The following is a 144,179-nucleotide window of genomic DNA, read 5'->3' as shown; positions in this document are numbered from 1 at the left end:
ATGGGGGTTGTAAGAAGACCTTGAAAAGTATGAATGGTCTTCTTTGAAAAATGCTTAGCATAGCATCCTAAATTTACCTTATTAGCTCGCTGACTTTGGTGATTTTGGTGTAATCTTTAGAATGGAATTATGCTTGAGCAAATCTACTTCTAACAACATAATTGCGGTACATTGAGAGAAGATAAAAAAAAGGCTTAAAGATAGCCTACACATTGCTTATTGGTAATAAACAGAGCTGAAAAATATTGTGTGCACTTTTTTTGCACAGTTATGCATTGGGAAAAATGTTTATGCATTGACCTGCGAATGCACACGGTTTAAAAAATTAAGTTAAGCTTATTTTTAATTTAAAAAAATAAATGCTTAATTGTCTATCATTTATTTATAAAAGGCTGATCATATTAAAATGATGTATTACAGTAATGTAATGTGCATTTTTTCTTCAGCACTTCAACAGAACAAGATATTTAAAAATTGCCTTGTAAGTTTAATTTTGACCATTGAAAATATTTAATTCCATTAATTTCCTTACATTAAATTTATAATTTAATAGAACATATTTAAACAAAATTAGGAATAAGAGTTTATTATACAGTTTAAGGTTAAAGCTGCGTGTCAGTTCGTTTCATTAGCTTGTTTCGTAATTAATTCATAAACAATATGGAGATGATGATGGAATTCGTCAAACCTGGGAATTAATACAAAATGTTTTCCACCCTTTTTTCACGTTTAAACTTGTAGTTGATTCACAGAGTGACCGTTAAACTTAACTTTTATTCTTGTGAATATTAAGTTGAGAAACAACCGAACTGATGAAACCGTAAAAAGTTGTGCGAGATGCACAACTACAATATACAATGTAGCCTATTTGGATTAGGAATTTACTAAAGCCGTGCAAAAAGCGATTATAAAGTGTGTACAAGCAGTGTAAAACTCACCCTAAGCGGAACTCAGGTGAAGAAACCAGGTTTCAGCGTCGCGTCTCCATTCCAGTTGGAACCGGTACCTAATTTGTGAAATAAACGGTCCGTGCGCGTGACGGGACCGCTGACATGCGGTGTGTAGTGAGCCGGATGGGAAACTAACGCTCGGGTCCGAACATTATCTACGCCACAAAAGCTTAAAGTAAACGGCGTTATCGCCGGCTGACCGCTGTGTCAACAACAGATGAGGCTTGGAGTGTGTTGTCTGAGTGATTAGAGAGCGAGTGATTGAGCTTTGGCCCTCCTCCGCGCTGAAACAACAGCAGTGTGTGCGCCTCTGACAGAAGCGCTGAGAAGGAATATGCTAAATAAACCAGCGACCTGCGGTCCCTCCTCCTCCTTCTCCTCCTACTAAACGCGTCCCCTGCATGCGGCTCCAAGACCAAGTCCCTCGCCGTGTGTGTGCGTGTGTGTGCGTGTGTGTATATGTATATATACTTGGGCGGGGATGTTTCGCTTGTGGATGAGTCGACCTTTTGAGCCGACTCGCATAACCTAGCCTACTGACTGAACAATTATATGCATCGATTTTCATGAAACGCATTTACAGTTAATAGAACCTATTTCGTTAATTACATGGCAGGGTAAGATTTCAAGAAACGATTTCAGACCTAATTAGTCAAAGACAAACAATAACTGCCTATTATATAGCCTAACAATATTATCATATAGCCATGCCATATTATATAGCCTATGTGTTGTGTGTGTGTATATATATATATATATATATATATATATATATATAAAGGAGTCTCGAAGTCGAACGTGTCGACTCCTGTGAGAGGTGAGTCAAGTGTTCTGACTCACTTTAAAGAGCCGGAATTCCCATGACTAGTCTGTGTGTGTGTGTGTGTGTGTGTGTGTGCGCGCGCGCGTGAAGAGGTGTTTACAGGCATTTAATCTGTTTACGACGCTACACGGATATGCAAGAACAAAAAAGACACTCATAGTTATGACAAAATTTTATGAAAATTATTTTAAAAAAAACATAAAATAAAATACTCAAATAAAACCATTTTTATGACATATATTTCCTTCTTCCCACACTAGAACATACCCATTTCAAGCCTAGAAATATCAAACCCCAAATAAATTTCAGATTTTCAAAAAGATTAGATTGTTGACTGAGGTTATCGAGGATGAATTGACTGACTCAGAGACAGATAGCTAATAATTCTAAAGTACCCTTCTTACCTTTAACAGAATTATACAGTAATAGTTCAGTAAAACATCAACAGATTCACAACCTGGTCAACGTGAACTTTCTGAAAGACGTCTTCCTTCTGTTCGAAGACCTGTTGAAAGCAACCCTCTCATTCTGTCTACTCAAGTTGTTTTCCCTGAAGCCACTAAAGTCAACATTTATTAAGGATGTATTGATAGATAAACATGACTAGCTCAAATATTTGACGAATATATTTGGTGAATGCATTTGTTATCAAAAATCTTTTTATTCTTGTTATATAGAATATATATACCTTAGTATATCTGTTCAGCTCTACAGATCTTAAACCTGCTAATCAAATCAATTTGTAATATTTAGAGTGTTTTAGTTATTTTTGTGGCCACAATTCATGTTGGTCTTAAATGCTACCCTCTGCATTCTCAAAAGCAGTGTTTACAGGCAGCATTCTAGTTCAAATTCATGCTACCACTATACCAAATAAGTTTAAAACATGATAAAATTGCTGCTATACAATATATGGGCTGCTAATAGGTCTCCAAATTGTCAGTGTAGGGTTTTCATAATGAGTGATAAACAATTCTAAAGGCATCCATATTCTGCACCCAAACGCCAATGGCAGATTAGCAAAGTCAGATAAGCCGAGCGGGAGGATTATGTCATGTAGGTACTGTGAATTCTTCTTAACCCCAAGCTTTCCCCAAAGCACACGGAGGCCTACTGTGAGAAAATCAGCAGAATGCTACCTGCGCATAGAAAAATAGCTGATAAAACACTGACACTAGCTGACATTATTTTTTTACAGTACTTTTCAAAAATTTGTATTATTTTCAGCTGTTGCTCTTGATCCCAATACATTAATATGAGTCTTGTGTAGTTACTATTATCATGTTTGTATTTGGAATTTCCCTAGTTTCAGCATTAGGATAATTGTGTAAGTACAGAAACATAGCTTGAATTCAGCACATGTAGTACTGTCCACATATTATCAAACAGTACCGAAAAAAAGCTAATTAATAAGAAAATATAAGACATATATATATATATATATATATATATATATATATGTTTTTATATGTTCACTTATACTGTATTTGTAAAAGGTTGCTTATGATTCCTAACGCATTGTGTATAGCACCACAATACTTCACTTCCATGTGCATATTTTTAGGTGTAATTTCCCTGTATCACTTTCACAGAGTTATGGTGAATGGACTTCAGTGTTTTCCATAAAATCTGAATGTCAAATCAAGTTCATTGATGGCATAAGGAAGAACACTGCAAGCTTATCTGTGCTTGTAGTTAAGCAACATGACCCAGACATGAATTTCTGCTTATGAGTAATCTTGTAACGAGTGTGCGCAGGTTTCAGTATTATGGGGGAAATAAAAGCAGCTATTGTTGTTGTCTTTCCCTGGGAAACTGCAAATACAGATATCAAAGAGAATTTTTAAATTGACAGTCTTGTCCACAGATCATATTTTATGTAACGCAAATCAGTCTTAAAAAAGCATCTGCATTCCCAATGATAAAATCTCTGAAATGATAGTCAACATCCAAATTACTATCAGAATTCAGAATATGATACTTATAGCACTTGTGCAATCAAACACTCATAAATTTGTAACCATATAATCTCAAACATGTATTTGTTTGTAGCTGTCTTTGGATTAACTAAATTAAGTATTTTTAGTCATCTATTGTCAATAATCTATTTAATTTTTTTATCATATTGATAATAATGATTCTACATTTCTGCAAAGCATAATTAATTCATCCAGACTTAATACAGGTATGTACAAAGACCTGTAAGTGCAAAACATATTAAGAAATGAAGAACACAAAAGTCAAACCAAAAACACAACCGCAAGACCAAGAACACAACAGCAGAATGTGTGAAAAGTGTAGGTCCTTATAAATCATTAAATTAGCTCACTGCGAATTGAACATGGGGTGTGATAACGTGAATTTACTGGACTTTAAATAAGTCTATCAGCTGATTTGACTAGAGAAATATTTCAACACAAATTTACCTAATGCATTATAATAAAAAGTAATCATTTTTTTATGAGTAATTGCTTCAGGTGATTTTTAGTGTTATTTATTTATTTATATTAATGTCATATGAAGTTGACATGATACCTAAGTAAAATTATATGAATGCCCTTAATAAAAAAAAGGATATAAGCATCATATTCTTTACTTATTTAGACTAAAATTTTTTCTTACTTTAAAAATTCTCCAGCTCTTCTTCTTTTTGTGATATTTTAGATAGGCACCTGATTTAACCAATCAACTGCAATGAAGTATGCAATGTTTAAAAAAGACCAAATGTTGATGTGTTGTGTTTGCAAATTTGTTTTGCTTTTTACAATGTATTTTTGATTTGTAGCTGTGTTCAAAATGTAGTTATGTTCTAACTCATAAACATTAACCAATAAAGTCAGAGCAACACTGAACCAGGGCAGTCCTGATTAACACACTGAAACTCTTCACAGCAGGTTATTCTCCCGTGGCAATAAACCTTTTCTTTATCTTTCACATGTTTCTGATGTTTTTTTCTTTTTAGTAGTTCAGTGGGCAGTACTTCCCCTTTATCCCCTCACATGTTCATTCCTTCACCTCTCGCTGGGCACACCAATACTGCTCCCCTTGTCCTAGGAATGTGGAAATGATTTCCGCCTTAATTTTATAACAGAGGGGGCTCCCTTTGGTTCAATTTTCACCCATGCCATAAAAAACATAGTGGTGGTAAGAACACCGCAGACATCTGTTTTTTCCATTGCCAAGCCTTTAATGATCAGGTAATAAAAGTTCAATTTGACAGAAATTACAACAGATGTTGCAGACCATAAACCTCAAATATAAGGGACTTCTCAAGAGTACAGACTGACCCTGGATGGTCATACTTCACCTTACTATCAACATCACCATCAGCTCCTTTAAAAAAGTTTCACTATGGAAAGTGACTTTTCATTTATGTATTTGGTAAGTTTCATGTACTGTAGGTCTTAGTTAAAGAGTATTAAGTTTGATTTCACTGCAGGCCAATTTTTTTCTTTTTTATGATTTCACTGAGGACGAAATAATAACATTGACGAAGAAATAATTGACCTTAATTTTTTTTTGTAAAATTTGCCTTTGCAAAATATTATCCATTATGATTAATACAATACTTTAGAATTATATTATTGCTAACATTTAACCTGTACATCTTTATCATCCCCAGTTGCAGTGCATTAAAAGCATGTTTCATTTATTAACTCGCTTTCCATGCAGTTGATTGACATTTAGCTTCCCATTCCCACACTTAATAAACAATCGTGTGTTTTTTAACATTTTCAGCTATGCGCTGTCGGAAACGGCGGGTTCAGGTTTGACCTGAAGGCAGGTATTTGAGACGATGCTGTCTGATTTTCCCATGAGCTCTTCTTCAATACCGACTTGTTAAGGTGTGAAGTACTTCCTATCTGACTGGTTGTTGCTGTTTTTGTAGTCATAACTTACGTTTCTTCACCCACACACACCCCGACTGTTCCCTTGATAGGAATGATTATTAATGATAGCACTGAAACACCACAGAAGTATGCCAGAAATATAAATCTTCATCAGTCTTTTGCCTCCTAGGTTCTCTAGCAATGGCATGTGATTGACACTTGTTCTAGCCTGTTGAGATTAATAGACCACAGATGATTTCTAATAAAGCAAGGGCACATGCTGTCTGAGCACTTTATGATAGGAAGGGGCTTTTGAGAGCGAGAGAGAGAGACAGAGAGAGAGACAGAGAGAGAGACAGAAAGAGGGATTGTCAGTTTCAACCCCAGAGGTGAAAGATATGTTCACACGCCTTTTCTTTGTTCCCACGGCAATTGCAAATGCACCTGACCCCAAGGTTCACATACAGACTCTTTCTTATTCTGTTCTTAAAATGTCTGTCATGGTGTTTCTGCTGTCTCTGTGGGCCAATGAAGAACTGTGCTGTTTACTTTGATAATAGTCTCGGCGTGTGGGCACTATCGCGCTCTCATGATTTACAGGACTCTTGGTCCCTGCATAAGTCTGCATATGGGTTGTGTGTGTGTGTGTGTGTGTGTGTGTGTGTGTGTGTGTGTGTGTGTGTGTGTGTATCTATGCACATATGTGACATAGCCTCTCATGTACTAGGAAACATTGTTCTTATATGTATGTCTTGCTTTACCTAGAATCATTCATGGGACATTTCTATACAAGATACGGTGTTCTCAACCCTGCTTCAGGCAAAGGCGATGCTAACTGAGTGAAATAACAGAGCTTGTGATGAATAGTGCTGATTTTTGGTTGTGTCCATAAGCTTGTGAGGAGGAGCAATGAGAAAAGTGGTACTTTAAATGACCTGGGGAGGTAGAGCATTGTTCAGGAGACAATGTAGCAGCTCCTGGTATTAGGGCATCTCCATGTGAGAACTTGCAAACAACAGTAAGCAACCCAACAAAAGCACAAGCAGGCTGCTGAAACCTGAGAGAGGGATGATTTGAGAACTGGCTGGAAGACATTCTTCTACACCCCCAACCTTTTACGGAAATGGAAAATCATTTACAAAAGCCACGAAAGCGTATGAGATTATAGGCAACGGGGAAACCAGTAAACATGGTTACTCATGCTTCATGGCTCGTTTTTCATCAGATATGAGAATATGTCGAGAATGAGCATGTAGTTTACTCAGTAAAAAATAGACAAGAAATATTAATAAGTGTTTAGGATATCAGAGCTTTAACTCTGGCCTTTGACAATGTGACTAATGTGTGTCAGGCTGACAAAAGCAAAAAAACAAACAAACAAAAGGTATTGTTACCAAAATTTAGGTTCACTTCCTGTAACATACTTTGCCCACTCTAATTTACGGAAATATGCTTATATTTACCCTAAGAGATTTAGAGCTGCTGAAACTGCACATTTTACCCTATGATAACCTGTTTGTATTATATAAAGTAGGTTTTCCAGGCCAACACAAAGTGTTGTTTGGGGATTTACGTGGAAAGAGTACAGAAACACTGGTAAATAGTTGTTGGATCTGACCTTGGAAAACAAATCCTATTATTAAATCTTATTTCTCTCTAAATTAATATCTCTTCAAATTTTCTTTTATGGGATTTAGCAGGAGCCCTTTTCATTATATTCTTTTTTCATCCATATTTTTGCATAGTTTCTCTTATGCTATGTTTCTTTAGAATTGATGTTCAATGATTATGTCTTGTTTTCCTGAAGGAAACCATGTCCATGGCTTAGAAGCGCTCAGGAGCCCCGCTGTCTGACAATACGAACCAGATTTGACACACGGAGGGTGGGAGTAGACACAAGAGAGAGAGATAGACAGGGGGGAGAGAGACAGAGACAGATTGACAGGAATAAACTCTCTCTTTTCCTTTCTAAGGGGTCACACACTACAAGGGTCATAGGTGAAAAAAATATCTTGGTCACACTAGATCAGTAACAATAAGCACATTCAAATACTCAACCATCATCAGCCCACCTCCACCCTTTTAATCGTTTAGCTAGTTTCTTAGGAAAATATTAAATTCTAAATCTTGCCCATCGCCATGTGCTCAGTGTAAAGAAACCGGCTGTTTTCTTTGCAGTGTCTGCAAAGCCTTCAAAACACACACTGGAAACAAAATGGCTCCTCTTGGTTTTAATAATTCTGGGCTGTGGTTGGGAGGTCACTCAGGCAAGAAGTCCTCTGACTGATCTCTGCTACAAACAATTAAAAAGCTTGTTTTTTCTAGGTTGGGTTTTTGATTAAATTCATACTGTAATATTACAGAGTGCTGTTATGTCTGGGTGGGGAAAAGTGAAAATAAGCATTCTTTATTGAGGAAATGAAGTTCATGCTGTTTTGCAAGACCAGTATTGGAGGACACTGCTTTTTTAAGGTCAAGAGAAAAGAACCATGCAATTAACATGGGTGTTCAGACACATACAGTACACCCATGCAAAATTTGTAGAGACGTTGTTGTTAGGATTTTACATAATTAAACACAATGACAGTGACATATTGTTATTTGATTGGATTGATAATTTGGAGGCCAGATCAATGATCTTAAACTCTTTATGCCTGCTATGCCCCATATTACAGCAAGCTGTGATAAGTTGAGTGTTCTAACACCTTTCTATAGTGGCCAGCATTTTTTTTTTTTTTTTTAGCAGGATCACATTTGGTTACTGTGGGCAGAACTACAGTAAGCCTTGGGTGCCCATAATCCTGTCTCCAGTTTACTGGTAAATACTTGATAATCAAGGTGGTGTTAGTGTTATGTGCCGATTGGTAGAAAAATAATCAACAATAGGGTGATGGGATTTGTCACCATGAAAAGCATTAATACTCAGACCTTACTTTCCAGTATAACAGTAACCTGAACACTGTAGATACTCCTTAATTCCTGTTACTACTTACCTTATAGCAGGTCATCTAGTCATTTACTACTCAGCTTCATTATTTTCTTTGTTGAAGTTTATCATGTTACTGAGAAACAGCAAAGCATAATCTCTTTTGTCTTGGTGCCTTTCCCATGTCAGAAAGGAAGGAATTTAATGAAAGAAAACATGCAATGGAAAGCTTCATTGTGTCAGCAATTACACAATTTTTTTATTCATGTGTCCACATTATTACCAGTTCTTATTCTAGAAATGATAACACACTATGTAAATAAGAGCATTAATATAAACCAGTGATTTAGAAATTAAATCAAGACATTCTGACCAATAATAATCAAGCATTTAAGAGCACTATGGTATAAATTATCTTTATTGATGGCTGTTAAGATATTGGCATGTTCTTAAGTGAGTTCTCATCAATATCCAGACTGAGGTACATATGCTCATATAGATTTAGGCTCTGGGGTATAGGTGGGAGTGTGCACAGAACAAAATGGCATCTTTGCTTAATGTATTGATATTGATTATTTAAGAGGACAGGTAGGCCAACTGTTTACTGAGAAGCGGTAAGTGTCCCTTTGGTGACTTTAGAGCAAGCAAGAAGGAGAGAGCGAGAGAGAGAGAAAAGAGAGGTACACTGCTAATTGAATTTTCTTTTCTTATTGCAAAGAGAGTAGAGGGTAGGGCAAGTCATTTAAGCTTGAGCTTTTTGTAGCCCCAGGTGATGAGAGAAGGAAAATAAGGTGTGAGGTAAAAAAACATAAAGATCCTTTTCTCTCCTATTCTCTCTCTCAGTTCACCATCTGGCTTGGGGCTGTGCATTTCTCCGACCTCTCTCTATCTTTCCCTTTTTCTCCTGCCAGTATTGTCTTGTCACTCAAACCTATGTGAAAACTCCTCCCAGTACATGGAGGCATTTAAAAAGAAAATACCCTGTATAGTCTTCAGTACTTTCCCCCACCCTCTCTCTACACTCACCTGCAGTTTACTGCTCTTCAAAATTATTAACCCTCGTTGTCTTGTTGTGTTTCAGGTGTCTCTGACCAAAGCCATATTTTGAGATTTGAGACCTTTATGGCATTACTGGTCTGCGGCTGCTGGTTATCCTGTATATGCTGTCTCCACTGAACAAATTATTTGCTCTCATGATAACATTTGATAATTGCCGAGTGACTAGTGTATGACAATGTGGGATCAACACACATAAAAAATATGCAATTTTTTAAACAATAAAAGCAACATATTAAAACAATGCCATTGCTAGCAGTGTGTATGAGATTACGTACTATGCATTAAGCGACCATGTAACGGTACAGTTGATTTGTAGACAATGTTAGTAATATACAATTTGAATAGTGATATACAGCAGGTATAAATAACTCCTATTAACCAATGCTCTGTCATTTATCTTTTTATTTCTCTCCCTTTTGAGCTTTTACAGCACATATGTCTCTGCAGCTGAGTAGTTATGGAGTAACTTTATTGGCTGTGTGTCGTTGTGTGTGTGTTGAATGTGTTTATAGCTCTGTCTGTGGGGGAGAAGAGCAGACACTGGAACACTACTAAAACCACACGTAATCAGAACAAGACTGCAAAACCTACTGCTGTACCCTGTGTAACCTCAAAGCAAGTCTGTTTTTATTTTTATGCTACTACATGAGAATAAGGTGCTTTTAAAATGCTTTTGATCCCTATATGCTTCCCTTTCTCTGTGAATACACCGATCAGCCATAACATTAACATCACAACGTTAACATATTAACACTGATTATCAAGTATATGCCAGTAAATTGGTGGCAGGGCACTGAGGGCTCATTTTTGTCTGAGAGGACTAAAGGCTAGCCTGTCTGGTACTGTCCAACAGAAAAACTAGTGCAGTTATAGGAACTGACTTCCTATAATGTCATCACTTTGCATAAAGCCATTCCCACGTTTGGGCCATTAAAAAAGTTCCTGGAAGGGTGGCGTTTCAGACATAAAGTATGGAAGTAAAAATACCAGAAATGCATTACTTAAAAGAAAGACAAATCACACCTCTGCCTCAAATCACACACTGATTTTACGATAAGGACTGCCTGCTTTAAGGTAGCTAATGCTCTCCTCCAACTTTTGACTCGAGAATTTATTTGGAATTTATTTATGAATAATCACTTTTTTTTTCATTATTTAAGTAAAGAAATTTGGGTAAGTATAAAATTTATCAAACCTATGTGTGTTTTAACAGATGACATTATTTAACAAAAACAGAGAGAACACACAAATAAAAGAGCCAAATTGTATAACTATTATTTGTTTTTTATTGTTTTTTGGTTACTATTTGGGTTAGACTTAGGTGTAGGTGTAGTCATAGAAATAAATAGATGCATTAATAATTATGTCAGCAGCAGGTCCTCATATAGCTTTCTTTTCAACTTCCCCTTCCAAAGAAATTCAAAATAAGAAGACCAGGCTCTATACAGTGCATGTTAGTGTGTGTGAGGGGTTGGGGTGGGAACCTCCAAGGAACATTCATTCCATGACACCAGATGGACACTATCCATTATTGATAAATCCCCAAACTCAGCAGGAATTCTATACCTTATTAATAATTCACATGTCTGCGATTAGGGCTGTATTTTTCTAGTGGCTAATTTAATTACAAGACAAGTAAAAATGACCTTAAGGTCCAAATCTTTCACTTACTATTACATGGTTATTTAATAAACATTAGTTATGTGGCAAATTTGTAACAACTTTGTGGTTTTGTTGATCATTTTATGCAGCAATAAATCCATAAACAAACAGTGCAACAGCAGCATCATAGCAGAGTTTACTGATGTAGAAGATACTGTGACAGTGCTGCTTATGTAGGGGTTTGTCTTTAAGAAACTCTTGTGTTCTTTAAACCAGGTCTGCTCGTGGGGCGCTGAAAGTATAAGCTCCTGTTTTAACTGATGTCAAGACAAAAGCGTTTGCTTGGTCAGATGTTAATTTCAACTTCTGAGTCTGAGAGCACCTTTACAAATCACTACCCTAAATACACACTTACTGTTTATTCTCTCCCGGCTGTCTTCTAGATTTGTTGGTTGTGGAGGCAACGTAGTGGAGGACATTGGTGATGCGGGCTGAGGAGTGCAGAGAGGAAATTTGGGAGAGTGACTCAACCTGGAATGATAGGGCTACAGGGAGACATAAAGGTCTGAAGCTCTGGCCCAGTCCTGTCTGCACGCCTCACTGAAAGATTCATACTTTCTTTTTTTAGTGGAGCATAAATGGAATTCTGATTTTAAATGTGATAATATGAGAAAGTCTGAAAAGGAAGGCTTTTTGAAAGGAAGTGAGCTATGTGTGTGTGTGTCTAATGCAAGAGAGAGAGGTAGAGAGAGAGAAAGAGAGTAGATATACAGATAGAGAGGTCAAATGTGTCTGCACCTCCTCTGATCTTGCTCTTTACTCTCACCCTGTGCTCTTTAAAGACTGAACTAATCTGATCTGAGGCTGAGAAACATGAGCTCCATCATTGATTCTCTCACTTTCTCTTTCAGCCTCTCTTTGTCATTCTTTAGAGGTTGAATTGCTAAAACTGAGCTAAATTATAGAAGAGGAATTGCAGATAAAAATAAACCAGAACAAAACTTACATAAATGTCTTAATTTTCGATATGAATGTACTGACTATACCAAATTTTAAAATGTATGGCCTTTCTCAAACAATTTAAAGAAATACCAGTTAAGGAAAAGTATGACATAACTGGCTGGCCATTAGTATTCATTTCATAAACAATGTCATGTGTTACCTAACATTGGTTACTAGACCTTACACAGGTTTTCTTCAGTCTGCACAAAAACAAAAAAAAAATCCTAAAATGTAAAAGCCTGTCTTTTTTGCAGCCACAAAGGGGTGGTGGTGGTTGTGGGGGGTGGGGGTGGATGATCCATGAATCCCATCTGTTCGGATGTAATTTTATCAACTATTTAAACGTTAGATTCATTATTTAAATGTGTACAATGATATTCTGGCTATTTATTAGAGACATTCTGTTGCCGAACTTCCCATGGACACACCACATTAGATCTAAGCTGAAGTTGTTTATAACTGGACTTGTTTCTGAGTATTGAATATATACTGAATATATGAACAGTCAAACAAATTAATAGGTATAATAAATAATAAATAAAACTTTTTGCAGTAGTGGTTTGTTTTTGTGTGACTTCATCAGGATTAAAAAGGATTTAAACTGTAATTTATAAAATTTACATGCCTACTATCTATCCATCACAGACCCCTCAGAGAGAGGGAGAGAGAGAGAGAGAGAGAGACTGCTTTAGAATGCAGCCTTGAAGAAATATATTTTTAGTAACATTTTCTAAAAACTGATTAATTGACTGATAGATGTTTGCCACAGATTACCATTTTCCATCATGCAACCATTATGTGAAAGAGTTTTAAGTGGTGCAGCGTGGGTCAACATTTAAATATGGCAGATTTATGGAGTTACAAAAAGAAGATTATTTCATGACATTGTGACAGAATTCTAAATGACATATTCCTATTTCACTGGATTTACAGCTATTTTGTACTTTCCTTTGATCACTGAAGACATAATTTGAGTTAATATATTGAAAATTTTGCATATTTATGTCTGTAATTAAAAGTCTTTCAGTCAAGCAATTCAAGCAATATATATTTTTTACCTGACAAAACATATAATAATAATAATAATTATTAATATGCTTAATGCTTATTTACTTCACTGTACACATTGATTCCTGTGAAACTGTTTATCATACACTTAATACACTAGACTTACATTTAATGTACTGTGGAAATTACTAGCGCTGTATAGACCTTTTGCATGTGACTTACACAGTCCCTCCCAATTTTGTATGGGACAGAGGATGTTACTTACCAGATACTGTACTTCAAAACCAGTTATTGACACACCTTCAGCAAGAAAAGACATCTGCTAGCGTTATGCTATCTTAAACAACACACGGACTCCTTAGTAATTGCTTCTAAGTCATTTCAAATTGCCTCTGAACCGTCTGTGTTGTTTCATGGATAATGCATGCTACAAAGGTAACTAGCTTCTAACACAAGGCTGCATACCAAATCCCTCTCTAACCCCTGATCAAGGGCACTACTTGGTGGCTGGAACATGCGACTCTACACCCTACATTGTCCGCTAGCATTCCATTTAGTGCTATTTGGGATTGAACCCCAAAACATTCGATAAGCTATTACCAACAACAGCAAAAGTCGGTTTTTATTTCAAGACAGGAGGGTCAACTGTTCTGGAATAGTTCTTGTTAAATGAAATTGCAAAGCCCATCAAGGACCATGATGAAACTGGCTGTGATGAAGACCATTCCAGGAAAACAAGACCAAAACTTACCTCTGCTGCAGAGAAGAACTTCATTTAGTTAAGAGTTAGCAGCCTCAAAAATCACAAATTAACAGCACCTCGGATTTTAGCCGTTATGGAGGCTTTACAGATCATAAGTAGCAGACACATCTCTATCAACTGTTCATAGGAGATAATGGCATAGATTCAGGAGTGTTCTACAATGTAGAAAGAAACAAAAATCAGGAAAACCATGGAATTAAAAGGTGTGTCCAAGGTAGTGTCTTTGCACTACTGACTCTGTCTATTGTATTGTCTTTTGTTATAACAACAGTAAAATACAATTCAATTGAACTGAATTAAATTAATTCCTTACTTTCACTGACATGGGAACATTTTGTCAGTATTAATTAGAATAAAGCTTTACTTTATTATTATGATGAAACTGTACTATGCTATATTAAATATAATCTGGAATGCTTAGTTTGATGAAATACAGGCTCTGAAATCTAAATTTGCAAAATAATTCTTCCAAAGCTCAATAATTGTGCATCTTTCAAATATTCATGGATCATTAATGATTGTACTCGGCCAAATGTTTTGTGCTGTTAAGCTGTGGCATTGGATGAGACTCTGAGTAATCAGACCCAGACCAAGGCCACGTTCATGTGGTTTTAAGACTAAGACCACAAGACTCCAGCTTGGCTCTTTATGCACTAATTTTGCTTTTTTTCCACTTTGTACCCTGCGTTTTGAGTATATAAATCTATTTGTTACTAACCTGATCAACGTCTACAGACAAGCATGCTGGACAAATAGTAAGGACATAGATGTAGCCACAGTTTTTATTTCCACAGTTCAACTATTTGCACAAATCTATATTCCTTATTTAAAATTCTCCTTTAATTAATGCCTCAGCTGGTATCATTTGTTGCCCTTAGACAAATAGCATACGCAGTAAACCTACACATTGGGTGGGAGTGTAAAAGAAACATTACTGAGAGACAACATTATTGAGAGGTAAATAATAAATGACATCCATTAATAATAATAATAAAAAAAAAAAACATATGGAATAACGAGGAAGAGGGAAAAAAGAAAAGAGAGAAGATGAGAGGGAAAGAGGGTGCTGAAGGGAAAATATCAGACTGCATTTTCCAAAGTACCTCTTAAGCAAACATGCAATGTCTGAGCAAAACCAGCTGTGTGAATGAACACTGGCATCAGGGATGAAAATGAAATGCGTGTTAATAGAAATAATAACTGCTGAGGCCCACAGTAAAGACTAAAAGTTTAAGAGGCCCAACAAGCTAAAGCCCAGACAGGACATCTCATCATCCCTCACATGGCTTGATTGTGTAGATAACTGATTTGGGATATGCATGCAAACCCATGGGTCTGGATGTAGTTGTGGGAGAGGTGTTGCACGTCACAATGCGGGCACCAGGTTTGACTGAAAAGCCTGTTTAACTTGATTATATTTTGCTGACTGAATCTCTTAATGTTCAAGGGTTATAATTTTCTCTCTTTCTTCTCCTAAAGCCTCATCGTCTTTTCCTATGTCATTCATGTCATACCCACATACACATAAATATACACGAAAAACTCTGGTTCTCATCTTGTCATGTTATATGGATCTAACTGTGTTCAAAGTTAGACAGCCTCTTGCTCTCATTGGCCTCTGAGGATTTAGCAAGAACTCCTAGTGATATATGGAGGTGGTAAACAGTAACAGATTTTCTGTATAAAAGACAAACAGACTTAAGAAAAAAAGTTTGCCTACATGTAACAATTTTTATTGATGTTGAATGAAGAGATGATAAAATGTTCCAATATGAAAGTGGGAAGTTCTTAGGGTGCGTTGGCTTCCTCTTATCCCCTAAGGTGTCTCTTTGGCATTAGTGGCAGAATGCCAAGTGCTTTACACTCGTCTGATTTATGTGAACAGAGTTAAAAAGAGAGAAGACCTGTTCATAAATCAACTTCATCACAATAACTATGCCATAATAAAACACTCCCTCCTTCCTCTCCCCAAGTGGACACAGAGAGGAAAAAAAAAATAGGATAGCATGAAGATGACACGAAAAGGGAGAAGTGTGAGAACAAACAGGCAAGGGCGGTCTTATAATACTCAAGATATTAGTCATGCCAATAGAGGTGCGGATGTAAAATTTTTCTGAACTACTGACCTACAAAAAAAAATGTGAAGATCCTGTCTAGGACAGTTCAATAATATTAGCTGTACCACAGCGCTGAACTGGAAATCACTGAATGGCCAGAGGGTGATAATTCATTTTTGATGACTGCACAGCGCCGACACTTGTATGAGCTGTGAGTCAAAGCATAGTTCATAATAAAGCTCTTGTTTGCTGGGATTTTAGATACTTACTCACTCACTTACTCACTCACCATCTATTCCTGTTAATCTTCTATACAGGATCGCGGGGCACGAGGCAGCATACATCCTGAACTCGCAGGGCACACACACACATCTGTGTAAGGAATAAGTGTGCAATGGGCTTGATTTGTAAACATTAGATCTCACTTTATCAATTTTTAAATAAATTTGGTTAATTGTATAAATAATTTCACCAAAACTCTATAATTTATACAATTTAAGGCATATTCCAGACACACCTCATTTGCATGTAGTGAAACCTACAAAACAAAAAAGGTCAAGCTTGGAGAGGGCTGGAAATGCAAAATGACAACTTAATGGTGAAAGAAAAGGTAGAAAGGCAGATGTAGAAGTTATTCTGTTATTCTATTATTATTATTGGACCTGCTAACACCAGAGATCTCTGAACTGTGGAAGCTACCAGACTACCCAATGGAAAAGTACCAAGTATGGTTACAACATGCAAACTCACCATACACATGACCAGAGCTGATTTTTAACCTTCAACTCTTGAGGTGTGAGGCGACCATGGACATTTTCACATTTCCCTGGGATGGTTTCTGAGAAAACTTGTCATTTTGATTAGTGAGAACAAAATCGTTCCACACCCTGGACACTCGCCTTAGTCTGCTAGAAAAGGTAGTCTCGAATATGGCACAGCATACTCAGGCACAGATCGAGTCAGATTTGTAGGTCTGTCGTATCTGAACATGGAAGTAGATGCGCTGCCATGATTGTCACCTGTCTCTGCCGAAATTCCTGTGTGTGCGTAGCATGTGCCAATCCCATCCTCCGATCAACAGAGCAATAGCTGATGAAGTAAGAAGGCATGCAAGAGTGTTGCTTTTGACATTTCCTTCCCAAAAATATAAAAAAAAACAGCCAACCAACCAGTTGTATACTGCCACCTGCTGTATTGGAGGGTAAAAATTTAGGTGCCTAATTACAGAGAAAAATAATTTTATGAACCCTTGCCAGTGGGGAAGTGGGAAAGGGGAAGCAATTGTTCCTGGAAAAGGTACAAATCAATTGTGCTAGTGTGAAAGTGCCCCATGCACTGTATATGGTGCAAGCTATAATGATATAGCATATCACAATTTCCCTGAACATTTTGTCACTGTAGACCAGAATAATAGTAATAGAGTTAATTTAAAATAATAATGTGAACTGAGCTGGAGAGTTTTTTAATTTTTTATTTTATACAACATATTTCACACTGTCATGCATTTTCATAGATTGCGCTCAGTATTTTAGCTAATCAATAAATACTCTCTTTCTAAAGCTCAGAGTAGCAGGTCATGATGTAAGCATTTCTGGGGCTGCTAAAATATCACTATTGGAATCACCATCATGTGGAGTTGATTAGAATTGTGTACTTACTCACAAGCGTGCACTTCTTAGCCCTCATCTGGATCCGAGCAGAACTTGGGCCCAGAATTCATCCTTAATACAACTCCCTAAAGCTTGCATGAGCACAAACACACACACACACACACACACAAACATGGACCCTAAAGCCACTTGATTGACAGGTTGGGGTTGTGCAGTTGGATTAAGCTAGACAAGGGGGGGCGTAAGTGGGGAAAAGGGGATTAGGGGCGGTGAGCTTCATTAACCTGAATGTTTACACAAGCTGATCCCTGGCAATGAGAGCTTTTCCTTCCCACAATTGTCCCCCATCAGCCCCCACCAGTCTGGACATTTACAATCTCTACACTTTGACTTGAAGTAGAAAGAAGAAAATTAAACTGAGGAACATGACTACATTTCTGTGGCAGATTTATTAGCAGGGCTGATAAATATGCTGTGGCCTATCTCTGTTATAAACATTTAGTTAATACTATTTATTTTCATATAAAGTAATAACAGCAATAAATGATATCATGGATATCAAGGGTGACACAATGCCTTTATTACCCCTGCTTACCAAAGTTCTTTCTTAGGATGTAACAATGGAAAAAATGTTATGAAGTCCATAGCCATCAACCCCTCTCGGACCTCAAATACTTTTCCTCTAATTCATTTTGATGAAACGATCTGTGGAGTCATCGTCATTCCTGAGACTTAAAGACAATATCAGGAACCTATTTTAAGTTGTTTATCACCACCTTGTTTATCACCAAGACTGACAGTAGGTGTGGGTTCTCTATCACTGGATATCTTTAGACTTCTAGGCCGGTTGAGGATAGAGTAGCTTCCTGAAGAGCTGCTATCATCTCTCGAGTGGCTGCTTTGTTTAGTCACTGCAGGGCAGCAGCTTTCTTACTGCACTCAAGTGGAAAAGTAAATTAGTCTTCTCTCCCTGGTTGAAGGGACGTGTGAATGGAGTGTGTCGACAGGCTGGGTGTTGGACGACTTTGGGTGGGCTGCAGTGGCCGATTTGCTGTCTCTTCAGCCAAAGCGGACACTCTCCCTCCCTCACGATGATGTGCAGACGACCATCAGGGCTTAAAGAACGGCTCACACTGAGACATGAAGAGAGTAAGGCTTGTAAAGAGGCAATCTTTTTTAGGGAATCTAGTCCCTGGTTTGGCTCAGTTCCAGGGGAAACTAGGCATAACATTGTTTAAAATATGATGATGCTCGTTTTTCAGTCCTGATAAAATTCAACCTATGAGGACTTGTCTAAAAATCCCACAAAATAAATCATTAATAATAACGTCCTGCAGGGTGCCCAAACCACCACCATCTTCACATATCCCCATCCACACGGAATGTGGAATTCCAGACAGGAAAGGAAAGCAAGAGAGATGAAAAAAAGGGAGGTGAGAGGAGAGAAGAGGAACGGTTCAGGAGACATCTGGTGCTGATTTGGCTGGGGTGTTGTGGACATGCTCGGCCTACGATTGTTTTGACTTAGATACCAGGGGAAGTTGCTGTTATTTATTTTTGAATAGCATGCAGGGCTATTAATTGACAAATACAAGAATGGATTCTGAACAGCAGGCAGCAGAAACAGAGACAGAGGACATTGGATAACAGCTTTAAGATCTCTTTCTGGACGCTGTGGATGGATATGAAAAGAGAAGAGAACTTACAATAGTAAATGAAAAATTCTGTCTCTTTTGCCTTTTGTGTGGCATATTGTCTATTCATGGGTTATCATTATTTCGTAAAGATTATTACAATCTTGAGGACCTTTAGCTTTTACAAATGGTTACAACATGGCAAGCACACACACACACACACACACACACACACACACACACTCAGTGGAAAAGCAATGTTGACAAACAAGGGGGAAATAAATTTATAAAATGGAGAGAGCTCATCAGTTAGATGCATATTTCCTCAGATTTTCATTTCTTCAGTTGTGTGGAGAGAGACTGAAAGAGCTTCACAGCCTTGATGCCCTGAGCATCTGCTTATGCATAAAACCGCAAACCTGAGAGAACTGCCAAAGAAAACGAAGCACAAATACAGTTTGCACTTTACTTGGAGAAAGAGAGAGACAAAAAGAAAGGGGAATGAAAAGTATGTGAAAACTCACCAGAAGTAATTGATTATCAAAGATGACCAAGAACTATGTATTTTAATTGTTTTTTGTCAGGGTGGGCGAATGATTTTGACAGGATTTCTAAAAAAATCTAATCAAATAAAAAAAGGTATTTACAAAAAAAGGTTTTTACAGTCAAAAGCTGGTAGGTTCTACATCTTGACTGTGGTTATGAAACTCCAGACTCTGGCTTTCCCCTCAGTGCAGAGCAGTGCACACTGACAGTAATTGAAACTGGCATTGACTTGATTTAGAGAGGTGTTGGGGTATGGTGAGTGCTTGCTTAAGTAATGTATTTGCTTAGGATGCATTGCAAGAATTTTACTTTTGCTTTTGGCCAACCGCGCTGAAGTAAATGAATACTGCAAGCATGGTAGAGTACTACTGACGATGAAGATGAAGATGAAGAAAAAGGGGAAAATAACATTTAAAATTAAGCTAATGAAGAGGTCAATGTAGCAAAGGTGCCATATATCTTAGTGTCACCCAGGATCTAAAGCACACAATGATGATGATAAATACAACTGCAATATTTGGCGAAAAGGAAGTTATTCCTGATGAACTCAGCTCGTCAGCCGGATTTCTAAGCGAGTCAGGAAAGAAATCCCACCTCCACTGTTCCATAGCTACTGCTAGGCCAACCACAGCACTTTTCCGAGTTAATGAAACACTATCCGGAGCTGTGAGGCAGCTGGGAGGCACAGGCACATTCATTCAGTGGATTAGGTGTGACGTTATTCCCAGTGCTTAACAAATACAGAGAATGAGGGGACTGAAGCAATGCCTCACTGAGCAAGAATGTCCTCAACCTCTTGCTTAATGCAAGGAAACAGCCCACATCCTTGGCTGTTCAGATCTCCTTGGGGAAGGTGTGTATGTGTGTATGTGTGTGTGTACACACGTGTGTATGTGTGTGTATGTGTGTGCGAGTTCTCCATGAGAGAAGGACATGATGGTCTGCTAGCAATACTGGGATAATTTAATACTTTGTGAAATATTGTGAATTGTCTTAATGAGATATGTTTATAGGGTTTAGATAGATAGATAGATAGATAGATAGATAGATAGATAGATAGATAGATAATCGTTTAAATAGATAGAGAATATAATATCACTAATAAGTTTTTAGGATGCAAAATATTCATACTGATATGGTCCCTGAAAATAATGACGTTTATTATTTAGACAGTCAGGCATGGGCTATCATTGAGACTTCATGACATCATGACTGTTTTCCTTAAAGCCATGAAATTTAATTTACCGGCCTTTCATCCTCTTTGGACAGAAATATGTGTCTGGGTTAATGCCTGGCGCAGTACAAAAAGGCTTTCTTTTCATTCACAATTTGGGTGGAGTGAATTGTCTAAAACTAGACCATGATTAATCTGAAAACCAATATATTTACGAAGATAAAAAAAAAAAACTGTCATTTACCTATTAGCAAATTAAAGTAGACAAAGGTTTTAAGAGTCTTTTAATCTACTTGATATTTTTTTTATACATAAAAAACAATAAAAAAACTAAAAGTTCTGTATATAAGAGTTCTGTGTACAAAAGGTAATCATGTAAAATATATTTCATATAGTAAGATTCATGCAATACTTCCTGTCATAAAAAAATTCCAGCATTTAAAAAAAAGTAGACAGTTTTTCTAATACTGTAGGCAGATACATTCAATTGCCGCTAAAAACAATATGTAAACATATCAGCCAAATAAACAATAGGCTAAGAAATGACAATTCAAGGAAATAGCTATAATAACATTTTAAAAATCATATTCTAATAAAAGAAGACTAGACTAAATCAATTTGACAATATTCATTGTTCTTATTCCAGCAGCGGAATCCAGATGGATGATGAGAAAGACACAACCTTTCCATCATCCTAACGCCCCTTTTTTGTCCTTATTTTAACTAATGAAGCACTTAATTCTCTGGGTGTCAGAGCAAGTGTCTACAGGCCTGACCCTTAACTATCCTTCCTACTTCATCAACACATCACTCATCCCAGGTTGTCCCCAGGAAACAACCGCCCCCTGGCTAGCACAGGTGAACCGCTTAAATTAGATTTAATAGACTGATGACTAACAAGCTGGGATGAATGTGTGGGAAAGTGAGCGCAGGTGACTTTTATGGAGAAGGCACTATGCGTGAGGAAAGCAGCCAGAGGTCAGGGTGTGCGCTGGAACTCGTTGTGGATGTAATTTAAAGGCATGTGGAGTGGATACTATAATATAATTTCTTAGGTGACGTGTGCTGAACTGGATTGGAGCGACATCAGGCATACTGAATATACCTGATAAAGAAGGATAATAAATAAAACTGCATAAACAAGACTCCCTTGGGTCCATTGTGATTTCCTAATAAATAAAAACCCAATAAATAATCAGCCGTGCTGTTGGAATAAATTCTTTCTCTCTCTCTCTCTCTCTCTCTCTCTCTCTCTCTCTCTTTCTACATGTTAAAAGTTTGGACACACCTTTTTTCTTCAGTGTTTTTCTTTATTTTAATTATTTTTGCACATTGTACATTAACACAGATATCCAAACTATGAAACACATATGGTATTATATAGTAATTTTTTTATGTTTTATATTTTCAGGTTGTGAAAAGTAGCTACATTTAGCTTTGATGATTGCTTGGTACACTCATGGCATTCTCTCATCAGATACCAACGGAAGTCACCTGGAATGGCTTTCAATTCATAATTGTGTCTTGCCAAGAATTAATTTGTCTTCTTAATTTCTTGCCTTCTCAATGTGCTTTATACCATCAGTTGTCCTGTGCAGAGGCAGGGTGGATACAGAGTAAATATCCCTATTAGTGATACTACAACTACTGTACAAATGCATATTATGGCAAGTAGAGAGGAAAGACAGTTCATTATTATTTCAAGAAATGAAGGTCAGTCAATCTGAAAAATCTCAAAAACTTTGAATGTATCTCCAAGTGCAGTTGCCAAAACCATCAAACGCTATGATGGAACTGGCTCTCACGAGGCCCATCCAAGAAAATGAAGACCAAGAACTACCTCTGCTCAGAGGATAAGTGCATTCGAATGACCAGCCTCAGAAACCACCGATTTACAGCACCTCAGATTAGAGCCCACATAAATGCTTCTCAGAGTTCAAGCAGCAGACAAATTTCAACATTCACTGTTCAGAGGAAACTGCGTGAGTCAGGACTTCATGGTTGAGCTGTCGCAAAGAAACCATTACTTCGGAAGAACAACAAGCAGAAGAGACTTGCCTGGGCCAAGAAATACAAGGAATAGACATTAGATCAGTGGAAAAATGTCCTTTGTTCAGATGAGTCCAAATTTGAGATCTGTGATTCTAACTACCCTGTCTTTGTTAGATGTAGAGAGGGTGAATAGACAGTTTCTAAATGTGGGGTTCCCACTGAGAAGCATGGATAAGGAGGTATGATGGTGTTGGGATGCTTTGCTGGTGACACTGTTGGTGGCTTAGTCAAAATTGAGGGCACACATTACCAGCATGGATATCACAGCATTTTGCACCAACATGCTATCCCCTCTACACTTAGTAGAACCATCATTTATTTTACAATAGGACAAGGACCCCATACACACCTTTAGGTAATATAAGAGCTTTTAGATATTCATCCATAAAGAAAAGTGATGGAGTGTAGCATCAGACGACTTGGCCTCCACAATCACTTGATCAATGAGTTGATGTAAAAGCAGCCAACAAATACTTAACATCTTTGTGAATTCCTTCAAGATTGTGTGTGTGTATATATATATATATATATATATATATATATACTGAAATGCAACTTTTCTTCAAAAAAAAATCTTCATTTAGTTTGCTTGCTTTTAAATTCCCAGATGAATAGACATCGGTAATATTCTATATCGCACTGATGCACTTCTCTATGCTCAACATAATGTTGCAAATTTATTGACAGCTTTTAAAAATATTTACCGCAGCACTTCCTTTTCTCAACAGGCGCCCAGCCTGTAATCCTTCTGCCCCTTTATTAGATCATTTGTCAAACCTCAGACCTTTTTTTTCTCCTTCTTCCTCCTTCTTTGCCTCCTCCCTTCTCATTCTCTTTTCTGAGTGTTGTGCAATGGGCCTTGGTGATTTAACTCCTTCCCTCCCCCTCTTTTCCTTCTTAAAACAGAATTTACAGCTGATTAGCCTATGCAGTAAAGACTGAGCTGGTCCCAAAAGGAACGCACCAAAAACATTTATGCAAGGCCAGACGCTCAGCCCTTTATGAGAAACATGTGCTGGTAAAGAGAAACGAAAAAACAGAGAAAATAACTCGGTGAAACAGCAATTAAGAAGTGCTCTGGAAATAGTATTAAAATTAGAGAAACAGAGATTTGGTTTCATTTGCACAGAGTAAACAAGAAAGAGAGAGAGAGAGAGCACAAGAGGCTGCTGCTTTCAGCTCATCTTGACTTCCATGTGTTTGATGGTACACCATAGATTCCCCCATGTTTGTCTTTTGTTAGAAATAAGCCTGTCATTGATATAATTTGCTTTCTCGAAACAGGAGAGTGTACTGTGTATCGGTTCAATAAGCTGTTGTCTGCATGTCAGTTGATCGAAAACTAATTCTTGTATATGCACTATAGTTTATTTAAATGTTAAAATGTATATAAAGTTTTTATATCTTTTCTATTTATGCTCAGGACAACCATGTTGATTTGTAAATTTAGAGATAAAGACCATCCGAGTTCACAAGCAGGGGCTTTCCTAGTCGGTGGTTAGAACGAGGTACCTAGTCAAACAGAGCATTGGGATCTAGCATCATCAGTGGCTCTTTAGAACATATATGTCTGTGCTCCCATCCCAAAACCCATCCTTTTTTTTCTGTTGGTCATTTATCATATCCTTCCACAAAAGTAAGCTCTGTTCTATCATATGACATCCACCCACCTAAAAATGTGGTGTTCTAGTCGACAGTTCAACACTTCAACATACTGTACATGATGGCAATCACTGCATCTTTTCACTGAACTGCTGCTCATGAGCTTACTTAAAGAAAAGCACCAACCTCCACAGTCACAAACTCAGAAATGCCAGAATATGTTGATATTATACAGTTTTGATTGACAGGGGAAAGATTAATACCATCCCTACCATTCAGACTGTATGGCTAATTCTGCTTTCCTGGGCTCTTAGTCATGGATGGCTCTGGCATTGTCAGGAATTAAAGTTGTGATCTTCTGATGATACGCCGAAGTCTTTACTGTTGCAGCACTCAGAAGCCACACACTACTAAATGTGGAACAGCACAGAACTAAAACTCATTGATATGCAACGGCATGCACCCCGAGGCAGCAGAGGTATGTTATTTATTAGACCTCTAAAAGACTAGGTCTGGCATGGGCTACTGTGTGGCAGTGCTTGTGTGCATGACCATGCAGCTTACAGAAACATGCACACACACATAGACACTAGCCACAGGTATGTCCCCAACTTGGTGGGTAACTCCTGCCCCTGCCAGAGAGCTGTCAGATATGTTGTTCTCCTCCTTCAGCTTAACGAAAGTCGACCAGGCCTAAGCAGCCAGCAGCTAGAAGGGGTGTGTGTTGGGTTAGTTCCACTCGTGCACATGTGGAGGTTTGGGTTTTCCCCCTGTCTCTCGGGCTTCAGGCTTCCCTCGTTAGGCCCATGAATGCTGCCAATTACTCTCAAGCAGTGGAAAACATCTTCGGGAGTTCTGTTACCAAAAAGTGATGTCAGGTTGGGCCCAGGAATGAGGCATAATCAAGGCAAATAGGACAAATTGCATTATCACTGAGTGGGATCATGTGTGATAGCACACTGTGGGTGGGTGCTTTTGATATCGTATTGAATGAATAGTGTTTTAAGAGAATTTTTATCTTATTAAAGCAACATACAGAAAAAAAATTAATTATTCGTATTCTAAACAAAACAAATACAGGCAAATAGAAAGTGCTGTTGATTTGTTTGTTTACTTATTTAAACTGATGACATTTCACATGGTAACTATTTAACATGATTGTACATTGGGCACCATGGGATGCAATAAATAAACAAACAAACAAATAAATAAAAAATACAAGTGGAAGGGTTTTATTTTAAATCTCGCATAAATGAATGGATAATTATGAAGCACATTAATATGCATTTACAGTCCACTTAAGCGATTACTGAAGTAGACTCTCACTCATGCACTTTATCATTCTCTATACCACTTATCCTGGACAGAGTTGCAGGAGGTCTGGAGCGTATCCCAGGAGCCTTGAGGCACTAGGTGGGGCGCACCCTGGATGGAGTGCCAATCCATAGAAGGGCGCTCAAGCACACACATTCACATGCTTGCTCACACACACTGGGCAATTTGGAAATGCTAATTAAAATGATCTGCATGTCATTGGACTGTGGGAGGAAACCGTATGAGAACCCAACCCAACTCTATGTAAGGTGGAGATGGGAAATGAACCCTCAAACCTAGAGGTGTGAGGCCACAGTGCTAACCACTATGCCACAAAGCTTGGGCAGGCTCACTGAGCTTTAAATAAGACTACAATTTTTTCTTTATGTTGGGAAAATAAACCAACTTAGTCCCTTGAACATGCGGTGAACAGGTAAAAATAAGAATAATATTTGTATAAATGAGATAAAAAAAATGGATTGATGTAGCTGAGATTACCAGAGACAAAATTCAAAAACCGTACTAGCTGGCATTTCTTCATCTGTGCTTTCTTAATGTTTTCCTGGGGAAGGGTTCACATTAAATAAAAAACAAAAACATACAAACAAAAACAACCAAACAGTCTGAAAAAAGACTCTTTTTAGCTCACGCTTATTTTGTGTTAAAAAACAAATAAAGATACAGATATTTTGAGTAACAAAAAGACAGACATAAAGATAGAGATACAGAGATAGTGGCATTGTGTTGGATCCCGAACTGGCACATGGCACGTGGACAGACCAAAATACCAATTAATAAATGAATGAATAAATAAATTAATATGATGACTAGCCTAAAGGTTCTTTACTTCTGCTTTTGTATCTTTGTTAAAATCTTTAAAATTACTTGTTAAATAATAATAATAATATGGGCTTTAGTTCTTGTCACATATAGTCTTCTATCATAATAGGAATGTATATACTTAGATATAACGTTACTGTGACTAATTTATATGATCATGGTTAAGATTATTATAAGGATACTTTATAAAACCCTAATAATAACTGGCCCACAGTGCACTAATGGTGTTGGTTTGCTTTCCAGAGAAAGTCATTTTAGTGAGCTTCAGTCACTGCAGTGTTATGACCCTTATCAAATTTGTAATGACTTGTCTAGAAACATTTCAAGTGGAGAGATTTACCACTACAGCTGATAAACAAGGCGCGAAAAGACTCTGAACTGTCTCACATTCTTTTCCCACTGCGGATATTTTGGTGGACTACCTTTTGAAATTTAATCAAGACATGCCTTCTCTTCCCCAGTTGAATTATTATTATTTTACCCTCAAAAGTACTGTGTGATCTTTATACCATACCAGCCTGCCAAAATGTCCCTAGTATGCTTTGTTTCCTGCTTTGAACAGTAAAAGCAGAAAGAAGAAAAGTTGCATTCCTTAGGTTTCTAGAATTTTGGCTGCCTTTAAATGGGTGGAGACTCTTTTGGTGAGTAGGAGCCCCTGCTGAAGAGGCAGTAAGATCCCTGCTCAAACTAAGATGCGGAATGCATTTGTCTTACTGCAACATCAAGCATGATGACTGCAGCTAATGACTGCCCCAGGGTCAGAGGCCGGATTCTGGCCGCATGAAAAGAACCTTGTGTGTTCATATTCTTCTCAAGATGTGGCTGATGGATAAAATAAACAATCCAAGACCTTTAATTCTGGGGTGAGAAAACATCCAAGTTCTACAGATCAACAATGCATTGCTGCCAAGACACTCAAAGTATTATGAGAATGAATCTAACAGCATGCCACATGATCTAATGAGCAAAACATTTACAGCCATCATACTTCTATATAATCAAATAACTACCATTACATGCATTACTCAAACTACCATAGATATTCAGGAAACTCTATCATTAATACTTAATGGGGTGAATGTTATTCATGCACATCAATCATCTGGCCATCCTCTTCCATAAAGTCCTCTGTGTACGTCAATGTTAAACCAATCACCGTCTCCGTGTGGCTCAGGAAATTGATTTTTATTAGCACTCAAGAAAACTTTTATCTCTCTCATCCAAGGAACTGTAGCAGTGACCTGTCACTGACTATTTCTCTTCATATATATTGTCGATGGTGAGAGAAAAATCGACTTGCAATGATTCTCGGAAGGGATATCCAGTGCTCTGGTTAGGCCCTGCAATATTCTATTATGTGATATAGCTGGTTATAGCGCCCCAATGTTGTATACTCGAATCTGATTGATCAAACGGTGTTGAGTAATTGTCTATAACAGCAGCTCTGACAGTTAACAGTAAGGCAATTCACAGGCTGGTACTAATTCATAGTTGTACCACATTTACTGGTGCTTGTGTTCTGAGGACATGTACTGTATTCTAAGCATAATAATAAACTGATTAAAAGGTGATTTTATGAACAAAGAAATTTGGATCATTGTTGACACACTCTTACTTTGTATAACTTTGTATTACTTACAGTACTTTTTACTTGATACTAAATATAAAAGACTTAAGCAGTGTAACCTGAAGAAAAAACAAAACTGTAAAGAAATACACATTAAACGTTAAGTATAACACACACACACACACACACACACACACACACACGAATGAAATAAAATTTAAGGAATTATCCAGCTGCAAAATTTATAGAAATTGCAGAGGATAAATAATTCTCTGACATAGAATCAGCAAGTAATTATTTGCCTTATAAAAGATTTTATGTAACAATTACCAGTTTACATTTATTCTTTTGGGGTACAGAGTACAGGGTTGAAGGGAGCTTCTAGGGAACTCTGGAGACTAGGTGGGGTACACCATAGATGTGGTGCCAGTCCGTCGCAGCCACATTCACACTTTGTGAAATGTGATAGAAAACCAGAGTACCTAGAGAACACCCACCAAGTATGGAAAAACCACTGCAAATCCATGAACACAGACTCACAGCTGGATCTGAACCTTCAAGCCCGGTGTTGGTGCAAAGCCACAGTGCTAACCACTATGCCGCTGTGCTCCCAGTTCTCCCAGATTAAAAGAATGCTTAAAGAATATGCATACAGAGTCCTCTGAGTGGCGCAGTGGTAAAGTGCTTGCCCTGTTATCCGGAGATTCGGTTCCTGGGTGATGCTGTAACCTCTCACAGCCGGAGGTCTAGAGAGAGCTGATTGGCCGAGCTCTCTTAGAGATGAGGGATAAGAGGTACTTTGTACTCCTCACGACTCTACAGCCAATCAGGGGCGTCTGTGAGCTCGCAAGAGAAAAAGCGGATAGCGTTGTCCTCCGAGTGTGTTATGCCCTCCTGACTGAGTGGCAGTAGTAGCCTTAATGTGGTATAGCCCTTGTGATGGGGGGGGGAGTTAGACACAACTAAATTGGGGTAAAAAAAGAATATGAATACAGCAAATGTGTTACTAGTAATCTAGCAAAGTGGCTAGTATACCACCTTATTTATTAAGGTGTCGATAATCATTCAATGCCTAATGAGACCCTTAAACAAGTATAATTATCTAATTACATTTTTCTTTTTTCTAACCACTGGCTAGCTTTGCTTTCTCTCAGCTCCACAGTCACTAGTTTTATCCTGTTTCACATGTTCTCTCTGCCATTTGGGGAGTTTCCTACAGGCTCCAATTTTGACCCACCTCCTTAAACATGCCAGTTGGCAGATTGGGTACTCTAAACTGTCCTTCTGTTTAAATGAGTTTATATAAATGTGTGTGTGTGGTGCCCAGTGATGAATGGGTGTCCCATCCAGGAAGTGTTCCTGGAATAGGCTTCAGATCCACTGTGATCCTGACCAGAATAAAGCGGTCACTCATTAGCTGTATGGCATATGGCTAGAAGCACTGGTGTTGGGAACACTCAGATAAAGCACATTCTGTTCCTACAAATAAACAATACCCATTATAATGCTTTCTAAGCTAGAGTGGCTAATTAGTACTTATACATGTTACATCTACCATACCTTCTGACTTTGGTATATAATTACCTGAATGGAGCTAGCTCCTCCATTCCGGTCCACAAGTGATAAGTGACCATTAAAGCACCACCACTGGCCAGATTATTTGGGTGATAGATCATTCTAACTACAGAGCTGACACTAACTTGGTAGTGTGTGGTACTGCAATGACTATATAAAACAAAGCATGGGTTTTGGTCTAGAGCCTTTAATACACTGTTAGAGATGCCTACAGAGTTTTCCATGTGCTAGGTGATGTTGCCATGTAGCCTTTCATAAGTGAATGGTTTAATTAAACCAAGTAAAAACACATCATAGTACGGTACAATTATAGTGCTGGTTACACAACAGTTAGTTGTGACCAAGTAATCTGCCTGGATGAGAGGCATTCCAAAAATAAATAAATAAATAAATATATAAATATATAGTAAAAGCATTTAGAAGTTTATCTATATGTGTCACAAGTGTTCTAACCATCGTCACTTACACTAATTGTCAGTTGCCTGCATGGAAAATGTAGGTCTGTATGGTCTGTGGTACAGAGGGGAGAGCAGCTGCTTGCCAAAGCGCACATTCAAAACCAGTCATGGAGGCACTTTTAACAAGAAAACACATCTGATAACGTTATGTCATATTTAACAACACTGTGTCTCTTGGTAATTGCTTTTAAGTCGTTACAAATTGCACCTAAACCATCCATGCTGTTTTGTTTTGCGAGCTACACAGCTAATAGGTTCAAACACAAGGCTGAATCCCCAACCTCTCTTTAACCCCTTGATCACCAGCACTATCTGGTGTGTGGAATAAGGGGTTGTACACCCTACCTCACTGGCTCTCCAGCTAATACTATTAAATGGAATTCAACCCCAAACCCCGGAAGTTATCTGATATTCTAAAGAAGAATATGTGGTAATTCGAAGTTAGTCTCATTTGTACCTCAGGACTGTCCACCACCCAGATGGTTTATTTTTTCTTATTTTTTGGCAACATTGTACTGAATTCTAAACTAATTTAAAACTACTAAAACAAATTTAAAACGACTTTTGCGCATTGTTAATTACACTGACTGTCGGTCACTAACCATCACGATTAGTTAGTTCCACCAGGTGTGGTAGGGTACTGTTGCATAAAAGCAATATCATATTTAAGGATGTGATTTATTGTGTATTAAATTTCAGCACAGCTTTGATAAGAAGATATCACAGCCATGCTGATATTTAGCACAACAGTACATCCTCTCCTGTGAGATTATAAGTTTAGACCCTCCATTTCTGCTGCTATGCATATTATAATAAAGCAGGCCCACCAAATTAATTCATAATCTGTCTTTTAAATTAAAATCGTCTTGTAGATTGTAATTTATTGAAATATTTAGTAAAAAATACATAAAGTAAAAAAATATACTGAATAGAGCAAGAAACACAATGGATGCTGTTGACAAAATGTACTAATAATATTAAATTATCATTAGCCTAAAATGGTCCATAATGCAACTATGTCTCCTATAAAAAAAAGAAACAAAAAAACACATACATCTAGTAAAATCCCCAGTGTTCATTTAACAAATTTAACTAATTTAAATTGGACCTATATAAACACAGTGCAGTGTTAAACCATTTTTTTTTTGTGTAGGAAAGATTTATTTATTTATTTATTTTTTTTTACCTGCAACTGATATTTTAGTTTTGTCTTTGTAATTTTTTTTAACTATATTGAAGTTCTCCTCAGTTCACTATTATGTCATCTTTTGTGTAGATTTGTCACCTTTGTATCATCATCATTTTATCATAATTTATTACATTTTATCAAATTATGCAAAGGTTTAAAAGGGGTAAATATTTATGCAACCGAGTTAAGCACGTATTAATGGCACTATTTACATCAGACTGTGTGTAATTACGTGAAATGAGTTTGACGCCATAGACAATATTTGTCAAAGACCGCAAATACACGTTTAAAAACCGTCTATACGCTTATTTAAGTTAACAATTTAGCGCCATCTAGTGTTTCATATAATAGCAACGTAAACGTGTATTCATTTTTGATGGTCACAGGGGGCGCTACTCAACAGCGCAAACACACAATCATAAGCCAGCCGAGTTGTCTTTTTCGGGGTTTCTTTGGTTGTTTATATGCTAACATCATCTAATGTATCTAGGTTAGGAGTTGTTAGCTCTGGGAACGCTCTGATTTTTTGTATAAAACGTTGGGCTCTGTGAGTGAAGATGGGATGTGACGGAGGAACCATTCCTAAAAGACACGAACTAGTGAAAGGACCGAAGAAGGTGGAAAAGGTAAGAGCTAGTAAGACGATATAGACGCGCGTGCGTTTAAGCTAGCTAGCTAGCTGGCTAGCTAACGTTGAGGGGTTTTAGACCATTGAGTCGGATCTTTTTTGATAATAATATGAATATAATATCAATAATAATACTTCTAAACATTTAGAATCATCCAAATATAACAGTGTATTGTTTGTAATAATTAAACAAGTTTGAGTAACTTTCTCTCTGGGGCTTCGCATTCAGACTAAAGCAGCAAGCAAGTCGTTCTTGGACAACCAGAAATTGTCTGTTTGAAACATTACAGCTAATCAATTTGTCTTTGTTTTTTCTCTGTTTTATTTGGTTAAATATTAAGGTTCGGTCACTGACTATTGACCTGTTTGTTAATTATATTTATTATAAATATGTACAAATAGTCGCCTCTTATTATATCTCTTATATTGTGTTGTAGGTTTTTTTTTTTTTTGGGGGGGGGGGGGGGATTATTATTTATTTATATTATTATTATTTGTTTGTACACGTAACTTTAAGGAAATTACATTTGACATTATTAAAATGCCGTGTAGCCTTAACAAAAGCTAAATGAAGCTGTTAAAAAAATCCGTTTTGGAATTTTTTTTTCCGTTGCAGAATATTTGTTTGTAATTGGTTAAACTTCCTGTCAGTCATTTTATTGACTTTATTAGATTAACTTCCGTAGAGCCTGGGGGCGGAGCTTCATGAACGTGGGCTAAATAATTTAAACGTCGATCATACTGTTTACATAGTTTGCAAACACTGGCAGACAAATGGTGTTTTTTTTTTTTTTTTTTTTATTGCCACAGTTCGCCACTGGTTTTAATGCCATATTGAGGGATTTAGTTTGGGAACAACAACAATTAAAATTAACACACTGTCTAATATTTTCATCAGGAAAGCACAGGAAAATATGTTGCTGTTCCTAGGATGATGTTGCTGAAACTTCCAAAAATACACTATATTGCCAAAAGTAATAACTAATCTGCCTTCACACACACACACACACACATAAACTATTCTATTCTTGATCCATAGGGTTTAACATGACTTTGGCCCACCCTTTTCAGCTATAACAGCTTCAACTTCTCTGGGAAGTCTTTTCACACGGTTTAGGAGTGTGTTTATGGGAATTTTTCCAGAACGCATTTGTGAGGTCAGACGCTGATGTTGGATGAGAAGGCCTAGCTTGCAATCTCTGCTCTAATTCATTCCAAAGGTGCTCTATCTTTTTAAGGTCAGGCCACTCAAGTTCTTCATGTTGGAATAGGAAGTGGCCATCCCAAACTGTTCCGACAAAGTTGAGAGCATCTAATTTTCCAAAATCTCTTGGTATGCTGATGCATTAAGAGTTTCTTTCTTTGGAAGTAAGGGGCCCAGCCAGGGCCAAGCGAAACTCCTAAAAAAAACAACCCCACATTATACCGCCCGTCCACCAAATATTTTACTTGGCGCAATGCAGTCAAACAAGTATCTTTCTCCTGGCAATTGCCAAACCCAAACTTTTTGATCAGATTGCCAGACAGAGAAGCATGATTCGTCAATCCAGAACCTCCACTCTCTAGAGTCCAGTGTTGGCATAATACACCATGGCATCCAATGCTTTGCAATGCATTTGAAGATGTAGGGCTTGGATGCAGCTCCTCGGCCAGGGAAACCTATTTGATGAAGCTCGCTACACACAGTTTTTGAGCTAATCTGGTGGTCACATGAAGTTTGGAGGTCTGTAGCTATCGACTGCAGACAGTTGACTTCTCTGTGTACTATGTGACTCAGCATCCGCTGACCCCACTCTGTGATTTTTAATGTGCCCTTCCACTTTGTGGCTGAGTTGCTGTCATTTCCAGTCACTTCCACTTTGATATAATATCACTTAAAAAAAAAATTAATAGTGAGGAAATATCATGACTGGACTTATTGCACAGGTGGCCCCCTGTCACGGTACCATGTGGGAATTCACTGAGCTCCCGAATGCGACCCACTGTTTCAAAAATGTTTGTAAAGACGGTTTGCATGCCTCTGTGCTTAATTTTATACACCGGTAACCATGGAAGTGATTGGAAAACCTTATTTCAATTATTTAATTTAAGTGCGCTTTATGTCACCGTGGACTGAAAGGCTGCTATTCGAGAAAGTCCCTGCTCACAAATCAACATGACAATGACTAATGTTTGCAGCTGACCACACGGACAATGAAGAAGCTTTGTGGGTCCCTGAAATCTAGCTAATACAGTCTTTATGCCTATAGTGATTTTCATTCTAACACGTAAGCTAGGTTTGGGAGCTACTTGCTTTTAAGAGCAAACATATATCTTGTATTACATATTGCATCCAGTAATTTATGGCAGGATGTGTTGCATCATTGAGTTGAAAAGTGATATTTCTCCCTAACTGTGTTTTTAAGGTGGACAAAAATGCAGAACTTGCTGCCAAGTGGAAGTACTGCAGCCTGAGCCAAGAAAAGCTACGGCGTCCTATTGTGGCCTGTGAACTCGGGAGGTAAAAGAGTTCAAACCAAACCTACAAATAAATATAGTTTCAGTCCGTTTAACATTGATATTGTTTGAACTTAACTAGATATTTTTTTAACAGGGTGTACAATAAAGATGCCATCATTGAGTATCTGTTGGATAAATCAGCAGAAAGACCAAACACTGAAGTTGTTGCACACATACGTGGAATTAAGGTGAGCCCAAGGACTAATGCTGACATGAAGTATGAAAAGGTCATCTCTTAAGTCATATATTTAAATACAACATTTTGTTGTTTGCACAGTCACATCTGTTGTTGTTAGACAAGGACCAGGACAAGTAGACTGTGTATCCAGGGTATTATGGTTTCATTTGTGGTTGTTAGGTGGATTTATTATGCTGTTGTTATAAAAGCATCCAATTACATTAAATTTTACCTGACTATCAACCAGAGAAAGTCTTTATTGATTTACCCAAAGAAAGCTTCTTTGAAGTCTGTGTGAATGTACCAAGCTTTAGTTGGTTTATAGATCACTTGGTAAGGTGAAACACCATGATTCGCGAACTAATATTCTCTAAAAGATTTCATCATATACATTAGTAAATATGGGTCTTACCTGCACACAGTTTGTCCACACCCAATTTGTCCAACTAAAGAATTTCAGTCTCTTCCTGTCAGTATTGGTGTTTCCCAAGGCTTTGTATCCGGCCCCCTTTCGCTTTTTTATTTATCATCTCCCCTCTCAGGCAAATTCGGAATTGAGTTCCACTGTTCCACGGTATTTATTTCCACTGTTAATGATGCAGAGCTTTATCTTTCCACAAAGCGTGACTGCACTTCTACCCTTCTGTCTCACCAACAGCTTGAATTAAAAAATATTTTTTTTCTTCCACTGATAAGCAATAAGATAATAATTCCAAGTCCAATAATTTTTCTCTTTGTATTGATGATTCCATTCTATTTCTGTCTCCTTAGACTTGAAATTTAGAGGTCATTTTTGACAACACCTTATTATTTAAATCTCATGTTAATGCTGTTAACAATTCTGCATCTCTGTAGCATTGCATGTTTGCTAGTGTGCGTTCCCTACACTTCAATCCGCTGTCTCTCTTACTCAGGCACTGAGTCCTGCGTTGATTGTCATTAACTTTTTTCTGGTCTACCATATAACCTCCATCACAAAAGTCAACTAGAACTCTACTGCACGCATCATGTCACCTTTTCCTTTCAACACTTCTACTGGCTCTCTCTCTCTATATTAATTATTTGCTTCAGCTTGCAGTTGTACACTTCCTTTTCCTCTGTTTACTCTTCCTCAACTAGGATCCTCTTTACACCCCTAACCTGTTTGACCTCCATGAGGTCCACAGACTTTTAGTTGCATTGCTCCTTGTCTCTGGATTTCCCTGTCAGAAAAACTGTAGTATAGTCTGTAGTATTAAAACGGCTTAAAATCTATGTTTAATTAAAAAGATTTTAGGCTGCACTTCAATCAAATTTCAATTTACCATTGAGGATCATTTGGTTTTATACTTCATTCATTCTTGTTTGCTGTTTTTACAGTTATTCATTGTTTTTTTTTTTTTTTTTCTTTTAATGTATGATGACCTTTAATAGTAGTATTATTATTGGTGTGCTGGTCTTATTTAAGTGTCAGAGATTTGGCATTTTGACAAATATGTGAGAATTCAATGTACTGTTTACACAGCTTAATATCCCTCTGTTGTTGTTTTTTTTCTGTGTCTATATGCTTGTTTTGTCCATAAAAGGATGTAAAAGAGTTAAATCTGACTGATAACCCAGCATGGGAAGGAGAGAGGAGGAATGCTAAGGGTGACTGCTATGAAGACATGCATTGCGCCATGTTTATCTGCCCTGTAGTGGGACTGGAAATGAATGGCAAACACAAGTAAGAGCTTGCTTTACTTGCATAACATCATGATGCTAGATCCAGTAATAGCCATACTGTTATAGGAGAACACCGATCTGTAGAAAAGTGGCACCAATGATGTAAACCATCTGCTTTGGTTGGAATGAATTTTCAATCAGAATGAGACATGCGTTTATAATCCTGCACTGCAGTCTAATTCTTTTGTTTTTGCCTGTTGAATGGTCTTCTGCTGTTGTAGCCAATTCAAGGATCTATTTATTGTGCGTTCTGAGATGCTTTTCTGCTCTTCGCAATTTTACAGCATATTTATCAAAGTTGCTGCCCTTCTGTCAGCTCTGGCCACATTCAGCTTCCATTAACAAGGTGTTACTCTCTCCTTTCGCTAATTGGTTGTTTTTCTTTACAGCATTGTTGAGAGTAAACTCTAGAGACTGCTGTGTGTGTGTATGTGTGAAAAAACAGGAGTTGAAGAGGTGTGTGTGTGTGTGTGTGTGAAATACTTTATATATACAGCTTTAACAATCAGCAGCTATGGAAATATTTAAACCAATGTCTAGCACCGTCATGCCACATATTTTAAGCTTTGCATTGTTGCCTTTTGATTGGCTGGTTGGACAATTACATGAATGAGTGGCTATACAGGTGTTGAATTTTAAATTCTATTTGTATATCGCTTTTAACAGTTGTCATTGTCGCAAAACGGCTTTACACAATCAAAAGAATTATTTAAGTTTGTATGGAATGTTTATGAATCAATATGATCAGATTGTCCCTGGTGAGCAAGCTGAGGGCGACAGTGGCAAGGAAAAGCTCCCTGAGATGGTATTAGGAAGAAACCTTGAGGAGACCAGACTCAACAGGGAACCCATCCTCATTTGGGTGAAACAGAAAGCAGAAATTGATCTGCATTAATACTGTGTGTTAAGTGGCAGCCAGTTCAGCTATGAACTGTCGATGTTAATTGATGTTAATATGGAGTCCAGGTAGTTATTGGAGACTCAGGTAGACTTGTAGTAAATTCCAGTCTTGAACTATCAGCAAATGCAGCCAAATCAAGTCCTCAGAAACAGCTGTCAACACCAGTCGAGGCCAGAACTGTCTTCATGGTAGAGTGAAACCATCCCCAGACACCAGACGCATCTCAAAGAGACAGACCGGGCATCCACGCGACGAGATCTCCAACCAGACGCTGGGCATCAGGATGGGTCAGACAGGTCCGGAGGGCAGAGGGAGTCTGGATTACTGGCAGCTCAGGAATGACATGTGTAGCTCGACAGAGAGAGAGGAGGAGAGAGAACAGGAAAGGGGAAAGCAGAAGAGGAGAGATAATAGTTAGATATGGTCGCAGTCACAATGTATAATGTAAATGTATATTTAGTGTAGAGTGCAAGCAGAGACTCCGGCAGGACTAACTATAACAGCATCTACAAGGGAGAGCCAGAAGAAAACATTCTATGTCACATTCTTTTCTATGTAAAACAAATATTCTATGTCCATGAGTCCCCCAGATCTGCTCCTTTACCCAAGACAAATCTGCTTTCAAAAATGCTTGATTAAATAAATAGGTTTTTAGCCTGGACTTAAACATTGAAACTGCGTCTGAGTCCCAAACACTATTTGGAAAACTGTTCCATAATTTTGTAGTCTTTGTTAGAAAAAGCTATGCCCCAGCTGTAGTTTTCATAATACGCGGTACTGACAAGCAGCCTGCATGCTTTGATCGAAATAGGCGTGGCGGATCGTAAGACACTAGCAGTTTGCTCAGATACTGTGGCACGAGACCATTTAATACTTTATATGTCAAGAGTAGTATTTTAAAATCGATGCGAAATTTCACGGGGAGCCGATGAGGTGAAAATAAGGTAGGTGTGATGTGCTCGTTTCTTCTGGTTCTAGTGAGGACTCTCGCCGTCTGGAGCACCGGGAGTTTTCCCGGTGGGCCGCTGGCCAGTGCGGGCGAGCCCAGTCAGTACGCAAATATAAAAAAAACTTACGGAAACCATAATATCGCATCTCTTTTTGACGCATATGGATGAGTGCGTCGATCGCACGGGCTCCGCTGACAGAGCGTGTGCGGATGTATCGCCCTCCCTCAAAATTAACTTGTTTGGTCTATTCCATCCGTGTTCTGAAACCCTTAACTTTTAGGAAGAGGTATTGATCCTTTCTTGATACAGAGAATTTTTTCTGAGCAAAGTAATAATAATTTCGATGAATGAAAAGGAGGAAGAAGAAAAGGTGGAGCTGAATGTTACGTGAAAATAAGAAAAAGCTTTAGAGGTAAATGCTGTTAAATGCTTCAAATAAACAGATTCTGCCTATACCGTAACTGGTCAGGGATACCGGAGTCTACAACATCCCATCCCACATCATAATACATTGGCTCATTAAAGTGGAGATTAATTTTTAAAACTATTTAATGTTATAAAAATATAACACAATACAAAAATGTAAAAAAGACAAACAACATAGAAAACTACGTATAAAGACAATATTTTTAGTGACCAGAGGAACGTTGTTTCGTTTCACTGTGTACTAACTGTATATGGTTGTAATGACAATAAAGCCAACTTGAACTTGAACAGTAGCACCAGTCTCACAGCGACCCAGGAGCCTTATAAACAGTTTGATGGCAAAATCAGACATTTTGGCAGTATTGTGAGTTTAAAAAATATATATACTCAGCAAAAAAAGAAACTTCCCTTTTTCAGGACTGTGTATTTCAACAATAATGTTGTAAAAATTCAAATAACTTTACAGATCTTCGTTGTAAAGGGTTTAAAGGGGTATGCATACTCAATTAACCATAATCAAATAATTGACATGCACCTGTGGAATGGTTGTTAAGACCTTAACAGCTTACAGAAAGTAGGCATTTAAGGTCACATTTCTAAAAACGCAGGACACTAAATAATAAAAATAAAAATAATATCTTAGTTTTATATAGCGCCTTTCAAAATACCCAAGGTCACTTTACAGTATAAAGCTTGTGTAATGTAAGCATGAAGGGGGGGGGGACTAGAGGCCAAAGGCCTCTGTGAAGAGATGTGTTTTGAGGTACTTTTTAAACAGGGGTAGTGATGGGGCACATTGGACATGAAGGGGTAGCTTGTTCCAGAGAGTGGGGGCAGCTACATTAAAGGCTCTGTCACCAAAGGTCTTGAGTCTGCTGCGGGGGACGATCAGCTGGCCCTTGGAAGAGGACCGCAGGGACCTCAGAGGGGTGGAGGAGGTCAGTAAGGTAGTGGGGAGCCAGTCCATGGAGAGATTTGTAGGTGAGGAGGAGGACTTTGTAACTAATGCGTGATTTGATGGGGAGCCAGTGAAGCTGTTTGAGAATGGGAGTGATGTGGTGCCAGGGCCTAGTGCCTGTTAGAAGCCTTGCAGCAGCATTCTGGATGTATTGCAGTCTATCCAGGGCTTTGTTTGGCAGACCTGACAAGATGGCATTGCAATAGTCCAGACTGGAGGAGATGAAAGAGTGGATGAGTGGATAGAGTAGGATCTAGGATGATGCCCAGATTGCAGACTTCAGGGGATGGAGTGATGAAACAGCCATCCACATCCAGGTGGAGGTCCGCAACCTTCCTAAGCAGTGATGCCTGTGCCACCACCATGAGCTCCGTTTTGCTGCTGACTTGTCTACCGATTGTGAAAAACACCCAAAGAAAGATGCCCAGGGTCCCTGCTCATCTACGTGAACGTGCATTAGGCATGCTGCAGGGAGGCATGAGGACTGCTGATGTGGCTAGGGCAATAAACTGCCATGTCCGCAGTGTGAGACGCCTAAGACAGCGCTACAGGAAGGACAGCTGATCATCCTCGCAGTGGAAGACCACGTGTAACAACACCTGCACAGAATCGGTACATCCGAATATCACACCTGCGTGACAGGTACAGGATGGCCACAACAACTGCCCGAGTCACACCAGAAACACACAATCCCTCCATCAGTGCTCAGACTGTCCGCAATGGGCAGTCTATGAGGAGGAGATGCACTGCGGTACTTCAAGCAGCTGGTGGCCACACCAGATACTGACTGGTCCTTTTGATTTTGAGCTTCCCTTCATTCAGTGACACATTGTGAAACATTTTTAGTTTTTGTCTTATGGTGTTGACTTTTTTAGTGTTCATACAAATATTTACATATTAAGGTTACTGAAAGTAAAAACAGTTGAAAGTCAGAGGACGTTTCTTTTTTTGCTGAGTGTATGTGTGTGTATATATATATTATATATATATATATATATATATATACACACACATATATATATATATATATATATATATATATATATATATATTTTTTTTTTTTTTTTTTAAAGATGCAAGACAATACTGCCAAAATGTATCATTTACAGGCTGTTAGAGAATATTCTTTGCATTGTCTCTTATTGAGTCACAAGGGTGTTAAAAAGCATTCATCATTCAAAGTTATTCAGATCAGTGTAAAGTTAGTATGATTTTGAAAGTGCTATAACTCCACCTGCCACAGTTTTATAGCACTTTCAAAATCATACTAACTTTACACTGATCTGAATAACTTTAAATGATGAATGCTTTTTTAACACCCTTGTGACTTAATAAGAGACAATCAAAATCATAGGATGCAGATCAAAGGATGCAGGCTGCTTGTCAGTACCGCGTATTATGAAAACTACAGCTGGGGCAAAGCTTTTTCTGCCATGAAAAAGTATTTGCCCTTCCTGTTTTTTTTTTCTTTGCGTATTTGTCACACTTGTATAGGTGGAATTTCACCTAAACACTTTATGAGGAAAAGACAAATTGGCCTTTTTGTTTGTGAGATATCATAAAAATTTCGCAGGAGGTATCATCTTGATACAGTGTAAGATATACCACTCATCAGTGTAAGCTGCAAGTGCAGCAGGGTCAGTGATGATAAACCACATCAGTTTTATGGCCATTCTTTTTAAAATATTGTCTTTATAGTTTTAAATGTTGTTTGTCTTGATATCCTTTTCTTTGTTTTACTAATATGACCCAGTATATGTTCAGTCATACTTTAAATATGTTTAAATAGCGCTGATTTCTGTATTGCATTATATTTTTATACTAGTAACTGGTGTTAAAAATTGTTCTCTACAGTACATTAATGAGCCACTTTTTGATCCTAGTCTGCCCCTGACACTTGCTGCTGCATTCTGGACTAGCTGAAGCTTGTTTATGCATCTAGTTGAACAACCAGACAGTAATGTGTTACAATAGTCCAATCCAGAGGTGATAAAAGCATGAACTAGTTTTTTCTGCATTGTTTAGCGACAGTATATTTTTTTATCTTGGCAATATTTCTGAGGTGAAAGAATGCTATCCTTTTAATATTATCTACATAAGCTTCAAATGAAACCGAGGTCTTTCACTATTGCACTTGATGAAACAGAAAGGCTATCTAAAGTTACAGTGTGATCTAAAATTTTATTAAGCAGAAGGAAGTTAATTAGCATCCAATCTCTTATGTCCTGCACACATTGCTCAACTTTAGTAAGCTGGTTTTTCTCCTCTGGTTTTGCTGAGACATATAACTGTTACTACTGATACTGGTATACTGTTTACTGAACTGATACTGAAAACTAATACCATGTTTACAGATTATGTTGCCCAGAGGAAGTATGTAAAGTGAAAAAAGCAGTGGGCCTAAAACTGAATCTTGTGGAACACCCAACCTCACTAGAGAGCATACAGAATAATCACCATTTAAGTCTACACACCAATAACAATCGCTCAAATAGGATCTGAGCTAGGAGAGGGCTGTACACTTAATTCCTACTACATTTTCTAATCTGTGAAGAAGAATACCATGATCAGTGGTGTCAAAAGCTGCACTGAGGTCGAGTAATACAAGCATAGTTACACAACCCTGATCAGAGGCCAATAAGGGGTCATTTACTACTTTAACGAGTGCTATTTCTGTGCTGTGATAAGGTCTAAATCCTGACTGATACAGTTCATATATGCTATTTCTATAGCATATGCTGCTCCGCTACTATCTTTTCGAGAAATTTTAGAGATGAAGGGGAAGTTCATCAGGGGTCGAGATCAGGTTTCTTAATAATCTGACCATTAATAAACTAGTTTAGCGATGTGTGAATGTGCATCTAATGCAGTTGCACCAATTGAACACCAGGTGGCTGTGCAACCCAGAAAGTGGAAAATATGACGTGAGCATGGTGGTCATGTCACCCCATTTTTTTTTTTTTTTTTTTTGGATAAAGAGTCAGCCCTTGGATCACAAACATTCTCACACGCGTTCTGACATTTGTCAAATTGGCTTGGTTTCTTTCTGCACAGCCCTTTTCAGGTCACCTCATGAATATTTAATTGGATATAGATCTGGACTCTGGCTTGTCCATTCCAAAACCTTGATCTTGTTTTGGTAAAGCCTTTGGGTTGTTGATATGAATGTGTACTTGGGGTCATGCAGAAAAGTAACATTTTTCTTCATTTTCAGCATTTATGCAAAAGCTTCTAGAGATCTTATGCCAAAGTTGACTGGTATCTGGAGCTTTTTTCTTATTCCCTCCAAATTAAAGCCTGAGTTACATTTAAAGAAAAGCAACCCCAAAGCCTGAGGATACCTCCATGTCACCTAATCTAATATTTTGTCAAACTGCTTTTTAACTTTTAATTGCAGTGCATTTGTTATGGCATTTTTCACAACATTATGCAATGTCCTAACCCTTATTTCTATAAAGAGTTGCATTAGTTTTGGAGAGACTCAAATCACTTAGTAAAGTCTCCAGCACATCTAAAAACTTCATGTGTTAAAACAATTCTTCATGCTCCCTGACTCTAGACATTGTTTCTTGATACATGCCAATAATTTGACTCTTCGTTTTCATGACTACTGTTTTTTTTTGTCTTCTGACATGCTTGTTTAAGAAATGAGAAGTGTCTCACTGAATTAGTTATAGTTAAATCAGTTGTTAGCCTAAAGTAAGGAAATGGTATTTAACTATATTTCTTTTTATTTCAATCCTACTAGAGTCTGTTGTTGTATCAAAAGTGGATATATGCAATCAAAACCCAAACTTTTTAAACAAAAAGAAAAATAAATAATATAAATTAAATCAGTGGCATTCTTATTAAAATTACAGTAATCCATCAGGTCTTAATCTCAAACCTCTCTGAGTCACTAGAATTTTATGGTTAAAAGAACAACCAATAATGCAAGGATAGAAAAATGTGGAGGGCCTAATTAGTTTGTGGGATACCATATCCAGAAAACATTTTTGTGAGAATGAATAAATGGGATTTAGGATTAGGTTTTTATTATATTGAAGGCTAATGTTTCACAAACTGAGAGTTCTTAATGTTTTTATACAGTATGTAAAAAATGGCCAGTAGTCATATCTCTATTTTAAATCGTTTGTTATTTTGCTATACAGTGGAACCTTGGATTACGAGCATAATTCGTTACCGGAAGTGGGCTCGTATTCCGAATTTAATTTTCCCATAAGAAATAATGGAAACTTAAATTATTCGTTCTACAGCCCAAAAAAATAAATACATAAAAATAATGAATACAAAAAAAAATATTAAGTAAAACAAATTAACCTGCACGTTACCTTTCAAAAAAGGCCAAGCTGCCACTGTTGAGCCACTGTTCAGCCACTGTTGAGCCCTTGAGCAAGGCCCTTTACCCTATCTGCTCCAGGGGCGCTGCAAGCTGGCTGACCCTGCGCTCTGACCCCAGTTTCCTAATTGGGATATGCGAGAATTGGTCATCAAATCACTCCATCACAAGTCACTTTAAATAAATCACTTTAGGCATATTTGCACTGCATAAGTCACTTTAATATGTGGATTGCACAACCATGGACATTACTATTCTTTTATTACCATTTATTCGGCTGCTCTTATTGTTTTACATTTTTTTATATATTCTCCATATATTTTCTATATTGTGTATTTTTGTGTACAGTTATTTTATTTTTAGCTTTTATTTGTATATTTTTATTTTATTCTTCCCTAGTTAAACTTACCCTTTATTTAAATTTTCATATTTATTTCCTAATCCTATTCCTATTCTTTTATTCTTAGGTCACGAGCAGTTGTCTAAAAATTTTACTGCATATCGTACTGTGTATGACTGTGTATGTGACAAATAAAATTTGAATTTGAATTTGACCCAGCAGGGGAGACGATTCCGCAGCGCAAGAGAGAGAAAAACCGTTGGCTCAGTTGTGATCACGTGACACTCGGCATCTAAACAAGAAGCGCATGCGTGAAACATGATACTCGGTGCTCGTAAACCAAGAAAATGCTCGTTTTTCAAGTTAAATTTTCTTAAAAATCTTTGCTCGTCCTGCAGAACACTCGTAAACCGCGTTACTCGAATCCGAGGTTCCACTGTATAGATATTGATGTAGGTGGCCTTAATTAATTTCTGCTGTGGGTACAGGATACAGTGTGACTTTTATGCTAGATGTGGCATTTGCATGTTCCAAAAGTTGCTGCTGTAGTTACCTGACAGTTCCCATCTGAGACCATGATTTGAATGCAAACATGTCATGGACGATGCTTTCAGCACTATGCAGATATGTAGGTTATGTACATCACTACAGCCGAGTGGTTTTGGCATCAATCATTTGCATTTCTTCCATGGACATAACATAGGAGTGAACTAGTTAGCTAACACCTGTCTGGCTTTGTTTGTTTGACATGATCCAAATGTTTGTCTGGCAGATGTTTGGCCAGATTTGAGTGTTGCATGCCTTCATAAGGCACACTTTAAACTAGGCTGTTCACAGCTGTGCTACTGTGTTTAGAGGCATTTGTCCTTTTAATTTATAGCCCAAATATCTTCACATTTCACTTTGGGCTGCCTTTTTGACAATGAGCTCAAACTAAAAAGTTACCATGGAGGGTCCCTATGTTATCTAGCTGAAAACGTTCATAGAAGCATATTCTAGCATTTTGGAGCAGGATACGTGACAACACTTTTGACCAAAACACAACATATAAAGACTCACTTAATGCTTGCTGTAGCTTATGTTTTAAACTTAGACTTGTTTTCTGCAACATCTTGCACATCCAGCCTCACGGTATATGTTAATTTCAGTTTCCGCTTACATTTTATTATTACTATATACGTTTTTCTCCTGATGGGTGTTTGATGTTTCCACATGATAAAATAATTCAGAGAGATTATAAGCATATTATCTATTTTCCTTGGAGATGAAGATATATTTCCTCATAATTAGTTTTTATAGTTTGTGTACAAATTAAGTAAAAATAATGGAATCACTGTGTGCAGTGTTTAATTTTTATTTATTGTGTGTGCTCCTGTCAGGTTTTGCTACTTGCTCACCTGTGGCTGCGTGTTCTCAGAACGAGCTCTCAAGGAGGTAAAGACTGAGATCTGTCATAAGGTAAGAAGCCATAACATAAAACAAGGAGTAGGAAATAAGTTATGCAAGTTGCATAACGGTGTAAAAATTACAAAAAATATACTTCAAAAGGTTTTTTTTTTTAGTTACCAAAATAACAAGATGGAAGACGCCCTCCTTACATCACACATGCCTAGACACATCAAGTGTGCATTTTACTAGTATATCTTTTTGTTTTTCAGCTTAATGTAGCTGACCTGCTCTCTGTCATTGGCTTTATGTAAAGCCCCCCTCTAAAGGTTGTGCTATTATTTCATTAAGGTCTAATTTCTTCTTCTTCTTTTTTCTGTCTGACAATGTAAGATTATGTATTTGCATGATGTCAAATATGTTTAAATAAATGCTCTAAGTAAAGTAGGCTGTGTAGTCAACATATTTTAATATAGTGCAGCTATATTAGCCAATCAGAAAACACCTCTGCAACAAGGCGGTCCTAAGTTGTACATACATTAACAGCCAATAAAAAGTAATATGTTTATGAACAGGTTTGTGTGTGGAGTGAGTGCTGTTGTACTAAATATCATCTTGCCTGTGATGTGGCCATAGACATGAGTGGTTTTTTAAAACAGAAAATGTGCTAAAGATATCACAGCTGTAATGATATTCAGTACAACAGCACAACCTTGAGTATGATACTGATTTTACACAACAGTTCTACAAACATCATTTCAACAAACGATTATGTATTATTTTTTTTATTTACCCAGTTACGAGACCTCGCCAACACGTATACTGACTGAACTAGCGCTGAGTTGGCGACCGACAGTGTGATAAACAGGAGTAAAAGAAGTTTTAAATTCATACTGGTTGTACTATGAAGATCTAACTGATCTGAGCTAACCTCTGGGCTTTCAAAGTTTAATCACAAATAGCACTATGTACTATTTAAAAAAAAAAAAAAAAAATTGTGCACTTTGTAGGGTGTGAGTGAGAATTCCTTGTTTTACACACCAAGAAGTGCCCTTGTTTGGGGGTTAGAGAAGGATTTGGGATTTAGATTTGTGTTGGAAGCTAGTTGGCTTTAAAGCCAATGTTAACCATAAACAAAACAACACAGACGATTCAGATGCGATTCATAACAACTTAAAAGCAATGGCTAAGGAGACAAAGTGCTGTTTAAGATGATGTATCATGGGCCTCCGAGTGGCGCAGTGGTAAAGCGCTCGCCCTATCATCCGGAGATCGGTGGTTCGAACCCCGGGTGATGCTGTTTTCCTCTCATAGCCGGAGGCACAGAGAGAGCTAATTGGCCGAGCTCTCTCAGGGGAGAGGGATGAGAGGTACTTGTGCTCCCACATTAGTCACGGCTCTACAGCCAATCAGGGGCGTCTGTGAGCTCACGCACACGAAAGGAGCGGCTAGCGCTTTCCTTCGAGTGTGTTAATCCGCTCCTAACGGTGCGTGAGCGAGCAGTTCGAAAAGATGCGGTCGGCTCGCGTCACATGGTTCGGAGGAAACACGGGATAGCTTTCGTCCTCCCGACTGAGTGGTTGTAGTAGCCTTGATGTGTGTGGGAGCCTCCTAGCGACGGGGAGTAATTGGCCACGACTAGATTCGGGAGAAAATCGGGGTAAAAAGAATTGGACAGGACTAAATAAAAAAAAAAAAAGATGATGTATCATCATTAGATGTGTGTTTTCTTGCTGAAAGTGGTTCAGTAATTTATTTTTATTTATTTTTTTGGATATGGTTTTTAGGCAGGCAGCTGCCCATCTCTCCTTCCCATACTGTGCACCGTACAGACCTACTTTCAACCATTCTGGCGACCGACAGTTAGTGTAATTAACGATTGTTAGAAAAGCTGACACGGAGTGATGCATATAGATAAATTACCCAGTCCTGTTATCCTCTACATTAGCACTTGTGGAATTTCTCTGGTCCAGTCAGAATACTCGGTCAGAACTACCTGTTGTATAATAGTATTGTATTATGTTCCTTAAATGTAATTTGTAATGCATTTTTGGACGACTGGACTATGTAGTAAAATAATTTTTTTAAGCATCTTGCCTAGCAGTTATTTTTGGTGGGTTCTTGTTTGTCATTTTCCCAAAATATTTTAATCCTCTTCCCATAATAGTACATACAATATAATATATAGCTCACAGCATAAAATCAACAATTTTTAAATAATTGATGGCATTTTGGATTTTATGCACTTTAACTGCAAATATACATATGTATACATCCGTTGTTCAACCGCTCAAAATCTGTATGTTAACTGGCACATGAGAGTGCCCCATGGTAGGTTGCAGTAGGCTTTCTAATATCTAAATCGTTAGATAATAAAACCAGAGGAAGTGGATAAACATTTCTGTCTTGTAGAACAGTAGTCCCCAACCTTTTTATCACTGTGGACCAGTCAACGCTTGACAATTTTTCTGTGGCCCAGGGGTGTGGATGGGTGGGGGTGAACCGTCAGAGAAAGGCTTCTGCATGTGCCTGCTAATACTCACAAGCTCTACTTCTCTCCTCTCGAACACTGCTCTAACGCTCACTGACTCTGGTCGCTATGATAACGTTTAAATATCTCTTCAAAATAAGATACAGATACGACACAAAAACAAATATAAAGAACATTTTATTTTCATGAAAATTTTAACTCACGATAATGATAAATCAATGGGAGCCCTGAGCTTGTTTCTCTGCAACGAGACAGTCCCATCTGGGAGTGATAGGAGACAATGACACCCCAAGTGTGTTGCTTATGCCCAGTCTACTCCGTTGTTTTACTTTGGTTGCGGTCACTGCAGAAAACCTCGCTTTACACAGATAGGATGTTGGAAATGGCAACAGGGTTTTCAGTGCTGTAGTGGCGATCTCAGGGTATTCTGCCATGATCTTAATCTAGAAAAGCATTAAGCCAGTTTTGCGACCCATTCTTTGTCACTAAAACTACCGACTTCTTTTCTGAGAGAAATCTTTGCAACGGCTCTCGCAATGGCGCGCAAGACAAAACCAAAAGAATCCTATCATTTCTCAAAATAAAAGGTGTTTTAAAATAAAATATCGTTCAGACTCCGATAATACATAAAACGGAAATATTTAATTATTTATTGTGCGGCCCGGTACCATTTTATCCACGGACCAGTATCGGGCCGCGGCCCGGGAGTTGAGGACCACTGTTGTAAAAGACAATTAATTTAATGCTAACCTCATAATAATGTATTTTTTATTTTTTTATTTTTTTACTTTTATTAGAAGTGCATTAACTAAGCCAGAAAATGTCTGACATACTACATTCCTCCCAACTAGTAGTTTCTAATCAGAAGCACAGCTGGAGGTGAGTTTGTAGTTATGTTTTGGGTTATTGGGGTGGAGGTTCACCTTCCAGCCAGACAGTCTCAGGTCTGTTGCAGACTCTAACAGGTGTTCTCCTAAAATCTAGCTCCATCCATCTTTCCATCAACTCTGACCAGCTTCCTGTTTATGCTGATGAAAGGCATCCCCACAACTTGATGCTGCCACCACCATGCACATGTTCATTTGTGTTCATGCGTGTTCATTTTCTGCCTCACATAGCATTTTACATTTAAAGCAAAAAGTTACATTTTGGTCTCATCTGATCAGAGCACCTTCTTCCACATGTTTGCCGGACCCCCACATGGCTTGTCACAAACTGCAAATGGGACTCTTATGGCTTTCTTTCAACAATGGCTTTCTCCTGTGGACAGATTGTCTTTTGTATTCTCATTCTGCAGTTTTTATTTTTATTTTATTTTTTTTTTTGAGTTACCATGGGCCTACTGGCTGCTTCTCTGACTAATGTGCTTCTTGCCTGGCCTGTCAGTTTAGGTGGATGGCCATGTCTTGGTAGGTTTGCAGTTGTGCTATACTCTTTCCGTTTTGGGCTGATGGATAGAATAGTACTCCGTACTGGTGTGTTCCTTGGACTTCCTGATGCTATGTGTTCACTAATAATTAACCTTTGAGAGCTTCACAGAACATTAAATTAACAGACTTAGATTGTGTGTGTTAGATTAAATAACACACAGGCGGATTATTTACTAATTAGGTAACTTATAAAGCCAAATGGTTGCACTAGATTTTAGTTAGGGATATCAGAGTAAATTGGGCTGAATACAAATACACGGTACACTTTTCAGATTTTTATTTATAACTTTTTAATTTTTATAAGAAAATCATTTCATTTCCTTTAAATCCACAATTATGTCCCACTTTGTTTTGGTCCATCACATAAAAGCCCAATAAAATCTTGTTATTGTAACATGAAAAGATGTGAAAAAGTTCCATATTAAACCTCTCCAAAAAGTCGAATGAATGTGCTAATCTTGGCTACCAGCTGTTGGAATGAGAAACAGGATTTTTCAGATACCAACAATAAAGAATTGATAAATTTTTAGGTTGTACCATAAATTATTAGAATGAACAAAATTGTCATCATCATTCCTATTATTTTGTTACTTTTGTTACTGACATTCATCCAGGATGCATAATTGTGGTGCTCTGCATCTGACTGCACTTTACACAGACGCAAAAAACTAATCTTTTGGCCGTGATCATCACTCATTTAAGTGCATATTTATATACAGTAGAAACTGACCTAGCGCAACACCTTGTGTGTTTTTTTTTAGTGCATTTGTTGGCACATTTTTTTTAAACCTTGTCCATACAGTAGTGAATTGGTAACAGTATTCAGGCAATCAGGGTGGATCCACAAAACAAACACTGCTAGTTTTTTTTTCTTTCTTTTTTACTACCTCAGACTATTTATAGAATTCTACTTTTCTGTTACGTGGCAGGGCAAGATAAACAATGCTTTATACTTAATTTATTATTGTTCATGCCTACTCATCGGGATTCATTAAAGTAATTGGTAATTGCAATTATTAATAATATATATATCTATAGTGTGTGTGTGTGTGTGTGTGTGTGTGTGTGTGTGTGTGTATATATATATATATATATATATATATATATATATATATATATCTCGTAAAGTATAACTTGAAATTTCTTGTTAAATAAATATTTGAAGTCAGGTCTATGTTCCCTATTACTCTTTATCTCTTATCTGGATCACTTGTGTATACACCGAGTACAAGAACATTAAACATTTCATAATTTATTAAACTGTCATTACATGCAGATATGATTTCTCAAGTAAAGGTCAGGTGGTGTCCATTCTGGTTCTGAAAGGATTTTCTGTTAATTTTAAAATTATCTTATTTTTATCGTGCTAATTTTTATTTTTTACTTTATCGGTGGATATTGATCATGATTGCTAATTTTAATTAGCTATGTTTTTAATATCCAGCATAAAAAAAAGATTTAATTAAACCATTTAAGAAGTACTCGCCTTAAATAATAATAAAAAAAACTAAGGTTAAAAGAATGACCTCACCTTGAGTCACCATTAAATAAACACTAGCTAGAAAGTAATAAGATGGTGTAAATCTAAAAAAAAAAAAACTGTCTGCTTTAATGTAGAATATACCATCAGGATACAATAAACAATATTAAAAGACTACAACCGCCATGTGCTCAAGATGTTGTAACTATAAGGCCTCGTTCACACGGGCGTTAAAATCGAGCGTTTTTTTTGCGTTTGTAGTGTCCGGTAAGCGCGGATCAAGCGGCGAGTGTTTTCTACACATGGGAGTCAATGAGTGTGTTCACACGCCCGTGTGAACAAGACCTAACAAGTACTTTTCACAGTCCCACAGGACTTCATTTTAAATTTTGGAACATGTCTTATTACCCCCTGTACCAAAAATTATGTCAGAGGGGGTCTTTGAGGCAGTATCTTTTATTGAGTTAGCTCAGCCATGAGAAGTTCATTCATTTAGTCTCCACCATTCCAAGGGTTCAGATTCTGAATAAGAAGACAAGAGGTAGCTTTTCAGCTCACTCTTGCATTTTTGCCTTTTGGTCAGAGACAATTGATCTGCATTGGAGATTTGCCTTCTTTTAAAAAGCTGCCCAACAATTTTCGTTGTTTTGTTTATACAGGTATAAACAGGTATAGTAGTGCAGCAGTAGCAGCTCTTTTTTCTTCCCCCTATTTCTTCTGTTCCTACAGATGGTTCTGCCTCCATCCTTCATTATTATAGACAGTGCTCTTTGTCTAATAGCTTCTGCCTTGTCTAGCTAGATGTACTGATTTTTGAATCTTATTAAGATGCTTCATCAGTTACCTGGTTTGCTTATTATGAATCTTTTATGGGCTGGTAGCTCAGAGGGTTAAGACACCGTGTTACTGATCAGAAGGTCGTCAGTTGCGGCTGTTGGGCCCTTGAGCAAGGCTCTTAACCTTATCTGCTTCAGTTATGCTATATCATGGCTGACCCTGCGCTCTGACACCAGTTACGCTGGGATATGCAAAGAAGGAATTTCACTGTGCAGTAATGTATTTGTGACGAATAAAGGCTTACCTAATGTAGGACACTGTTGCATATGACTCCCCTCAAGGCGTATAATCTGTGACCTCCAGGAGAGGATGTAATGCTTAATGCATGGACTTCAGGACTAATGCCTTGCCACTTTGGCACCACGTGTCGGGTCTTTATTTCTGCCGGACTTAAGTTTGTTGTTCAAGCACTCTTGCCACCATTTTCTGATGTGAGCTCCACCTGGTAGGTGATTCATTAACAAGTTGTTTTTTGGAGAGAGTGAGCTGTTTCTGGGTTGCTGCGAGGTCTTTCTTTATGCCATGAATATGACAGTGCTACTACTAATTGCTTACACATGGCAACAGTCACAGAAAAAAAGGTGGAAGGCCAGACAGAAGAGGGAGATGATTTTTATAGCATAATTTGTAATTCCCCATCTCCAGCCTGTAAAAGCCACTAAAACATTCCCAACAATTGTCAACTTTTGTCAACTTGTTTTCCAAACCATCAGTAGGTTCTTTTCACATGTTACTTTCGTGGCATTGCATGGGGCACGTATCGTTCCTGGAGGATAGGAAGTTTCTATACTTTCTACACAATTTCTGCACTGCTCTCAACATGCTTATAGTTTGTGTGTTTGATTGCATGGATCGATTCTACTGATAGTCCATGAGGAGATTTTATCGAGCGTATAAGTAGTTGGTCATAACAAGGGTGATTTTAAAAACAATGCAAGAGAATTACTGGCAAGAACCTTTGTGTGCAGTCTGGAGAAACGGAGTAAGATAATGCTCATGTGCATGCAAAGACCACTTTTTTAAATGTGACACATCCTATGTGTCAGTATTTATGTAGTTAAAGTTTTAACAATTGACACAGTGCGCCCAGTCCAGTGCATTGTGTATGACGACAAGATAGTTGCATACATCTTTGGCCTCATTAACAAGCACATATTTCAATTCTTATGTAAAATTGATGATAACATAAGGACCACACCCAAAATATTTAGTGATCTTCTGTTTATAACATTCTATGGAAATATTTTCTAAACTAGTGCATTACACACTTCTGCATCTTGTCCATTCTGTTCTTTACTTTCTTACCTCCAGAAGGATATTGAACGTTAAGGCTGTAAAAATTGTGAGCCACAGACTTATCTATAACTTTTCTGCACAGAATCTGGAACTTTATTAGCATATGCCAGTACCACATGATACAGTTGCTGTGGGCTTTCTGGACAAGGTATTTTGGATAAATGTTTATATAATAAACCCTCCTGACTCATTCAGACACTAAAATGTATAAAACATCTAATTTGTTTTTTAAACAAGTGCAAGAGAATGTGTTCCTTTTAATTCACATTCATTTTTGTCTTAAATGAACAAAGTGTTAGTGTAACAGACCTATTTTCATGAAGTTGTCAATCTATGTAAAAAAGCTGTGATAAAATGTTACTCAATGCCAAGAGCCATCCTTTCTTTCTTATTGTTTCATGTACAGGTATAGTAAAAGTTCAGCATTTTGGTTTTAGTAGCCCTATACTAACCTGCTTTGTTGGTTCATTGACCTGTTTTAATTAAATTCATGGCTAACTCTTTTAACATAAATTTAAGGGGGAGTTTACCAAGGTCAGCTAGTGGGTGGTATGCAGTTATTGCTTACAACTTGATGGTATGATGATATTCCTAGATGTTGATGATAAAGTATGTTGATCCCGCTATCAGTTAGTGATTATATGTGCAGCCATCTGGGAAATTGAGTAGGATGTTACTACAGCTGATTTTTGAGCAAAATGGCTAAAAAGCTGAATATAGGGCTTGATATGAACTTGTGAAAAAACCCTGCATTTGTTTTGAGTCCGTGAGGTTTATAAAACTATTAACATCTAAAATCATGTACTAGAAAGTAAACATCAATAATTTATGTTTAAATGGGTGAAGCTATTTTGGTCCCCTTTGTTTCAGGTTTGATATTGCTTGATTATGCAAGACTTTGAAATTCTCTGGCTGAAAGAGGTTCATCACAAAAAAAAAAAACAATTCTGTGTAAAAAAAAAACATTAACAGTTAAACTTTTATTTATACATTTATTTACTTACAGTACTTTTCAGGCTAAGCGGGCATTTGCCTAATTGATACTGAACTCATGAACTGTTCAATGTTTCGTAGTGTGGAGACCCATTTCAGGAAGATGATATTGTGATGTTAAATGGCAGCAAAGAAGAGCAAGAGAAGCTGCAGAAGGCAATGGAGGAGAGAAGGTCCAAAGCTAAAGCACTCAAGGTAGGGCTCCAGTTTTACTAGGTATACAAAATGTAAGTCGCTCTGGATAAGGGCATCTGCCAAATGCATAAAAGTAAAAATTAACAAACACAACAAAGTTTAAAATGCAGTTGTATACAGAACATCTTGTATACTAAACATTGCCATGCTTTTAGATACGATCTGGTACCATTTCTTAAATCTAGGTATGCTTGTATAGAAAATTTTCTTAATTGAAAACATTTCTAATGTTCACTATTGCAATGTATTTTCTTCAGAAGTCAAAGAAAAACAAGGCTCTTGGGACGGCTTTCAAATCAACAGATGCAGAAGGTATAATTAATATGTTTCTATTGTAATGTTAGCTATGTACGACTATTCATGAAACCAAAGACCAGGAATCTCGCACAAAACCATTGCCATATTGTTTCATCATGCACTATTCCTCAAAGGGAGATGACTATTGTTTGCTGAGTGGCTTATGGCATTGGGGACCTGAGCATTTGGCACATGTAGGCCAATAGTATTTCCAAAAAAATCACATTGAAGTTATCACATATAACTGAGTTTCAATTTCAACTTTTAAAGGGTCGATAAATCAGAACAGCAGGAATTTTTAAATATTCTAATCACCCCAGTGACTGAAAACAACCAGTCCTCTGATTCTCATATTAAAACATAAGCATAAAATTATGCCTTGATTTTTTTTTTTCTCAATTTATCCTAAATTCACAAGCAAATCTGCCTGGCTTCCTGTTACAGTACTAGCATTTCGGTTTTAGTGGTTTCCCGCTTTGCTGATTCATTAACCTCTTTCAGCAGAGCCGGGATGAAGTTTATCAAGCCCATCTACTAGACTGACTGCTGTTACAAATGTAAATGTCTTGGTTTAACCTAAATGCCCCACATAATACCAAGCATCCCAAATAATTATAATGTTAGAATGACTTGTTTCCAGTGGTTGTTTCTACTAAAATAGACTACTTCGAGGTTTTTGGAACTTGCAATGTGACATGCTATCTATAATTGATAGTTTTGTCATTGCTATAATTAATTCTGTTGTAATACTGTTGTTAATATTCACATCCATACCAGTATCTTATATCCATTAAAATCTACTAGACACTTTAGCATTTACATTTTCTTTCAATTGCACATTACCCTAAAGCCCTAAATATTGAAATAAGTACATTTTAATGCAGTCAGTACAAATGTCTTTTCATATTTAAAATCAGCCGTAGAATTTGTAGTGTCTGCATTTTTTACTGTAATATTTTTAGCCCTAAGTTTGAAAGGTTTGTCCACCTCTTGTGTAGCTGTACACTTTCTAGTTTCTTTAAGAGTCTGGGAGAAAGCAAACATAAACTTCAGGCAAAGGAACATAAATGGTTACCGCATTTTTTATGGTGCTCCAACTCTCAGTAAAGCTAGAAAGATGAGAGACTCAAGGAAATCTAAAGCTGAAATACAGTCAGATTTTTTGGGATTTCAAACTGGTTGTTCCAAAGCCGAATTACCACCACTGCTTGAGTTCGGGACAAAAGTGGAGGGTAGATGAACAAGAAGAAAGCCCAACACCTAAACACATTGTATAGAATAGGTGACAGGATGAGCTTCTGCTTCTGTCAATGTAGGCTGTTGTGATTAAACATCAAAGACCAATTCTTTAGGCATTTTTGTTAAAAATAAATTAAGCTTTAAATTAAATTATTAAATTATTAACCAAAAATCATTGCTTTTAATTACACTATTTTATTCCTCTTTTACATATACAAAATAGCTCCAGGACCTTCTGGTTCTTCTAAGCAAGTCAAGCCCACTGCTGCAGCTGGGAGTAAACGGTCCATTCAGGACATGGAGGAGAAGTCGGAGGTCTTCAAATCTATCTTCACATCTCACAGCTCTGCCAAGCGTACCAAAGACCAGATGTCCAACTGGGTTACTCACACACCCTACCACTTTTAAATACCAAATCATTAGTGCCCTCTTCGTTTAAGAAAAAAAATTTAAGTTCTTTTACCTGGTTAAGTAATTGTCTTTTTTTGGATAAATACATGATTCTTCCGAAAACCTACTTCATGTAAGCATTATTTTGACCATGTTTATATTTCTTAGACAAAACATGGCAGGTCAAATGAAACCCTTTTTTCTCTGGTATATTTTCACTATTTTTTTTCTTTTCTTTACAGTAGTCTTGTAATATATTCATTGACATATTAAAATAGTGGAAGTTCAGACAGTTGTATGATGTACGGCTTTACAATGTCAGTGGGATTTTGTTTTCATGGGTTGGGTCCATTTTTAGACCCCTTGGTAGGAAAGTTCACTTGGTATAAAATTATATCTGACCTGAATAAACATTTCTGTCCTGATAGGAGAGATATCTTCCAACCTGTAGTAATATTCCATCCACAGATTTTCAACAATATGATGAGTCATATGGCATGTCAGGGTCACAGTTAATAGATTGGAACCTGTTTGAGGATTTACAATGCAACAGCCTGTGGTTTGGCAGAGATAAAGCTGATTCAAAATAACTTTGTATTGATTTAAAATACCCTTTCACTCTAAAGTGAAAATGTAAACTCGAACCATGGCAACAAAAATCCCCCACAGCATAACAAAGCAATTCATTTTTACTGTAATTGGTCACCTGTTTGTATATATCTTGTGTGACAGCTTCTTTGATAAACTTTTTAAGGATTTACCTGGAGATGCTAGTGGGCTCCATATGATTAAATAAATTTCCTGGCAAACTTTCTCGTTGTGTTGAGAAATGGCCAAGCAGCACAATTAGTAATTCTTATTACTATTATTCTGAGAATTTTCATTTTGTGAATTGATGATTAGGTAGGTCTGTGTTGCTGACTGCGCATTAAGTGTGACTCACTGATCAATGGTTCAGAATGAGTGGAATTCAGTTCACAATCCATAACCCCCTAGTTACACCAATTTGGGAATGAATTTTTCATTGTTCATCAGGTACTTTGAACATGAAACTGGAAGTTTGGAGTGCATTCACAGAATTTTCTCCAAGGTTTTCCGCTTTCACAATGCATTTGAACATTGTGGTTGCTGAGGTCTTGAGCATTTTAAGAAAATGGAAGGATCGCACATCCATTAAGCAGGTCATTACAAGCACATGACTTCAAAAGGAGTCAAGAACCTTTTCAGATTTAATAAAGTGCAGGCACAATTTCACCACACTTACCAACTTACCAGTCTGTGTGGGTATTTGGTTTAGATTGGTCTGCATCATAGCTCTAAGCATCTGTTACTGGGTCACCTATTGGCCCATAAGGGAAACAGGAACAACTAAAAAGTCAGACTGCCAAACACTGAAGAACTGTGGCAGTCTCTGGCAAGAGTGGATGCAGTTTTTGAAGAAGGCAGAAGGACCCTTTATACTCCTTTGTTTACACGTGTGGACATTGAAGAGCTGGCTGTTTGCAGAGTGCTCTATTGAAGGATACTCATGGAAAGTTGAATGGAAGTATGGTAAAAAAAAAAAAGCAGGAGCAACAGGATGACTGCTGCCTTAAGAAGCAAAGTTGATTGAAGAACTTGCAAGAGCTAGCAAGAGTGCATCAAGAGCCACAGCACACAGATGTGTTCAGGAAATTGACTACTACTGTTGCATTCCTAGTATTAAACCACTCCTGAACCAGAGACAAAGTCTGTCAGAGATGTCAATTTTCCTCTTCCAAAACTACTACTAACTGGCTTACTGAGCATGATATTGCTGTGCTTGAATGACCAGACTGAACAGGTTGTCCTCATGTGTAGACCCAAGGAGAATCTATGGGGCAATGTCAAGGTGAGATGAGAAACACTTAACCCAACAATAATGAATAGCTAATGGCCACTTTACAAGCAACTTGGTCTTCAGTAACGCTTAAGTTGTGCCACAGCATGATTGTAGAGACACGCGTCCTTATGGCTAAAATGGGTAAAACTTGAACTGTGATACTTTCTTGGGTTAGAGGCAATTAGGAGAAAGAAGGCAGGTTTTTCTCTAAAATTCATATTCAATTTATTTTAAAAAGTTTAAATTATTTTAAAAACATTCATGTCTTCTCTTCACAGTCTGTCCTCACAGCAGAATTTGGTTGACTGTAGCTGACATTGGAGTTCACGTCTGTGTGCTGTGGCTCTTGATGCACTAACTTAAACCTTTTCCCCGCTCAACTTCTTTTTGAGTTTTCATACTGGTATCAGAAACTAATGAACAAACAAACAAACAAATCTGTCTGATCCTGACTGCCATTTGTTTGTACAGTAGACAAGGTTCCAGTGGCAGGAACCGGCTGCACACAACACGGCAGCTGGCTTGCCAAATATAATGGCACCAATTATGAATTTAGACATTTACATTAGGATTTCTACCTCATTAAGTTGGGCAGCCTGTTCTTCATACAAAATGACTAGCAGTGGCTTCTTAAGTCAGATCTTTGGTGTAGCCTTCCACAAGCTTCTCCATAGTACTCTATGATTTTACATAAAACTGTATTATGCAGATTTCTGTTGTGCAAAACTTTCTGCTGCACATGTACACTCTAATCAATACTTTCGTTTACCGACGCATACACGCTCTTTCACAATTCTCTACATTTTATTTATGTAACTCCCCTTCTAAATATATAACCAGATCCTAATTTGCAGCAAAGATTTAATTTATCTATAAAAATAAAAGGAAGGTTTTGTTTGTACATTGGTTGGAACTTGAATTTAATGAAACTTTCAGTTGTTATGTATTTGCCTGAAGTTCTCAAGTTCTCTGAAGAAATGTGCATAAATAAAATCAAAAATATTTTTAAAAGGGATGGTATGAGCAGTTTTGTTCCAGATTACCTCACAGCAGCCATTGCTTTTTTGGACAAATACAGCACTTCTGCCCTTTAGGTCAGCATGGCTATACACATCACTCAACATGCAAAACATAGAAATAACCATAATGCCGTAGAATGTGAAGAAATACTCACAAAAACACAAACAAATGTAAGACGCAGCATGGCTTATTCCAAAGCATGGTATGTAACTTTTAAAAACTGAATCTTTAAAGATATATTAACAAATCATTGTATGTTTATTTTTTCTGTGGGAAATTTAAATGTAGGGTTTCAGCTCTTTATCAGAAGTGAATTAAATCTTTTGAACAAAACAAGCTTTCATTTCATACCAAACATCCCATATCTTGCATACCTACCATCATTGATACCTTCATCTACCCCTTCAACAAAGGGGTTGTACATGATGATTACACTTCCTAGGTACCTTAAATGCCCGCTTTTTGTAAGCTGTTAAGGTCTTAACGCCCATTTCACAGGTGCATGTTAATTAATTGAAACATTGTTTAAACCCTTTGCAATGAAGATCTGTAAAGTTATTTGGATTTTTACAACATTATTGTTGAAATACTTGAAAAAGGGGCGTTTCTTTTTTTTGCTGAGTGTATGTATATATAATGTATATTTAATATTTATAATATAATATTTCTTCTTCTTTGTCTTTCGGCTGTTCCCTTTCAGGGGTCGCCACAGCGAATCATCTGCCTCCATCTAACCCTTTCCTCTGCACCCTCTTCTTTCACACCAACTAACTTCATGTCCTCTCTCACTGCATCCATAAATCGTCTTTTTGGTCTTCCTCTAGACTTCCTGTCTGGCAGTTCCAACCTCAGCATCCTTCTACCGACATATTTACCATCTCTTCTCTGAACATGTCCAAACCACCTCAATCTGGCATCTCTGACTTTATCTCCAAAACATGTAACATGGGTTGTCCCTCTGATAAACTCATTCTTGATCCTATCCATCCTCGTCACTCCCAAGGAGAACCTCAACATTCTAAGCTCTGCTACCCCCAACTCTGCCTCCTGTCTTTTCTTCTTATATATATATATATATATATATATATATATATAGTAATGTGCAAAAGTCTAAGGCACCATATTATAAGTTGTACCAATTTTGTTATATGTGTTTATTCAGGTTCTTCGGTAATGTTACTTAAGTTATATATGGAAATACTGAATATATATATACAGTGGGTACGAAAGGTATTCACACCCCCTTAACTTTTTCACTTTTTATCTTGCAGCCATTTGCTAAAATCATTTAAGTTCTTTTTTACCCTTATTAATGTATACACAGCACCCCATATTGACAGAAAAACACAGAATTGTTGACATTTTTGCTGATTTATTAAATCAGAAAAACAGAATTACATGGGCCTAAGTATTCAGACCCTTTGCTGTCACACTCATATATTTCACTCAGGTAAAGTTTTGCCCAGCCTTTTCTGATCATCCTTGAGCTGGTTCTACGCCTTCATTTGAGTCCAGCTGTGTTTGATTGTACTGATTGGACTTGATAAGGAAAGCCACACACCTGTCTACTGTATATAAGACCTTACAGCTCACAATGCATGTCAGAGTAAATAAGAATCATGAGATTAAAGGAACTGCCTGAAGAGCTCAGAGACAGAATTGTAGCAGGGCACAGATCTGGCCAAGGTTACAAAAAAAATTCTGCTGCACTTAAGGTTCCTAAGAGCACAGTGGCCTCAATAATCCATAAATGGAAGACGTTTGGGACGACCAGAACCCTTCCTAGAGCTGGCCGTTTGGCCAAACTGATCTATTGAGGGAGAAGAGCTTTGGTGAGAGAGGTAAAGAAGGAAAAAAAATCAATGTGGCTGAGCTCCAGATGCAGGCAGGAGATGGGAGAAAGTTGTAGAAAGTCAACCATCATTGCAGCCCTTCATCAGTCGGGGCTTTATGGCAGAATGGCCCGACGGAAGCCTCTCTCCAGTGCAAGACACATTAAAAAAAACACCTGAAGGACTCCAAAATGGTTAGAAATAAGATTCTTGAGACAAGATTGTAGTTTTTGGCCTTAATTATAATGTATGTCTATAGAAAACCAGGCACTGCTCATCTCCTGTCCAATACAGTCGCAACAGTGAAGCATGGTGGTGGCAGCATCATGCTGTGGGGATTTAAGCTGCAGGGACAGGACGACTGGTTGCAATCGAGGGAAAGATGAATGCAGCCAAGTACAGGGATATCCTGGACGAAAACCTTCTTTAGAGTGCTCAGGACCTCAGACTGGGCCGAAGGTTTACCTTCCAATAAAACAATGACCCTAAGCACAAATCTAAAGTAACGAAGGAGTGTCTTCACAACAGCTCTGTGACTGTTCTTGAATGGCCCAGCCAGAGACCTGACTTAAACCCAATTAAGCATCTCTGAAGAGAGCTTAAAATGGCTGTCCACCAATGTTTACTTGGTCAAAATGATTGCTCGTTACTTTCAGCCATTTTCAGTTGTTGAGGATAAGGGCTTTAAAGAATTTTCAAATCTTCTGGACTCATTACACATTCTACCAAGTAGAAAAACTATACTGCCTAGGTTTTATAACAAGCTAAGGGCAGAAATAATCGATAAAATCGAGGGTGCCTCTACTGTATGTCTTACAACAGACTGCTGACTTCTGTGAATGCCACAGATTACATGGCTTTGACTTGTCATTTTATAGAGGATTTTCGGATGACATCCTGTCTCTTGGACTGTTTTGCCTTGACAGAAATACAGGCTGCTTCTCACCTAGCAAGAGAGCTGTTCAGGGTTGCTGACGAATGGGATGTGAATAACAAAATTGTAGCTTGTGTAAATGACAATCCCAGCAATATTGTTTCAGCTCTGAGAGAACACCTCCACTGGAACCACATACCATGCTTTGCTCATACGTTAAACCTCATTGTCAAAGCTGCACTGCAGGAAGTCCAAAATGTGCTGCAAAGGTGAAGTCTATTGTTGAACACTTCTACAGAAACACAGTTGCTTTAGACAGACTCAAGGCCACACAAAAACAGATGGGACAGGAGCTGCTGTGTCTAAAACAGGAAGTGTCCACAAGGTGGAATTCAACTTATTACATGTTGAAAAGTTTTGCTGATCTGAAGGATCCAATCTCCATCCTGGCGCTCACCAAAGCTTCTTTGCCAATATTAACACCAGAGGAATGGGAAATTGCCAAAGAAATTGTTGATATCATTAAGCCATTTGAGGAGGTCACCACTGAAGTGAGTGCAGAAAAGTAAGTAGTTTATCTTTATTTTTGCTTAATGTTTATAATAAACAAGATTTAAAACTCTATTGTTTATATATGAATACTTACATTAAAAAACGTACAATATAGATGTTGATTTGGTTATAAAATCATATAAAATATAATTGTTCATCTTTATAGGTTTGTGACTGCCTTTAAAATAATTTTGATGTCAAGAGGTCTTCTGAAGACTTTTGACTTTCCATACTTCAGATACAATAATGGAGATGTGGGCCTATCTTGCAGAGCCACTTTTACCCCGCACATCCGACCCTCTAGCATGGTGGAGGAGGAGTTCCCCTAGACTTTGTATTGTGGCTACATCTGTGCCATCTAAAAGAGAGTTTTTTCTGACAGGGAAAAACTGTGTGTGTGTGTGTGTGTGTGTGTGTGTTTATTTTTTGAAAACAATATTGTTGTTAGGCTTTATATTGTAATATATTGATAGCTACAGTGGTGTGAAAAACTATTTGCCCCCTTCCTGATTTCTTATTCTTATGCATGTTTGTCACACTTAAATGTTTCTGCTCATCAAAAACCGTTAACTATTAGTCAAAGATAACATAATTGAACACAAAATGCAGTTTTTAAATGAAGGTTTATGTTATTAAGGGAGAAAACTCCAAATCTACATGGCCCTGTGTGAAAAAGTGATTGCCCCCCTTTTAAAAAAATAACTGTGGTTTATCACACCTGAGTTCAATTTCTGTAGTCACCCCCAGGCCTGATTACTGCCACACCTGTTTCAATCAAGAAATCACTTAAATAGGAGCTACCTGACACAGGGAAGTAGACCAAAAGCACCTCAAATGCTAGACATCATGCCAAGATCCAAAGAAATTCAGGAACAAATGAGAACAAAAGTAATTGAGATCTATCAGTCTGGTAAAGGTTATAAAGCCATTTCTAAAGCTTTGGGACTCCAGCGAACCACAGTGAGAGCCATTATCCACAAATGGCAAAAACATGGAACAGTGGTGAACCTTCCCAGGAGTGGCAGGCCGACCAAAATTACCCCAAGAGCGCAGAGACAACTCATCCGAGAGGCCACAAAAGAGCCCAGGACAACATCTAAAGAACTGCAGGCCTCACTTGCCTCAATTAAGGTCAGTGTTCATGACTCCACCATAAGAAAGAGACTGGGCAAAAACGACCTGCATGGCAGATTTCCAAGGCGCAAACCACTTTTAAGCAAAAAGAACATTAAGGCTCGTCTCAATTTTGCTAAAAAAAACATCTCAATGATTGCCAAGACTTTTGGGAAAATACCTTGTGGACCGACAGAAGTTGAACTTTTTGGAAGGTGCGTGTCCCGTTACATCTGGCGTAAAAGTAACACAGCATTTCAGAAAAAGAACATCATACCAACAGTAAAATATGGTGGTGGTAGTGTGATGGTCTGGGGTTGTTTTGCTGCTTTAGGAGTTGGAAGGCTTGCTGTGATAGATGGAACCATGAATTCTACTGTCTACCAAAAAATCCTGAAGGAGAATGTCCGGCCATCTGTTCGTCAACTCAAGCTGAAGCGATCTTGGGTGCTGCAGCAGGACAATGACCCAAAACACACCAGCAAATCCACCTCTAAATGGCTGAAGAAAACCAAAGGAATATTAGAAACCCCTGTTCAATTTCTCATTAATGCAATGATCTAATCAACCAATCACATGGCAGTTGCTTCAATGCATTTAGGGGTGTCAAGACAATCTCCTGAACTCCAAACTGAATGTCAAAATGGGAAAGAAAGGTGATTTAAGCAATTTTGAGAGTGGCCTGGTTGTTGGTGCCAGATGGGCCAGTCTGAGTATTTCACAATCTGCTCAGTTACTGGGATTTTCACGCACAACCATTTCTAGGGTTTACAAAAAATGGTGTGAAAAGGGAAAAACATCCAGTATGCGGCAGTCCTGTGGGTGAAAATGCCTTGTTGATGCTAGAGGTCAGAGAAGAATGGGCCGACTGATTTAAGCTGATAGAAGAGCAACTTTGACTGAAATAACCACTCGTTACAACCGAGGTATGCAGCAAAGCATTTGTGAAGCCACAACACGCACAATTTTGAGGCAGATGAGCTACAACAGCGGAAGACCTTACCGGGTACCACTCATCTCCACTACAAATAGGAAAACGAGGCTACAATTTGCACAAGCTCACCAAAATTGGACAGTTGAAGACTGAAAAAATGTTGCCTGGTCTGATGAGTCTCGATTTCTGTTAAGACATTAAAATGGTAGAGTCAGAATTTGGCGTAAACAGAATGAGAACATGGATCCATCATGCCTTGTCACCACTGTGCAGGCTGCTGGTGGTGGTGTAATGGTGTGGGAGATGTTTTCTTGGCACACTTTAGGCCCCTTAGTGCCAATTGGGCATCGTTTAAATGCCATGGCCTACCTGAGCATTGTTTCTGACCATGTCCATCCCTTTATGACCACCATGTACCCATCCTCTGATGGCTACTTCCAGCAGGATAATGCACCATGTCACAAAGCTTGAATCATTTCACATTGGTTTCTTGAACATGACAATGAGTTCACTGTACTAAAATGGCACCCACAGTCACCTGATCCCAACCCAATAGAGCATCTTTGGGATGTGGTGGAACGGGAGCTATGTGCCCTGGATGTGCATCCCACAAATCTCCATCAACTGCAAGATGCTATCCTATCAATATGGGCCAACATTTCTAAAGAATGCTTTCAGCACCTTGTTGAATCAATGCCACGTAGAATTAAGGCAGTTCTGAAGTCAAAATGGGGTCAAACACCGTATAAGTATGGTGTTCCTAATAATCCTATAGGTGAGTGTATTTAAATTATTTTATTTTATAAAAATAAATAAATAAATAATATAAACATCTTTGTAATACTGTGTGGTGTTTATTTTAGATATATAAATATAACTACATAGCGTCTATGGGAGTCACGTGACAAAAGAACGAACGATTTGGATTAGGAGACTCATGAGAAGAACTGTTCAGTTCTGTTTCCTGTGTAATGCACTGCATAGTGTCTATGGGAGTCACATGACAAAAGAACAAATGATTCGGACCAGTTGAGAGGTAATTACTTATTTCTGTTTCCTGTATATAACCTACGGAGGTTTTGTGATGATTTGCGCATGCATGCCCATGATCATTGCCCAAAATGAACAAATCACTTCCTGAGACTACTTGTTCTTTGAGTCATGTTAAAGACTCAATAGGCGGATTAAAGCATGTGAGTCGGGGAGGGTTGTGAAACTGTCTTCTGTCAGCTTGCTTTACACCGATTGAGTAAAGTTGTGAAACTGCTTCTTCCTTTTTCAGTGGGTTGCTTTATAATTTACACCATTGGAGGGAATTTTTAAAATTGTCTCTTCCTCTTTTTGACTGGGTTAAGCTCAGACTCCTAAACAGTCATTTGCACAATTTGCACACTCACTGCAAACTTGCTCAAACACATTGCAGACGTTTTTACACACTTTGCAGATTTGACTGTTTATATTACATATTTTCATATTCCATATTCTGCTTGTTAATCAGTGTCTAATATGTCTTTATCTATTCTATTTTATACCTACCTGTATCTTTATTTAATTTTATTTGTCATGGCATTTATTTGGGACAGCAAAGAAATAATTTCATTGTACAGTGGAACCTGTTTCTTTACTGTGCATATAACAATAAAACTTGAAACTGAAAGAACAACAAAACTCGAAACTGAAACAACAAACAGCCATCAAACAACAGCCCAACCACAGCTAAAGATTAGCAAAACATAATGTTCTGAATCCATACTTTTTTCCCTGTCTATAGTTTTTTTTTTTTTTTTTTTTTGGTTGCCAGTCAAGCAAAACAGAGGAGTTTATTACCATAAAGAAATGATAGGCTTATGATAATTACAATAATAAATATACAGCCTGAAAAAACCCTGGGGAACCCTGGCTTTCCTTGGCTTATGATACACTATATTGCCAATAGTATGCACTCGCCTGCCTTCACACTATTTACATGCATATGAACTTGAGTAACATCTGATTCTTATTTAATAGGGTTTAATATGATGGTGGCCCTCCCTTTGCAGCTGTAACATCTTCAACTCTCCTGGGAAGGTTGTGATTTTGGGAATTTCTGTCCATTCTTCCAGAAGAGCATTTGTGAGGTCAGAAGCTGATGTTGGATGAGAAGGCCTGGCTTGCAGTCTTTGCTCTAATTTATCCCAAAAGTGTTCTATGGGGTTGAGGTCAGGACTTTGTGCAGTTCTAGTCAAGTTCTTCTTCACCAAACTCGGTCATACATGTCTTTATGAACCCTGCCTTGTGCACTGGTGCACAGTCATGTTGGGAGAGGAAGTGGCCATGTTCAAACAGAGGGAGCATGAAATTGTCCAAAATCTCTTGGTATGCTAAAGCATTAAAAGTTTTGTTTACGGAAACTAAGGGGCCAGGCCCAACTCAATGAATAACAACCCCACACCAGTATGACTGCACATAACTTTCCCTACTTGACAAGTCAAACATTTCGGGGTGGAAAATGATATGATTTCTACCTGCATAAGCATTTCACTGCATATCCTACTGTGTACAGTATGACTGTGTATGTGACAAATAAAATTTGAAAAATATTTACAAGTTAAACCTAAGGCAGAGCAATTCTGAATTTGTACATATTTCCTTGGCAGACCCTTAACAGCCCTCTGGTTTGTATTCTTAGTAAATGCTTCCAATTTGGAAGTATCATGGTCCACTGTACAATATTATTGTATACACTTATTGCTGTGGAAAAAAACTGCATAGAACCCCTTCTGGATAATTACTATCATATCTGGAATGCTCTTTCCCCCTAACTGGGAGTAAAAATGTGCCCAGTGAGCTTTGGCAGCATTACACCTATGCTGAAGAGACAGGTCAACTGTAGAACATTTATTAATCCTGATTGGAATGGATTTTTTATTCATTTATTAGCAGTTAAATTCATACTTATTTAAAAAAAAAAACATGGGGAAAAAAACTGTTTTTATAGAAGACAAGTCAAGTATATAATGTATTAACACAAAATTATAAAAAATAGCACGCAATATTATACTCAAAATGTATATTATAATAATGCCATAAGCCCAACAGAATAGTGTACAATTGCAGTACAGTAACGAGTGCAACAGTAATTGCAGTTAATGTAAAATTGTCTTCCCATTTTGAACACAGTGTAGTGATAGGAAGTTAAGAAGTGCATCAATTTTCATAATAACTTAATTTCTTATAGTTCTGTATATTCAAATTGTCTACATAAAAAAAGACTTTTGCGTTGACTTCAAAAAGCCTGTCAACTGTTGCTGTGGCTGAAAGGGTTTCTGGACCTTCAATTTAGATTGATCAGGCACTGGGAGTCAAAACTTCCCACACTGTAAAATTGTCAAATCAGAAATGAGAACTGTTCGGATGGCAGCAAACAAAGTGTTCTTTTTGGTTATACTCAGAGCCCCTTATGTGTTGCTGCTCCTGATATGGGTTTGTCATTTATGTAGCTATGAATGTGCAATTCATAAGTGCCAGTAGACTGGATTTCATTCATCTTAACAAACAATATAAAGACTCAAGGTTAATCAAGGTCAGGATATAGGTAGGGGTAAGGCGGTCAACATTCATCTGGGGCTTGGCAAAAACAAAATGAGGAAATCAGAAACAGGGTCAAAACCAGATAAACAGTTAACAATATGTAACCACTAAGGCCAAGAATGGCAGGAAAATTCTAATGACGCCATTCGGGGTCTTTTACCACCCAGGACACGAGAATAATAATAAAACAATTGTAGTAATAATTAACTCAATGTGGTTACAATAAGAAATGATATTAAAGACAGACATTTTCAAATTTATTTTACAAAATGTTCTAAAATCTCTCTCTATATATATATATATTTTTTTTTTTACTGATTACAGCCATGCATATATTAATCACACAGATGACTTGATTATCGAGCAGTGTGTTGTGTTTTTGAAAACATGAAAACAGGGGGAGGAAAACCCCACCCAAATATTTAGCACAGTGTTTTTTTATGTTTATAGAAGGTAAATGTCAGATATAGTATGTAAGGTTCAAACAACTTTTACACAAATTTACAATAGCATGCTTTCTAAGACTTTATTATATCATAGTGTTGTAAGCATAACAAAATAGTCTCCGTAAATTTCCGTACAGCACCAATCACTGCAATATATATTTTTTTGCCCTTAAGCTAAGCAAAACTGATAAAGGCCCCTCAACACACAAATTATTTCACTGGGGCAGGCAAGAGCAATATGAGGAAACTAAAAACAGGATTAAAACCTAAAAGGACCAAACCCATAAACAATAGAAGGCTTGGAAATGACTGATAAGAATCACACAAAGTATATATTTTACCATAAACAAAGAAACATAAAGACTTATATACAAAGACTATTTAGGGCTCAAACTGAAGATAGGTGAAAGTATTCATGACACACTAGGGAGACAACCAATGAACCAAACAAAAAGCACATGACAACATAAACAAACAGAGAACAACGTGGGAATTGGATGTGCGCACTGAGAGCCACACCATGGTCGATGCAAGGGAAATACATGACATACCCCACTCCTCACCCAAACACACACACACACACACACACACACACACATACACAGGTGCAGCTCCCAAAGTGCCTTTTAAAACATAAAAGGGTTGTGCCCACACTCCACAAATTCTGGTGTTTATGAAAATGCATTCTACAAATCCCCCAGTCTGGTGGCAAAGTAATCACATCCTTATCAATAGAGTCTGGTTGTAGTTTGAAAGCCAACCTTGGATGTCCCTGTCTTGAAGACTTGGAAGCCTATCCTGTTGTCCCCCAATTTAAGCTTGGTGAGGGAGGCCGTCCTGTATGCATCAGGCCTTAGCAAGATGTGACATAAATTTGGCTAAGGAGGCTGCCTTATCGGCATTACATTTAGGCATTTCGCAGACACTCTTTTCCAGAGCGACTTACATTTTTTTCTCATTATACATTTGAGCAGTTGATGGTTAAGGGCCTTGCTCAAGGGCCCAACAGTGGCAGATTGGTGGTTGTGGGATCTTCCGAACCGTAGTCCAATGCCTTAGTCACTGAGCTACCCCTGGCCCCTGTTAGTTGTGGATAAGTTGTGAGCATGGCTACATCTGGCATGTCACCCTCCAGCAGGAGCATGACATGGGCGGCATATAATAGGATTACATCTGGAAGACAGGGTTTAGTTGAAGGTGCAGGCAGGTGTCAAGTGGTTAACAAACAACTGACTAGACTGACCAGTCAGGCAAGAGCAAGATAAGGAAATCAAAAACAGGACCAAACTTGGATAAACAATCAACAATAGAATGCTTTGTAATAACTGGGAAGAATCACACAGAGCATGTATACTGTATGTTGCCAAAAAAAAAAAAACCCTGAAGAAAGTGGAAAGAGAGGACAAGACATGAAGCTTAACAAAAAAGCTCATGGCAATGTGAACAAACACTGGACAACATTGAAATTGGTACAATTGCACTGTAAGCTGCTATGCATGCTAAGAGGTGTAGCATGCAGCACTCAACACATGGGGGAAATACATTATTCATTGGTCAAACATTTGAAATGTCTATAAGCTCCTGAAACATCTGCTCAATAGCTGATGTTATAAAAGAATATTTTCTTTGATTCTTATATATGTGATCTAACTCTGTAGTGTCCTCTATAATATATGGCAATTTGTAGTTTTTTTCCCCACACATTATAGGTAACACATACATACATACATACATACATACGTACATACATACATACTGTACATCCAAATATACATTAAAAAAATTAGTTGAAATAAATAAGTAAATAAATAAATATTTTTAAACTCTTTGGTTTCACATTTAGCCTGCTACTGTGGAACTGCTTATATTGACCTCTGTTGCAAGTTGCCATGATAACTGAATGGGCACTGTTGCCTGCAGTAGGACTTTGTGTCTGTGCCACTGTTCCAGGCAGTCCAGAGCTTCAGGGAAACTAGCACTTTCAAACTTGTTAGCAAACATGCTGTTTTTCTCAACTATCCAGGGTAAATCCTCCATATTGTAGATGCAGATATTCCTGATATAAGTTCCTGTGGTGACAAACATGGTGTTTTTTAATAAGATTAGTTTCTTGTTTTCTTTTTAACTGTTTTAATATATACTATTAAAAAATATGTCACAAAATTGCAATTAGTATTGTTTACTATGGATGTTTTATAGCTGTCATACCATTGCAGCCATTATGTGCTGTTCCTTCTTGGTCTCTCCATTTGATGGCTCGAATGTTACCCTCCCAACCAGCATCTACCTTACTGCCAGGGGCATCTTTGAAGATGTTAAACAGTATAAAAGTAGTTAATATATTCACCAAAATAAATTTTTATTAGTGAACATTTTAATACATGTTCTGCCTTATACTGTATCAGCAGAATAGATATTTGTGCAAATCCTAAGACCCTTATTTGATTTTTTGAATGTCTAAAAATCATATTTTAGCAGTTTGTGCTTACCTTTTACATGGTTAAGGGTTACCCAGTAATGCTCATCGGGGCTGTAGGTATCCTTAGACCACTCCAACAGGTCTTTAGCCACTGGACTGGTAAGCACATATTCCACAAATGCTCTTTGTAGACTGTAGTAGGCTGTACCAAAGTAAATCTCCAGATCATGTGGCGGGGGGGCCTTTTTGTGATTGCGACCCATGGAGGCCACATAGGCACCTTTAACTTCGATGTATTTTTTTTTAGTTCTGTGTCGCATGTTTTCTGGTTGTTTAACCCCTGGAGTCATATTATTGTCTCTCCATTCTGCGTCTTGCATATACCGGACCAGCTCCAGGTTGCTCTGAACAGGGAAATCCTGGCCACACAGGTTTATCACCTTCTGCCATTTGACTGTAGAGCTCATCAGGTCTTCCATGCAATTAATATCAGCCTTAAGACGGGAAAAACCAGCATAGGTCACAGTCTCACTAACTGAGGCTAGAAAGACATTGGAGAAGCACTCTGTCAATCTCTTAACATTTTCTCTGTAGTCCTGTGGAGCTTTGGCATCTATGTGAATGCAGTAGATGTTGTGTGGCGCATAGATGGCTCTCAGCAGACGCACGAACATCTCCAGGTCTTTGTGGATAGTGATGATGAAGGCCAGAGGGTAGTCCTCCTCTTCCTTACTCAGGCTCTCCATAATAAAGTGAAGATCTGATTGTATACGAGAGCAGTTGAGTGGTTTGGTAAAATAGCTCAGCTCCAGACATTCTGTTCTTTCCCATTTTGTGTAAGAGGTGGTGGGTGGCAAAATTTTACAGTTTTCAGAGAGTGGACGACAGTTTAAGGTGTGATGCAGTGGCCTTGGAGTATAAGATGGCTTGCCCTTAAGATAAATTACTAAGCAGATCAAGATGCTGACTCCAAGGCATAAAAGAAAACTCCACTTGGCACTCTCAAGATTGATCATAATCCAGCATCAAGCAGACTAAGCTAGGTACGACCATAAGAAATGTGTAGACAGAAAAAAACAAAACAAAAAACAAAATCAATACATTTATTAAAAAGGTATGAAAACATTTGGCAATATATACTATAATTAAAGACCTTTGCATTTTACAATTTTTTTGTTACTTTTAAACGTTAGTGCTTTTAAAACAGAAGTGATTCACACTAGCTTTAAACAAGACAAGTCAAGACAAGTTTTTTGTCTAGTTGATTTTTGTATTTCTTGAGAAGAGATAATCTTTCTAAAGTTGAATGCTCATTATTCAAGGTTTTTTAAAGATAAGATTAAGATCAGTATTTTCTGAGTATATATTATGGAACTAGGCCTTGTGCCCTCAGCAGTATTTCATGACACAGATACAACTTGATCATTGGTGACATTAATCTTGAAGCATGTTTATAGGAAATAGGTAATGGCTAGGCAAGCATGTAAATTTTGTTAAACGTTGTAACACCACCAAGGCTGACACATTAAGAAATATTCAACAATCTTATGTTTAGCGTAACACAAAAGTGGCTATCAATATAAACATACAGAATTTGGGGCCACTTTATATGATTCATGATTTGTAATAAAATTCATGGATTTGTAGCTACTTCATTAATGATTGTAGATTGCTTTATTAACGGGCTGTATTATAAAGGTCTTCGTTTAAAATTTTATATGTAAATCGTTAAGCATTTTTTGATGATAATGATGATGATGATTATTATTATTACATTACCATCACACTAAACTGAAGACTTTATAGTCAACATCAGTTAACTTGTGTTTATAGATGAAAATACTGACAGGTAGAATGTTATCAAAATTGCAGCTTACTTGCTTGTACTGATCCCACCTGAAGTGCCTTGTGGTTACTGTAAAACTGTCTGTATACTTGTACTAAACTTTCTAACTCAAATAAATGAAGATAAGTAAAACCAAATTAATTGTGTTTTTACATCATCCCCTTATCATTATGGGGAATAAGTATTATTCTTAATTAGGGTCTGGTAGGGCTGTTTTACTGTTAACATTATATCATTATCGTTATTGTTATAAGCACTCGACTGAGCAGCATGATGTCCCAATGGCCTACAGGTCGCCTACTAAAATATGGCAGATGAATTTCTAACATTCTTATTACTTGTCTTTTTTTTTTAGAGATGTTTAAATGATTTGTTTGCCTTTTAGTACCTGTGGCAAATATATTTTATGTAAATTCCATTCTTTTGTTTTTGAAAGCAGGTGCCTTGTATTTTATACAAATAGGTTTTCCCATTTCTATTTGCATATCGCTGTCAGAGTAACACACCTACATGCACATATGACTGCACATGCTCCTGCTAGACACTGATAACTTTTTTTTTTTTTTAACAATTTCCTTACTTCTAGTAAGTTCCTTACTACTGGTGTTCAGATGGAGGACAGCAGACCTTCCACTACTCTCAAAATAATAAGTGCTAAGTGCCCTAGTGGAAATGATAACCTGTTCAGGTTATCATTTCCACTAAGGAAATTTTATACTTAGGTTCGTTCATTTAAGTCAACTTGAGATTTAGAACAGACTAATAGTTTATAAAAATAGCAACAACAAAAAAAACAACAACAACATGTAGCAATGTTTTTGGCCTGAGAACAATTTCCACCAAGAAGCTAAACACGATAAATATACAGTAGTGACTTAGTGGAGGTTTTCATAGATATCCACCTTCAATTAATACATTGACCAAAGAGAGCTCCTACCTTTTAGCTGCAGCAGAGTCCAGCCCTATCATTAAATAAGGTTAACCATTAAATAACTGACGTCCAGAAAAGTTAACTCCACTGTGACCTTAGCTAACTACGTGCTGCCCGAGGCAGAGGAGAGTCATGCCTGCTGTAGTGCCATTACGTTAGCTGATATGTGCAGTAAGAGCCGGTAAGGCACATTGCATGTAGATCCTGGTGTTATTGAAGCCTTTGCTTCTGCCACTGTGTAATCAGTGTGCTATCCTCTCTTCTCTGTGTGACTGGCTGCTTGGCTGCTCAGCTACATTCCCCATGTGATACAATGAGAGAGAGAGAGAGAGAGGGAGAGAGCTCACCAGAGAGAGAATCAGCGATTTAAGGCTGAGCTTGCCTAGCAACTACGCATGACCTCCCCTCCTCTCTCTAATTCTCCTCCCCTCTCTTCTATAATGTACTTCCCATTAGACTGATTCTGGCGCCACTCACTCTCAGTTTCTATTTTTCCTGTACATTTGTTTTTTCTTTCTTTCTTTATTTTTCTTTTGTGTTTCTTTCATGTTTTTATATTTTCTTCCCACATGTATCTTTGCCTTGCATGCACTCTTCCTGCTTCTGTCTATAATGTTTATTTTAGCCTAAACAATAGCCCCCAGGCAAGTCCAGTGGTGTTAAAATATGAGGTTGGCTTCCTGATCTTGCGGATGTTCTAAGCCTTAGGGGCAGAATGTTTGTGAGCTCTGTCTGGTCAGCCCAGGCCTTTTGTGTCGACCTAGATTATAGATAGCCTGTTCAAGAAAACGCTTCTTTTCTAGTAAATGCCAAATTAAATAGCTTTTCTTTTTTTTTTACATTCTTTAGCAGAAAAATGAGTTAACTTTAAATTTGTTTTGCCATAAAATATTTCCTTGGAGTCAGGAATGTTTTGTCCTTGTATAGGTTAAATCTCTATTTAGAGTATTTTGTTTATTTGTTTTTCAGTTAAGTTTGACATGCATCTGATTGCTTATGATTGCTGTTTTGGTTTCCCAGATATGATGAGTTGGACACACAGTAGAGGATTTAGAAAAAGCTTAATGTGGTTCAAGGTTGAGTCAATGTAATCCAAGCCTTATTAATTAATCAGTGGTACCAAAGTAGTCACTTAGCAAGAGTTTGGAGTGCTCTTCTTATAAAGTGTTGCACATGTTAGTTTTACAGCTGCTCCTGTTGAGAGGTCGCCACAGCAGACCAACAGATCCGCACAACAATTGGGCACAGGTTTAGGCCGGATGCCCTTCCCTATGCAACCCTTCCATATTGACCTGGGCATGACCGGCACTGGATTCAGTGCCTGGGGTTGTGGCATTAGCTGCTAATTGAACCTGGTAGATGAGAAACCTACCATGTCGAGTTATCTGAGAATTTGCACATCAGCCCTCCGCTTCAAACTCGAAAAAAGCCATAGCCAACTACAGGGAACATGGGGATCAACTCTGGAATCACTTTTAATTCTTGTGTCTGACAGCTTAGCAGGTTACACAATAATCGTTCAAAGTGGATTTAACTAAGTGAGAGAGAGGTCGATACCCTTAAATGAAAAACCAGAAAAAGGGTACATCACTACTCCTGATAAATAACAGTTAAATCACTACTTCTAAAAAACAACAGTTAAATAAAATGTAAACAAATACAACAACAGAATTATTTAACTGAGCTTCCAACACAACTAACTAACACATACTACTGTATTATATTAATTCTTTAAAGGATGATATTAAATTTTTTGTGAATTCATGGAAACACTTAAACAACAATCACGCAAGTTACTCTTTCTCTTGTAATGAGCACTATAGTGAATAAATTAAATATCAAGTAACTCAAACAAGATTCAAGTGATCAGTTCTTCTTATAAGTAAAGAACGGTATTATTATACCATCAGTGTCCCTAAGATGATCAGCAACCGATGCGCTTCCCTGTCTCACATATGCTTGCACATGGTGCTTGTATGTTGAGTACAGCCTTTGCTCCCTAAGCGACTGTGAGATAATACAATTGTTACTTGTTGAGTGACTTCAGCTCCACCATTTCACTTATTCAACTTTACAAACCACATAAAGTACATTATTATTCATATTCATGTTATTATAATTTTTTGTACTGTCTATTTCTGTTAGTAATTTTAGTGCTATGCAATCCACACACCTCAGAGATAGTATATGATCCTCAGAGATAGTACTTGTTCTTTGGTTCCAAATTTCAGAACTGTCCAATCTTTCATACTGTGGGACCCTTTTCATGAAGAAGCTGAACAGGAGCAAAGAAGAGCAAGAGAAGCTGCAGAAGGCATTAAGAAGAAAAACGCAAAAGCCAATTCTTTTTGGTTTCAGTTTGAAATATACAAAACAGGATTTCCTGTATCTACTACGCCTGTGCGTTCTGTACCCAAACCTCAAAAAAAAAAAAAAAACAAGGCTCTTAGAAATGTTTTCAAATCAACCAAAACCCCATTGTACATTATAATTAGCTATACACTATTATTCAGGAAAAAGAGTCAGTTTCTTAAATAGAGCTGACTATCAAATAATGAGTAGCTTGCAGCAGTGCATTGCCTACGTTACACACACACACACACGCACAAAGTGTGAAGTGCTTTTTTAATTAAGTAGTGCAGGAAATATCAAATTTGTGTTGGGATATTTTGCTTAAGCAAGATTAAAAAAAATCAACATCATCCAAAAGGGCGTATTTTCTCATGTTCTTAATATTGTATTCCTGATGAAGCATTCAATTGCAGTTGGCTTTCACCAGCTTACAGTACTATAAAGGGTTTTTCAAGTATTGTCCCATATCTCAGTAATGTTGCTCATGTTTTTATTTTGCAGACACTGAATGCAAATTTGGCAATTACAGTTGCAGTAACTTGCAGGAACACATTTCTGAGAACCTTATCTTGTACTGCATTCTTGGAAATCTTAGCTGTGGTTATGCATCTGAAAATAATACATGAAGTGAGCCAACTCCTTCCACACAGGTTGTATGAAAGCACCCAATAAAGTAAAATGTGTTTGCTGTAGCTGACACAGTACATTTGATTCGGTAATGCTTTTAGGCCAATAATGGATTTTGGTATTATTATTTGTGTGGGAATTTTATGTTTTTGTCAGTAAATCAAATGTATCATGCCACAATATTTTTTTAAGATTAAAACAGCAAATAAATTAGCTGCACTTTTTCATCTATAACTACCTCTGTCCAAAAAGGTCCACTAAATGGCCTAAAGCTTGTAGACACCTGACCATCACACTTTATACAGTGTTCTTTTTAACATCCTATTTCAGAAAATCCACCTTTAAGCTTAACCTCTAGAGTTTAAAATAGGACAAATTGTTGGTACTGTCTCACTGGCGCATCTGTGACCAAGACAGCAAGTCTTTGTGATGTATTAAGAGCCACAGTATCCAGGGTAATGTCAGCATACCACCAAGAAGGACGAACCACATCTAACAGAAGTAACTGTGGACGCGAGAGAAAGCTGTGTGAAAGTGATATCCGGGTGCTAACCCGGGTTGTATCCAAAAAACATAAAACCACAGCTGCTGAACTCACTGCAGAATTATATGTGCACCTCAACTCCAAAACCAAAACTGTTCGTCGGTAACTCCACAGGGTCAATGTACATGGCCGGGGTGCTATAGGTCAAACTCTGGTCACTCGTGCCATTACCAGACATTGGTTTTAATGGTGCCAGCAGCAAAAATCTTGGGCTGTGGACAATGTGAAACATGTATTGTTCTATGATGACTCCACCTTCACTGTCTTTCCCATATCTGGGAGAGTTATGGTGTGGAGAAGCCCCAAAGAATAAATTTAAATATGTAAAAATTTTAAATATCATCAATATTTATTACACACAAAAAATATATTTAAAGTGGTTATTTCTTTGATAATATAATTTTGATAATTATGGCTTACAAATAGGCGAAGGCCTCAAAAAAATGCACAATGAATACTAAACCAAGCGGACAGACACCTAAACCGAGCGCAATGATTGACAAATCATGTGCGCAGATTAATTAACACAAAAAGAAAAGGATTTCAGAAAGGGTAGTGATTCTGAGTGATTGTGTGTGTGAAAGTTGTCCTACACAATCAACCCCTCCTCCTCTCTTCTCTCTAGTCTTTCCCACATGAGCTACGATCCTTTTCAAAGTTAAAGTGCAGGTTTCAGACCCCTGCAACCCTGTAAAGGATAAGTGGTATAGAGAATAAATGAGTGATAGTCAGTAAAAATGTGCTGCTGTAGAATCTTGCATACTAAAGTTGACGTTGTTTTTTCAGGGCAGTGTTTGATTTTTGTTACTATGACAGGCAGCTGGCAGCTGCAAGAAAAGTTGTTTGAACAGATGCAACAAAGGGTTGAGATAGATAGTTGGTTGTCAAAAACTCCTTCTGGGTTGTGTTTGTTGTATGATCCAAGGGGATCCTAAGAGGTCCAGTTTCCCAAGCAATTACAAGATCTGACATGGTGAGGCAACTCCAGGGATATGCACCAGCTAAGTGTTGTTACGGCCCAAGCACTATGTAATAAGCACTATAACAACAGGACTACGGTGTCATCACCCCGCTATGATAGTGTTGATGTCTCATAGTTCAGATGTCATAGTGTGCGAGGGCCCTATTGTTTTTCTTAGGATTATTATTATTATTATTAATATTAATAATAAACGTCCGGGCCTTTTTGGAGGTCTTAACATGATCAAAAATTAAACAAGTTGTGTGTTCTTTTTGGAGGTCTTGATGAAGCACACAGGTTGTTTGGTGTTCCTGATGGTGCAAGTGCTTGGCCCCGATCAGCGTTATTTAGGATTTGGTTTTAGATGGCAGACAGAAACAGCAAGGCTGAAACAGCAATTAAATGACTAACAAAAAAGTGTTTAAAAAACATATTTTCAATAGGGTTTAAAACCAAGACCAAAATATTCCTGTCATATACTTTTCAAGATGATATTTTATACCAGACATCTGAGCTACTCACACATCATTTTTAAGAGCTACATAATTAGTGGTAGCAGGGCTAAAGCGCCATCTACTGGCAAAGGAGGATTCAAAATCAAATCAAATCAAAACACATTACTGGTATGCTGGTACAGTACATGTGAGTGAAATTCTTATGTGCAAGCTACACAAGCAATGGTGGTGAACACTTATAAGAATACATATGCATATGAATAAATACAGTAGTATTAATATTTTGCAAGTATTATAAAAAATAATAAAAATACAAATGAATGTGAATACAAGTCTATATATATATATATACACACACACACACACACACACATATATATGTATACATGTACATACACATACACACACGTTTGTGAGAGTGTGTCTACTTGTGTATAAATGTATAAAGAATGTCCACAATAAATGTTGTGCAAAAGGCAATTATGTGCAGTATGGAGTGCATAAAGTGTCTTAAGGACTATAAAGTGACAAGTGACAGTGTGAAAGTGACAGTGTAGTGTCCATGAAGACCTATTGGTCAGTGTTCAGCAGTCTAATGGCCTGATGATAGAAACTGTCCCTTAGCCTGCTGGTTCGGGACCGGATACTGCCTGACAGGAGCAGTTTAAATAGGTTGTTACTGGGGTGACTCGAGTCTTTGATGATCCTCCTCGCTTTCCCCAGGCACCGCTTCCTGTAGATGTCCTGGAGGGCCTTCAGTCTTCTGTGAAAGAAGAGTTGCTGCTGCGCCTTCTTCACTGTTTTGTCAGTATGAACTGACCAGGTGAGATCCTCTGCTATATGTACACCCAGGAAACGGAAGCTGCTTACTCTCTCCACAGCAGCGCCGTTGATGATGATGGGGGAATGTGCATCTCTACCCCTTCGGAAGTCCACTATCAGCTCTTTGGTCTTTCCGACATTGAGGGAGAGATGATTCTCCTGGCACCAATGTGTCAGGGCACTGACCTCCTCCCTGTATGCCGTCTCATCTTTGGCTGACATTTTGTTTGATGTAGCATTTAAATTCTTCCATTTAAGACAGTTCTCCTTATTAAAGTTTTTTTTTTAAAACTTTGCATGTACTTTGCATGTTTTGTGTATCTTGTCAAGCAAAACATGTTTTGAAATATTTTTTATCTTATATCATACTAGCGTTAGTACACCTCATTTATGGTTACAGAGTTTTTAGAAATAAACAGCAAACGTGCCAGTGCAGGCAATAACCATAGGCCCACGGTGGGCAGCCCACTGTGAGTGCCGATACCACCATGAAATGTTTGGCACAGCCTGAAATGCCCACCATGGTTTATATGTTTCCAATGTATATATTAATACATTTCATTTAATCTAAAAAAAAATTATAAAAAAAACATGAAAGAAACTATGCATATTACAAGAAAGTAGAGAATTTGGGAACTAAAACAACACACATATATCTAAAACAGAACAAGAAAACCAGAGTTTAATTATCATTTCCACTTCTGTGGATCAACAGCAAAATATACAGTTATACCTGTTAAACTGTAAGAGTTAAAATATGAGCTTACTTTATAGAGCTTATAAGAGCATACTTTGCATGTACAGTATGTTGTTAAAACTTTAGAGCAATATTATTGTTTGTATGCTTATTTTAAGGGAGACATTAATTCAAGATCTTGGAATCACACATTCTAATCTATGGTATAATGCTACAGTAAATGCTACCTGTTCAAATTTGAATTTGTACAGAACTGACATCATGCTTGTGCATGCATGGAAGTCTCAACCTGACATCCAAAGATACATTTACCATGATAGTTTGGAAGTGATGAAGTTCCAAGTCTTTTTTTTTTTTTTTTTTTTTTTTAAACTCCTACAATATGGCAGTACATCCAACTGGCCTCACAACCGCAGACCACATGTAACCACACCATCCCAGAACCTCCACATCCAGCAGGTTCACCTCCAAGATCGTCTGAGACCAGCCACTCAGACAGCAGCTGAAACAATTGGTTTGCATAACCAAACAATTTCTGCACAAACTGTCAGAAACCGTCTCAGGGAAGCTCAACTGCATGCTTGTCATCCTCATCGGGGACTTGACCTGACTCCAGTTCGTCGCCGTAACAGACTTGAGTGGGCAAATGCTCACATTCGATGACGTCTGGCACGTTGGAGAGGTGTTCTCTTCACGGATGAATCTCGGTTTACATTGTTCAGGGCAGATGGCAGACAGTGTGTGTGGCGTCGTGTGGGTGAGCGCTTTGCTGATGTCAATGTTGTGGCTCGAGTGGACCATGGTGGTGGTGGGGTTATGGTATGGGCAGGCATCTGTTATGGACGAAGAACACAGGTACATTTTATTGATGGCATTTTGAATGCACAGAGATACCGTGATGAGATCCTGAGGCCCATTGTTTTGCCATACATCTATGAACATCAACTCATGTTTCAGCAAGATAATGCACGGCCCCATGTTGCAAGGATCTGTACACAGTTCTTGGAAGCTGAAAATGTCCCAGTTCTTGCATGGCCAGCATACTCACCGGACATGTCGCCCGTTGAGCATGTTTGGGATGAGCTTGACCGGCGTATACGACAGCGTGTACCAGTTCTCACTTATATCCAACAACTTCGCACAGCCATTGAAGAGGAGTGGACCAACATTCCACAGGCCACAATTGACAATCTGATGAACTCTATACGAAGAAGATGGACAGTATTGGACAGGTGATGAGCATTGCCTGGTTTTCTCCACACATATCGCTTAGAATTAAGGCCAAAAAGTTCTATCTTGGTCTCAGTGAAGGGTGACTTTCTACAACTTTCTCCCATCTCCCGCCTGCATCTCTGGAGCTCAGCCACAGTGATCTTGGGGTTATTCTTTACCTCTCTCACCAAGGCTCTTCTCCCCCGATAGCTCAGTTTGACTGGCCTGCCGGCTTTAGGAAGGGTTCTGGTCATCCCAAACGTCTTCCATTTAAGGATTATGGAGGCCACTGTGCTCTTAGGAACCTTAAGTGCAGATTTTTTTTTGTAACCATGGCCAGATCAGTGCCTTGCCACAATTCTGTTTCTGAGCTTTTCAATGATTCTCATTTGTTTTGACATACACTGTGAGCTGTAAGGTCTTATAGGGGACAGGCGTGAAAGCCAAGGAACTGTAGTAAATATTACTGTAATTAAAATTAGTTAATTAAATGTTGAAGGAGAATACCATCTCTACACCTTGGTTCTATTTCTAACAAAATTTTTACACTTTTAAAATGTAAAATTGAAAATTGAACGACTTACTAAACCCTGAAACTTTTTACCTCAGTTTGTCTCCTCTGTTTCCTGCCTTAGTGTGTTTCCTCAGCTAAATTGCCAATTTTGTTTTTAAAAATTTGCAATCAGAAACACAAAGAAGTTAATAAATAACCAATAAAGACCAATTTAAAACAATTTCGACCCCATGTTTACAAGTTGACAGTTTATAGATTTATTTTCTAACTTTTTTACAGACTATATGTAAGGCAGAAGGATCACGACACCTAATGCGTGAGCCGGTTGATTATCTGCGAACGCTAACGTCGTGTGGAGAGAAGGAGGGATAAGGAGAGAAAAAGGGATAAGGCTACTGTGAAGGACAACTTTCACACAAATACACACATGCACGCACACACACTAACAGAATCGCTGCTCCATCAGAAAACATCTTTAACAAGGAACCTCTCTAATGACACTAAAATTTGCCTGCTTTTGAAGATTTTGTGGATGATATAGTAACAGTACACACGTGCGTGGATGTTGATTATACGAATGATGCATGCTCACTGAGACGATTATCCACAATCCACAAATTTTGCTTGTCTTGCAAAATAGTCACAGATCAAGTTAATCATTAAAGCATTAAATTTCACTTTTGTCCGAATAATGTTTTAATTACATTATCTTAAAAGAATACTATTTATATCTATTAATATGTTTAAATCAATATTTAGTATGGATTCTTTTACCCTTCAAAACCTGCTGGACTTGGCTAAATATTGAGTCAAAAAGACGTGTGCAGTACTCTGGTGTCGCTTCATAATGAAAGCAAGCAAACAAGTACTCTCATCTACTAAGTGAAATTTGAAGGACTTTATTCGAGGATTTCCTCATTTTAGCCCTTTATATTATGAGGGGAATGCCCTGGCTTCAGAAAGTATTATTATTATATTTATTGTGGTATTTTTTTTATTTTCAGACATAAAAAAAGAACACAATCACAAAACCAGACAAAACACACCTACACAAGTGTAGGAAAAAAATAAAACAGTATCTCCTTCAGTCAACCACTTCACTGTGTAAAGACAAAAAGGTAAAAAATAGATTTTTACTTAATATGACATTATGAATAATAGTTGCAAAAAAATACAAATATGAATATATAATCACCTAGGTACTTAAAGCAAAAGTGACAGGGGAAGTGAAAATAAAAACAAAAACAGAGAACGAACAAAAAGAAACTACGATTACAAGGTTTCAAGTACGGCTTTAGAAAGTAAAAGTCCCACCACATATTTGTTTTGCAATTAACTTAACCTGCATAGAGGGCATTGGTGGCTCAGTGATAGGTTTCTTGTTTATATTATGCGGAAGGCCAGGCTTCGATCTGCCTCCTTCTAACCTTATCCACTGCATCCTCTTCTCTCACACCAGCTAACTTCATGTCCTCTCTCACTGCATCCATAAATCTCCTCTTTGGTTTTCCTCTAGACCTTCTGCCTGGCAGTTCAAACCTCAGCATCCTTCTACCAATATATAAACCAGCATATTCTAATTAGCACAACTCTACAGCCAGATAAGCTTGGACTAATTAGTTACATCACTCATTTTTTGCACAGGGAGAACTACAGTTGGAGTAAAAAATTTACATACAATGTAGCCAAATGTATTTCAACTCAGTTTTTCACAATTTCTGACATTTAAACATTAAACTAGTAAACATTTCCTGTTGTAGGTCTGTTAGGATCACCACTTTATTTTTTGAAGGTGAAATGGCAAAATAATAATAGAGAACAAGCTATTTATTTTAGGTATTTTTTCTTTAACATTCCCAATTTATCAGATGTTTACATAGACTTAGTTAGTATTAGGTAGCATTTAAATAGTTTAACTTGGATGGAATGTTTAAGAATGACTTGCTGGAATTTTAGTCCATTCCTCTTGATTTAACTGAGTTGGGTTTATAGGCTTTCTTACTGTAAGGGCCATATTTCATTCTTGTAATTTGTTGTTGTGTTTACTTTATTTTAGTCTATTAGTTAAGCATTAAGAATTAAGTATCATACTTATAATTTGTATTGTGACATAATTTCATGAGTTGTTCTGTGACATCATCTCACAGTTATGTAGCTGCATGTCTATCAAGCAGGTTAGTTGTTCAGTTGTTGTTAAGACAGTACGGAAGGATACAGAAAGGTGTGGAGAACACAAGCTTTTGACCGTGAGACAGTAAGCTGAAAGAAATACAGTAAAATGAGTTGTTGTAACTGTAATCTATTGAAGCTACAGAACACAGCAAGCGACTTGTCGTGACTACAGTGGATTTATGCAAGAAACTGTAACAACCGTTGTACTTTGATGTTCAAAATAAACAAGAGACAAAGAAATCAACGAAATGTCTGGAGTCGTGAGTGACACTGTGTAAGAAAAATAGGATAGGCTGTACTATCTTGAGCAGTACACCATAGGACAGCCTAATGACCTCGTGGGAAGCTGTCATCTTATGCCAGAACATCGAGGTTATGCAGAAGCCATGAGATTGCTACATGATAAGTTTGGAAATAGACAAATAACCTCTACAACGCTGATGCAAAAGGCATTTAACTGGCCGGAAATAAAGTCAGAGGACGGAAAGTCGCTGACCACTTTCTCCCTGTTCTGATAAAAAGTCACAATACTATGTCAAGCATCGACTACATGGATGACTTAGATAACGCCACCAACTTGAGGACCATCGTCTCAAAACTGCCCTACAAACAAGAGCCAAGTTCGTGCAGTTGATGGAGTTCGTAGAGCAGGAAGCAACGGTCATGTCCAACCCACTTTTTGGCGACCCGAACGTTTCAACTAGCACTAAAAAACACTGCAACAAACCTCCTCCAGGGCTTAAGCAAAAAATGGAAGGAAAAAGGGGTAGCAGCGTTGCAACCGGCGTGAAACAGTTTGGTAAAAATCATACAGACTTGATTACAGTAAAGAGTAGTGGTGCATCAGCAAAGAGTAGCAGTGCATCAGTTATTAGTGCCTTCACTAAACCTTGTGCATTCTGTGTGAAAGACCATACCCTAGATGAATGCCACCAGTTTAACGATGAGACTTACAATGACAAATTGGACTTTTTGAAAAGGAATGGATTCTGCTTTAGATGTTTAGTAAAAGGACACTTAAGCAAAGACTGCACAAAGAAAATCACATGTCAGTTGTGCTCAAAGAAACATCCTTGCATGCTACACATTGCAGCACAAGACACAGCTCAAGCGATCGTAAAGGCTGACGAAACTGAACCAGTTAAAACACTGCCTGTTACAGTGAGTCATGAAATGAGCGCGTGCACTGGTGCTGAAGATGACTGTATTCTCTCCATAGTACCTGTTAAAATAAAGTCCAAGAAAGGTAATAAGACAGTAGAAGTGTACGCCTTTATGGACCCAGGCAGCTCTGTTACCTTTTGTACAGAGTCATTAGCAAGGCAATTAAACGTACAAGGTAAAAAAATTGACAGCATGTTAAGCACCATGAACCCGAGGAAACAAGTAGAAAGTTACTTGCTTACTGACCTAGAGGTTAGTAGTCTGGAAGAAAACACTTTTGTTGAACTCCCCAAAGTGTTCCCACAAAAAAGCATCCCAGTCTCAGTGGAAAACATTCCACAACAGCACGACATTGATAAGTAGCCATACCTCAGCGAAGTAAAATTGCCTCAGATTAATGCTAGAGTTGAAATTCTCATAGGTAACAAAGAGCATAGGCTCCTAGAACCATGCCGAGTAATTAACAGCAGGCACAATGGGCCATATGCAGTAAAGAACGCTCTTGGATGGACCATAAATGGACCTCTTCCAGAGTCGAGGAAGGCACGTCTGATAATGAGCAAGCGAGCATTGCAGTCAACAGAGTCTCTATCGAAAGTGTAGAACAAATGCTGATACAACAGTACAACCATGACTGTCCTGAACGGTATTGTGATGACAAGGCCGAGTTGTCACAAGTAGACTATCAGTTTTTAGATTCTGTAACTAACTCTCTGCAGTTTACAGATAATCACTTCTACATCTGCCTCCCATTTAAAAAAGGCAGCTATTCAAATGCCCAATAACCGAAGTGCAGCCATGCAGCACGCACTGAACCTCAAAAGGAAGTTTAAGAATAACCGCTCCTTTCACGAAGAGTATTCAAACTTCATGAACGACATGTTTGAAAAGGGTCATGCACCCTACACCTCACCTAAGTCGACAAGACGGGCAAGTATGGTATATACCTCACCATGGTGTATACCATCCTCAAAAGGAAAAGCTAAGGGTAGTCTTCGACTATGCTGCCAGCTATCAGGGAATATCATTAAATAGCGAGCTTCTGCAGGGACCCGACCTACAAACTCACTCATTGGAGTGCTCACAGGCTTTAGACAAGAGGAAGTTGCCATGATGGCAGATGTGGAAGCCATGTACTATCAGGTTAGAGTTCCGGAAAAGGACACAGACTTGTTGCGTTTCCTATGGTGGCCGAATAGAGACATGAGTCAGGACTCATTTGTTTGGTGCAAAATCATCTCCAAGTGTAGCTAACTTCGCCCTTAGGAAAACAGCAGAAGAAAACCGCAGCAATGCATCTGCCGAGGCAGTCAACACAGTACTTAAAAACTTTTATGTAGACGACTGCTTGAAGTCTGTTTCTAGTCATAGTCAAGCAGTTGCGCTATATAGTAATCTCACCAAACTTTGCGCAAGCGGAGGGTTTCACCTCACCAAGTGGGCAAGTAATAGTCGTACATTACTAACTTCCATTCCTGAGAGTGAAAGAATCAAAGACATGAGGGACTTAGACTTGAGTGAAGACGCACTCCCTGTCGAGAGAGCCCTAGGGGTGTTGTGGTGTATCAATTCAGACACGCTCTAGTTTAAGATTAGTTTAAAAGAGCGGCCTGTGACTAGAAGAGGATCTTGTCAGTCACTAGTTCAATTTATGACCCCTTAGGCTTCCTTGCACCAGTCATACTGCCAGCTAAGATCTTAATGCAGCAGTTGTGTAAAGAAAGACTCGTTTGGGACGATGACATTCCCGAACAATTTATAAAAAGATGGAGGGTCTGGCTACAAGAGTTGCATCAATTGTCTGAGTTTAGTCTAGCAAAACTCAGCACTAGTGATGCGTAAAACCAGTTGACTTTGGAGTTACAACTACAGCACAACTTCACCACTTTTTAGATGTAAGTGAAATGGGATATGGAGTTGTCTCATACATTAAGTTAGTAAATGCTGATAGACTCACACACTGTGCATTTATTATGGGGAATTCTCGCGTAGCCCCCTTGAAACAAACTACTATCCCCCGAATGGAATTGACAGCGGCAGTGGTTGCTGTGAACAACGACAAAAATACTGGAAATAGAACTGCTGGACTCTGTGTTTTGGGCCGACAGTACAACTGTCTTGAGATACATTGTCAATGAAAAACTTCGCTTTAAAACCTTCATCGCTAACAGAATTTCCATCAAACGAGAGACAACCAAGCCACAGCAGTGGAGGTATGCAACACTTCAAAAAACCCAGCTGACGCTGCTTCCAGAGAAGTTTCCTGTAAAAAAATTCATGAAAGACAACAATTGGATCCATGGTCCCTCCTTTCTCAAAAAAAACAGAGAGTAAATGGCCTGAGAACATTCACGATCTGTCGATGAAAGAGGATGACATTGAGATTACACATGCCTCAGTGAATCTTGTAAAGACTACAGAGAGCACAGATGCCGTGAGTAAATTGATTAACTATCACTCTGACTGGTACAAGCTGTAAAGATCTGTTGCCTGGATTCTTTGCGTTTTGGACATGCTTAAAAAGAGAAAAAAAAAGATTAAGGGACAGGCAAACAACTCAATAACAGAAAACCATAAGTCTCTAACAATTAAGGACTTAACAAGGGCAGAAAACGAAGTCATTAAGTTCGTTCAAAACCAAAAATTCAAAGACAAATTTCCATGTTACAAAAGGGTAATGCATCCATAAAAGGAAACAGTTGTGTCTCCAAAATAGATCCAGTACTGCAGGATGGAGTGCTAAGAGTTGGAGGACGGTAGGTCTGCAATGCCTGAGCATGTAAAACACCCAGACATTATACCCAAAGACTCACACATTACAACTTTAATTTTCAAAGACATTAATGAACAGGTCGGACATTGTGGAAGGAATTATATGCTTTCAAAATTGCGGCAGAAATACTGGATTCCGACTGCAAATTACCTTATGAGAAAGTTTCTGTCCAGTTGTGTGACATGTAGAAAGATCAGAGCAAAGACTAGTAAACAAATAATGTCAGAACTGCCACGTGACAGAATAACACCAGATCACCCACCGTTCACTAACGTAGGGGTAGATTATTTTGGACCCTTCAAGGTTAAACGGGGTAGAAGTAATGTTAAAAGATATGGCGTATTGTTTACTTGTCTGACAACAAGAGCCGTGCACATTGAAGTCCCACAGTCATTAGATACAGACTCCTGCTTAAATGCTATTCGACGCTTTATGTGCAGAAGAGACCAGGTGTCAGTTATGAGAAGTGATAATGGAACAAACTTTATAGGTGCTGAGACTAAATTGCGTAAAGCTATCCAACAGTGGAATCATTCAAAAATTTATGGCGTCCTCATGCAAAAGGGGATACAATGGATATTTAATTCTCCTGCTGGGTCTCATTTCGGTGGAATATGGGAAAGGCAGATAAAATCAGTTAAAAAAAATCTTGAGGTCCGTACTAAAAGAACAAACACTAAACGATAAGAGCTTGCATACATTCCTGTGTGAGGTGGAAGCTATAATGCCACTATAAAAACCTATAAAAAGCTATAAAAACCACTGCTACAGACGATCCCACAGACCTGGAGCCCCTGACACCTAACCACCTGCTGCTGATGAAAAAACAGCCAAACTATCCCCTGGACTTTTCAAAAAAAAAAAAAAAGACATTTACGCACATCGCAAGTGGAAGCAAATTCAGTACCTTGCCGATTTATTCTGGAAGCCATGGGTGCGTGAATACTTGCCCTTGCTTCAGGAGCGCCAAAAATGGTCTCAAGTGAGAAAAAAACCTCACGATCGGAGACGTAGTTCTAATAATTGATGAGTCTTCTCCAAGAAATTCATGGGTCGTCGAACGGATCACGAAAGTGTTCCCTGATAAAAAAGGACTTGTGAGACGTGTGCTGGTTAAAACTAAAACCAGTACCCTGAAAAGACCCATCAATAAGCTGTGCCTCATATGTGAAATGGACTGTTATTTACCTTATAAAGCAGTTATGTTCTTTTCATTTGGTACGCAATGATATGAATACCTTAAGTTAAACTGTTAACAAATGTTTAAAGTGTTAAAAAAGTTAATTTAAATTTTAATCTAATAGTAAAGTTTTATGGCCCTATGGGAAAAAAAAAATAAATGTCTGTAATTGTCAGTCTCCCTGCCTGCCAATTAGGCGCTGGAAATGTAGGGGCCATATTTCATTCTTGTAATTTTTTATTGTGTTTATTTTATTTTAGTCTATTAGTTAAGCATTAAGTATCATACTCATAATTTGCATTGTGACATCATTTCATTAGTTGTTCACAGTTATGTAGCTGCATGTCTATCATCACGCACGTTAGTTGTTCAGTTGTTGTTTAGACATGGAAGGATACAGAAAGGCATGGAGGACACAAGCTTTTGACCGTGAGACAGTAAGCTAAAAGAAATACAGTAAAATGAGTTGTTGCAACTGTAATCTATCGAAGCTACAGAACACAGCAAGCGACTTGTCGTGACTACAGTGGATTTATGCAAGAAACTGTAACAACCATTGTACTTTGATGTTCAAAATAAACAAGAGACAAAGAAATCAACGAAACGTCTGGAGTCGTGAGTGACACTGTGTAACAAAAGGGACCTGCGTCAGAACTTGTGAATAACATGCACGTACACTTACTTACCATGCTTTCGCAGTTCTGCCCACATTTTTCCTATTGAAATGAGTACAGGGACACTTAAACGCCTCAGCTTTATTGCCATTATGGCATTTTGCCATGACTTTCGAAGTGATGGAGGAGTGGGACTGCCTATGCAACCTCTATAGGTCCAGGTATCGCCTGATGCTACAAGTAGTGACACTGACCAAAACTAAATGCAAAAAGACTGTAAGACACTCTGAAAGATGACGAGGGAAAAATATTAGTGGCCTTCAGTGGCCAGTAAAACCAATTCTGTTTTAGGGGTCTGCTCGTTGGTGCCCCTCTAGTGCACCTGTTTTAACACAGGCACAGAGAATTCCCACAGAAAACCCACAAAGGGTCCCAAAGGGCAAAACTACGGTGGGCCCCGCATGGGCTACTCCATTTAGAGCCTGAGAGGGATAAGTGTGGTTATGTGCAGCCCACACTGTCCCACAATAAACCCATATTTACCCAAAGTGGTCCCGCCACTGATGGGTAAAAGGTTTAAGCTAACCATTTTTGTAATTGGTGATATTATTATTTCAGGTTGAAGGCCATGCAATGCCTGTCTTTCTGAATGGCAGAACTTTTGTGTTTCCTACAGTATTGTGAAAGAGAGACTCTTGGAGTACAAGGAATTATTTTCCCACATACATTCATCATCACGTTGCATTCAGTAATCAAAGCTATGGACAGTTAAGTTAATCATTAGAACGTGAGAAAGTTTGGCCAAGCAATGTAGTTTACTGGTCTCCGGAAATGAGTATGTTCATGAACATTTCACCTAAACCTGCGATGTAGCACAATGCCACTAAAACCAAAATACTGCAACTGGTTGAAAAAATTCATGAAACACGCCTGCCCATTTAACATGAAATTGAAATGGTCAATCCTGCATGAACTTCGGGTGTGAAATTCTGCCTGATCCCCCTTAATCCCCCGACCACACACCCAGTGGCTTGTTCTTTTTCCATTACTTGAAGAAACCACTTTGGCATTTGGCAGGCATTTGACAACGACAAGGTGATTACCATAATGGAATATTTTTCAAAAAGAAAGCTTCTCCAAAGGTGGTCTCCACCAGCTCATTATTATTTGGGCAAGTGTTGATCATAACTAAGCACAACGACCAACATTTGTTTTCGTCACATACGTTTTTCTTAGCAATTTTTCTTTTTTACATTTTACTTATCAGAAGGAAAATAGGAACTAGAGATTAAAAAAAAAACATTTTAATAAATCAATCACAAATCATTTATTAAAAAATTGTTTAAATTGTTAACAGTACTGGTTATTATTAGGACCCATCAGCACTTTGATGTCATGACGCCATAACGATAACGACATAGTGGCTTATGACTTTCTTAGGAACATCATATTGGGTGACATTATATTTAGTGTCATTTTAGAGGTCTTAGAGTGCTCAAAAAACACACAATTTGTTAAGTGTACCCAGGCAGTAATGGCTTTTCGGTAGTCTTAACATGCTTAAAAAAGCACACAGGTTCTGTAGTGTGCCTAGGTGGCAATAGCGCAGGTGCTTTGGTCCGCTCATAGTTTGTTGCAACTGTTCCACAGCAGACCACAAAACAACTTGGCACAGGTTTTATGTCAGATGCGCTTCCTGACACAACCCAAGTATTTTATCTGGGCTTGAGTCTGGCACTGCATCCAGTGGCTGGGGTTTGGGCATTGGCTCGAAATCAAACCAATACCCAATCGGAATGTCCCCAGGCCCCCAGACGAGATTTTGCTGCATAGTTCATACACACTTGCACATATGCACATGCAACTCAGTACACATTTAGAGCTCATTGAGACAAACAACTTTCGCAATGCATGTCATGGGCTCAACTCAACAGGAAGTCAATTATTTTGTGTTATTTGCCAAAACACACCCGATGAATTCTTCTCCTAGGGAATTTATATGATCTCCACCTAACCGGGCCTATGTGATCTAAAGACACTGAGGATACAAAATTGTAGAGGGATTTTTGATATCTCAAATGAGTCAGCCGTGATTCTGTGTGGCATTATATTAAGTGACATTGTATTCAGTGACACGTTCAGTGATATTACGTTCAGTGCCATCAAACTGAGTAACATCATAGTATGATGCTATTTTTTCCAGTGTCAGTGGCCTATTCTACGCACGTACACATTACAAATGTTAACTCTCTCTCTCTCTCTCTCTCACTCACACACACACACAAACGCGCACACACACACACACACACACACACATCTCTCTCTCTCTCTCTCTCTCTCATCACACACTGACACACAGACACATGCACGCATAAACACTCATACATCACACACATACACAGTGGGTGCTTGGGCCCACTCTTCATTGCTTGCAACTATTATTATTATTATTATTATTATTGTTGTTATTGTTGTTGTTGTTATTATTTAAAAAAATGATAAGTTGGATTCACATTTTTAACACATTATGTTTGTAACAGTCTTTTGTTTTTAGTAAATTAGTAAAGAAAAACTTTTTCTTAAGCATTCTATAGTCACAATCCTTATATATGTCCTTACCTGAAATGTTCAGAAATGCCCTCAGTAGTGTCCACATTTTAGTATGCATTTCCGATAGTTACCAGAACCATTTTTATACATTTAGTTTTAGTTTTTAGACTATATGTTCACCTAATTCAGGAAGAATTTTATACAAAAAAAATTATAAAAAAATAGAGCTAGAGCATACATCCTGCCCAGGAGCACTGCACAGGCACAGGACAGTGTCTAAATGTTATGGAGTATCTCAACTAAAACTCGTCCGATTTGTGTTGGTGCTTACACCATAAACATTCTGTGTTATGGGCAAAACAGCAATAAAAACATGAAACCTGTTGCATTATAAATTTACAACAATTTAGAGTTGTGGTGCTAGACAGGTAAGGTAAGTTTTAATCAAGATTGAACTGACCTTCATGGACCAGGTTTGAAAAAGACCTAGGTTTAGTCTAGTTTCTAAATGTAAAGTCTAAGTGTAATAATTTTCAGAAGAAAACATACTTTCACAACAAGGGACCAACTAAAGAGTGGATTGGGTCAATACATTGAAATGTATACCCATAAGTTACATGATTAAATTCTCCTGTATCTGTCTCCTGTATCTTAACATTCGCATCACTGATATTATTTAACTGATTCCAGAATGCTTTTAACTTCAGAAAAATGTAGTGAGAGCATAAAGAAGTCTGTGAGACAGTTTTGAATATTTATGGTTATTTAGTGCTGAAATGTAATTTCAAATGAGTTAAGACCTTCAGGTATGGGCTATAATGCATTGAACACTGTTCAGCTTTAATGCTAACTAACTCTGCATTGGGACATGCAACTGACAAACCTTGAGCAAAGTGTAAGAAATAATGGGAAAAGGTCGTAAAAAATGCACAGCAGCAGCAATAACATGCACAGTAGGTGGAGACAGGGAACAAGCCCATTTGCCTGACCAATCTGGAAAATGTATATTTATTGAATAAATAAACATAAATTCGATACGCTATGCATGATTGGAGATCTGTAATTGCTACTACATGTTTATTATGTTACTATACTTGCTACTGGATGTTGTAAATTTTCATCGGGATCAAGAAAGTCTGTCTGTCTAGTTATGGTCACAGCAAACTTATTCCTTGGGTGTAGTTTCTATAACTGGCCAGACGAGAGCAGCACATATTCTTGGTTAAAAGCATAGCCTCCGCAGTCCTGAGTCCCGCAATGGCAGCAATATCCACTGAAACTAAATCAAATATATTTATAAACATATGCAAGGTATTAATACACTTCACACACTAATACAACATTGGACGCTTATGTAATATATTTGTTTTCAAAAGAATATGCATTTGAAGATGCATTATGCACTATTGTACAAAAGGGGAAAATAAAGGGGGAAAGTGTATTCTGTCTTATTTCTATCGCCGAAGAGTAATTTCGTTAGACTTGTTGACCATGCAGTCATTAACTTTTGTTAAGCTGTTTTCTCAGTTTCGTTAGATATTTTCCAGTGCAACACTATGGGAAACCTTCAGTAAGACGTATGGTAGGTTAGTAGCCTGGAAACAGTTTTGATAGCAAAAAATAAAAATGAAAAACTGCAAGCAAAAGCCGTCTAAAGCTTGAATCTTGGGTATATAGATGATCTGGACATCAGCTAGTTGTAGTCATTTCTTTCTTGCTCATTGTGGGGATTATTTTAACCTGATTGTTTCCATTTTACAATTTATTATATAACTTTGCGTCGGAACGTGTGTAGTCTATACAATTACAAATAACTAGTAATTGGGAATTAAGACTGCATAAATATATAAAATATTTCTATTAAATTATCAATAGAATGATTTTACGGATAGCTACCATCTGGATGTCAAACATGTGTTGTGTTGCTTTGCTGATTTTTCCATATCTATTTATTCATTTATTTATTCGTCCATCCTGCGAACTTGTTTAATTACATTAAGAATTAAATGCTGAATTAAAATACATTTTTCTGATTAAAACTTTGCAATACTCGCGTGTTTAAATAAAAGAAAAACAACTTTTGCGTTCAATGACTTATCAGCACTGAACATATCTTGTAATGATGGAAATAAAACTGTTGAAATCAAACAAACTAGATTAGATAACAAAGCTCATGTGTTTACTGGTCGTAGCGTTATGACCACGTGTCTCCGCTGATTTGAATCAGGCATAGCATTCATTATTTGGACCTATTAGCTCGAACCATCGACTTTACGGTCTCTCTGCTCAGGTGGTGCGGGGTTCGCGCATGCGCGCAGAGCGAAGTCGGCAGCCAGGTGTAGTCAGCGATAACACGCACTTGTGATCTCAAGCATTCGCTTTTACGCAGAAAGGACTGTACAGATATCTTGCAGATGTCGTTATTAGAGAGGCTGGACTGGCGGGTAAGTATTTGTTTCGCGTGTGTGTGTGTGTGTGTGTGTGTGTGTGTGTGAATTTCATATTATATAGAAAATTCAAGCATAGAGCTAGTGATTTGATTTCAGTTTTTTGTCGACCCAGTTTTGAAGTAATCTAGAGCATCTTCTCTTGGCATTAAGCTGCTATTTGTGCTCATCTGTATGGACTGTTTATAGAATTAAACTAAACTATCAGGAGCGATTTAATAATTTGATAGTTTTATTTATTAATAATAATAATAATAATAAGCAGAAGAAAAAGAATATCACAGATTAGCTCTACACATCACGCACAATTGAACCTAACCAAACCCAAGCGTGGCTATGAGTTCAATTTATGTCTAATTAATGGCTTATATCTATCTATCTATCTATCTATCTATCTATCTATCTATCTATATATATATATATATATATATATATATATATATATATATTGGAATAGTAAGGTATATGATTTAAATAATTTATTGCAGCCTATTTTATTAGAATTTAATTAGCCTCTTGCTTCACAATTAGCTACATTATTGGGTTGAGACTGAACTGCATAAGAAAAGAAAAAAAAAAAAGAAAAGCCTTTGTCTGGCTATACATTTTCAGCCAGAGTTGGCCTTTTAAAAAACAGTAAGGCAAAATGCCTTCTGTGCTGTGTTGCTAATGCAAAATCTATAATATTCCACGGGCCATGGAATATTATTAACTAGGATTAATATATAGCTAGTAACCTGCAATATAAATACACATATAGATGGTTACAAATATAGCTCTTGATAAGAAAGAATTAAACAAGTAATGATAACATTTCTGATAGCCGAAATCTTCTTTTATTTTTATTTTTTTTTTACAAGTTTAGACGTTACAGTTTCGTACAGGGACGATTTAAATGACATGAATATATTCGAACCAGACAGCCAAGTCATCTTTACTCCATAGGGTAATTTCAGTTTAAAATATTTAAGTATAATTAGATGACATGTCTATTTTAATCATTAGGCTATTGTATTTAAATAAACGATTTAATACGATTATAACGTAACATATTTACATGCGTTAACCAAATATCTGACTTTACAATAATTTTTTATTTGCTGTAAATTTTTTACTTGCTGTATCTTATATTTTTCCCAATATGATTTTATTGGATTTATAAAAAACTTTAAATCGTTAGGCCTAATTTACAATGTACACATTTAGAATTTTTATAGAAACAATGACACTGCTTAACGCGTAACTCTAGGTTATAAAATAAATAAACATATATGTTTTCATATATATCAATGTTAATCATCATCATCATCATCGTAATAATGCAAACGTCACGCTAAAAAAAAAGAGCCTCTTTGGTATTCTGCAGCCTGTGTGCGAAATTAAGCGAAAGTCGCCACAGAGGCCGCGGAAAGCAGCTCGGCCAAAAACGGTAATTAAGATTAGAGAGGGGATCTCTAGTGCTTAGTGGTTAAGTGAATGCAGATCAGCGTTTAAGCTCTGGATACTCAAAGCCTAAGAATGTTTCGAAGCGTTATAGCAAACAAGACGCATAGTTCTAAACACAGTGTTCAAAATTACCTAGTAACACATACGTTCAAACCAATTTTGCACACTTAGACACAATAACAACCGCAACAAGAACCAAAAACAACAACAACAACAACAACGATAATAATAATAATCATAATAATAATAATCAGCATCATACGCTATACTTAATGTAATAATTAATAACATACTCTAGAATCATTCAACACAACAGAGTTTCTGAACAATAATCGTATACCAACATGTCTTTTTCTTTAAGTCTTATCGTACGTGAAATCGACGTTCTGGTTGATGAATAGGCGGACAGCGCTCTGATTGGTCCGTTGTTTCTGCAGCAACCAATTGACCAGGACATTAGCGATTACACCCGGTAAAGTCCCCGCCCACACATGATGTCTATGCAAATATAGTAGCGACGCTTCCAAAAGGGTAAACGGAGTCGAGCACAGGACAGGCTTTCTCACATGTCAGAGGGAGGTCATTTTTTTAGTTTTAGAAGTTTCACACCGTGTTTGTACCTTGTAGTCCATTTTTAAAATCGTTTTGTGTCTTTGGTGCGTAAATGCTTTGGCCGTTGGACGAGTCAGTGTGAATAGTTTGTTCATGCGCCTTTCGCCTTCCTGCTGATTGATTTCTCTATATCCCGACACGCGGCGGCTCCGTGCGCCAGAGTTGATGCATCTCTTCACTGTGTATAGCGTGCTCCCTGGATTAAACCGTAGGCGACGAGCGTTTAATTTGTCGAGTGTTCGTTTATAGAGCCTGTAAGCTTTGAACTTTCTTAAAGAAAAAATGTTGTGGAAACTGGCAGATAACGTGAAGTACGAGGAGGATTGCGAGGTAAGTAAAGTAGGAAAGTGGAAAAATGCGCGGAGCGTCTTGCGTAAGCGCTGATTTCCTGGTTTGCATTAATTCTTCAAACAGTTCTATTTTCTAAAACATAAAAGCTATAAATTGCTAACAAAGACAAATTTACATGCTTTAAAGCTGTTTGTAGACCGTGCCTATGCTTAAATTTGCACATTTCACATTACTATGCACGAAACTCCCCGGTCCTTTTAATGCTCAAAGCTGGTGAAAGAACGACTTACAAAACTAGTAGCGTGTTACAATTTGATTTTTAAAGCGTATACTATTTTTTATTTTATAACTTTCGCTACCTGGTGGACTTTAAAAAGTAGGATATACTCCATGCTGTTTTAATTTCCTAACGGATGAAGTGGTTTAAGCAGCTCTATAAAATCTAACCCTCGCAACTAAATATTCGACATCACTAATAGCCCAACCAAACTCATTTATATTTAACACTGACGAGGTTTAATTCGTTTTTTTTTTTTTTAATAAACTTAACAGCCTTCCTCATTCACTCGGCTACTAATAAAACACACTGGTTGGATGTCGCGCGCGCTTTGTCCGCACTGGCAGTAATACTGAAGCCTTTAAGTCCCACAAATAGCCTTTAACAAGAATGACATGCATGCAGTCCAGAATCCTGCATTATGTACCATGTTTGGTCCTTATTTCTTGTTTGTGATACATTTTTTTGTGTTAAAATGTAATAATAATAATATTAATAATAATAATAATGTTTTAAAAATCATGGCACAATTCCGGTCTCTTTGACACAAATGTTACTCCAAATTAATTGAGCAGGTTTTGTGTGGTCCGATATTGACGGTTTACGGTTTCTTAAATAATCCCTAATATGGATTTCATTGATCAAGGATAATTTTATTATTATTATCAACTAAATTGATTTTTTAAATAATTTTGTTTAAATTAATCTTAAATTATGTTTAATTTATGAACTTCAAAACAAGAGCATATTCATATACAACTATACAACTACAATAATTTACAGTGAAAATAATTTATTTGCATATCTCAGCATGTGAGATAACTGTAACAACTAAGCAAGTAACATAATCATGATTAATTATGATACTGCACCCAACAGCATAAAGCTTTTTTTTTTTACTTGTTGGTCCAACATTGGCATTGTGGCAGTACATGGCAATCTGATCAGTAGCCCAAAGCCCCAAAGCATTTAACCACTGAACTACCACTGGTTTATTTTTGTATTACATAATGTATGTCTAATTGTATCATTTTGTCTTATTTTTTGGTTGACATTAATGACAAATTATCTACATTTCAGCAGGAGAGGCATGATGGCAACAGTAATGGAAATTCACGGTTACCACATCATCCAGTGGTTAGTCAGCCCCTCTACAGTCCAGCGCCTCCCTTAACACACTCAACCGGCTCTGACTTTCAACCGCCATACTTCCCTCCTCCCTACCAACCACTACCTTACACCCAGCCAAATGACCCTTATTCTCACCTTAGTGACCCATTCAACATCAACTCTATCCACCAGTCACCAACATCTAATCAGCAACAGCCATGGCCCGGTCGTCAAAACCAAGACGGGATTGGACCACATGCCCGTAGCGGACTTGCCACTCAAATTTTGGGCTTAGAAGGTGGATCTTCCAGTGTTCGGAGAGATGGCTTTAGGCGGCCAGAGTTGCTACCTCCACATGTCCATGGACTTGAGTCAGCAATGGGCGAGAATATGGGACTGCATGAAATGGGGCAAGGACTTGATGATGTCCAAGTGAGTGTTGTTCATCTAAGCATTCTGATTTTTTTTTTTTTTTTTTTACAAATTGTTGCTTAACTAAAATTTAATTATTTAAACAGACACACAATATGAGGCAAATATATTGTAATATATAATATTCTGTAAATGTAATACATGTAATATATTCTGATACACATGAGAGAATGTTTAATAATTTGTAAAATTATATTTGTTGTTTCAGCATGTGGATGATCACAGTATTGTAACGGCTGACCAGACAGTCATCAAAAAAGGTTGGTTTGGTTTTTCGCTCCCTCTTGAACTGCAGTCTTTTCAATTGTTTCTTGCACTCTTGTACAAAGACTGAAACAAGGCCATGTGATATCAAAAATGTCTTTTGGTTGCTTAATGTCAGTGGAGGTTTTAGTATTAATAATATTGTTTTATTTAAAAAATACATAGTGTGCGTTCATAAAGGGAGGTACAGAGATGCACAAAATGCATGTATGGCATAAATCACGACACCCAACCCACATGCATTGCACAATGAAAATGTGAATAGGAAGAGCTAAGGAAGCTCTGGTTTAAACTTCACCACTAATCCTCTTGGCCATGTGCTCCATTTAACTAATCTGGGCTTGATCCTCACTTCATTGTAGCTCTCGTTCAGGCTGAATGGAAAGTCAGCAGGAGGAATCTTTTCAAAATGGCACACAGACTGACAAGTTGCGGAATGCTCTGCTGGCTCAGAGAGAAGAAGCCTAGGCCATCTTTGTTGTCTAAGCTTAATTCTTCTTGCTTTTTGAATTGGTGATGAGTGCTGTCAGAGTTTGGTGCCTCGGTAAACTCACGCAAAAGGAGAAAACATGAAACAACAGCATTTGGGGTGGGGCACATTTGAGACGAACACAGCCGGCTCAGTCATTTGTTGTGACAGGAAATATTTTTTAAGCATAGAGAGACATTTTTGAATATCTTGTGGTAAATGTGTTAATGCGTATATATTTAATATAACATTTGCTAAAATATCAGTTTTAATGTAATCCATCTAAACATTTGTGATAATTCTTCATAAAGGTCAGTTTAAAAAGGTAGCTATATCCATATGGTGTTAAAAATGTTTTGCCTAAATTAAGATGAAACAATGAAAGAAACATATCACAAACTGTCCTGAAATTGAGCATGCAGTCAACTAGTAATTTTTATGTAATTAATTTTGGCATGAGTAAATGGGGTAACATGGGTCACAGCTTTTATTTAAAACAAACCTAATGAAATCAACACGAATCCGCCTGCTACACAGGGTTGTATTTTATGGATGGAAAAGAATGCATTGTTGAAATGTAAAAAAAAAAAAAAAAAAAATGGCATTGCTATTTTATGGGATGTACTGTATATATTTCTTCACATATTGGCTCCATGGGTAGTTTTCACCCTAAGCAGATTTGACCGATATGACACATTGTAGTCAGTCATAAATGTTGTTCCTTTTACCTCTGGAAATTTAACAATTGCTTTTTTGCACTGCTATTTTTAAACACTTGAATATAGTCCAGATAAATTCCACAAATGTGGTTTTTTTGGGGTTTATGCAAGTCACAGTTTTGGTTTATTTTAAAAATGACGACTTCTACCATCAAAAGTCAGTGATCTGAGCTTGGTCATGGAATAAATAATTTATAGCAATGAAAAAATAAAGCAATGAGCATAAAGCTATGGGCCTAGCCACTGCAGACAATATTCAAGTAAATGATGGGCTTTAGTTGTTTGAAATAAGCCACTCATATCAAAGCAGTGTGGTTCGCTTTGACAGAAATTGAAGGTCACTTCAGTCTGATGATGCAGTGGTAACCTGTAGAAAACTGAAGATAGGTTGAGTAAGTCCGTTTTCCTGATGAGGCATATTTCGGCCAGTGTTGTGTAACATAAGAATACCTATTCTAATTATCCGATACACAGCACTTGTCACAACTTTCATGTGATAATAGAAGTTCATTTTAACATGCTTGATAAGAAAGTAGTTAAACGTCTGACCAGCAAAGCACTGACACAGAGCTCTAAATTATGTAGCATGTTAGCAATACTAGTAGTAAACATTAATTAATTTTATGTTAAATACTTGTTTCATATGATTGTTACAGGTCCACAGCTTTATTCCAGACACGTTACTGCCCCTGTAATACACAGTGCATAGTATGCATTATTATTTGCTTTGTATTCCTTACAGTTACATGCAATAAGTGTAAATGTGGTTGCAAAAAAGATTTGGTTAAAAGAAAAAAGGCAGATGAGCCTGTTTGTATGTAAACTTACAGACACATCAAAAGTGTTTAACGGCTGTTTGTCAGCAAGGATTATGTCTGTTTCTCATTAGAAATGCTGACTTGCAAAACAGCTGTGTCACATAAAAAACAGCAAAGAAATGCAATGAATATGGGAAAAAAAATCAAATGATTAAGGAAAAATATAACATTTTATAAATTGATAAGTAAAGTTGATTGAATGATTATTATCTTGCTTGGTCAGTTCTTTAGTGTTAAATATAGCCAGTTCCCACCCACTGTCTGATTTCAGTTACCGTGGGAGATGGGTTAACACATGCTTTCTAATGGGATCACAAACTGCCCAATTCTTTGCGTGAGCCCGCAGTGTCCAGTAGTGCTGAACTATGACTCGGTCACAGACGGCAGCTGGATCACTGGGATTCAAACTTAGGTTCTAACAACAAAGCATGACCCTTTTATGCGGTTACACTAGTCACATGATACTCTCAAATTATTTTGTCATAAGTCATTAAAACAACAACATATTGTCAGCATATGTTCATTTTGCAGACGTTTGCACTGTAATTTACACTGAATATAACCTAGAATTTTAGATAGAACCTTTGCATTTAGTGCATTGTTTTCTGTTGCATATTTAATTATTAATACCATATGGTTTATGTGCATAGAAAATATCCCATGATGCAAATATCAGTTTTGTTCTAAGAGAGACCAGCCATCTGTGATTCTTATCTCTTATCTTTTTTTATTTTTTGGCTGTTGTTGTTTTGCCGGCGAGGCCAATGGCATGAGTAATGCTGATTCTCTGGCAAACATCTGTTTTTTGCAGACTGTGACATGAAGAATAAGCATTAACACAGCTTCTTCTTTAGTACTTCTTTGGTATTAGCCCTTGTTAAGTGGTAAAGAAAGTAAGAGTAGGGCTATGGAATTAAAAGCATTTTCTAAGCAATAGTTTGTGACTAACGTGGTATTTACTTCATGCATGTCATGTAGCTGCTTGCTTAGTTGTGGTGGTTGATGTGTAGGATGATGCACATCTGTTTCTTATTAAAATGTTTGGAGTGATCATGTCCTAAAATTTCACAGACCGCTCTGTCTTTACATAAGAACATTACTTTTTATTTTTATTAAACTGAGTATATAACCTTATAAGTTTTTCTGATGGGTATGGGAAAGTTATCCCCTGAACGACTTGTTTGTATACAGTGAACACGGTTCCATAGTAACCAGGTGCTTATAAACACAAATAGTAGGATAAATGAACATGCGTGCAATAGTGTTGTGATCCCAAGGTCCCAGTAGACTTTAAAAAGCAACACATTATATGAGGATTCTAATTGTATTGAGAGTTTATTTATGCAAACGCTAAAGTCTGTTTTCCACAGCTGGACTTTTTAATTTTAATGTCAGCTAATCTAGAAGGAAAGAACCACAAAAAGATACCAGAGCCTGGAGTAAAATATTGACCTGTAAATAAACATGAAAAAAAGATGGCCTTGTGACCAGTCTAAAAATATCACAAAAAGTCAAAGTAACAATTCTGTTGCAAATTTGCAGAATAGCAAGATGATTGTTTGTTAGCCTTGCTTATGGTCCTTTTATTATTGACAAATGTTTCCCCATCTTGCATTCGCAGGTCCTGTGACTCATGCTAAGGTCAACCAGATAGGTGTCCCGTTTCAGAGGGAGTCTCTGCTAGGTATGGTGTCCAATCCCACAGAAGTATTCTGTTCTGTCCCTGGCCGCCTCTCTCTGCTCAGCTCCACCTCAAAATACAAAGTGACTGTAGCCGAGGTTCAGAGACGTCTATCCCCACCCGAGTGTCTCAACGCCTCCCTGCTTGGTGGGGTACTACGCAGGTGAGAAATACACATGAGTGAAGTGCTGTTCTCGATACTGATTTCTGTCATAATTTGATGTAGCGAAAGCTGTGATGTGTGAAAAATTGGCGTCCACATGTAGACTTAGACATTGTGTTGTCTATGCTGGACTTAGAAAGTTAAATACTTATATAACCTACTGTTACTACATGATGGTTGTTACTAGATGTATTAGTATTAGCACTGTGGTTCAGTAAGTGATCTAAATCATAAGTTTTACCTTTCAGTATGTGAAATGAAAATCTGAGATATTCAGGATTATCACGCATATCAAACAATTGTACACACCTTCTCAAAGAAATATACTATTTAGAACAATAAGGAAATGCTTTTAAATATCGTGGATGAAATTATACAGTCAGGCATCACACTAAATGCCATTTGTTTCAACCAGTTTCAAGAGAGATTTTCGAGAGGTTTTCCTGAAAGTTTACAAATCGACCAAGCTTACTAAAATGAAAACCAGAATAGCAGGAATGGATTTATAATTAAAAACTACTTAACTGCATTTAAATTCAGACATAAATAGGTATACATGAGGAGTAACTTACAAATTCCTTTCATACAAACTTTCTTCCAATAATTCTAATATCTTTAAGACAATGATATAACTGGTCATGTGCAAAAAAGGGAGAGAAAGTTTAGATATTTTAGCCAAAGCCGAACAGTGAACACTGTTGAGAGAAATAGACAGAGGTAGGGTGTCACTGATACTCCCAGCCTTAGCTTTAGAGCTGTATTTACAGGTAAAGCACATTGTTCACTTCCCATATATGTCATAGATACACCAAACCCTAAGCTTACCCTTATTAGCTAGGAGGAAATTATTTAGTTCTTTCTTTCTTTTTAAAACAAAAGCTGAAGTTTAAAGCATTTATATTTCTGGGTATGCCTAATGTAGAAATGATGTATTACCAACAGCATGGGATTGATTTGATCCATATAAAGAGTTAAAGACACACCCATACACAGGCACACACAGACATGCACACACATATGCACGTACACACACTGTCAGGACCCTAAATTCACTCACAGCTTCTTGTAGCAAATTAAAGCGATGCTATACCTAAACTTAACCCCAGTAATGAAACAAAAACTAGTTTATATTTATTTATTTATTCAAATTTTTTTATTTAAAGTAAGCTGTTTAAAAAAAATTGTGAAGAAAGGATGACTGTGGGGCCATTCGAAACTATCCTATTATTTCGAGAACATTTGGTGGTTTTTGGACCTCACAATGGGCTGAACACTTGTAGAGTAGACACACCACACACACACACAAACACACACACACACACACAAACACAAGGTGAACAGATATTATTAAATAGGTCATAAAAAGACTGGCAGAGGGGGCTGGCAAAAGCAGAATGCTTACTCCTCTTCAATGATGAGTTTTTCTCTTACTCACCAAAGTAGAGAACAACGCCAAGCCTCCAAGTCTAGTCATGCAGAAACCTGAAGCAGCTCAATTAAGTGGGGAATGTATGCGAATGTGTGTGCATGCTTGTATGTGTGTTGTCTGTGTGAGTGTGTGCATGTGTATGTGTGTTGTCTGTGTTGTCACTAGAGAAACTCTATCAAATTTTTTTCTTCTTAATTCACTCAACCCATAAGCTACTGAAAATTTAAAGTACCATCTGGTTAATTTAATTATTTACCTTCCCCTTTCCCTTTACACAGAGCTAAGTCAAAGAATGGTGGGAGATCACTCAGAGAGAAGTTGGATAAGATTGGGCTGAATTTGCCAGCAGGTCGCAGGAAGGCTGCTAACGTCACTCTGCTAACAGCGCTTGTAGAAGGTAATTGGAAAACTCCCTGGTAATGTCACCGTGGCTGTAAGATCAGAAACATGTTAGAGCCACAGAAACACTTTTAATCCGTATTATCCCGAACAGTGTTCTAATAAATAATACAATGTCCGACTGCAGATAATGATAGCAGTCTAATTACATTGAGTGTGTAGCTTTAGACAATGACTAAAGCTTATAAACAGCAGGTTACTTTTATTTAACCTAAATTTAAATTCTGAAATGTTCAACAAAATTCTTTTTACCAGCCTTAGTTTTTATTAGATTTTGGACATGGTGAAAGAGTTCACACCACCTGAAAGGATTTTTCTGTTGACATGTTAAGGTTAGCAAGCAGCTGCCTAAAACCTGAAGAGCAAGAAATGACTCATAAAACCCAGGCCTATAAATTCCAAAGGATCTTCTACATCGGAGCTATTTATCATGGTAGACAATGACAAGTACTGGCATAGCAACCTCAAGTATTCTCTTCTATCATAAAGTGCTAACCTGGTTTTTTTTTTTTTTTTTTTTTTTTTTTTACAGTTCCACACTACTAATTAAACTTAGGGGCATGCACTAACAAAGTCTTTAATTTTATGATACTTTTTGTCAAGAATTACATTTTGTGAAAAAAAAAAAAATAAATAAAATAAATAAATAAAAAAAAACTCTGGCACTTAGTCAGAGAGACATTAATACATGGATCATGTGTATTATTGCCTTCAGCTACATGGGATATTTTTCTTTTCTGTATTGTTAGTGTTCTCAGTGTTAATAGGAACAGGAACATGACTGGAAGGCTGTTATTTAGAGACCTTCTATCTGAATTGGGGCTTGTTATCATGTGTTTGCTAGCCAAGAGGGGAAGCTGACCTTAAAGATGGAGACGATCTATGTGTTATTGTTAGACATAATGACTATGTGTTGTCTATCATAAGAGCCTCTATTGGGTATCTTAGATTGTTTTCTGCCTTTAGCTACATCAAACTTATTAGACACATGCAATGTGACCACTCCACCCCTACACACCCCATCCACCCAAAAGGAGATGTGTCTTACTCTGTCTCTATCATTGTCGTTTAATCTGATTTATTAGTAATACTCTTTGGTTAATGTGTAAGTAATATTGGTTCTAAGAGTCATATGCATCTGACTCACCTATGATTAATGTCTGCAGGTGAGGCTGTACACCTGGCCCGAGACTTTGGTTATGTCTGTGAGACAGAGTTTCCTGCTAAGGCGGTGGCTGAATATTTGGGAAGACCCCATGTTGAACGTAATGAGATCAACTCGCGCAAGAACATGCTTCTGGCTGCCAAGTGAGTTTAAATCATTAACATATGCACATTTGTTACAGTACAAATAAGCTTACATTCTTCACTGTATTGATTTTTCCCTTTTACCCCTTCATGTTTCGTTTGGTAATTACAAAAAGGTATTCTCAGATTTTTAAAGGGGCTATATTTGGAAGCATTGTTGTAAGGAATAGTTTGCGTAGAAGTGCATGGAACCCCTTTACGACCTTGAGTGTCATCAATGGGGAGGGTTGGGCAATTGGTGCAGAACGCATTAGGTGACACCATTAGAGAAGGTGGCACCAAAACCACACTGGATTCCTAGGTTTGTGAAATACAGCCAGGAAACCTGCAATTTGTTGTTCTTTTCCTTTCAATTTTATAAATTGTATGCTATAATTATCCATGCTATTGTCACTTTATGGACACTTTAATTTTTAATCCAAATCTCAGTACCTCACAGACAAATTTGGGTATAAAGTCCTAATTAGTGGGTAAAAGTCGCTATTATAATAAATTGCAAAGTGTGAAAAGCTAAAAACTGCTTGTTTTCAATTAGCAAAAATATTTACTTTTAATGGTTTCAATGAACAATCTAACTAATCAATCTAATCAATATTTAAATATTACTATTTTATTCTACACTGGCCATTATATTGTACCCTCACAAACTTTCTATATTTATTAATATAATATTAACACAAATGAATAAAAAATTTAATCTGATACAACATTTATGGTAATTAACCATGGTATATACCTGGAAATCTTTCTGTGGGTAGCTTAGAGGTGTGTGTGTGCTTGTGTGTGTGCAAAGTAAACTTTATAGTGCATATAACAGAGCACACAGTTACTTTTTTGTTCTTGTGTACAAAGACAGGTCATTTATAACACTGTTGTTGTATAAAATTGTGGTAACAATATGAGAGACCATAGTTTTGTACTTATGTGACATTTTTTCACAAAGGCAAATCTGCAAGGAGTTCACAGACCTCCTGACGCAGGATCGCAGTCCATTGGGAAACTCACGGCCGGTTCCCATTCTGGACCCGAGCATCCAAGGCTGCCTGACCCACTTTAGCCTCATCACACACGGCTTCGGTTCACCAGCTATTTGTGCTGCCATGACTTCGCTGCAGAACTACCTCAACGAGGCTCTGAAGCAGGTGGACAAAATGTACCTTAACGCAGCCGGAGACTCTTCACAAGGCTCCTCAGATGGAAACAACAAGGCTATGGACAAGATGGACAAGCACAGGAAGTAAGGCATCCAGATCGTGCTGGAGCAGTTTTTGAGGACCACAGCGGAGCCGATGCCTCATCACCACCTTGCTGGTCTAGTTCTTAATGGCTCAGCGCCCCCTTCATATTCTGGCCTTCCAGAACATAGAGGTTCCCCTCTTCCGACAAGAAGGCACAGCGTATTGTAATTTCTTCACCAAATTCTCTAGATACTGTTTCATCCAAGAATATGGAGGAAACTTTATTTTTTTTATTTTTTTACCAAATACCATTTCAAGAGTGTATATGTGGAGTTCAGCTTTTTTATGAAGAAAAAGTTCCACATTTTTTTCATCATTTTTGGTGCTGACCCATTATGCAACATTCAGAGGACATATGATCCACTTTGAGAGAATAAGTAGCTTTTTTGCTTTACTTTATTTGGATGCAGTGTTATTGTACTTCTGTCTGTGGGAGTATTGTTTTCATGAATGAGTGTTATGTATGTCTCTAGTCATAGCTAAGTATAGATACAAAATGTCCCTAAAAGCACTAAGAGATTTGTTACAATTGAGGCTAAACAAAATGTTCTTTCAGAAGTGTTTTTCTTTAAATGTCCTATTAGCTTTAATTCAAATGTTCACTTATTAAGACCATAGTGATGAACATACTTGCCCCAGTTAAGTACACTGGTAACCTGCTTAATATTTTCATCCACAACCAACAGTTTTCTAAAGATCAGAGTCAGACAGATGCTTTTGTGTTTTGTGTGATATGCGTTTTGTGTAAATACAGTATGTCTTTTTTATACTTTAAGATGTAATGGACTAGAAAATTTGCCTCTACTTGTCCTGCCCTAACTGTAAATATTTTCTAATTTATGTTGTAATTTAATGGGATTTGTAAATATTGGTACAATTCTGGTGTATGGTTTTGCTTTTAAAAAGATGTCTTAATCCTTCTAAATATAGCTTAGTTTTTTATCATATAGTCTTTAGGCCCTGGGGATTGTTTTCTTTTCATATATATGTGTAAAAGCTTTTTTAAAGCTATAGGATTAAAAAAAAAAAACAATAAAAAGAAAACACTGTTCCTAGTTATACTTGTTAAGTTGTCTCATTTATGTGGTAGGGCCAATTCGTACACTATAATACTCATGCATATAAACTGCTAACAGTGAAGCTTAGAGATAACAGCCAATTCAATTGTAATTCAATAAGAGCAGTATAAAAAATTGTACCCTTAGAAAAAGTATCTCTCTTAAATGTCATTTCTAAATCACAAAACATTCTGAATAACACATGACAGGAGTTCTCAGAAAACCTCTTCAGATAAAAAAACAGATTCAGATAAACAGATGCTAAACACACATGCCTTTAATAGATCTACCAATAGTTTGTTTATTCACCCTCTTAAAATACAGTTCCGTATTTTTACCTCTCACCTTTCCATGTTATAAATGGGTGTGACAACAAGACTGATGAGTATGAAAGATAAGATCCTGAAAAATTTCATTATAGTCATCCATGCTGATTCTTTCCGGGTACTGTACAACAGGAGAATTAGGTGTTTAGCAATGCCTGCCAGAAAGTGCTAAGTAAATATTTGGTCATCATTACATAGAGACACTTCTAGCTTTTCTAAAAGCAACTTACAAGATGAAGAAATGCGGTGCAGAGTGAAATTGTTTGAGAAAGGTGCCGTTGTGGGTGATCGTTCCAGCAATGCACCAGCTCATAAAAAAAAAAAAAACATGTTCTAGGTTTTTTTATACATCTTTACAGATCTATCATTATTGGAGCTTGCCTACAATTATCACGGTTATTCATCATGCCTTCTTACATCTTCCTCTTTTCATACCACTGTGTGTGTTTTGTATAACGTGTGTGCGTGAGTGTGTGTGTGCATGTATGTGTGTGATCATATGACTGACAAGTGTGAGCTTCTCCCTCAGAACCTGATGGACCGGCCATGTGGCTTTTGCCGCTGAGTTATGGCTGCCTCTAACCGCCTTCGCTTGATTCTTTTCCTGCGCAAGACTGAAAGATGAGCCATGCTAACATTCAGAAGACTAGCTTTGATGACTGACTGCCAAAGGTTGTGGCATTCATTTCCTCTTTTACCTGAAAGGTGTTGACCGACGTGTTTTGAAACACACATCATGCACATATTCTTCAGACATTGTACTTGCATTTCCTGAAATCAGGCCTAATGATTCGCTCATGTTTTCTCATTTTGTATTAAAATAATTGTTGAAGCATTTACCAAGTTATCGTGAAGCATTTGACAACTAACTAAATATGTTCACTAAATATTAATTTCTTATGCATTTTGTGTGTTCTGGAAAACTGCAATGAATTAGTGCAGGATTTGTACAGGATTTAATGCGCACAGAGAAGATGTATATATACCAAGGATTTGCTTTAGCTTTTGAAAAGATCATCAGGCCAAAGTGCAAAGCCAACAAAATGCAGTTTTACATATCAGCTGCCTATTAAGCAATTAACTTTAATTTTATATATGAAAGTTCTATGAACTTTCATATGACTTTTTCTTGCTGAGTGAAAAAAAGGGTGTATCTCTTTAATGTTTATTTGGCATGGCTGCAACTCAGCCAGTTAAAATACCTTATCATGAAGACCACAGCTGACAAAACCAAAATATATGTGAGTAAACATGTAATCTCATCTATGTTGCTCATTTTAATATAATTCGATTCATTATAAATTAAGTTAAGGTTGAGCCTTGTATTTAAGAGAACAAATAGATTATATTCAGTGGATGTAGTAATAGTGTATTGTGCAACATTTCCAGAGAAAGAGGTGGAAGAGGTTGAAGAAAATTCGTCCGACAGCAGTTAATGATAGCAGTCTAGTTTCATTGAGTGTGTAGCTTTAGATTCATGTTTTTGGTTGAGGGATTAGATGTTGCCTCCTGCTGTTTTAGCCCATACACCTCGAGGTTGGTTAATATAAGATGCTTTTCTGCTCACCACAGTTATTGCAGTCTTCTTGTCAGCACAAACCAGTTTTGCCATTTTTTTCTTTCATCAAGAAGGTGTTTCTGAATACAAAGCTGCTGCTCACTGATGGTTTCTTTCTTTCTTTTTCACAATTATGTGTAAAATCTAATGAAATGAATTGCCGGAAAATCTTAGGAGATCAGCATTTTCTGTAATACACAAGCCAGTCCATCTGGCACCAACAACGATGTCATGGTAAAAGTAACTGAGAACCCATTTTCCCCATTTTTTAGCGTGCTACAGTATTTGAAAATTACCTGAAAGCTCTTGACCTTTATCTGCATATTTTTATTTATTCTGTTAGCATCTCTTCTTTTCTAGTGTGCATTAATTATGCTCTTAATGTGCATAATTAGGCTCTTAATGAGTTTACAGTCTTATTACGATGTGCCAAGTCTTAATTACACTTAATATTTCCTTTGTTTACTGGGATAATAGCTTAGGCTATTGGAAGCCATGCGTAGAAAGTGATTCTATGTGTTGATTTCACTTGATTGGTAATCAAGGTAGTTGTGTAGGTAGCTTTACACTGACTGTAACAGAACACTTCTGACATTCATGGAAGTTGATTGATCATTTGGCTTTACAAAAAGCTAGCTATTTACCACAGAGCAATATTATCATTCTTGTGACAATATAAAAAAGTTTTTTTTTCTTTGCCACACCTCTGGAGGCAGGCACACAGTGTCGAACCTTTCACAGCCTGGTTTACATTAGGAGTCATTTGCAGTAACACTAATAGGAACAGAAACTCCAAACCGCTGTAACCACTCTAAAATTCCTTCAGATTAAACAGGCTTTATCATATGTCCATCAGCACATACAAGCTCACAGTGTTTGTACAGTTGAAAGTCAAGCTAGAACTAGTGCCATGCTCTGACATGCATATACTCCACAACTTTGCTATACCTGGCTGGAGGAGTGGGGGTAGGGGGTACATTGTTGTTGAGTTGCGTTTTGGCCAAGGAAACAGTAGGGGGCCTGGCAGGGGGTGGTTTGTGGGTACAAGGAATCTGAATAAGGAGAGCATAAAAACAAGCCTGGGGGTGGGGTGAACATGTAAGCCTTGGAGAAAATGTGGAAGGAATTAATCTAAATTACAGACAGTTGAGTGTGATTGTGCCCATGTTTGTTGGTTTGTATCTGGGATCCAGAGGGAGAAGGAAAGACATGAAGAGCGGTTGCTGGGAAAGATGAGGCACAATATCATGAAGCAGTTTCTTGTTCTGTCCCTTTTTGTGTCATTCTGTGGGAATGTGGTGGCCTGTCTCTCTCTCTCTCTCTCTCTCTCTCTCTCTCAGGCTAGCCAACTAAACACCCCCCTTGTTTTTTTTTCACTTACAAAATCCTGCCAATTAGGCTAAGGAAGCCACAAAATCCACATCGAGGCTTCTCTCCTTTATTGTAGACAGCAGATGTCTGTTTCTGAGGGAATGGTTCCACCAGTACAATAAGGTCAACATCCAGATGAATCCATTGCCCTACAAACAATAAACAATGTCACTGCCGACATAAGAAGGATTTTCCACGATGAAGTATACTGCCTGTATTTTGGTACTACATGAGGAAACTAAATACAAAATGGCGTATGCATCAAACTTAGGCCGTTTCCACATGTAGCAGTTTTTTTTTAAACTGCGAATTTTCTTCCTTTTTTAAAAAAAATAATACTGTTTGTCCAAATACAAACTGCCCTGTTAAGTGCTCTCGGGAGCATCCCCTAATCAACAGGGAGCCAATCAGAAGCCTAGACAAAACATCATTATCAGTTGCGCTATGTAGAAGTCTGACCGGGTCTTGTCCATAGTCGCTGTCGCTGTCTGCGGGGTCTGTGACTTCTGAGTTTTGTATGTAGCAGCAGTGAGCTTCTTAGTACATTCTTGCACCTCTGTTCATTCAAGTAATGTACTAGTAATAAGTAACTGCTTCTGTATTTACATGCATGTAAAAAATCCAGTAAGCAACACAGTCACTATTTTACGTAGGTCCGCCTAAGCACAAAATATCCTCTTAAACAAAATTGTCTCTAAATCGAGGAGACTAGGACACAGACAATGACATCATCGGCTCACAAGGTGACGATACAACAAGCCATAATCTCTGTTTCCTCTGTCCGCAAGAAAATGAGATTATCGTGAGAAAATTTCAAGCAGGTGCAAGCAAGCTGTCATATTGGATGCTTATAGGACAAAGAAAGACAACCTTTCCTAATATGAATATACAACAGACATTACTTTTACTTTGTCCATTCATTCATTCTCAGTAACTGCCTAGTCAGGATTGGCAGTGTGATGATATTTTGTAAAATAAATCACTAGGGAATTTTTTTCTCTACATTTCTTTTTATGTAGTTAGGGGTTGAGGTCTTTGTACCTTTCAGAACCAGAATCACACACTATGATGACAATGCTGGAAATTTTATTTTTGAGCATTTTCCAATGTTCTTTTGGACAAAGTAAAAGCTTTTAATGTAATAATCTCACATTAAGAAATAGTAATCAAGAAATTTCTCATAAGGGTAATGATAGATTTGTGAGCTTATTACAATTTTCAAAGCTGAAGATTTACACCTTGCCACAAACATGACAAATCCATGCAAATGTAATAGCAACTGCTATTATGCTTGTGCGATTATTCCATTAAATGTTGCAAATTTTTTATATATTTGTAGTTAATTAAATTTATGGGCTGTTATAGAGTTATTATATTGGCAGGTTACATAGGGCTCATATTTAAATAAATAAATAAATAAATAAATAAATAAATTAATTAATTAATTAATTAATAATCAGATGTAGATCATGCCACACAAGCAACTAAATCAAATGTGGAAAAGTGGAAGCACAAAACCAATACACATACAGATACAAATACAGACACTGAGTTATTCCCAAACTGTCTGTTTACCACCTGTCTAAGTTCTCTTCCCATCCGTGTCAGTGGATTATAGAAGAGCTGTATGATGCTGTCAACAAAGTGAATCATACCATTTTTCTCAGACAGCTTATGTTGTATGCTTTCATCACCCACACAATTTGTGGTTCTTGCATTGTTGACTGTCATTCCTAAAAGTTAAGTGGGAACAAAATAAACAAGGCAGCCAAAGAGGTCAATGTATTTATGTCCACTGAAACAAGCAACGATGCATGAAATAGGACAAAGTGTCATTGAAGAGTTGGCCATTCCAGGTAATACCTTTAATTAAATCCTGACTTTCCTAAAAAATACAATTTAGTGCCTTCGTACGATGGCAATGATGTGAAATCATTGTTAATATTATTCACAAGAGACAGAAGGTTAGATTTTTCCCCCTTTATCCACATGTGGAGCAGCTGAGGAGAACCGACTTTTGGTTCTCCATCAATGTAAAACTAGATTTTTTTTGTCTCGTTAACCAAGAAATAAAAAGGGTTAAAATTGTATACAAACACCTCATTCAAATTTCACTGAAAACCCGTATTAATCGCTTGTCTAAAACCAACTGCTATTTTTTAGGAAAACAGTATTATTGAAAAAAATGTAATCTAAAAATTTACAATGGGAAATGTGTTAGCACTTTTTATCAATATCATCCAAATCAGTCTCTGATCTCAAGAGTTACAAGTCACTTGCAAGATCTAAAATTGTCTTGTCATTGTCTCTTCTTTTCGCTATTGTTTAGGCCGGCATTGGGCATGAATTAATAAGTGATGTATTCAATCAGTTTTGGTCATAGAAACAACTTAAACATTATTTTTTGCTTAGGCGTGCCTGTACAGTATAGCTGCATTGAAATAAATGAGGTTCAGGATCATATTGCCTGAACCAACTTATCCTAAAAAAAAAGGATTAGTCACTCTATACTGCACAGTCATGAGCCCTATAAATTTTCTTTAAAAACAAACAAACAGCAAAATGATAAAAGGCTAATATACACTGAGCTTTAAGACCTATGATCAGTGTTTTAAAAGCATGTAATGTGTTCAATGACTACCAATGTGAACAAAGGCATTTTTTTTTTTAAATCGTTGACAACTCATAGGAAACTACAAGGTATACTATATGGTACACTATAAGGTAAAAGAAATGAAACATACACTGACTGGTTAATTTATTAGTTCAACTTCTTGTTAATGCAAATATTTTATCAGCCAATTGCATAGACCACTGGAAAAAATGTTGCCTGGTCTGATGAGCAATGATTTCTGGTGTGAAATGTTAGGGGCAGAAATTGCTGTAGAAAACATGGAAGCACAGAGACTCTTTCGGCTCATTTGGGGCCCCCGGTATCAACTAAGCATTGCTTAAATGTCTACCTGACAGTCTATCAAGGTATTGTAGCTGACAATGTCCATCCCTTTATGAACACAGGATAACACACCATGTCATAGCTAAAATAATTTCAAATTAGTTTGTTGAACATGACAATTTGTTTACTATAATCAAATGGCTCTTCAATCCAATGGAAAACCACTGGGATGTTATGGAACAAAAAATTTGCATTATTGATGTGCTGCTAGCGCAATCTGCAACAAATGCATGATGCTGCCATGTTAATGTGACAGTCACATGTTTGGTGTGAATTTTTAAATCAATAACGAGGAATGATGGTACTTATTGGTCAATATATTGTGACATTGCTCCACACTGTATTATTCATACATCTTATGTTGACATACCACTTGTCAGAAGACTTCATAATTATCTCTCAAGTGATATCACACCATTCTTAATTAAATAGCACATTGCGCCTAAGTGTCAAGCACTTCAAATAATTCAAAATGTAAAAGAAACTGTGCTGCTCCTTAACCTGAAAAATACAAATAATGTTATAACCAACTGTATTGCTTCCTCTCTCAGGTTTACTGCCACAATGGTATGGACGGACACTGGGGTCTACATTGCACAACTCCATAGATTGCAGCTTGCACATTCAATAAGAAACATGTCTCTCAGTGGTGCGAGTCCCTGCATGCATTAGCAGCCGGTCTTTTGCCTTGACTGTAAATTCTCGTTTTGAGTTTTGCTCCACGCTCAAGTGGAGGCCTGTGGAGCTGCCTTGGTAAAGGATTACAGGTATTTACAAGCTGTGATAGGCAACTGAACAATGAGAATGCTTCAGTTATTTTATGTCTAAAACATATATGATTATACAAACAGATTCAACAAATGCTTCCAGGTGAATTTGTTTCATAACTTGACGAATACTGTGAAAGTGACTAGAAGTCCTACTAATCTGGCTTGCTTAAATTTTTTACAAATAGTCATATTAGGTAATTATAATGCTTCAGTTACTGCCTATAAGTCAAGTCATGGTATAAGGTTATAACTGCTTGGCAATGTCTTCTAAGAAGTTCACCATTATTTGGTGATGTTTTTCTCTGCTCAGTGACAAATAGAGAGAGAGAGAGAGAGAGAGAGAGAGAGAAATCAGAGGTGCCTGGAGGCAGAGACCAACATTTATGGTTCAGATAAAGGTAAAACTCATTACTTGGCCTGCTGTCACTAAACAGCTGTCCTAGATGGCTTAAGGGGTGTTGGATTCAAGTGACAGCACACGTTACAAGAAACTATTCTTAACTTCAGATACCTTCAAATATCCTGGGCCCACAGTGTATTACCTTTAACAAGCTAAAGCTCACATTTTTTGTTTAGGAACAAATCGCAAAGAGATAATTTGACACTGATTGTAAACAGGAGAATGATGAAACTCAGAATACCTTTTGCGTGCCATAACCTTACACATTCATTAAAAAACTCACTGAAAGTCACAGCTGCTTGAGACGAAGACCATCTGAGCTTAGTCGTTAAAAGAAACAAATAAGCTACACAGCAGCATAAGATGCCGTCTAGTGTAGCAATCATGTCATGTCTGAAAACTTGAATGGGGTTTCTCAGACAATAAGTGTTTCCAGTCTAGGGTGAATCACAGCCCAACCACACTCATTTCCTGCACGTGTTTATCTAAAAAAAAAAAAAAGAGGGGGAGATGCATGCTGCCCAGACTTGTTTATAACACACAAGATGGAGGGAAGACGAGCAGAGTGGAGAACCTTGTCTACCTAAAGCATGTTTGTTTTGGGAGACATACAGAAAAGTGAACGTTTCAAACCAGAAACCAGTTTGCCATTGATTATCACACAGGGAATAGGGCTGGAATGGTGCTTGCTAAATAATTATATGCGAGTGCAGCAGGGTTACAGCTGCATGCTCATGAGTTTACTGTGGGAAATTGATTTTTAAGATAGAATGTCAATGGTCACTGGCTATGCTGACTTACAGCCTTTTAGACTTCATCTTAGTTGTACTCAAACTCAAACATAATTAATTGCAGACATATGTAGCACTTACCATTCACATCAGGTACATCATTTTATTATGCTATTAATTAAGAAGTGTAATCTTAATCTAGAGCATTCTTTTCATAATCTGGAGGAAGGATCATGGCTGCCTGGTACCCTGTCTTTGTTGGCTCATTGTGCAGTAGGATGCACAGTGTTTACAGTAGACGCTGGATTCCTTCCAGTGTAAAGATCTGAACATAAAGAAGCTGCACACTGATGAAACTTGTCAGTGTCACCTTGTCAAAGAGCAATCTCTTCACACAACAGAAAGAGAGCAAGAGAGTCACCTGGATGGAGAAAAAAAATGCTCCATTGAAAATCTAAATGTAATAAACTGTAACTGCCACTTCAGGATATGGTTATATGGCCATGGGCACAAAGTCTTTAAAAAGTGAACTTTCAAAGGGGTGTAAAATATATGTGTATTAGTAGTTCCCAATGCTTTCTGCAAAGCAAACCTTTTACCTTGAACGTCCTAGTGGTTAAAGGCTTTAAAAGCACCTGAGTACTCAGATTATAAATGTAGAAAGAAGCACTTTAGTATTTTAAAACTAATTGCTAATATTATATTTTGCAATAGTGTGAGAGAATTCTCAGTATTTACTTATGTACTAAATTATTTTACTTCAAACCTTTAGAAAATCCATTACATATAAACATAAATGTGTGTGCGTGTGTGTGTGCGTGTGTGTGCGCGCGTGTGTGTGTAAAATGGGTTACTGCCAGTCACCCTGTGTGATGTGTCTGACTTGGGGCAAAATTATTTACAGACTTAGACCAGGATTTTTGCCTCTACTTGAATTCCTTTAATCAAAATATTTTGAAATCTGATTCCATAGAAATAAAACTAACAATGTGATGACCGATATGACACATATGATAAGGACCCATGAAATCTGAGAAGTGTACTAATACTTTGATATGACCCGATTTTTTAAAGTTAATTGTCAGTGAGAAGTTGCTTTAGTTTCACACGCTGCAGTGGCAGTTGTGAATGAAATACAAGCCATGGTTCACAGTTGGCAAGTATACAAGTTCTATTAAAAATAATCACTAGTTTCCATGAACCATGTCTTGAGTTTTATCCATGAAAGCAAGAAAATCTTCATGACCAGATTATTTATATGTACCATATATAATTTGTAGATTGACTTGTTAGTCATCATTTTCTTCTGTCTTCTCTATTTGATGTTAAAAAAAATGGCCACTCCAACTTTTCAGTGACTGTCTTTAGCTTTGATGACAGTACACAGTGTGTTGGTGATTTAATTTGTGACAATTATTTCTTAGGCTCCCAAAAATATGCTCTTAACTAAACATCTAGGCCAGTAAATCTACAACGCAATTAATGATCATCGCAAAAGCAAAAAAAAAAAAAAAAAGAAAACATCAGATTTTGATGTCTTGTGTAATAAGGTATGTGGGAATTTATGGAATTTGCAAACATGAAATGCGCAATTATGGAATTGTCTGAAGACAGGTTAGATGCCCTAACATAGATTTACAGACACTTCACACATGGATGATATCCATACAAACCAGGCTATAGTTAGACATGTATAATAAAGGACAAAATACTATGTCATTATAAATTGCATTTAATCAATACTTAAATATGTTCTGCCTCTTGGTTTTACATTTTGCCCATGCATGATGGTAATGTATGTATGTGTGTGTGTGTGTGTGTGCACATGAAAGAGAGAGAGAGAGAGAGAGAGAGAGAGAGAGAACCATGCCCACCTGTCTCTCCGGGCTTTCTTAATGCTGATGACAAACTTTGCAGAAAGGAATGAGAGCTTAAGTTCTTAGAGAAGATGACCCACAGAGTGTGTGTGTGTGTGTGTGTGTGTGTGTGTGTGTGTGTGTGTGTGTGTGTGTGTGTGTGTGTGTGTGTGTGTGTGTGTGTGTGTGTGTGTGTGTGTGTGTGTGCCTGTGTGCGTGCGTGTGTGCGTGTGTGTCTGAGTGTGAGTGAAAGGGAGAGAAAAAAATATTTTTCAGATCATTTTCTTACATGGCTGCGCTCAATGTGTGGTTTACATGTCTATGCTCAATGTATCAGTAAAGTGACAGGTTGCTTCATACTAAAGTTGTTTTTGAAGTAATAACTTAAATCTGAGAGGCATGATGAATGACATTATAAATGTGTATTGTAGCATAGTGCTGTCACTACGTCAGGTTTTTCTTGTCATCCTGCTTTAAACTGCTTTTAAGTCCAGGATCTCTATAACATAAACTAGCTAGATAAATCAATCGAGCACTGAAGAATACTTACTTTGTGCTAGTTTTTGAATAAATAACAAGCTGCTAGGGGGCTTTAAACAGGGAGTATGTTAGCAATAACTCTTTAGAGATAGATTATTATACTATATCAATAATTTCATAACAGCATTTCTTCACCTTTGTGTAACTTACTTGTCCTTAAGCTAATGCTACTTTTGACAAATTTAAGTTCGGAGCTACTGGTAAAGTCCTTCAACTTACTTATGCACTTAAGCACACAGACTAGAATTTCAGGTTTTTAAAACTCGAGTCACTTCTGGCAGATTCTCTCTCTTCTTGCATGCAGCACTGTTTCATGTTTAGGCCTACTAAACATAAGTTTAATATTATTATTATTATAAATCACATGACTGAAAAATGTTATATACGTCTACCAACAGGCACATTATGTAGACAATAAACTAAATGTGTATTTGCAGTCTGTTTATGGATTTGTTTTCAATTACAGGTATAAAAATGTCCAAGTTTTGCGGAGTATGGAAAATGTACATATGACCACCTGTCACAAGTCAAATCCAGAAACTTTCTGCCAATTTAATGCCCTGTTATAATGTTAGCACTTTAGATGTAAATGAACGTACATGGAGCAAATTTACACACACACACACACACACACACACACACACACACACACACACACACACACACACACACACACACACACACACCATAGTGACAGGTGTTGAGGAATGAGGTGTGTCTTTGTCATAAATGTCATCATATGGAGCAATCGAGGTGTTGGGAAAGTGCTCCTTGGTTGTGGTGACAGAGACGGTATGCTCAGAGGAGAAAACATGGTTTATTTCTTCCATCTAATTACACAAAGTAAGTGAGAGAGAGAGAGAGAGAGAGAGAGATGAAAGGCAAGTAAGGGCGTGTTCTGTGTTCTCTGAAATCTACACCTTTATTTCTAATAGCAGGCCCACAGCAGTACTTCTAGGTTTAGAGTTTAGTACCCTTCCCCAGCTAATAATCAATGCTCATTAAGTAAATAAAACATATTAGGGTAGAGACACAAACCACCTCTTCACTAATATTTCCCTTCAAATTTTCACTAAAACTTGACTTTTGATTGAACTTATATAATTCTAATTTAAACAAGGTGCTAAGTAGGTTAGGAAGAAGCTTACGTTTTTAGTTAGGAAAAGATCTTTCCTTTAGTGTTACAGTACTATTAGCTTTTCTGCTCAGCTACACTTACTTTCCAACTGGCAGGAAAAATATGTGGCTGGAAGACAGTTACCAGAAGAAGGGGTTGTGTTTCAACATGTCAAAATGAAGGCTGTTAAATACATAAGACATGCTTAATAAGATATACCATGTAACACTTTTAGTGTTAGGGTTTGGTGTTTCTTTTTTTATACAAGCAAGGGGATCAACAAGGAGAGGGTACACAAATGCAAAGAATTATCTGCACTGGTAATGCATATTAATAGACTGCTCACAATGGGTTTTTTGTACAGTCTGAGAGCCTCTTATTTTTCAAAATTAAAGCCAGATGTAATTTGTTGACAATGGGGTGTACTCTCTGCTGTCTTCTTTTAGAGCAGAACCAAATACATTCAGGATTTCTGGTGATCCCGACTGCTGATAGTTATGATAGTTATGTTTTTTATTTTAACCCCTCCTGATGTCTTAATGTGGAAAGACTTAAATTATAATTATTTATAACAGATTCTTTGAGAAGTTTATCCATACCAGCACCTGTAAGGTGAATGCCATTTTCCATTACCTTCAATGTTGACTCACAACATTCTTAATCCCCTTCATCCACCAGCATGGCGGGTAGAGTTTGTTTGCCTGACTTGGCACAAACATTTTGCTGATAGCATGCAATACCAGGCTAGGATAAGCTAATATAACCCTCCTAGTCTCCACCCAGCTATTATTATGAGTGAACGGCAAGAAAAGGAAGTGACTGAAAGAGAAAGAAACAGATAAAGAGAAAGAGGTGGGAGAGGGCACAGCGAGCAGCATGCGTGTGTGTAAACATCCTGCAGGCAATGGGAGTCATCCTGGGAAATATTTATCTTAGCTGGTAACGCAAAGAGGCGGCCAAAGCCTTAATCTAGCCTTTAGCTATTTTCTCTGAGAAAAATCTGACAGAGGAGGGGGAGCATATGGATATGGAGGGACATGGAGAGGGCAAATGACCAAGGTTGTAAAGGAGAGCTGGAGATAGGGAGAGGGTAAGGAAAGATGGGATGAACAGTGAGGGATAAATACGTGTGGACAGTAATGTGTTGTTGGTTGTGGGATGAAGAATGGGAGAATATCCAGAGGGAACAAGGCGGATGAGGCAATTGTGTATGTGTGTGTGTGTGTGTGTGTGTGTGTGTGTGTGTGCATGTGTGTTGGGGGGGAGGTCAGTTGATCACATGTTTTTATATCCTTGTGAAGTTCAATAATGGTGATGTTTGGGTGCTTCTCATGGGAATTTTATTCTTTTACAAAAATGGTTTAAAAAGTGTTAAAAGCATTTTATTTAAATCAAGCTGTAGATCTATCTATAGTATTTATTAGCTGAAAAAATTATTACAATCAATAAAATATTACAATCAATAAAAATTATTACAATCAATAAAATATTCAAATGTGTGTGACAAATGTGTGTGTTTGTGTGTCTTTATACTTGATTTTATTTGAAAACATGACCACCTGAGAGTATGAATTAAGTTTAATTCTAAGGGTATTTATGGCTGTACAAAACACTCTTAATCATTTTGTACAAAGGTTATAAAGAATTCCTGGAGATTTTACGAAAGATATCCAGTGATGTAAGAGGTTTTATGTATCTTGCGTGTACTGTGTTTCAATTTTTTTTTTTTTTCTAAGTACTTCATAAAGATTTCCAAATGTAAATATGATAAAGACCTTAATTGGAGGAAACTGTATTTTACTGGGCTTGCAAATTGGCTTCACAAATACAATGGCCTGAATGGGCCTGTAATGTTTGAATATAAACAGCCTTTAATTATGTGATCCTATAGGAATAAGATGGTGTTTCAAAATATTGGCAGGAATGTCTCCACTTGCTATCTTACTTTTTGTTATATGCATTTACATAGTCTCATTCAAATATAGCTGACTATGTATTAAACACAATGCTAGACAACTTAATGATGTTGAATTCCCTCTAACTAATATTTTCATCAAATTTAAACACGCATTTGAAACATTATTTAAAGTATACCTTCTACAACTTCTTTTGTGTCATTAATGTACTAGTAAAACAGTAACACAATAAAGTACAGTAACACAATATTCCAGCCAACTTATTATGATAATTGATGGCATGATGGTTGCTGTTTTTACCTTATTCACCTGTTTTCACCAGTACATCACGTTTGATATCATCTTGCACGTTTTGACATGAGTCTTTCATAAAGCTCAGATTTTATAAAATAATCTTTCTGTGCATAGGTAATATCTAAGCAGTTCTCTATGTGTCAGTCAGTAACATATCAGTTGCAAACACATTTATCTATTTATCTATCTAATTTGAGAAAAGAAGATGTGGGATGAGTCAAAGTGCAGCAGTTTGATATGGTAGAGACAGTAACGGTGAGTTGTGGTGGAAGGGCAGGATAGCTGTGATCCTGTGAGCTTATCTTAGCTTTATCAGTGCTGAGTGCTTAAAGTAATTGCATACGGAAACCTGCACAGCACAGACCTAGACCACTTCACCGGTAAAATGTTCGAATAGTGCAACAGCACACACAGAACAAACTACATTTTTGCAGCTGCAGGTAAATGACATGAATGGGACTCACCCTGTTGGTATGTCTGGTATGGAGGAATTAGTAAAGGGACTGTATATAAAGAAAAGAAAAAAAAAACTGTAGTGACACAAACACAGACTCACAGACTCACAAACACAGTGCCTGAGAAGCTGACAGCACAAGATGCTTCATTATTGTGTTCTGATCTCTCTCTCTCTCTCTCTCTCTCTCTCCCTCCCTCTCTTTCTCTCTCTTGACACACCATATAGAACAAATAAAACTAAGCAAGTACTGCCTCTGGTTGTAGATGTTAAGCACAGAATAAAGTACATTGTTTTACTGTAATTAAAATCATCTTGAAATATACATTATGATACATCTTGACATCATTATTGTCTAATTTATTTACACTGCCTGGCCAAAAAAAAAAAAAAAACGGAAAAAAAAAAAAAAAACTAACATTCCACTGGACTGTCTTCAAATGTGATTATGGTATGGTATTGTTTCAGTAACCTTATGCAGTGTCATAAGACTTTTTTCCATCCACGGTTGCATTCATTTTCTTGTATTGATTATAGAAGTAAAGTCTGTAAAGTCTTTTCCAGCACATCCAAAATATCTTTAGTGGAGTTAAGGTCAGGACTCTGTGGCCAATTCATGTGGGAAAATTATTTTTCTTGCTCCCAGAAACAGTCTTTCAACTGGGATGAAAAATAAATTATTGAATTAGGTCATTCAGTACATTTAGGCAGTCAGCTGACATTTTGCCACATAATGTTTCTAAACCTAAACCTTAACAATTAAAGCAACCCCAGCTCATAATACTTCCTCAGGTGGCTTGTACAGTGAGCACTATGCATGGGATCACTCTGAAATGGGGTAAATTGATGTTAGAGTGAAAACAAATCCATGATAGGGATAGGCCTACAAGACAGAATTGTGTCATGATACCAGATCTCAGGGGAAGGATACAAGAAAATCTCTGCAACACTGAAAGTACTCGAGAACAAAGAAGCCTCCATCATTTTCAAATGGAAGAGATTGGTTGGTTGTTCCAAAAGTGATCACCCAGCCAAACTGAGTAATTGGAAAGAAAGGCTTTGGTTAGACAGGAAACCAAGGTAAAATTTTTAAAGGAGGCCATACAGCTGCAATGAAAATCCAGCTTGAGATGATTCAGCAGGTGAGAAAAAAACAGCCTGGTTTCATCACCAAAGTTTATTTGTTTATGCAGAAAAATGCCTGACCACATACCGCCATTAAATTAATTTAGCTAGAAGTTATTGCCCTATTTTACAAGTGTTACACATGTCTGGGCCATTAAAGGAGTTCCTGGGAAGCCAGCGTTCATTCAGTACAATCACGGCTCTGGTAAACTGAAAATGCTTTTTACATTGATACAGTAGTATCATGCACTAGTAAACCATTGGTATAAATGCATTAGTGTAGCAGGGGGTTATAAAGCGAAGTATAGGACGTTTTAACTCACGTAACTCACTCACTCACGTTTTATTCTGCACAGTCAAAACTCCTGATTGTAGAATCCCAGGATCCCTCAGTTCCTCTTTGAGTGAGTTCTGGGCACTTTCTAATTCTTTCAATAAATTTATTGCGTAATGTCTTCTTTGGAATCAGATACAAATTGCTGAATAGCAATGTTTCTGTGTCAGAAAGGAATCTGGGGTGTGTATTGTAGCATGTAGAATTATATTTGGTACTGTAGTAATAAACAGTATAAGTGACATCACGTTTTGCATAATTTGTAATTTTACTGGAACAGTCCAAAATATATATATAGACTATAAACTAGAATTTTTTACTCAGACCCCTTCATTCGAACTGCTTGTCTTTAAGTATATGCACAATAAATAGTGCATTTAATGAACTATTTGATACCATAAGATGAGAACAAGAGCATCAAGCATGGATTATGCAAGTGTCTATTGTGCTGGAAAGGCAAATTACATCGCTGTCTCTTCTACTGAGCATCAGACTGACACACACTGGCACTGTCCCAATCATGTCCTCCCCCAGAGCGCAGTCTAACCCCCCCCCACACACACACACGCACACACACACACACACACACACACACACACACACACACACGGAATTCTTTTTTAATTCATTCTGCTTAAGCAAAAATAATTGAATATTTACTTCTCTCTCTTTTGCCTCCCTTCTCCCTGTCTGTCTCTCAGAGACAGAAGAAGGTGGTAAGGAGAAGAAGGTTGTAAGGATTCGTTAAGTAATTAGTTAAGCAACTCTCCAGATTATTAAGAGCCTCAGCCAGTGCCCTAGGATACACGCTTTTCAATTAAGAGGCCGTGGGTGCAGTAAGGGCAAGAGGGCACATTCTGAGTTATGTGAGGGAGAAAGCAAGCTTTTAATTAAATTATCATTATTCCCATACTAATGATTAATGTTTGTGTTACAACCTCGCCTTGGGCGAGCTTAGCACAACAGTAAAATGAGGGAAGAAAATCACACATGTACAAACACACACTCACAAAGCAGTATAAATCTGAACACATAAAGACAAGCAACAACAAAAATTCTGCTTACATATAATGAGGCTTATATGCATGACTGAAGATGAAAACCTGTGTATTTAAGAGTGTGATGTATGTGCATGTGTGGGAGAGGGTGCACTTACAAATACTTTGCACTGTTCTGCTACCATCTCCTTAAGAATAGTCATGGATTATTAATATGTGAAATTTAAATATCATTCATAGTGTATTGTAAATATAATGAGAACCTGTCTCAGTTTCTTTTTATTACTATTTTTACATTTCATTCTCTACAAAAAGAATCCTGTTAAAGGCAACATTAAGCACAAGCTTCACAAAACGAACTCACACATCAAAAGTTTGAATCAGACATTTTAAAAAAACATCTCCATGGCGTGATAATATATAGTCCCTTAATATTTACTGTGTTCCTGCCCCCCCTTCCCAGCGGCATGTCTGCTCTCAGTCTCCTCTACATCTGCAAGTGATCTCCTCCAGCTCTGAAAAACTCTTTACCCTAAAAAAAAAAAAGAAGAAAGAAGGGGAAAAAAGAAAGAAAGGGGAAAACAGAGAGTTTACTGCATCCTGGCACATCCTGCCTTAATGAGAAACCCCCCATCTGTCCCCAGCAGGACAGACAGAGAGAGGGACGGTTGTGCCAAGCAGTGGAAAAGAAAACTGAGTGAGATGGAGGGGGTTTGCTGCACTGACCCCTCTGTATGGCTTCTCATTAGCTTAAGCTAGGGAAGCTTGTTAACCTCGCTAATCGAAATGGGAACTAGGATAAAGCCCTGGAATTTACTGCTAGCTTGTCTTACATCAAAGGACACTAGTCAAAGTGTGTGTGTGTGTATGTGTGTGTGTGTGTGTGTAGGTGTGTGTGTGTGTGTGTGTGCCTGTAGCATTTTGGAGTAAATTTGTGCTGAAATTACAAGACACTTAATCACTGATTGATTGTTTGATTTATTGATCCACAATTTACCACTGAAAAATAAAGAATGATGTTTTTTTTTTGCAGTTTTCTGTTTTTTTTCCCCCTTTTATCTGGCCAGAAATGTATTTGGCACAGGTGATGGGATGTTTAGTTATTAATAGTTAACCCAGTGTAAGTATCTATCCAGTGATGTAAACTTTAAAGCACTTTTTGTAAGTTGTCCTGCCAAATGCCTAAATGTAAATTTAAATGTTTACCAAAGAAGCTGCCAAAATTCACTATCTAAACCAGAGTTATTGTCAGTAGTGTCTTACCTTGCCTAAGGAGAAAAAGAACTGGACTGTTGCTCAGTGGTACAAAGTCCTCTTTTCAAAAAAGAGAAAAAAGAGGACTCTCTTTTCTCTCTTTGCATTTCATTTGAAGTCCCATACTCCGAAGGAAGAGTGGAGAAGCACAGAATGTAAGTTGCTTGAAGTCCTTTTCCCAGTTGATGATTTGGGGTGCCGTGTCATCTGCTGGTATTGGTTCACTGTGTTTTATTCAAAGTCAATACAACTATCTATTCAGAGATTTTAGATCACTTCATGCTTACAAGCTGACAACAATGCTGATTTCCTTTTCCAGCAGGACTTACAGTAGCACCTGCCCACAGTGCCAAAACTACTACTAACTGGTTTGCTAGTTATGATATTATGGGGATGACTTACCAGTCAACTCACCTGATCTGATTCTCTTTGGGATATTGTCAAGAGAAAGATGACAAACAAACTGCAATACAGATGAGCTGATGGTGGTTATCAGTCTTGAACAACACCTCAGCTGTGCCACAAGTTGCAAAGATTTGTGCTAAAGAAGCCCTGACGAAGTACTGTGTGCATAAATAAACTTTTTTTTTTTTAAAGAATTTATGTTTTGTAAATGCTTTTTAGATGAATCTAAGGAAATATTATAACATTGTGAGACATTTATAAGCTATTATATGTAATAAATATAGGAGAGTTTCACTTTTCAAATTAAATTAAGAAAGAAAATTAACATTTTTTAGCTGCACTGTATTTTAAATTTGGTTGTGTGTTATTTGAAAATATTTCAGTTCTATTGACCTCCCTTGCTGAAAACTATATGGAAAAGAAAAGAAATTTAAAAAAGAATGTTTTAGCTTATAAATCTCTGGTTAAGCTTTGTTATAGATCATACACAGAGAAGTGGAAGCCATAATTGTGGTGGTGGGGGGGGGGAGCAACACTAAAAGTTTTACAGCAATTGCACTTTTCATATATGCAAAATGATGCCAACTTCTGTATTTTTTCTCTCCCCAAAGAGCTTCATTACACTAAAACAAAGATATAGTGTACAGTGAAGGAGCCTCCCATAACTGACAGCCCATTACCAAGCCTGCAGCAACTTGCCTTGTTTACCTTAGGCATGCAGATCCTCTGCCATGACTGTCAATTTTCCATTTCACACTGTTTCCCATGCCTCACTGTCTCTCACTGATCTGAATGGTTTAGCACTTCTAGTCTTAATAATTAGGAACAAAGTTTAGTGTGAGTAACAACTGACCCTTTATCGCAAACTCTCTGGAACCCTGTGCACTCAAATAACCCCAAGAGCATTGTGGGAATTATTGGCAGTAAATAAGCAGGGAGTGGCTTTTGCTGGTGTTTAAACTGGGAGATCCTCAGGTGCAGAAAGAAACTCTGCTGAGAGGAACGTGTAATCCATTCATTGAGGGTGTCTTGTTGCCTTTAGGATCCCACCTGTCACTAGCACTTAGAATATCTATATAGACTGTTCAAGACAGGTATAAACACTGCTAGGACAAAAATGTGTTTTATTGTAATACATGACCTCCTTCTTTACCCCATCATGGCCACTCTCACTCATCCTACACTCTTCTACACTACAACCTTCTACACTAGACTACACTCCACTACACACACATGCACGCACGCACGCACAGACACAAACACACACTCTTTAGTTTTGCTCTGGACCCTGTGTGTATATATATATATATATAATATATATATATATATATACAGGGTCCAGAGGTCCAGTTATATATATATCCATTAAGTGACTTAAATTAATATATCAGTAAGATGCACTTGGCAGATTCAATTACAGCAGAAATTTCAAATTTGAATTCATTTTAAGTGTCCATTTGAATTTAGAATGACATCTCTCCTGGTAATACTTATGGCACTATGTGCCTTGTCAGATTCCTTACAAGAGCCATAAGGGACATGGTGAAATGTTTACTTCTATCACAACGGATGGCAAAGCCTTAATGAACATTGACATCAGCCAGCCAGAGGAGCAAATGTCCAGTGGTGAAACCTATTGTAACCTCAAGTTATTTTTCTTTCTGGCCTCAAACAGCTTGCAAATGTCTTGAAGAGGGCTGCTGAAATGAGACAAAATTGTTCTCAGCATGACCACGTTTACTATTCACACAAGCCTTTAAAATATATTTCATATAGGGTTGGTTTCATTCTTTCTTTCTTTTTTTTCATTTCTTTATTTCTTTATTTACCTGAATGAACAGAATTTAATGCTTGTAAAGCCACTAGTCCCTTTTTTTTTGTTGAAAAATTAGTTTGTGAGCACTCAATTAAAACAAACAGAAAGTAGTAGACATGTAAAGCAATAATTATTCTATGTGATGCTAATGAGTAACTCTACAAATGTGCCAATGGTTTTATAAACATATATATAGAGATAAGCTGATGTCCTAAAAGATGCAGAGATTTTGAATCCAATTGATAGGAATCAACATGCCAATGTCAGAACTGACAGACAAGTGAACAAACTAAGAAATTTAAATATTTCTTTATTTATATTATATTATTTATATATTACCAAAGAAGCAGCCAAAAATATTTATATTATTTTTTATTAATGAATAGTAAGTATTTTAAATAAGCATTATGTTAAACAGTAATGTCTTTTTAACGAAACACTATTCACTATCTTTTCACACTTAGCTTTGTAAGCATGTATATATTCTTAAACTTTTTTTTTTATTACGAGTACTTACTAACAGGAGTAAAAACCTTGGGTACTATACTTCAGTGCCTGAAGTTAAATGTGTACCATAAATAAAATTAAAATGTGGAGTGAAGTTTTGACAGCATACTGCGCATGCGTCTTAGATGCGATCTGTGGGTGCGATCGCTAGACAGAATTTAATGAAACCTTTGGAGTACTTAGATATTTGCCTGACATTTAAACCTGCTCCAAAAGTTAAATCAAAATGTTTAGTAGAAGTAAAGCTGTTGCCAGATTATAAACCGGAAGTTTTGACAGGACAGTGTACTAAGAGGTACACACAGTGTACTAAGCTTGTGTCAAACTGTGGGCATGTCTGAAAATGACCACTGGACAGAATTTATTGAAACGTTTGCAGGACTTGCATATATGCCTAAACTTGGATAGCTGCACCATAAACAAAATCTAATTCTTGAATAAAATCGATGTTATAAACAATTATGTGCTATATTATAATTTAATAATCTACTTTAAAAATAGTTTCTAATAATATACTTGCTCAATGTAAACAAATGTGGACTTCAACTTAAAATACTAATATTACTGATTACATTAAAGCTGAAAAAGCTTATATTTTAGCTTTAACCTTTTATTAATTTCTAAAAAACTCTTTTCTTGTCAATGATGGGTAATTATGCTAGTTAAAAATATAATAATAATTATTATTATTTTCATCTTTAATCATCATTATATTAAAATGTGCCCTATATTGCTTTAAATAAAACTTTCAAATAAGAAATATGAAACACTTCAAATGTTTCACAAGAGTCCAAATTTAAATGCTTACTAATTACTGCTTATCCCCTACAGAATAAGGATGGAAAACTAAAATGCTCTCAGACACACTGACTCATTTCAAACAACTTCCTGCTTCATGTACACATTAAATTCACTGAACATAGTATGAAATAATGGCTAATGTTTATGTACTGATCTATTTGTCGTATAGAAAATAAATCAGCAACTCTTTTTGGGTCTGTTCAAATGGCAGAATTTAAGAACAGTGAAGAGTGAAGATGTTACTGATCTCTGAATAGCATTGCTTTGAGCATAGAGGAAATTAGGAATGTGTGTGGAGTCTGGGATAATCAGCAACTTGCTTTGTAAATGTCAGTTTCAGCTGGCTGCTATTAGCCACAGTGCATCCCACCCTTTAGCATTTAGCCGAGCAGTAAACACTCCTAGACATAGACACTCCTCATAAATTTCACTACGACACTCTTTTAGCTTGGATGATTGCATACTGAAATGATCTACCTTTCTTAAACTAGTAGAGCTAAATTTTATATTTTAACCTGTGCCATGTGCTATATTCATGCATATTACCATACTGAAAGAAGGGCAACTGTTATACAAGTCTATTTATAATTTAGTAAATAAGAGTTGATTAGAAAGTTAGATTCTGTTCAGCTAAAGTGATTTTAAAACAGAGATTTAAAAAAAATGAAACAAAACTGTCAGTGCACTTGTCACTTTCAGCATATCAATGTAAAAGGGAATATATATGCAAGCCTCTGGCAAACTTCAACCTTTTCAGGATCCTGCATCGACTAACTAATTAGCACACACACTCACACGCGCGTGTGCGCCCACACATACACATACACACACACACAGTTTTTTTTTTGGTTGATTAAAGAGAGATGCATATGAGCAGATTAACATCATCTGCATAAATGTAAATGTGCTTGTCTTCATGCTGACAGGCGTGTTGGTCAATTCTTACCTCTCTGCCCATCTGTTTAAAATTTGTCACTATTCTCACGAATATTAAGAGTGTAATACTTGCCAGTTTTCAGGAAAAAAGGCACAATAGGCCACAGCGTCAGCCTTGCCTCTAATTAACGGCAGACAGGCAATAACATGCCATAATTACATCATGATTATTAATTTATTGTACCTTAAATAATAAAGCATTGCACTTTAAGCATGCTTTAACTCTATCATGAAACTGTATCATAAACTGTAAGAAACTAATAAAGCATTTGATTGATTTATGATTTATATTTATATACAAGTATATACACTTTTAACGGTGCATCCAATATTACACAATTAATTGATAATCACTTTAGTTCTTTAAATTTTTCTGTGAGCAACATTCTCTATAAAAGCCGAAAAACCAATAAGAATAAAAAGGGGGATAAATAAACAGCATGCTTTGTTTCACTGCTGCCGGTCCCCTAATAATCCCCACAGCACCCCTTTAACAGAAGCTCCCCTTATGAAAAGGTTCACCTAAGCGCGCCACAATAATGTGAGTTTAAAAGTGTGTTTAAAGCACTTGAATAGACAAAAGGACATTGTCTTAGCAGTGTGTGTGTGTGTGTGTGTGTGTGTGTGTGTGTGTGTGCGCGCGCATATATGTGAGGGTCTTGAAAACTATTAGATTTCCTACTGTGGGATTAGTGAAATGCAAACGCTATAATTGTAGTGATCTAATGATCTGCTCCTGATGGGTTTAGCCAAGCCACATCTCCCACAGTCACTTCATCTTTAAACACACACACACACACCCACACAGAGAGAGAGAGAGAGAAAGAAAGAGAGAGAGAGACAGACAGACAGACAGACAGACAGACAGACAGACAGACAGAGAGAGCACCTTCTAAATCTTGAACCTTGAATCTTGAGAGAGAGATGTGGTAGAGATGTTTTTTTAAGCACTGAATATATTATACCACTTAACAACTCCATTATATCTATCTATATCTATCTCTTTAGACTGACCATACTGTAAAATGTGGTCAAAAATATTGTATAATCAGTGAGGTAGAATGGAATGAATTGTGGAACATCAACAAGCATAAAACTAAGGTAGAAATGATCATTTTGCAACCTATATGAGAACATTTAAAGCATTCTTCCATTGTGAAAACTTGCCTGGCCAGCTTCTATAAGGATATTACTTAATGCAAAGCCAGAAATAACCAGTCATAGCATGAAATGTATAGGTGACACAAAAAAGGCACTCATCTGATTCAACTAATTAATGTCTCATGTAATTATTATTACTTTTTTTAAAACGTATTATTCAATAACTTCAATTAATGTTTTCAATAAAATAAAAAATAATAAGGAAAGCAATGTACAGACAAGAGTAAGAAATGTTGGGTTCACTCATCCAAGCTATTTGTGAGTTTGAGGGGTTAAGGACAGGGGTTAATTTTTGGATGGGAAATGCATTTTTTAATAATTATTATATATATTTTTTCTTAATCAAAATTGACGGTGTAAAACTGTAAAATGGCGTCACTGTTTTCAGTCTAAGAATAAGGAAGTCATGATGACTTTATTGACACCTGCTTGCTGATTGTGCTTAAAATGAACCAAACCAGACATCATTACTGCATTCCTTTTTAGTTCTCCCAGTAATAATTTGGCCAGAACTCTCTCTCTCTTTTTCTCTCGCTCTCTTTCTCTCTCTATCCAGGTTAACTGAGCTTGGCAGGAGGCGTGTGTGCTATGCCATACTTGAAAGGCTGACCCTTGAGGTACATACATGTCTTTGTAAACAGCACATACTTGTTCTATGTCACTCCCTCTCTCATGACTTTTCTAAGGTTCATGGAAACAGCAGGATGTGACACTATTCAATGCACCAAATGTGACCAAAACTGACATCTGTCACCAGCATTTAATATGAATTGCTATTTGTTGGCATCTCGGACACCTCGAGCATTGCTCCATACGCGGGTGGGTGAGAGGGGGCAGAGAGGGTTTCCTGAGATGTCTGTCTTTGCCCCCTCCTACAGCTGCATTAGAGCAGCCTGAGGTGGGAATGTCTACTTCTGAACACGGTACTCTGCATCCTTCAAAAGCAATGTGCGCAATGTGCATTCACACCCCATAGCTAAAAATAAAGAAGAGGCTGAAACAGAGGATGGGGACAGACAGATAGTGACTTGTGGAGAGGATGGAAAACAAAAAATATATGATAATTCTAAATAATGCTACATTAAATACTTATTGGCGTTAAATATATTGCTAAAATATAGTGTAATATTCTTGGTCTTTAGCAATATAACCCAAGACATTTTCATAAATATGTATGGCTTGCATGACTGTGTATGTTACTATTTCTGTTTATTGTGAACAGGTTGATGCCACAGTACTTTCACTACACATGCAATCACATGATCTAGTAAAAATAATAGACCTCTGTGGCTTGTGCAGCATTAAGAGAAGTCTTTAAAGTGAGTGAGAGAGAGAGAGAGAGAGAGAGAGAGAGAGAGAGAGAGAGAGAGAAACTTGTTTGGTGCAGGAATCATTTAACAACTTCCCCTGGAAATTGAAAAAGGAAATAGTTTGGGGATGGATTGCAGCAGGGGGGTGAGCACAGCCCATATGAATACCAGATGAAACGGACGTGCAGCTGACACAGAGAGAGAGAGAGAGAGAGAGAGAGAGAGAGAGAGACAGAGAGAGAGAGAGAAAGCTTCAGGGGGTAAGTGGTCAGGAAAAGAGAATAAGACAGAGATGGAGGAAAGGGTGTTTATGAGGTAATTTACATTTCCCCTTGACTTAATATTTTTTCTTTGTTCTTGACTAATTACTTCCATCCCTGGAAGAGACACAGTGTAGAGTGTGAAATTCTCTCTCTCACTCCGTCTCTCTCTCTCTCTCTCTCTCTCTCTCTCTCTCACACACACACACACACAATCCAACACACATTTTATACTTTAATTGCCGGATTTATTCAAAGATGCTTTATATATGCCACTGTATGGCCGTGTGTGTGAACATCAACAAATGAACAGAAAAAGTCTTAAAGGCAGCCAATGCAAATGTTGATTAAACCAGTGGTTCTCAGCCTTATTCCTATAGAACCACTGGCCTGAATATTTTAGGGTTAGGGTTTCCCTGCGCTATCACACCCACTTCAATTAAAGAAGGGCTTTTAATTAGTTGATTAGTTAAATTAAATGTGCAGGGAGTGAAGAAAACACTATGTGAAGGGCAGTGGTCCTCTAGGACTGGAGCTGAAAACCACTGCATTAAACAACTTCCAGTTTTTCATTCCCACGGTTAGCAATCCTAAGTTACATTGTTATTTCCTGCAGATCAGTCTAAGAGATAAAGAGCAGAAAGTAGACGCAAGCTGAAGGCTGCACTCTACATCCACATCAGATGAGAGCTGCTTTATCATTTAATTACATGCTGCTAAGTTTTGCTCATGTGGTTGAGCCCTGTTTCCGATGTGCGTGACTGGCCATTATTGACAATGACAGCGACAGTGTTTACTGTGCCCCATCAGAGGATAAGAAGGTGGAATCAATTTAGAATATAAAAACAAAGATCTATAAATGTTTTGTAAAGCAGGATGAAAAAATGAATGAGCCCTTCTATGCTAGTCAAACACAACATGGAGTTGTAACTAGAAGTGGAACAATAGCCTATGTTTATGATTTTATAATCTTTAAACATATGACATATGATATATGTTTTTGGTATATAACTATATCACATTTTTAAAGAGGATGGCACATAAGACTGAAGCAGCTGTTCATAAATTAGATGTATTCACATTAAAATATAATAGGTAAATAAAATAAATGAATAAATAAATTATTTAAAATAAATAGATAAAAAAATATTTACATTCATGAAACATATCTAAATCTATATATATTTAAAAAAAGTTTTAACCATAATGGTAGAGTGAAATGTCAGCAGTATAACCATTTATACACAGGTCTATATAACCACAGACCTGTGTTTAAGCTGTGACAAACTTTCATTTGTCCTGAAAATATTTGGGTTACAAGATGCTGAAAGATCAGGTGAATGAAGAAAGGGAAAAACACACCATGTTATGAAACCAATTTCAATTAGTTTGACCTGATATCTGGCTTTAAAAAGAGACACGAGTGATCTTTGCTTGGCTTTGAAGCCAGTCAATACAATCCTGAGACTGGCTCCACTGTGGACCATGGGGTGCCTTAACACAAAGCCAGGAGCTCAGCAGTGCTCCTAACACTAAACAAACTAATCACTAAGAACCTAAAGGGCTGAATCAAGTACAAAAAGCAAGACCAGTGGTGGGAGTGGTTAATTTACCTGCTCAGTCTAAATGTCTAACTAATAAATGGCTGATTGGGTGGTAGCGGAACATTAAGATGTTCATACTGTGGGGTCAAAAAGTAATTAACCATTAAATTTGATAATTTTTTTTACTTTAAAAATTCAATTGTGTTATTGTATACTAAAATCAATAGAGAGAATAATGCATTATATTATCACACATACATGAAAAGATGTTAATCATTAAAAGATGGGAACCATTAACAGTTAGGCAATATTCCCCCAAAACATAACCATCACTCTAAATGTACAGCACCATATGATTTGTGCAAAGGCTTCTCATACAGATTACTTTGTAATAATCTGTTCTAATAATCTTTATTATTTCATTATCAATCAGACAATCAGACTTTCTGTAGTTTATTTTATGTATATAAAAGTTGCATGACGGATACATATCGGCAGGACTGCATATTTTCTATCAACTTGTAACTGCACAGGTCATTTCCAAGGACCCGTTTACAACGTATGAATGTAGGCTGGTCTTCACTGGAATTGTGTATATGCATATACGCATTCACAAAAGTGAATACAGCACACAAAAGCTTAGTGGCTGAACATCCTCCATGACTCACACATACACAGTAACTGCTTTGCATACAAATTAGAAAAGAAAAGGGAGGGGTCACAACAGCGAGATAAGCCACAAACAGGTAAAGGTGTGGGAGTGTGTGTGACGAGTTTACAAAAAGATCAAAGGCTCAGGGAATAGAAGACCTAGAAAAATATCACACACTCCACGCACACACACGCACACACGCACACACACACACACACACACACACACACACGCACACACACAAATGCTCCAACTGTATACAGCATACACATGAACAAGAAAGAAGTGCATGGCATGGCATATTATAATGGAATGGCTCTTTTTTATATTGTAGGTTTGGAACAATAAAAAATAAGTTATTCTATTTGTTTATAATTTTATACATTCTATGTTAGTCATATTATGGATGATATATATAGAGAGAGATACAGAGAAAGAGAGAGTGTGTGTGTATGCTTAGGAAGGTCTCTTCTAAAGCCTGTATTCACCATTCTGGGATTAAAGCCTTAGGCAAGTGTCCTGTCAGTTTTAATTTCAGACAATGTGACAGAACAGGTTTGAGTCCTGAAGGGTGATCCAAATTCAGGATAAAGTGAACAGACGTAGACCCACAGCCTTACATCATGGGTATTGCCTCAGTATTGATTATTGCCTCTGGCTTTAATGTAAATTTGTTTGTGAAGTTAAAGTTGTCACTTCTGAATTGGCAACAGTGTGGAAGTGCTCCAGATTATAATTAATTCAGGTTAATGATGACTGAACTGAGAGAATTATTATTATTATTATTATTATTATTATTTTATTTATTTATTTATTTTTATTTATTATTATTGGTGGTAGTAGTATTGTTACTGGTATTGTACTCATTTACCCACTATTTATAAGAACGAAAGATTCCTAGATTTAAAAAAAGGCAATGTTGATATTATTACTAAACTCAGTAATGAAGTGTGATGTGATCATGCAAAATGGAAATAAGACAGTTTTCAAAGCAAGGGTAAATAATTAAAACAAAATAAACAATAAATTAAATCAATAACAGTTAATTTATTTAATTAATTTGAAAGTATACATATATAATGGCATTCTCAAGCAAGTATTAAACTGCTGAAGTATTTTATATTCTGTAAAATAATATTCACAATATATACTACCATTTCACTTTCTAACTTCATGATCGTTCCTGATTGTTATTTCTTTCTACATTGTAAAGGAATGCTAAAGGCATCCAAAAAATGCATTAATCTCCTTTGAACAGTTAATGGTGAGATGTGACTGCTTCTTATGCTCTGTAAAGACTTCATAACGCCTCTAATCTGAGGTGCTGTTAATTGGTCATTTTTCAGGCTGATAACTCTAAATGAACTTCTCGTCTGCGGCAGAGGTAGGTTTTGGTCTCGCCCTCCTGGGATGGCCTTCATGAGAGCCAGTTTCATTATGGTGCTTGACGGACTTTGCAAATGCATTTGACAATACTGTTTTTGCAAGAACTATTACAGAAAGGCTGACCTCTGTGTCTTAAAATAACAACTAACTGTTGTTTTTGTTGTTGTTACATAATTACCTAATTCCATATGTGTTCTTTTATAGTTTTAAAATCCCCAGTATTGTTGTAGAATGTAGAAAATAAATCACTAAACAAAAACAAAGAAATTTGCAAGTGACCCCAAACTTTGGAACAGTAGTGTATGAGGCAAAAGAGAGTTTTATTACATAAATTTAATGAGGCAAAGGCTAAACCCTGACAAAGCACGGCTAATTAAGATTGTCAGATTAAATACTGATTTCTTTTTAAAAAATGGAAATATAGTGCATATTATGCAGTATGTACAATACGGTAGTCATGTTTTGGCAGATTTAAGATTTGCCAAGATGTGAGAATCACAGGCTTTGCTGGATTACCAAGGGAAGGAAATGCTAAGTGACTGGTAATTTTTCATTTGATGTTTACATTGTCTTGTGATTAGACAACATCTTGGGGATTTCAGAAACAGAAACCCTGTGCGTTGTTCCAAAGATCCAAATACTGAAGTGATGACAGAAATTTTTGGAGAAGTCAGAGTTGCAAAGATGGTTCCAGATTACATCAGTTTTCCCTAGTCATAAATTGTGTTACATAATGCATCTATTTTCATATTTCACAAGCTAAACAAATAATAAACATAAAAGCACCAGTATAGTAATAATTGCCCGCGTCTTTTTTGTCCCTTAGTACTGACACTGAGGACTGTAGACATATGTACACTTCCTTGTTTGTTTGCTTATTTATTAATATTATTTATTCATTTATTTTTATTATTCGTCACGTGTGCACACTCGCACCATAGCTCCTCAGTTCCTTAGCTCGTTTGTTTGTACAACATGTACATTTTTTAATTTAAAGCATTTTTAATTATCTGATCAGTCTGCTCATCCTCACATCTGTACCTCGGATATTCCTTACATCTGCTGAAACACTCAACAAGGCTTTGAAACATCGTCGTGAGCCTAACGGACAGGTGTGTGGAAAGCAGTGAAAAGCCGTCACTCCCAAGCCTGCGTGATGGGGCATGACCTTCCTATCTTATTAATTCAGTTAGTCACGCATGCGCAGATTTACCCAGTTCGATTATAAAGGTGTTTACATATTCAGTACTGTATAGCTCTAGATTTTGGGTATTTGTAAATTGTTTAAAAAAACACACAAAACAAACAAACCTTTATTTTGTCAAAGTAACACAAATTATAATTCATATCAGGCCACCACTCTATCTTCTCTCCGCTGTCTCTGACTGTAGGCGTTTTAAAGCTTATTTGCTGTTTTTTTTTTTTTCATTTCAGCATGTTTAAAAAAAAAAAAACAGTCAATAAAATACATGAATCACTAAAGCGAGTCAGATCTTGCTGGAGCTAAAGAGCGCATGATCACTGTGGTGAGAGAGAAGGAGTCACAGCGCGCCCTCTAGTGGTAAACAAAGAATAAACACCAAATGCTTTTTCTGTGAAATGTCAAACTCAATTCCCGTCTTTTAAAAACAATACACAGTTTAGCACACAGGCACGCACGCGCACACGCCACTTTTTCCAATGAAATTCAGCCAATTCATGGTAAACCTATAACCCACGTAACTAAAAAGTAGCTACGTTTAATGTGTTCGTTCGTTTGCGTATTATTCGTTTGTTGATAAAAGGTTCCGTTTTCTTAACCAAATCAAAAGGCAACTTTACGCGTATTTATTTATTTATTTATTTATTTATTTTATAACAGAAAATATTAACTATTACTGATGGACCCTTTGCCCAAATGTATAGTCAAAGTATGCATCCAATACTAACACAACCTTGTTTTATTAAATTGTTTTACATGTATAACATTTTAGAATTTACGTGACAAAAAAAATGCAACAATCTGTTTTGAACTGAAAACAGGATATTGAGGTACAGTAGATTTCGATTTTATGAGTAAAAATATGTTTCATTGTATGTGCTTATGCAAATACTGTGTGCAAATATTGTAAACAAAAATACAGTTAAATATATTTGTTTCCAGATCAAACCACATAATATTCCCCACACTTTAATTAGCATAAAACAAACACAGGTCACTTTATGGTTACTACAAATCTTCCGATTTTTTTTACATCTCTGATCATTTGCATGATTGAGAGGGTCATTAGGATTTGGAATCTGGTACCTGGGAGAGAGCACTACTGCAGAGGTTAATTGCTGGCTCCATGGTCTGGGCTATTGTCATTCATAGACAACTGGGCAGGACTTGGAGAACACAGACAACATGCCAAACTAAGTGCTGGGTGTGGTGGGTCACTTAGTTCACCATCTCCCCATAATTACCCCGAACACCCTCCTCCTTTCTGCAAACCTGTATGATGCATGCTGGTCCTGACACAAAAGAAAATAATATAACCAACACCTTGCCATATAATGATGACTCTTCCCTTTCCCATTACTCCTTCACAAGGACACACAGTCAATTTTATTCCTTTACACACTTCTGTATATGCATGTGTGCACATGCATTCACTTGGATATAGCTTGACAACACCTTCTAAAAAAGCAGTTATAACACAAGTGAAAGTTTTTTAGATAAAAAGGTATTGAATTATCCTCTGAGATCTGGTTAAACATACATTGTCAAGCATGTTTTTTACTTGTCCAGCCTGACTTAAATTAACTCCTAAATAATAATTTAGAGGTCCAAAAGAACATAAATCCCCCCATATATCGAGATGCAACAACAATCTGAAAAAAAGTTTAATTTTCCCCTGCATTAATAAGTCCATTTGCATGGTTTCAATCATTGTCATTGTTTGATTTTGGTGGATAAAATTTACAGAACCGTCCCCTGTGGTTTTCCTAAAACTTTATATTAAGCTTAAAACTACTTTCTACACCCCCAAGGACAGTACTTACCAGGTTAACCTACACTCTATAATTAACTAACTGAAGGTACGAGTGCTGCTATAAAAAGAATATATGGACTGAAACAAAGACACTTCTAGCCTTCTTTTGCCTCCAGGTTCGCTCCACTAATTGGAAGTTTATGTGAAGCTGTGGCACATGACCTAAATTAAATCCTTCCTTTTTGGCTCAGCATACAAAGACTACTTTTTAGTCTGTGGCCTACTTTATTAAGGTAGGCATTCACAATGTGCATCTCAAGCTGTACATTCTGTAATATTTTGTTCGATCCATGTGGCCAAGACCTAACTCTCCACTTTTTAAAAAAATCACCACAACACACTTAGGATGGGACATTTGCTTTAGATTTAGGCCTGGCCTTGCTTGAAACTCTCATCTGGATGGGATTGCTTTGAAATGCTCAGTTCCTAATTCTGCATGTACCAAAAAAGAAAAAAAAAAAAAAAACAGCACAGTTTAACAATAGGCCTCTGTATGAAGTTCGGATGCACAGTTATTTTTCCTCCTTTATTTTTTTCCAGTCTTTGCTGTGGCCACTGTGTCAAGAAGTTGTGGCACTAGAAGGGAAAAAAGACATTGTATTTTACTCCATTTTGATTTTATCATCTGTGTTTCTAGTTTATCAGAGAATAAGGTGCTTATTCTTTCATGCTTTTCTTTCATGGACCCTCCTCCACCCTCATTTAATCAGATCTGCCAACCCAAAAGGACAGACTCAGATATGATCCTTTTAGTGCTTGTTTACCATAAACAACAGGATAGGCATCTGAAGAGAAGATGCCCTGGGGGCATAAGGGTTGGTGATCCTTGAATGCAAGCACTTGGATTATCACTGAATTACTGAATACCTGGGACAATGCATTATGCAAAGGGAAACAGAGTGAGAACAAGAGGTCAGAGATGTTTGTTGTTATAGTGGCAGAAGTGATCTATAGCAAAGTAATATAGCAAAAAAGAAAGAAAGGAAAGAAAAAGCAAAGCCAAAATAGATACAGAGTGGAAGAGTCTGGATTATCAGCATATACAATTTCATAATTTCTTTTTATTTTACACCCAAGATATACTTGAAATTGTCAATAGAAAACAGAGCCATATCCAAAATGACTTGAATTTTGCTTTGGGGTCATTTGAAGCCGGTAGACTATCGCAATCAGCTCAAAACAATTATTGCACTGAAGGAGGAAATCATCTCCGCATGTAACAAAATCAGATCTGATATATTAGGAAATTATTAGCATTCTTTTATTTGGATCTTATTCAGATTCAGAATTTGTGATTACAAAAATTCTATGAAATATGAAGCTGTCAATTTGAGTGTCTCCTGTAATTTATACATTTAAATTATATTTAGAGTATGAATTTTTTGGGCCACTCTGCATAATGTACCAGCAACAGCAAACTGGAGACTGTTGTATCACTTCATGGACATCTAAGCCTTAGCGTGACAACAGTAACTTTGTACGCTAAGCTTTGACTGACAGTTGGATTTTGTTGTTGCATTTTGCTCAAAGAGTCAGCTCTGTTAAAGGTTGGAGACCTTTGAGAGGGAGATCAGGTCAGATTGCCTTGTCTCTCAGAGGAAGACAGGTCTGCCTTAGGGCAAAAGCTGAAAAGGGTGAATCTTCTGTTTTCCTGCTTTAAATAAAAGTCGGCAAAATTCACCTATCTACACCATCAAAATTAGTTCATGGTCAGGTGGAATTAATTTGTGACATACAGTAAATGCAACTTGTGAAACAAAAAGAAAATAAATGCTTATTATTATAACTTATACTAAACTGGTGGTAAAAAGAGTAAAAAAAAAAGTAATTCAAATATAAGTAATAGTTAATAAGCTGTCAAGTACATTTTTTGAAGATATTATATATATATATATATATATATATATATATATATATATATATATATATATACTTATTTTTATTTAAGTAAGGTTTACTAACAAAGTAATCTTTGCCACTGTGAACCATATATGAAGACCAGTATTGTTATTGCTAGCTCATTTTAATTTTACACATTGCCATAAGGGCTTACCTGTAGAATGTAGCAGTACCGTACTTAGATATACTTAACAAAGACAATTACATTTGAGCATCCAAGTAATCTTAAGCTTTCATATAAAACAAAACATAAAAAAAAGCACTGGCTTGCTAGTCTAGCTCACCCAGCTAACTACTGACTATTATGTCTACATGTTTCTCCATGAGTATTTGCATAATTTGCAGATATAGGATAAACTGGGCCATGAATACTCATCTGTCTCCACAGGTCTTGGACATTGCTGTTGCTGACTAAGCATTTGACATTTGGAGAAATTTTGTCAGGAAACTTCTTTATTTGAAAATAGTCTCAAAATTGTTGCTTATGATTTGCACATACTTTCTTTCAGCAGCTTTGGTTTACTTGGTTAAATTTATTATTATTTTTTAATTTGTAACAGTGATTAAATGAATAAATTCGAATAGTCTATTAAGACTGTATACAAAAACTAACAAACAGACAAACAAACAAAATATGGATGTTAAATCTTTCCTTTACTTGAAAGACTGATTTAGCTGTCTTTAACTTTACTAGGTTGCATTCCTGGGAACCTCCACAACTTACTAAATATTAGCTGCGGCTATTATTTGGGATTTATTGTAAATGCCAGTAATGGGTAAAAAGTCCACAGATTTAAAGGGCGGCTTAATTTTTTTTAAAGGTGATGATAAAATAAAACATGTATACACATCAGAACATAATTATTGTTTGGCAGTTGTGTTTCAGGACGACGAGCAGAGGCTGAAAACCCAACAGGATGCAAATGATCTTTTGGCCCCAGGCTCTTCCAGCCGTGACGCATTTGCAGCAATTACGACTCTGCTATCCTCTACAGGAGGGGTCAGGTTCTCTGCACATCAAATAAATATGACAAGTGTGATCCAACAAAAGCGGCCCGACATGCCAAAACTAGACTGGAAGAAGAGACTGGAAAACTTTAGATGAATATAGAGAGGTTTTTTTTTTTTTTCAATTTCTAGAATTATTCAGTAATATTTTGTATACTGCTTAAATTAATACAAAGACATTTATGGAGGTCATTTTGAGTTAAGTCTGATTCCCTTTTATTTACACTTAAGGTTTAATATTGCTGTTCTGCACAGTTAAAACCTCAAGCTAAACTTTATCATTTATAAGTCTAAAAGAGCTTCCAGTTTGTTAACCTATATCTGTATTAAGCATTTCAAGACCACACCATTCTCCTTCTCAACCACACCCGCAAAAATGTAACCCCAAAAGATCCCCAATCTCTTCAGCGTAATTCAACTTAACTGACAGTCTGTAAAATAACTAGATGTCTTTTTAATCAATTTAACAAGAGGCATTATGAGTGAAGCTTATTGTGTGAAGTTAGCAACTACAAATGCTTTCTTTTCACCAGGTATATGGCACCGAATTAAATAAGTTTTTACACAGAAACTGTAATGATCCACATGAAATTAAACTATATTAATATCCTAAATTACAAAAGGAGATTTACTAAGGAGACAACATATTGCTTACGATAACAATATTATCAGAAGTGTTTTCTTGCTGAATGTGCTTCCGTGACTTTGTGCATCCATTTTGAATGTGTTCCGTATGTAGACTTAAA

General features: G+C 37.2%; 4 protein-coding genes across 10 annotated transcripts in view; 2 read left to right on the top strand and 2 right to left on the bottom strand.

Moving 5' to 3' along the window:
* The window catches only part of eya2 (EYA transcriptional coactivator and phosphatase 2), a 19,357-nt gene extending 18,004 nt beyond the window's left edge, over window positions 1-1,353 (bottom strand). For both annotated transcript variants that reach the window (XM_053499081.1, XM_053499082.1), the window contains exon 1: window positions 939-1,353. The gene's annotated coding sequence lies outside the window, so the exon portion shown is untranslated. The remainder of the gene's footprint in view (window positions 1-938) is intronic.
* A 30,652-nt stretch (window positions 1,354-32,005) lies between these two features.
* Window positions 32,006-57,351, top strand: rtf2 (replication termination factor 2). The gene is made up of 8 exons (XM_053499428.1): window positions 32,006-32,207; window positions 34,615-34,709; window positions 34,803-34,896; window positions 36,452-36,591; window positions 45,884-45,962; window positions 54,499-54,612; window positions 54,870-54,924; window positions 56,372-57,351. Exons 1-8 carry the CDS (start codon window positions 32,139-32,141, stop codon window positions 56,554-56,556), a joined length of 831 nt encoding a protein of 276 aa, XP_053355403.1. The 5' UTR covers window positions 32,006-32,138; the 3' UTR covers window positions 56,557-57,351.
* A 10,287-nt stretch (window positions 57,352-67,638) lies between these two features.
* gcnt7 (glucosaminyl (N-acetyl) transferase family member 7) lies at window positions 67,639-76,320 on the bottom strand. 3 transcript variants are annotated; one of them, XM_053499427.1, is made up of 5 exons: window positions 76,110-76,320; window positions 73,943-75,943; window positions 71,230-72,198; window positions 70,949-71,044; window positions 67,639-70,809 (listed from the first exon to the last, which is right to left on the bottom strand). In XM_053499427.1, the coding sequence occupies exons 3-5, from the start codon at window positions 72,173-72,175 to the stop codon at window positions 70,580-70,582; spliced, it is 1,272 nt and encodes a 423-aa protein (XP_053355402.1). In that variant the 5' UTR covers window positions 72,176-72,198; window positions 73,943-75,943; window positions 76,110-76,320; the 3' UTR covers window positions 67,639-70,579. The 3 variants fall into 3 exon arrangements, with proteins under 3 accessions (XP_053355402.1, XP_053355401.1, XP_053355400.1); XM_053499426.1 differs by having other exon boundaries at window positions 73,943-76,320; XM_053499425.1 differs by lacking the exon at window positions 73,943-75,943 and having other exon boundaries at window positions 67,640-70,809; window positions 76,110-76,319.
* An 18,640-nt stretch (window positions 76,321-94,960) lies between these two features.
* On the top strand, window positions 94,961-108,683 carry tfap2c (transcription factor AP-2 gamma (activating enhancer binding protein 2 gamma)). 4 transcript variants are annotated; one of them, XM_053499422.1, is made up of 7 exons: window positions 94,961-95,017; window positions 98,727-99,188; window positions 99,397-99,448; window positions 103,080-103,302; window positions 105,010-105,128; window positions 106,297-106,438; window positions 107,382-108,683. In XM_053499422.1, the coding sequence occupies exons 1-7, from the start codon at window positions 94,988-94,990 to the stop codon at window positions 107,677-107,679; spliced, it is 1,326 nt and encodes a 441-aa protein (XP_053355397.1). In that variant the 5' UTR covers window positions 94,961-94,987; the 3' UTR covers window positions 107,680-108,683. The 4 variants fall into 4 exon arrangements, with proteins under 4 accessions (XP_053355397.1, XP_053355399.1, XP_053355396.1 ...); XM_053499424.1 differs by having other exon boundaries at window positions 94,980-95,017; window positions 98,730-99,188; XM_053499421.1 differs by lacking the exon at window positions 94,961-95,017 and adding an exon at window positions 97,009-97,408 and having other exon boundaries at window positions 98,730-99,188.
* Window positions 108,684-144,179: the final 35,496 nt, after the last annotated feature.

The sequence above is a fragment of the Clarias gariepinus genome, chromosome 6 (genome assembly GCF_024256425.1).
Source record: "Clarias gariepinus isolate MV-2021 ecotype Netherlands chromosome 6, CGAR_prim_01v2, whole genome shotgun sequence".
NCBI classification, from domain to species: Eukaryota; Metazoa; Chordata; class Actinopteri; order Siluriformes; family Clariidae; genus Clarias; species Clarias gariepinus.
This window is presented reverse-complemented; position numbering and strand designations above follow the sequence as displayed.

Bases quoted from the DNA above. Each gene is read 5' to 3' on its own strand.
- tfap2c (XM_053499420.1), top strand. From the start codon at position 97,361: ATGTTGTGGAAACTGGCAGATAACGTGAAGTACGAGGAGGATTGCGAG. The intron at 97,409-98,726 runs GTAAGTAAAGTA...TCTACATTTCAG, and splicing joins AGTACGAGGAGGATTGCGAG to CAGGAGAGGCATGATGGCAA. The intron at 106,439-107,381 runs GTGAGTTTAAAT...TTTTTCACAAAG, and splicing joins AACATGCTTCTGGCTGCCAA to GCAAATCTGCAAGGAGTTCA.
- gcnt7 (XM_053499426.1), bottom strand. From the start codon at position 72,175: ATGATCAATCTTGAGAGTGCCAAGTGGAGTTTTCTTTTATGCCTTGGA. The intron at 71,045-71,229 runs GTAAGCACAAAC...ACATCTTCAAAG, and splicing joins AACCCTTAACCATGTAAAAG to ATGCCCCTGGCAGTAAGGTA. The intron at 70,810-70,948 runs GTATGACAGCTA...TTGTCACCACAG, and splicing joins AGCACATAATGGCTGCAATG to GAACTTATATCAGGAATATC.
- rtf2 (XM_053499428.1), top strand. From the start codon at position 32,139: ATGGGATGTGACGGAGGAACCATTCCTAAAAGACACGAACTAGTGAAA. The intron at 45,963-54,498 runs GTAAGAAGCCAT...AATGTTTCGTAG, and splicing joins AGACTGAGATCTGTCATAAG to TGTGGAGACCCATTTCAGGA. The intron at 54,925-56,371 runs GTATAATTAATA...TATACAAAATAG, and splicing joins CAAATCAACAGATGCAGAAG to CTCCAGGACCTTCTGGTTCT.